At 42.3% G+C, this 143,647-nt stretch overlaps 3 protein-coding genes, 3 long non-coding RNA genes and 3 pseudogenes across 13 annotated transcripts; 6 read left to right on the plus strand and 3 right to left on the minus strand.

Moving 5' to 3' along the window:
• Positions 1-223: 223 nt before the first annotated feature.
• Positions 224-3,631, minus strand: LOC147333729 (uncharacterized). The gene is made up of 3 exons (XR_015125770.1): positions 2,064-3,631; positions 1,716-1,981; positions 224-356 (listed from the first exon to the last, which is right to left on the minus strand). It is a non-coding gene; the product is annotated as an uncharacterized LOC147333729 (long non-coding RNA).
• Positions 3,632-4,153: 522 nt separating this feature from the next.
• Positions 4,154-19,553, plus strand: LOC147333730 (butyrophilin-like protein 2; annotated as a pseudogene).
• A 172-nt stretch (positions 19,554-19,725) lies between these two features.
• Positions 19,726-20,965, plus strand: LOC147333731 (uncharacterized). The gene is made up of 2 exons (XR_015125789.1): positions 19,726-20,168; positions 20,506-20,965. It is a non-coding gene; the product is annotated as an uncharacterized LOC147333731 (long non-coding RNA).
• A 1,264-nt stretch (positions 20,966-22,229) lies between these two features.
• LOC147333732 (uncharacterized) lies at positions 22,230-24,663 on the plus strand. Its single transcript, XR_015125787.1, has 3 exons — positions 22,230-22,460; positions 23,934-24,044; positions 24,114-24,663. It is a non-coding gene; the product is annotated as an uncharacterized LOC147333732 (long non-coding RNA).
• Positions 24,664-26,736: 2,073 nt separating this feature from the next.
• On the plus strand, positions 26,737-64,800 carry LOC147333733 (butyrophilin-like protein 2). 5 transcript variants are annotated; one of them, XM_086268610.1, is made up of 12 exons: positions 34,754-35,022; positions 38,659-39,006; positions 39,467-39,790; positions 39,877-39,978; positions 40,766-41,098; positions 46,978-46,982; positions 59,088-59,415; positions 59,520-59,636; positions 59,922-60,245; positions 60,655-60,978; positions 63,344-63,670; positions 64,312-64,766. In XM_086268610.1, the coding sequence occupies exons 1-12, from the start codon at positions 34,989-34,991 to the stop codon at positions 64,764-64,766; spliced, it is 3,021 nt and encodes a 1,006-aa protein (XP_086124736.1). In that variant the 5' UTR covers positions 34,754-34,988. The 5 variants fall into 5 exon arrangements, with proteins under 5 accessions (XP_086124719.1, XP_086124736.1, XP_086124728.1 ...); XM_086268585.1 differs by lacking the exons at positions 34,754-35,022; positions 38,659-39,006; positions 39,467-39,790; ... (1 more) ...; positions 40,766-41,098; positions 46,978-46,982 and adding exons at positions 56,086-56,368; positions 58,315-58,662 and having other exon boundaries at positions 59,083-59,415; positions 64,312-64,635; positions 64,709-64,800; XM_086268579.1 differs by lacking the exons at positions 34,754-35,022; positions 38,659-39,006; positions 39,467-39,790; ... (1 more) ...; positions 40,766-41,098; positions 46,978-46,982 and adding exons at positions 56,086-56,368; positions 58,315-58,662 and having other exon boundaries at positions 59,083-59,415.
• Positions 64,801-67,051: 2,251 nt separating this feature from the next.
• On the plus strand, positions 67,052-95,089 carry LOC147333734 (uncharacterized). 3 transcript variants are annotated; one of them, XM_086268511.1, is made up of 13 exons: positions 67,052-67,217; positions 67,521-67,868; positions 68,649-68,981; positions 69,059-69,166; positions 69,303-69,623; positions 70,065-70,391; positions 70,719-71,042; positions 72,260-72,586; positions 72,833-73,153; positions 77,008-77,334; positions 93,255-93,572; positions 94,536-94,871; positions 94,998-95,089. In XM_086268511.1, exons 1-13 carry the CDS (start codon positions 67,181-67,183, stop codon positions 95,087-95,089), a joined length of 3,519 nt encoding a protein of 1,172 aa, XP_086124637.1. In that variant the 5' UTR covers positions 67,052-67,180. The 3 variants fall into 3 exon arrangements, with proteins under 3 accessions (XP_086124637.1, XP_086124621.1, XP_086124629.1); XM_086268495.1 differs by lacking the exons at positions 93,255-93,572; positions 94,536-94,871; positions 94,998-95,089 and adding an exon at positions 80,056-80,153; XM_086268503.1 differs by lacking the exons at positions 67,052-67,217; positions 67,521-67,868; positions 68,649-68,981; ... (5 more) ...; positions 72,833-73,153; positions 77,008-77,334 and adding exons at positions 84,244-84,429; positions 87,726-88,070; positions 88,266-88,364 and having other exon boundaries at positions 94,536-94,648; positions 94,694-94,871.
• Positions 95,090-101,820: 6,731 nt separating this feature from the next.
• Positions 101,821-141,764, plus strand: LOC147333735 (butyrophilin-like protein 2). 2 transcript variants are annotated; one of them, XM_086268775.1, is made up of 11 exons: positions 101,821-101,986; positions 103,051-103,401; positions 103,549-103,647; positions 106,421-106,747; positions 108,151-108,474; positions 110,201-110,533; positions 123,477-123,803; positions 129,424-129,750; positions 140,667-140,987; positions 141,273-141,596; positions 141,673-141,764. In XM_086268775.1, exons 1-11 carry the CDS (start codon positions 101,950-101,952, stop codon positions 141,762-141,764), a joined length of 2,862 nt encoding a protein of 953 aa, XP_086124901.1. In that variant the 5' UTR covers positions 101,821-101,949. The 2 variants fall into 2 exon arrangements, with proteins under 2 accessions (XP_086124901.1, XP_086124892.1); XM_086268766.1 differs by lacking the exons at positions 101,821-101,986; positions 103,051-103,401; positions 103,549-103,647; ... (1 more) ...; positions 108,151-108,474; positions 110,201-110,533 and adding exons at positions 114,285-114,741; positions 117,345-117,683; positions 117,857-117,955.
• On the minus strand, positions 126,377-127,489 carry LOC147333736 (uncharacterized; annotated as a pseudogene).
• Positions 134,963-136,039, minus strand: LOC147333737 (histone H1 pseudogene; annotated as a pseudogene).
• Positions 141,765-143,647: the final 1,883 nt, after the last annotated feature.

Raw genomic sequence — 143,647 nt, forward strand, 5'->3', positions numbered from 1 at the left:
ACCATCGATGAGTCGGAGTCCCCAGGAGAATCGGTGGGAGATGCCGTCGGAACTATCACCTGGATGCTGAAGCTCCTAGTACCCAGAAGAGCGATAATCCTTCGAGGCCAGCAGCAGGGAGTTGATGAGGCCAGCTCGCACTGGTGCCGATAACTGTCAGAGGAAGACATGAGTAAAGAGGAATCCAGCATCATCCATTCCTAAAAAGGACAGCGTGCTCTCTATGAGCTCGAGAGCGGTACCATCATCCAGCCCGAGAAAGAGAGGACTTTCTCGGCCCGCTCTGCGTCGGAGAGGAAATAACACCGCAGAAGCAGCGCCTTGAGAGTGGTGTATTTCCCTTGGATGGGGGGTTCCTGGAGGAGGGTCATCACACGGCAGGTGGACAGTGGATCCAGCGAGGTTAAATGAAGACAGAAAACATATAAATCACCTTGAGCGACTGTTGTTGTGATTTGGCGATAGATAAATTGAATTGAATTGAAAAACTAAACAGCAGTGGTGTTTGTAGTGTGACCAGGAGATATTTTATTTTGTATTCTTATAATCAGCTATCATTGATTAATCATTTACCATTGTTGAATCAGTTGACAGAATAATCTTTGAACCACATTTAGGTTACTTTGACTAGAGTATTAATCTACACAGATTGTCAGTACTTTAATCAGTCTATGGTTGTTCTGTACTATTCATGTTATTTGCTTAAAGCTGTTTCACAGTTCTGTAACCACTCAGAAGCCTGTGGGTCCTGTTGGACCCTGCCTTAGTTCTATGTTCAGTTCTGCACGTACACAGGCCTTTAAAGAACATGCATGCTCTTATATAACACATGCACGTTTACACACACACTTAGCAAGAATAGGAGGGTCGTCTGAGGACAGTTTTCTGATAGATATACTTTCACAAAAGGCACAAATGTAATACACACTTGTTTTTCTCTAAAAACTAGCAGTTGATGTCCATATTAGGTAAACTCTCTGAACAGGCCCAAACTGTTATCATTTCCAGTAATATCTAACTGTGAGGGCGTCTCAGGACATGGTCCTTGTTTGACACACACACTTACAATAGATATACACACCACACACACTGGTTTTCTCTGAGTGCTGGACTGAGTGGAAACATCTGGAGGCCATATAAGGGGAACTTTCTGAGTTCTGAGAACTGACTGATACTTATCATGTGACTTGACGTCATCATTGTAATAAAAACCTTGTGACGTGGTTGTTCGGGGGAGATCGGCTCTAAAAGGCTCGTGATGCTCATCTTCCCCATATGTACATATGTATAATAAAAATCACTATTCTGACATCTACTGAGACCATGCAGTCGTTTGTCTTCTCCTCAAAACTCGAATCGTGACAGTAGTGTTACTGAAGTTGGGCTAGCTGGTATGTGGTGGCTAGCTACACAGCTATGGTTAGCATAATATAAACACAGTGAAGCTGGAGGGTGAATGCTAACTCTTTTTTCCTCTAGATAAAAGCTAACGTGAGGGTTCCCAAAGGTCAGGGACAAATGTAATCACATGGCAGGATGCTGTGAACGGATCACACTTCAGTCAGGAGAACGACTGAGCTAATCCATCCACAATACGAGGTTAGTCATTAATATACTGCTGCATGAGCTGTAGTTAAATCGTAAGGGTTTAAAAACTGAGCTTTAAAATGAACAGTGGTAATAAAAACCGAGAGAGACCGACAGTGATCACTGACCTTTTGTAGGTGTCACGACGTACAAGGTGGACTCACGCACAGGACTCCGGGGATGATGTACACAAGAGAATTTATTACAGAACAATGTCCAATGAGTGTATATACACAGATACGGGGCAGTGCTATTTACAAGGGTGCGGGGCAGTGCTATGTACAAAAGGTGAGGGGGGCAGGGGTCCGGGGAAAATCCAGGGGAACACGCTCGTCTCTCTCCACACAATCCAGGCACGAATCCACTCGCACACCAGGAAAACAGTCCAGGGAATCTGTACACAAAGAGACGCTTGTTAAATGCTAAACACACACTGCATGGGAAAATACTTGCTGGGGCGCTTGACTTTCACTGACGCGATTCTCACAACGATCCAGCGAAGAACAGCCGTTGCTTCCCGTCTTAAATACCACACTGAGGAGGCACAGGTGTTTCTTCCTCCGAGGGCGTGGGCCAAGGGCGTGAACCCATAATGAGTTCAGCCCTGGCGAGAGAGAGGAGAAGAGAGAAAGAGGGGGAGACAGCTGATCAGCGACCAGCTGAACCCCCAGGCCGTGACAGTAGGAGCTTGTTTAGATTAAATAGAACAAGATCCAAAGCATTAAAACATGTTAAAAACACAACAGCCTTATTATAAAACTCAGAGTAGGTTGAACCCGGAAGCAGGATTCATCAGGTCATTGTTTAAAAATTGGTTATCCCACCTGCTGTGAATGTTTTAATGCAGTACAGTTGTTGTTATTATCATTATGTCACATCCTGTTTATGACAGTTAAAATAAATAACATTCATATAAGAAATAAAATTGTCTCATGTAAACTGTATGTGGTGTTAAATTGGCCTATACTACTGTGCTATAATGTTGGTCATATGGGTGGTACTTCAAGAGCCATATATTTTATGAGGTGGTACTCATTGTGAAAAGTTTGAGAAGCACTGGTCTATGTGAAACTTGATATCAGTAATAAACTAGGGTGCATCAGTCATTGATTAGTTTGACTGACTGCAAGGAAACGGACTAAGTTGAACTACTTCTAAATCGTACTGTAGTTACACTGATTTCAGATTTATATTCATGGTTTCATATTTACATGTTTCTTCTCAGTTTGTTTGTTTTTGGGCAAATTACATTTATTAAATGAACATGCTCAGAGTTGTGAAACTTCAGCTCCCACAATGCTTTGGAGGCTATCAAAAGAAAATGCATGCACGTCAACTATAAATACACACCATGAGGCGTTAGTAAGGTATCAGGGCGTAATGAACTCTTCATTTAATTATGGAACATTACTCCTGCATTAACACAAATCATCATGTAATTCATAAAAACCGATCTAAGTGGTTTCGTCGTCTTCTGAGTTAAGTCAGGCACTTATTGCTTACCTGTGTCTTACAAAGGAAACAAAGGACAGCTTGACCTGAAGACTCAAACACGTCTCAGTCATGTTCACAATAGGAGGAGGAAACACATTCAAAGTGATACAGAACATAACAAACATAATGAGATGAAAATAAAATCTGTTTGAGGTTTAAAGAATGATCAAATCTATAAATGACCAGAGTCTAGGTTGAGAAAAAAAAACTTCTTAACTGAAGTTACAGGCTGGACTCAAAAAACTTTGAGAAGGGAAAATCCACGGTCTGTATGTCCAACAATCTCAGCAGGTAAGTCAGGCTGAAACTGGCTCCTGGGAAGAAAAGAGGACAAAGAAGGCAAACGCAGAAACAGCAGACTGAACATACAGAGGTGAGTAACCACACTATAAACCACTGTAAGTCCTCTGTATTTAAAGGAGCCAGCTGTGTTCCAGCATGGTCCCTCCCCTGTGGTGTAAGGTGTGGTTAACACATGCGTAGGTTCTATACTGACACAGTGTTTTTATACGGTTGTCCACGCTTGTCCCTCCTTCCTCCGCCTCTCACTCTTACCCCACTCTTCTTACTTCTAACACTTTTCCTGTTATGTTCTTTTCCTCTTTTCACCACATCCAAACGGTCACGGTCTAACTTCCTGATGAGTCACTTAAACACTGATATTGAAAATCTAGAACAATTATTACAAAATTATTACTTATTTTTCTGTTTTAAAACTCTGATTCATTGTCAATATCGTATGATTTACTTTTAGCTCAATCAGAATGCATATATATTCTTTTTATGACTCTGTGTTCAGCACTGTTTTTTTTTTTTACTTTAATACATAAAAACTGAAAAAACAAACAAAGTTATGTCTTCAAAATATGACACATGACTCAAACAGCACCACACATCCGCGCTGCATGTTGTTTCTCCTCTGAGTTTAATTGTGAAAGTCATTTGCTATAAAAAATATTTTATTTTGAAGGATCAAAAGGAAATTATCAGGTTCTCTCTGTCTAACGTAAGAGGACCAAACCTATAGTACAGCAGCAGCTGCGTGTTGTTGTTATCAGGACTTTAACTGGTGATGAAGATGTTGCTGCCACTCCTGCTCCTCGTACTCGGCAAGAGCGCTCTTTGAATGCAAACACAACAACACAGCTGTTTGTGCTTTTAGACAACATAAAGTCTAACATGAATTTACTGAATGTAAACTGACTCTACTTGACTTTATTCCTTATAACCCCCTCTGGGACTTCATGCAGGGCGCTCACAGGGTTACAGCTGAGTTCATATCTGTTTAAGACGAACTATCTGTGTGTTCCAGACGTCTCTGTTTCTTACTGATAGAACCACAAACCTGCCAGAGTGTAGTGACGTTTGACAAGATTAACGACTATGGCAAAAAAAAAAAAGAAGAAAAACTTGTCCAATGATACAGATGAAAATTGGTTGTGTTGCCAGTTGTGTGTAACATTGTCAGTGGTGACACTTTTCTATGTTGTAATACTAAGATGTTTATTTACTAATAAACTGTTTTCTCTGTGTGTGACTGTTTCTGACTCATTTGATGTTGTTGCATGGTGAGGTTATGTGTTAAAAATTGATGGACTGCGGTGTCATTATTAGCGCTGTTGTCTCATAAAAAGAAGGTTTCTGGGCTCAGATCTGCTTGTATCTGTGTTCATTTTTCAACCAAATGTAGATATAAATAAGAGATGGTTTCCTCCTTTCACCTCAGTGTTGTTCAGACATCCATCAGTTTTCTTTAACATCTTTGATGTCCTTTCAGTGTTTGTTGGAGAGGAAGGATACATGTTTGAATGCTTTTCATAATTACATTACGTTACATACACTTTCTGAAACGACTTTGTATGAACCCAAGGAGAAAATCCACTGCAAATACATAAACATGTTTTTGTTGTGTGTGCTTGTGTCTCCTTCCAGTTTCCCAGCATGCCCTGGCTCCAGTGGTGGAGGTGTATGAGGGGGAAAAAATCTATCCTGTTGCCTTGCAAGTACTCAGGTATTATACCTGAGGAAAATCCCACAGTGCTGTGGACTCGCAATGATCTCAACCCCAAATCTGTCCACCTACGACGAGAGGAAACAGATGATCTGAAAGGGCAAAACCAGCGTTACAGAGGGCGCACATCAATGAGGCTTGATGCTCTGGACAGTTCAGACTTCAGCCTCACTCTGAGAAAACCCCAAATGACTGATAGTGGCAACTACACCTGCTTCATCAGAAATGAAAGACAGGAACTGAAACTGACAGACATACAGCTGCATGTCAAAGGTAAGAAACCCAACACCTGTGATTATGAAGGTCAGACGTCAAACTAAAGAGTAACAAAAGAGATCCTTCTAGTTCTGAAAGCTGATAAAATAGTAATAATGTTCTCTAGAAGCAACCACACTGGAAAAATAAAAACATGAACACCAAAGAAGAAGAAAATAGAATCTTATTGGTACAATTTTTGGTGTTTCTACTAAATCTGGATAACTTGATCCAGAAATTCTTACATGTGCAGGAAAACCAGCACCTGAAAGGCCTAATACAGACAGACAATAGCACAACATGACTGTTACTTAAGTGTGATTACTAACAGTAGTACTGTGAAGACCTGGCACAGTTTTGGCTCACAAGCTTTCCTGATAGTTTATCATGCAGAATAGAGATTTTAATGACTTTATTATTGATATCTATTTTAACTGACAGCAGAGTCAGAGGTCAGTAACACAGATGCTCAGATTTCAGATCAGGTCGATTCTATGATTAAAATCAGTGTGACTGAATCTGCTTCTTTAGTTACAGAAAATACTCTCAGCCCTTCCTTTTTGGACTCATAACTCAGACGCCCTCTACAGGAAAGGGCAGAGCAGGCTGTACCTGCTGCGGAGACTCAGGTCGTTTGGAGTGGAGGGCCCACTCCTGAAGACCTTCTATGACTCTGTTGTGGCTTCTGCTATCTTTTAGGGCGTGGTCTGCTGGGGCGGCAGCATCTCTACTGGGGACAGGAAGAGACTGAACAGGGTGATCCGAAGGGCCAGCTCTGTTCTAGGATGCCCTCTGGACCCAGTGGAGGTGGTGAGTGACAGGAGAACGGCGGCTAAGCTGTCATCCCTGTTTTACAACGTCTCCCACCCCATGCAGCAGACTGTGACAGCACTGAGCAGCTCCTTCAGTGGGAGACTGCGGCACCCACGGTGTGGGACGGAGAGATTTCGCAGGTCTTTCCTCCCCACTGCTGTCAGACTCCACAACAAAGACTTTAACTGAACAAACACACACATCCATACATATGCAATAACACTAAGTGCAATAATCCTTCTGTCATCGTTGTATTTTTACTCAGTTGTATATAGTATTTGTATTTGTATTCTATTTTTATCTTATTGTATATTTATTTTATTCTACTGTATATAGTATATTATTTTATTCTATTCTGTACAGCTGTGTACTGTATTTATTCTTATTGTATTCTAATTTTTGCCTCATAACTTTTGCACTGTCCACTCCTGCTGTGACAAAACAAATTTCCCACGTGTGGGACTAATAAAGGTTATCTTATCTTTATCTTATCTTTTCCCACATTTTGTTATGTAACAGCCTTATTCCAAAATGGATGGAATCAGTTTTTCACCTCCACTTCTACCTGCACAAAATCCCCATAATGAATACGGAAAAACATTTGCTTAAAATTTGTCCAGGTATATTTAAAAAAGCTAAAATTAACAGATGGACAGAAGTACTTACAGCCTTTTCTGGGACACTAAAAGTTGAGCTCAGTTGAATCTTGTTCCCTTTGAGAATATGTCAGATGTTTCTTGATTGGAGTCCACTTGTGATAGATTCAGTTGATTGGACATGATTTGGACAGGCACACACCTGTCTGTATAAGGTCCCATGGTGGACAGTACGTGTCAGAACACAAATCGAGCCTTGAAGTCCAAGGAATTGTCTGCAGACCTCTGAGACAGTATGTATTGAATCGAGTTTGCCAAAAAGCCCCTGAAGGACTCTCAGATCATGAGAAAGAAAATTCTCTGGTCTGATGAAACCACTATTAAACTCTTTGGCCTGAATGCCAAGTGTCGTGTCTGGAAAAAACAGGCACCACTGGTGGTGGCAGCATCATGCTGTGGGACATTTTACAGAGGAAGAACTAAAGGTTTTCCCGAATACACCAATGTGTAGAGACCTCCTTGATTACAACCTGCTCCAGCGTGCTCTGGACCTTAGACTGGGTGAAGGTTTATCTTCCAACAGGAAAATGAACATAGAGACAAGATAACAAAGGAGAGCTTTAGGACCACTTTGTGGTGTTTGTTCTTGAGTGGTCCAGTCAGAGCCCAGACAAGAACCCAATCAAACATCTCTGGAGAGATTAGACAATGCCTTTGCACTGACACTCCCCATCCAGCCTGATGGTGCTTGAGAGGGTCTGCAAAGAAGAATAAAGAAAATGCCTAAAAATAGCTGCCATACTGAGAAAGACTGAAGGCTGAAATTGCTGCCAAAGTTGCTTCAACAAAGCACTGAGCAAAGTTTGTGATTACATGTTATTCTCATTTTTTTTAATACATTTGCAATCATTTAAACAGTAGCCTGTCATTGTGAGGTATGTTCAATTAAATTTTATTTATACAGCGCCAAATCACAACAACAGTCGCCTCAAGGCGCTTTATATTGTAAGGTAGACCCTACAATAATACATGCAGAGAAAACCCAACAATCATATGACCCCCTATGAGCAAGCACTTTGGCGACAGTGGGAAGGAAAAACTCCCTTTTAACAGGAAGAAACCTCCGGCAGAACCAGGCTCAGGGAGGGGCGGGGCCATCTGCTGCGACCGGTTGGTGTGAGAGAAGGAAGACAGGATAAAGACATGCTGTGGAAGAGAGACAGAGGTTAATAACAAGTATGATTCAATGCAGAGAGGTCTGTTAACACATAAACCTCTCTGCATTAACACATAGTGAGTGAGGAAGGTGACCGGAAAGGAAAAACTCAGTGCATCATGGGAATCCCCTGGAATTGTGTGTGTAGAAATGTGAGGTGAAACTCAATCTAATCCATGTTGGAATAACAAAATGTGGAACAAATAAAGCACTGGGAATACTTTCCAGATGCAATTTTTATATTTTGGTTTACTGTCCTCTCAGACCAACAGGTTGAGGTGGAGGTCATTGAAGGGTCAGAGTCTGTCATCCTGCAATGCAACACAACACCTGACCTGCCTGAGGACACCACAGTGAAGTGGACGAGATTTGACCAAGAAATTATGATGGTCCACGAGTATTCAAATGGAAGTGACCACCTTAAGAACCAGGACGACCTTTACTGTGGTCGCACAAAGATGAACAAAGACCTGCTGAGAACTGGAGACCTCAGTCTGACCCTGGAATACCCCACAGAGAGAGACAGTGGAGGATACATCTGCACCATCTACAGGGACAAAGACATCCTGAGACACAAAGTAGTGCTGCAGGTCAAAGGTCAGTGTTGTAGATAAAAACCAGGATACAGTGCAGGACAGAGGTCAGAGTTCAAAGGTCATGTTGTTTTTGTAATTTTCCACAGAACAGTTTCCATCCTGGGCCACAGCTCTCCTGGTTCTCCTGGTTCTTCTTGTTATTTCTGGAGGTCTCATATATTATTTCCGGCACTATTTCATGTCAGGTGAGTGTCTCCTACTACACTACCCATAATGCCGATGGTCAGCAGGTGTCCTCTGGTGGCTCCTTGACTGTGGCTCACACAAACTTGTTCCAGAAGCTGAAAGAGTTGAGAGTTACAAACAGCTGATACAGAGAGCTGAAGAGAAACTTCCAGGTTTGTTCCAGAAATCAGAAAACCTCCTTCAGACTCAGTCATTGATCAGTGAAACAGCTCCACAACATGACTTTACTAAACAGTGTGTGTGCTTCACTGCATTGATCTGTGAACTCAGTTTTCTTTATATAGTGCAAATCATAACAACGGTCACCTCAAGGTTCAAGTCATAGATTCCACAATAATAAAAACCACAACACAAACATGAATCATGAATCTTATAAAATAACAGGTCATTATAAAAACAGCAATAACAAAATTCACACTGATCAAATGGAGCCATTCTCTCACTTCTTTAAAATGGACTTTAAACTTCTTCTGTAGATTTTTCCAGAGGCAACTTATTCAAAAGCTTTTTTCCCCCAATTCTGTTCTGACTCTAAAGACACACATATACACACAAATAAGAAAGAACAAACCCAAGCAGAGATTTATAGATAAAAATCAACCAATGAGAAAATCCTCAGATATACAGAGTTGGACATTTAGCAGCAGCATACAGAGAACAGTGATATACATGACTTCCACAGCCAGTAATAAAATATAAAACACAATAATGGAAAGTGTCCAACCTCTTTATTCAATCCAATAACTCTTTAACTATTGACCAGGTGCATTCATAGAAGCAGATCACTGTAATCCACTAAAGGTAAAAAGTTACAGAGATGAAGTGTTTACTCATTTGGAGAAGAAACAACATTTATGCCTCAAAGAAAACTTAGTATAAATTTCAGCTCAGCAGCCTTTCAGTGTGAGCTTTAAATGACAAATTATGATCTTGTCACGGTCTGCATCTGGGTCACTGACCCACGACCATGACAGATCTATAATGATACCTAGAAATTTATAAGATGTGACTATTTTTTATTTTTAATCCTTTAACTGGCTTTGTTCTTAGGAAGTGTCTTTGCCACTTGAACTTGAACTTATCTGAATTTAACGCCAACTTAATTTGAGTCAAATGGGACTGAACATCATCAAAGGCAGACTGCACAAACTCAAGTTTTTGCACTTCATCTGAATAAAAATGTAATGCAGCATTTTTATCTATGTACACAGAAGAGCAGTGGTCCTAATATGGAGCCCTGGGGAACTCCTTTGGACACACTGTGTTCTAGCTGACAAATAATTTGATAACCAACTCACAGCATTTACAGCTACACCAATATTCTTTAGTCTGTTTACTAAAATGGCAGGACAACTGTGTCAAAAGCCTCCGACAAACCAAGACAAAGAACAGCTCAGTATTTTTTTCAGTCCATTGCATTAATGATGTCGTTCACCACTTTAATAGCAGCAGTTATTGTGCTGTGTTGTTTACTGAATCCTGATGTTAGGAAATAATTAATTTTTCTTGGGGTTGTTCATTAATAAGCTTTTGTAAACTTAAACACAGTATTTAGATGTGTGCCTGTAGTTATTAACATCACCTCTTTTCATCAAAGAGAGAACATTGGTAGATTTCCATATTTCAGGGATCTCAGTGTTCAAAAGACTAAAACTAAAATTACAAGTTGGCGATTCTGTTATAAAATCTGCAGCCAGTTTAAGAAAATAAGGATCAGGTTGATTTGGTCCTGCAGATTCATTGGGATCATTGGGATCCAACATTCAACAGATTTAAGGTCCGGTGGACCTTAAATCTGTTGGAGTCAGAGGAGAAAAGCTGAAGGCCTGAAGCACAGACTGAGTTTGAGTTGTTACAGAGAGAGCCTCCTGTTTATTAAGCTGTTTGAAATCTGATGTAAAGATTCAAATAAAGACCCTGAAGAAACAAACTGTATAAAGCACTTAAAATATAAAATATTTCAGTAAAGTACGTCAGCCTTTTAAAACAAAATCTGGTATTTTGGTGGCTATATCCCCTTAATAAGATTTTATTATTTTCCAGAACTTTTTAGGATCATTAAGATGTTTAATGATTTTTCAAAGCTAAAGCTCTGATTTGGCCTTTTTTAATTTTAGAAGGTTTAATGATTTCTGCAGAACTCCAAGGACAAAACTAAGCATTCTGTAAATATTCCATGCCAGCTCTACATCAGTAATGAGGTGGATTCTGTTCCAGTTGTCGTCCCAGAAATCATAAAAGAAATTTTGCTCACAGAAATTCTTAAAATCTCTTAAAAACTATTTGAGGCTTTGATTTTGGGAGCTTCAATTGTCTGACTGCAGCGATCACACAGTGGTCACTGACCTCATTTGAAAAACACTAATATGTGTGTGTTAGTTCTAGTTATGTACAGGTCCTGGATCAATGTGATGAATTTAGAAGCAGTAAATTAGAGTTGATCCAGGCCTTTGTGTCTTTAAAACGTTCCTGTAAATGATATGACAGGTATTAATCATGAAAATCGAATGTGTATCATTTGGAGAGCAATCATACACATCTATGAATAATTTTTGTTTGTGAAGGAAACTCCTCATTTACATGAACAAACTGGAATCTATCAGATGTGATTCAAACCACTGCAGTGAATTTCCTTTATTAACTCTGGTGTGTTCTACTGTTTGCAGTAAAATGTTGTGGTCTACACTGAGGTCTAACAGGACAAGCACAGAAATAAGTCCTCTGTAACAGGTCATAAGGAGAACATTAGTAACCTTCACTACAGCTCATGTTGTGCTTTGTTGTCCTCTCAGTTTATAAGGTAGGGGTGAATTCAGAAGTGGAGTCTGTCCAGCTGATCTGCAAAGCCACGGTTTGTCTGCCTAAAGATGCTAAAGTGGAGTGGAAGGATGCAAACAACAGGAAGGTCCACATGTATGAGAACGGCTCTGACCAGCCTGAAGAACAGGACGATAAATACAAGAACCGAACAAAGATGAAGAGAAACTTACTGGAACCTGGAGACCTCAGTCTGACCCTGAAATACCCCACAGATGAAGACAACTCCACCTACACCTGCACCGTCTACAACAGGGAGGGAAACATGCTGATAGAGAAACAAGTGGAGCTAAAAGTCAGAGGTCAGTGCTGTAGATACAGGGCAAAGGTCAGAGGTCAGACTCATGATGCTGGTTCAGTCTCAGTGGCTCCATCCAATAATGTTACAGTGTTAGCATGTCTGATGTTTGTGGCTGTTTTGGTTTTTATTTGATTTCCAGCCAAATGTAAAAGCTTCAGCAGATGAACTGTAGGAGCAAAGTTCATGTGTGAGACTTCATCTGAAAGGTAACATCTTCTAGTTTCTGAACATGTGTTTGTTTAGCATGTGGCTAAAACACAGGCTAAGCTACGTCAGCTCAAATCTCAGTAACAACCTTCTTTGGTCCTCATCTATAATCAGTCATATCTGAGTCACAATAACTAGAAGATGATTTCTAGCAGAAGTGTGAACATCTCCACATCCTTTCTCCATGTTATCATCCAAAGCTGTGTGAAGTTTCAGAGCTCTGCAGCTAACAGAGACTTTCAGTTTGCTGCTCTCTTCCTCTGACAGCTCCATTCTTAGTTAGTTCTGTTTCACTTTATTCCACTTATTCAGTCTGATGTTCTCTGATCTGTTTCTCTTGTTTAGTGTCTTAAATGCTGCCAGTGCCTCTCTTTGCTGTAACCAACCTTTCTCTTTATTTCTGAGCTTTTTAAGGACTTTAACTGATGCATCAACCTTTGAAAATGGAAAGAAATCAGTCAGATTCATGGCTGCATCACAGTGTCACATGTAGTTCTCCACATCAGCTGGATTATATCTATAGCAGCAAACAGCAGCTGATGCACAAATCTTTGTCTGTGTGAATAAAGTTGGATCAGTTCAAACAGTTTGTTGCTCTGCTTGAAAGCAGCAGTTTTTCTAATGCACCACCTTCATGTTTCCTTCATATTTGAATCCCCCTGTAGATGCTGACAGGTAACCATGTCACACAGAGCTCAAGCCTTTGAATCCAGCTGTGACTGTTGATTTTCTATTGAATGGACTTTTTCAAATCCAGCTGTAGGCCTGTGTTTGTGAGCTCATTAACAGCTGTTTGTTTAGAGAGACGTGGTCCTCACAGGACAGCCACTACAAACATATGATTTTATAGAATATGATGCATTACTGCAGATTCAACACAATAGAAAGGATTTGAAATGAGCTCAGCCTTAAACATGTGCAGCAGTAATATTGATCCACAGACACTGATGGGAACATTTTTCTGCACAATAAGTACTTTGACTTTTCATACTTTATGTACAATTTGCCAGTACTGCAGTTTAGTGTGTAGTGAGGTGTTTTCATGGTGTTTTCTTGGTGCTTTTACTAAAGGAAGCTTCTATCAAATTCTTCCACATGTTGTCAAACTGAGCTGTGTGATGAAGTGAGTGTGACAGAAACACTCAGACTGTGTTTCTTACTTTGTTGTCCTCTCAGTCCCCCAGGTGGAGCTGGATTTAGGGGTGGAGTCCGTCCAGCTGCCCTTCAAAACTACACTTCACCTGCCTAAAGATGCTAAAGTGGAGTGGAAGGATAACAATGCAAAGGTCCACGTGTATGAGAACGGCTCTGACCAGCCTGAAGAACAGCACCAGGCTTACAGAGACCGAACGAAGATGAATGAAGACCTGCTGAAAACTGGAGACCTCAGTCTGACCCTGAAACACCCCACAGATGGAGACAACAGGACCTACACCTGCACCGTCTACAGCAGGGAGGGAAACATCCTGATGAAGAAACAAGTGGAGCTGAAAGTCAGAGGTCAGTGCTGTAGATACAGGGCAAAGGTCCTATAGCAGCAAACAGCAGCTGATGCACAAATCTTTGTCTGTGTTAATAAAGCTGGATCAGTTCAAATAGCTTGTTGCTCTGCACTTGAAAGCAGCAGTTTTGCTAATGCAGTGTAGTGTACTTCTCCCAGTGAAGCAGCAGCATTCAGCCTGTTAGAGTCAACACAAATGTCTCCATCCAAGCTCATGTTGTGCTTTGTTGTCCTCTCAGTCCCCCGGGTGGAGGTGGATTCAGGGGAGGAGTCTGTCCAGCTGCCCTTAAACACCACACTTCACCTGCCTGAAGATGCTAAAGTGGAGTGGATGGATAACATGCCTTCTTGACCAGCTGTGTGGTGTTCAGTGTCCAGGTGAGGTCCTCAGAGATGTAGACGCCCAGGTACCTAAAGCTGCTCACCCTCTCCACTCCAAGGCCCCGGATAAACAGTGGCTGGTGAGGCCTCCTCTTCTTCCTCATGCCCAATATCATCTCCTTTGTCTTGTCAGTGTTGAGTTTGAGGTTGTCGTCCTCACACCATGACACCAAAGTGACCACCTCTCTCCTATAAGCCACTTTGTCCCCTCCAGTGATGCGAACTTCAAAATAATGTTATCTTTGTTGGAGGTGACACAGTCGTGAGTGTACAGGGTGTAGAGGATGGGGCTGAGGACGCAACCTCCGAAGGCGGAGCTGTAATCATACCCTGATGTATGAGTCTGTGTTTTCTAGGTGGGTGAGTGAATAGTGAAGGGCAGCAGTGATGGTGTCTGATGTGGACCTATTGGGCCTGTAGGCATACTGCAGGAGCGTGTCTGTGATGTTGCTCTGGATGTAGGCCAGCACCACTCTCTCAAAGCACTTTGCAATGAGTGGAGTGAGTGCAACTGTTCTGTAGTTGTTCAGGCAGGTGGCTGGGCTTTTCTTGGGGAGAGGGATGATGGTTGTGACCTTAAACATGTGGGGACAGTGTTCTGGGAGAGGTTGAAGATGGAGGTAAGAACCTCAGCCAGCTCATTTGCAAATGCTTTAAGAACCCGTCCCACCATGTTGCCTGGTCCTGCTGCCTTTGAGGGTTGATCCTCCTCAGGGCTTTGTGCACCTGGTCTATTGAGACTGCTAGCAGGGGTGGGGGTTGGGTGGTCTGGAGGGTCTGGAGGATCTGGGATGTCTCAAAGCGGATGTAGAATGCATTGAGATCATCCAGCAGACTGCCTGCAGAGCTGATGGTGCTGGTGCTGGTGCTGGCCCTATACTCTGTGCTGCAGGCCTTGCCACATGCGCCTGCGGTCAGCAGAAGAATAGAAGCCATCCAGCTTCTCTCTGTATTGCCTCTGTTCCGCTGTGATGGCTTTCCTCAGTCCGGACTTTGCAGCTTTGTACAGCAGTTCTCCATGCTGGCTGCAGTTTGAAACACATCCCAGTCTGTTTGGACAAAGCAGTCCTGTAGGATGCTCTCAGTCTCTGGTGTCCAGAGTTTCACAGGTTTAGTGACAGGGTTCGATTGTTTCAGTTTTTGCCTGAAAGTCGGGTACTTGAACAGAGAGATGTGGTGCAGCCCTGAATGCTGTAGACAGGGTGTTCTTGTCACGGGAAGCAATGGCCACGTATTGGTGGTATTTTGGGAGTGCAGTCTGTAAGTTGCACTTATTAAAGTCCCCAGCAACAATAAAAACAGCATCTAAATGAGTAGTCTCTAATGCACTGATGATGTCATAGTTTGCCGAGCGCTGCTGTGGAGTCAGCTCACGGCAGGATGTAAACAATGGCCAGAAGCACAGCTGAGAACTCCCGCGGCAGATAGTAGGGGCAGCATTTCAGCATTAAAAACTCCATATCTGGCAAACAGTACTTGTGGATAGTCTGTACGTCTCCACACCATGATTTATTAATCAACGCACACACACACCTCCCCCAATACCCTTACCGGAGGCTGTAGGCTCCAAGGAGGCTCCTTGGTATATAGAATGGGTCTGCAGTTGAATGGTGCACACTTTGTCTTGAGCCAGGTCTCGGTGAAAATAAGAGCGCAGCATTCTCCAATTCCCCCGCCTCCCCCTCTTGCGTTGCTTATGTTGTCGTTTCCGAAGTGCTATCCTGAGGTCAGCTGAGTCACTAGGGCTCGGTGTTTAAGGGAGTGGTGGTGGCGGTGGCTGCCGCGGCGAACAATGACTTGAAGTTCCGGTGGAAGGGTGAAGTCCAGAGGATTGTATGTGTTACCGATGTCAAGTAGTGCCTGATGTTAATAGTGCACTGCACTTATCAAGTGCAAACAAAGCAAAAAGTAAACTGGGAACATTCAGCGTCTCAAAGATTGACCTGTTAGCACCTGCAGACATTGTTGAGCTGGCTCTGCTGATCTTGTCTTCATTTCTCCACTATTTGGAGAAGCTTCAGCAGGATCCACAGTCAGAGTCAAAGTGGAGTTCTAGCATGGACGTGACGCTTCAAGAAGCTTCAGACAGACAGTGTTCTCCAAAAGTTCTGCTCTAAAAGGAAACTTTGAGCTGGCTCTGTGCTTGTTGTAGTCAGAAGGATGGAGGCTGGATCTTTGATGAGTGCTTGCACACAGGCTGTCTTTAAGTATTCTGGGACACAGCCAGAGGACAGACGAGTGTTCATTATTGGAAGCAGCCGAGGGGCAGGGACATCCCAAACTTCACTCAGGAACTTTGGAGGAATCATATCTACACAGCTTGATGAGCGTTTCAGTTGTGCCACAGTCCTTCAAAGCTCCTCCATAGAGACTGGCACAAAAGAAGATCAGATATGGTGGCTGGGGTCGGGACATCAAGAAAAGAATCAGGAGCTGCTGTTTTGGATTTCCTCTCATTCATTTGATGCTTCAGAAAGTTTAGAAAGTGAAGACGTTCCTCACTCGATGCCGTAATCTGATGAAAACTTGCAGGATTTCAAAGACGCTCCACTGAGCTCCAAAGAGCTCTGGGCTGTGCTTATTAGAATGAATTAAAGGAGAGAAATAGCCGGCCCTCGCCTCCTTCACCTGTTCATTGAAAGCAGTCGTTCATGCTTTCATCTCTTGATGACGCAGCTGAAGATTCACCTTCTTCCGTCTCCTTTCTGCCCTCCGGCATTGTCTTTTCAGACTGTGAATGTCTTTGTGGATCCAGGGCAGCGAGCGAGCACCACGTTTAGTCCTGATCTTAAAGGTGCAGTTGAATCTAAAGTGGATGTACAAAGGAGGTTCAGATCATTCAGAGTGTTTGTGTGAGGGAGGAGGAACACCAGTGGTGGTAGAAACACTGATGAACATGTTTCTCCTGCTTCCTCATGAAAAGAGCGTCAGCGTACTGACACAGCTGCTTTTGCCTGATCACTTGGAAAAATGATCTCAAACAGAATCCATCAATGATCAGAGAGAAACACATCAGCTCAAAGCCTGGAGTTCATACTGAAGCCCACAGTTATATGTAGGCCAACAACACACTGTTTGAAACCAATGAATTTACTGTACTGAGGAACTCAAATGAGTCAGTAAGATCATCAACATGGATCTTAAAATCAGCAGCTCAGATCATGTGATCACACATAAGAACCATGGAGCAGGAAACATCTGAGAGTTCAGCTCCAACTCTGATGGAGTCTTAGGAGGGCGGAGATACCTGCACAGATAGGAGCTGTTTCACACTTTAACAAGCAGCACCTCCAAACTACACCCTTCATCCACCTTAATAGTGGAGCATTTGAAGCCAAAGCTCCACCCACCCAGCCACTTTCTCTGGGCTGACTGAAACAATCATATGTGGGGTCAGAGTTCACAGACTAGACAGTCCTCTCCAGGGTTCATCATGTTTCTGTTCAAAACATCAAATCAAGCTGATGGGAAGTTGTAGAATCCTTCAGAATAAAAGCCTGACTATTCAGAGCTCCAACATTAAGAAGAGCAAAGTGAACCAAGGTGGGTGGAGGCAGCAGAGAAACTGTAGGGTGGAGCTGAATGCTTCATCAATGGGATGATGCAGCAGATTTCCTCCACCTTGCACAAACTGTCCTGTTAGTTATTATGACTGGAACATCCAAAATGTCTCCAGAGGCTCCGAGTCCAGCTGAACATGTATTAGTGTTTAGAGTGGAACTGAGGTGATAGGGACTAGGACCTGGGGGACGTCAGTCAGTGACGGAGCGGTCAGCAGGTGTGGGCAGGTGTGGACAGGTACTTGATGGACTGTTTCCTGCTGGACTCCATATGATATGTTAGCAGAGAGGATCTGGCTCCTGATTGGCTGAAGTGGAGCCCATCTGCTGCAGAAAGATGCCTCCTGTCCCAGAAAACATTGAAGTTGTCTCTAAAGCCCAGGCTGTGGGAGTCACACACAGAGGAGAGCCAGGTGTGGAGGCCGAGCAGCCGCCCAAACGCCCCACGGCCACAGGTGGGAGTGGGGCCGCAGATACAAACTCTACGGTGGGCTTGTTTCACAGCCTCACAAAGACACACAAAGTCCAGTTTGAGGAAGTGGGAGCGCTGTTTGGAGTCCGGTTGGTGCCCATGTGGATAAGGATGGTGTCGGCCTCCGGACGGGATCATATTCTGCCAGGAAACTTGTCTAAAATGTCCCAGAGCGTCGGGCTGGGAAAAGACAGAGCGCACGCCTCCTTTATTGTGAAATTCCTCACCATGGTAACTGAACACATCAGCTGGTCTGCAGCAGGTTCAGAGTTTGAGGCTCAAAGTGTCCCATTTTCACTGATTGTTTCCCGACGACATGCTTCACGTGTGATATGGATCCTCTGCTGAAGGAATCTGCTGTCTATCCACAACCTGTTGATCCGTGTCTGACTAACAGCAGCGCAGGAAGCCCTGCAGTTACAGAGAAACTGTCTGAGTCGCATTGTTGCTGCAGTTTACCTGCAACTGCTGTGAAGAAAAAGTCTCACTGTGTTTGTGTTTGGTCCTAATCTGCTGCCTGTCTGTTTGACATGCTGGATTTCCAGCTGATAGATGACAGATTAGAAACTGATCAGTCTATTGATCACACAATATTCCATCAATAGAATTGATTGGACTTTGATTTGTGTAACAAAGTGATTTCCACGTCTCCTTCATGATGTGACAGTGTCAGAGCTGAATGCACTTGTAGAGTATCATGTTTTTATGGCTCACATTTAAAGTGTTGCAGCTCTAATGTACAGTTGTCATATTAGAAATAGAAGCAGCTCTGATTTTAGTGCTCAAAGAAATCTATGAAGTGATGAATTCACACATGAACAGTTTTCTGCAGCGTTCCTCTCGGCCTTATTTGCAGCTCCACTCTTGTTTTTGCTCTAATAATTATTTCTCTCCATGAGCTGTTTCTCTGCCTGAAGGAGGCGCCACTCCATCGCTTCATTTAGTGCAGAACAAGAGTCACATGATGCTGCTCTGAACACCAATCACACTTTGTACAGCTCATGTTGTGTTTGTTGTCCTCTCAGTGTGTCAGGTGGAGGTGGAGGAGGGGGCGGAGTCTGTCCAGCTGCCCTTCAAAACCACACAAAACCTTCCTGAAGATGCTGGAGTTGTGTGAATATGTAAAGAACCTGAATACAGGAAGGTCCACCTGTATGAGAACGGCTCTGACCAGCCTGAAGAACAGCACCAGGTTTACAGAGACCGAACGAAGATGAATGAAGACCTGCTGAAAACTGGAGACCTCAGTCTGACCCTGAAACAGCCCACAGAGAGAGACAGTGGGAGATATGAATGTGATGTGAGGAGGAACGGACGGATTAGATATAAAACTGTGCAGCTTAAAATCAAAGGTTTGTTTGTTTGTGTGTGTGTGTGTGTGTGTGTGTGTGTGTGTGTGTGTGTGTGTGTGTGTGTGTGTGTGTGTGTGTGCGTGTGTGTCTCTGACTGTCTTGTGTCTCCTCTGCAGGGAGAGTTCAGGTCCAGGATCAAACAGGGGACATCAGGAACAGAAGCAGCTCCATTGATCCGACTCCTCTGATGGCTGATCAATCAGTTTGATCTGTGTGTTCTTTGATTATTGATCAGTGATGTCAGAGTGGAGTCAGTGTGATGTTGTTGTTGTGTGTTTGAGACTTTTAGTGTCCATGAAGGTCTCTGCTGCCGTAGATCCTCTGAACTGTGACAGAGGTCTCACTCTGGAGGAAACTCTCAGCACTTTCCAGCAGCTCCTCCATCATGGAGGACGTTCCCTCACTGTAACAGGTGGAGGAGAGAGGAGAGGAAGCACAGGTGGATCCTCTGAGGAAGAGGAGCGTTCCTACAAACCACATGTTCACATGACCAGAGGACAAGCATGTGCAGAAACACATTAAAGTCAGCCTGTAAACTCATCAGGAAGATGTTTTCTGCTGTAAATGGAGCCGTGTTGTGTTTTTTTTAGAACAAAGGTGAGCACAGTAAGGATCAGATTTGAAAAATTATCACAGGACTGAGACGAACAAATGAGAACTGATTGTAGTTATTTTGGACTTCCTGGTGTCGACTCTGACTGAGGTGATGTTTCACAGAACCGAGTGGGCACTAACAGTTTCTGTGTCCTTGATGGAGCTTTCTCATCTTTTCAACATCTCTGCTGGACATAATCAGGAGTCTGTCGGCACATCCTCGCTGCAGGTGTGAAGAAGGAAACCTCACAGACAAAATGATGTAAATGTAAAAAAAGGTTTTGACAAAGCTTTAAAACCTATGTTTGCATTAAAAGTGGGAACTAGCACTAGATATGAGGCTGATTAAGCAGTTCCCGGATGCTGTTCAGTGCCCACCCTAAGGCCCATTTTTTTAGCTAAAGATTTAATTTGTTGCTTTTATAAAAAGCTATTCTTGATAATCCCGTATTGTATAACTAACCTGTTGTTACATCATGTGAGGCTGTGGTGTTGTCCTCTCCCTCTCCTCCTCCTTCTTTATTGCCCCACCCCTTGTTTCTCTCTGCCCCTGCCTTCTCCTTTAGGACACACCTGCTGCTCATTTGCCCTTGTTGACCACCAATTACCCTCAAAGGTGATATAAGCTGGAGGAGAGCAGTGTGAAGGTGGGAGAGGCTTCTGGTGGATTTCCTCTTTCTTGGTCAGTGTGTGAGTCTGGTCTAGGTGTGGAAAAGGCCTGCTGCATGTATGTGACCAGCCCCACCGTGCGTGGCTTGTTGTGAGTAGCTCAACTGGGCAGTGGTTTTGGTTAAGTGATGGCGGCCTCCATTATTTGGTTTGGCCAGCCTGGTTATTTCTAATAGCAGCGTTCCTGTCTTTTTCTGTTGAAGCCTTATAGTTGTTTTCTTTGTTGAAGTGGTCACCATCTCGTTGGGTTGACCTGCCTGATTTATCATTAAAGCAGCGTTGCTGTCTCTTTCTGTTGTTACTGTTTATATGATTATTGGATTAATTGATTATAATAAAGATTTATTTCGTGTTAAACACCTCTGCCTGGCATCCTTTTCATTTCAACCCGGATCCGACTGTTACTGTCCCCCACCCTCTTCGCCTAACTTTTATGTGGGGACGTAACACCTGTTGAATGGAATAAAGTCTGTTCCTTCAAATATAAGTTTCAAGTATTCCTTTACAACTCCAATCTGAGAAGTTTTTCCAGCTGTGTGTATGTTTGCATGCAATTACTGGCAGTCATTTTTAGAAACTCCCAGCATGCTGTCAGAGATTTATTATTGCACAGTGCCTGTTATATCCAGCCAGGGCTCATAGAAGATGTTTTAACCATCTGGAGATACTTGTAGACTTTTAATTCATTTGAAAGCCTGATTCTTAGCCTCGTCCACCCCAGCTGTAAAACTCAGAAACCAGTCTTACTTGTTCTCATCTATCGTCCACCTGGGCCTTACAGAGTTTCTGTCTGATTTCTCAGACTTTTTATCTGATTTAGTTCTGAGCTCAGATAAAATAATTATTGTGGGTGATTTTAACATCCATGTAGATGCTAAAAATGACAGCCTCAACATGGCATTTAATCTGTTATTAGACTCAATTGGTTTCTCTCAAAATGTAGAAGAACCCACCCACCACTTTAATCACACTCTAGATCTTGTTTTAACATATGGCATAGAAACTGAACATTTAACAGTGTTTCCTGAAAACCCTCTCCTGTCTGATCATTTCCTGATAACATTTACATTTACAATAATTGATTACACAGCGGTGGAGAGTAGACTTTATCACAGATGTCTTTATGAAACCGCTGTAACTAAGTTTAAGAATGTAATCCACCCACTGTTATCTTCAATGCCCTGTACCAACACAGAGCAGAGCAGCTATCTGAACGCTACCCCAACAGAGGTCAATTATCTTGTTAATAATTTTACCTCACTATGTATGACTCTGGATACTGTAGCTCCAGTGAAAATAAGACCTCAAATCAGAAGTACCGGACTCCGTGGTATAATTCTCAAACATGTAACCTAAAGCAGATTAAGCTGGAGAGGCAATGGCGTGTCACAAATTTAGAGGATCATCATTTTGTGATGACTGTGGCAGCAGTCGTGTGGTTTTATTGAAGAAGGACCCAAAGTCTGGCAAAAGCTGTGATTTGAGTGAGCTTTATTATGGGAGGTGAAAACAACAAAAGCGAGGGTGTCGAGTACAGAACTAAAACATAACCTAAACTGGGAAAACTAGAGAACAAACCTGAAACCATAATATCCCAGGACGAACATGGGATGGAGAATAGAGAAGGCAGAGACACACCGAGTTACACAGACAATGCGACAAGGAACATAGGCAGGCACACGCTATAAATACACATGAGATAACGAGGGAATGACACACCAGAGGGAAACAAAGCTGAACCTAATCAGGCAAGACAAGGAAGTAAAACAGAATACGCTAACATGAGACGGGACCTTCAAAGGAAAACAGGAAATTCACAAACACAAACTCAGGGACACGAAGAGAGCACAAGGTGAGGACACAGGAAACCAAAACCAGAATAAAGTAGGACATGAGATAATAATATTAAACACAAAACGCTGGGTCAAACGACCCAGGACCATGACACATTTAGCCTGGAGAAATAGTTTGTTGCTTTATAAGAAAGCCCTCCGCAAAGCCAGAACATCCTACTATTCGTCATTGATTGAAGAAAATAAGAACAATCCTAGATTTCTCTTCAGCACTGTAGCCAGGCTGACAAAAAGTCAGAGCTCGTTGGTGAGAAATCTCACAGATCTACAGCTACTTTTAGTACCATTGATATTTATTTAACTCTTTTTCTCCAATTGATCTTTCTGAGTTAACTTCAATAATTACTTCCTCCAAGCCATCAACGTGTCTTTTAGACCCCATTCCTACAAAACTGCTCAAAGAAGTCCTGCCATTAATTAATTCTTCGATCTTAAATATGATCAACCTATCTCTAATGATCGGCTATGTACCACAGGCCTTCAAGCTGGCTGTAGTTAAACCTTTACTCAAAAAGCATCTCTAGACCCAGCAGTCATAGCTAATTATAGGCCAATCTCCAACCTTCCTTTCATATCAAACATCCTTGAAAGAGTAGTTGTCAAACAGCTAACAGACCATCTGCAGAGGAATGACTTATTTGAAGAGTTTCACTCAGGTTTCAGAGCTCATCACAGCACAGAAACAGCCTGCTAGACCATAGTGCTGCATTTGATACTGTTGACCATAATATCCTATTAGAGTGATTAAAACATGCTGTAGGTATTACAGGTACTGCGCTGCAGTGGTCAATTATGGAGTTCCACAGGGTTCAGTGCTAGGACCAATTCTGTTTACATTATACATGCTTCCCTTAGGAAGCATCATTAGAAGACATAGCATACATTTTCACTGCTATGCAGATGACACCCAGCTCTATCTGTCCATGAAGCCAGATAACACACACCAATTAGTTAAACTGCAGGAATGTCTTAAAGACAAAAAGACCTGGATGGCCGCTAACTTTCTGCTTCTTAATTCAGATAAAACTGAGGTTATTGTACTCGGCCCTGAAAAGCTTAGAAATATGGTATCTAAGCAGATTCTTACTCTGGATGGCATTACCTTGGCCTCCGGTAACACTGTGAGGAACCTTGGAGTCATTTTTGACCAGGACATGTCCTTCAACGCACATATTAAACAAATACGTAAGACTGCGTTCTTCCATTAGCGCAACATCTCTAAAGTTAGAAATATCCTGACTCAGAGTGATGCTGAAAAACTAGTTCATGCATCTATTACTTCCAGGCTGGACGACTGTAATTCATTATTATCAGGAAGTCCTAAAAACTCCCTGAATAGAATAGAATAGAATAATCCTTTAATTGTCCCACAAGGGGAAATTTGGGTGTAACAGCAGCAAGAAAAACACATATACAAACAAACAGTACACAAGACACAGAACAGAAACATACGCAATTTTTTACATATTCAGACCAGCCTGAAGAAGAGGACCAGGTTTACAAAGACCAAACAGAGATGAAAGAAGACCCTCTGAAAACTGGAGAGACAGTGGGAGGAAGGGAAACTTCATCAGACAAAAATGGTAGGTTTGTTTATTTTTTGTTTATTGGCTTGTGCTGTTGTGTCTGACTGTCTTGTGTCTCCTCTGCAGGGAGAGTTCAGGTCCAGGATCAAACAGGGGACATCAGGAACAGAAGCAGCTCCATTGATCCGACTCCTCTGATGGCTGATCAATCAGTTTGATCTGTGTGTGATCAGTGCTGTGAGTCAAACAGCATGATCACAGGACCATAGTAATGCTTTTTGTTCTCATTTAATTTGCCTTTTTTTAAATAGTAAATTTGGTTTTAATGTAAAATATTATAATAATTATTGTTCTATGAGTTCAACCTCCGTCACTCTGACCTTTGAACTTTTTCTGCATTTTGTGGTTTGGCTGTTTCAGCGTTGTAACACAGAAACGCAGATTCTATTTTAAGTCCAGTTCCCTGTTGTTGGTGTTCAGATGTGGTGCAGCCCCCTCCACCTTTTATATGTTCAAGTGCATAGTGGGGAGGATGTCATAAGGCCTCGAGCCAATCGGATGGAAAACACAATATTTATGAGTGTTTTAAGTTGTAAATTGGATTCGACCTGAACATGACAGGAAGGTTACTCATCTTTCTTCTCTGGACTGTTGGACAGAGTCATGTGACCTGCACAGGGACTACACATGGAAATGAGCAGCAGAGCTCAAATCTGTCAGCTTTCCATCTGCTTTTTTAGATTGGTTATTATCTGTTAAGACACAAAATAAAAACAGCTGGCTGACCTTTAATCTGATCCTTGTTGTTCTTCTTCTGTGGTGTTTGTGATGGAGCAGCTGGTCCTGATGTGTTTGATGAAGCCAGGGTTCCTGCTGCTTCACCAAAGTTTCAGTTTTTTAACAATTTAACAACAGCTCAAAATACACAAGATTCAAAACTGGTGATGCAAAGAGCTGAATTTCTTTTTTTTTAACATATAAAATTTTAGAAAGTTGAATTTAAGCTTGCTTACTTAGAACGAAATAAACTGAAATAGTCCACAAATGAGTCTCTACTGTTTATGATAATTATATTTTAATGAGAGATACAGAACATCACATAAAACTATAAGTTGGTTTTTGTAATGGAAGATTTTATGTGTGTGTGTGTGTGTGTGTGTGTGTGTGTGTGTGTGTTATTGTCATTTAAAGTGTTTATGTGCTCAGTTGTGACACTGAACAGTCAACAACTAGCTGAACTTACTTTGACCTCGACATTTGAAGAAAACAACTGCTTTTCTGTACGTTATGAGTTTCTTAAAGTCATTTGAAACGGCGACATCTGTTTTGAACATGCTGGGGTGAAGACCGCAGAGCCTGAGAAGAGGAAGTAAGTAGCTGATGTTATGGGAGGATAAGTAGGTGCCGCCACGCCTCGAGAGCTCAGAGCTCGCATGAGTGTGTTGTCTGTTTCCTCTCCCATGCACATGGTCATATAGGTGTTTGTTACAGCTAACCGTGTCTGCAGACTTTGTTAATCTAAATTTCACCACAGTTTGTGTGTCAGTTCTTCTCAGAGAGTCTGCAGGACAGTTTGGTCTGGAAGCTCCTCCTGTGTCCTCGAGGATCAGAGTGTAAAATGAGAAGTTTTGTGCCAGTGAACAAACACCTGCTGAACTTTGATAAAAACCTGATAACGTTGCCCCTCTGAGATCTCCATCATCAGCAGGCAAACAGTGAGATCGGTTCTGAGCTGCTCTGTGAACACAGACCACACTTTGTGCTTTAGACTGTTTGAAACTCCAGCATTCAAACAGTGGCGGATCTCGAAAATGTTACATGCGAGGGCCAGAAGAGGGGGATCAGGTCTATGCAGGATGGCACATACCTCTTCACTGAAGTATGTGGAAACCCCCTATACACAAATGGAGTACATTTGTGCACAGTAACTGAAAACTCCTCAATATGAGAAGAAGGGAAAGCAACACCAGAAACAGCACACAGTAGACATAACTACCAAAATAAAATGTTACAACAGCAGAGAATACCTGACATGAAATTAGGGCGCACAGGAGGGCAGGAAAACCGGAAGCCCAGGGAATCAAAATGAAAGTAAAACTAAGAAACTCTGACAATAAAACTAAAACAGGAGATAAATCAAATACCAAACTTACAATGACACAAACTATGAACACTGTGCAAAAATACAGCAATCAAAGGCTTGTTTATTCACTTAATTAACCATTAAGTAAACCGTGTTCGGTATAACCTGCATGTATACCAACCAACTACATTTAATTTGACCAGATTATGATAAATGTAACATTTTACAGTGTACTTATGTAACAAAATACATGGAAAATTTCCCTGTAATTAATTTAGTTAAAGTCAGAATTTTAGGCATGACCTTTTTGGAGGTCCAAACTCAAACTATGAAATAACAGTGAGGACAGTTCATCATATTATTATATTAATAATTTTTCTTTTAGTTAATTATTTATTCATTTTTATTATTTTACACACACACACATCCATCATTTATACAGCTTCTAAACTTACTGTCAGTTTTGCAAAACTAAAACTGTAATTAGGTCAGGTTACATTAATATAAACCCACGTGGATCAACCACGTGTTCCTGAAAGCAGCTCGCTGTCTGCAGTCTCTGTGCGCCCTGCTGCTTCTCCTCACTTTCATGTTTGGAGTTCTGCAGAAGGATTTTATTTTGAAGGCTCTGACAGGAAGTTGTGAGGTGTCTCTGTGTAACTTCAGAGGAGGAAACTTTGTTCAGTGCGTCAGGGGTGCTGTGATCGAGCTGTGTGCGCCTGTTTCTCAGAGTTAACGGGACTTTCAGCGGAGAGGAAGATGCTGCTGTGGCTCGTGCTGCAGGTCCTCGGTAAGAAAGTACACACGCAGACTGACACACACACAGTGTGTAACACGAGCTGACTGCATTAGGCCCCTCTGTGTAGTTACTGTGGTCCCTACATGCGATATTCATGCGGGGCGGGTCTCACCGTGACAGCTGAGCTCATCATCCTGATATCTGCGCGTGTCTGTTTAAGAAGTGCGTCAGCGCTCGTGTGCGTGTGATTCACGGCAGGAATAAAAGTACTTTGTCTAAAAACTGAAAGCTTGTCTCACATTATTAAAAGCCCCGTTTACCATAGAAAGCACTTTAATGTGTCAAAAATGGTTTTTGTTCACAATAACGCCACGTGCACAATCATCTATGTTCAAGTTCACTGATTAATAAAGTTATAACAATCCTAAAACAACAAATAGACATTTTTCTTTTTTTTTAATTCAACACCAGATGGTTTTCTGTGTGTTTATGCATTTTTAATGCTTAGTCTCAGAATAACTTGTGTCCTGAATTGCCCCCTTATAGAAATCCCCCTGAACAGGTCGCCTCCCTGGTCCTCTGGTCACATGACTTACAGTAAAGTCCACAGTAGAGATGGTCTTTTTTGTTTTTCATACATTAGAATGTCTCACTGTGACTGTTACTGTACAAACTGATAGCTTTGTATGTTTGGTGTTCATTTCATGTCAGGAGATAGAACAAATGTGAAGACTAGGAAATATTAATGCATTATAATATTTTTATTACATTTAAGAAGTGTTATATATGCTGGTGGTACCAGGACAAACGTCAGTAAAGGTGTCCATGTAAAAGTGTGTTTAGATGTCGAGGTCAGGTGGTACGGCTGCAGAAGTGTCACTTCATGAAATCAGTATGTTCTTAAAAGCTTTAGCAATATTACGTTTCTCAAACTGTTTTTAACGGCTGTTATTATGGTTGTTATTTTTATTTCATGGGGTTGAAAAAACTGTCATGAAAAATGTTTCATCTGCTTAATGAGAACTTCCTTCTTTTCTAAGCCCGACACATGAAAACAAATCAAAATTGGTTTAGTACGCACGTATTCACAGTTGTGATGTCACCCCTGCTTGTTTATTAACACGTTCTTCGTTTGCAGATTACAGTCAGGGATTAAAAGCACTTCATTCGTAACAGAGACGAGTCTCAGAAAGTTTCACCTCCGTGTTTTTCAGACGTGCATCAAAGTTTTCTTTGATGTTTTTAAAGCATCCTTCGAGTTACTTTTTGTTGGATGGGAAGAATTCATGTTTGAGTACTTAGCAGAAAACGTGGCTTCTGAAACCACTTTTCCCACGATGTGAACCACTAGAAAAATCCACAGCATACAGGTGATTAGTGTTTTTTGTTGTGTGTGCTTGTGTCTCCTTCCAGTTTCCCAGCATGCCCTGGCTGTGGTGGTGGAGGTGTATGAGGGGGCAAAGTCTGTCCAGCTGACCTGTCAGTACGTAGGTCTTATACTTACAAACCCCACAGTGCTGTGGACTCGCAATGATCTCGACCCAAAATCTGTCCACGTGAGACGAGAGGAAACAAATGATGTAACAGGACAAAACCAGCGTTACAGCGGGCGCACATCAGTGAGGCCTGATGCTCTGGACACTTTAGACTTCAGCCTCACTCTGAGAAACCCTCAAATGACTGATAGTGGCAACTACACCTGCTCCATCAGAAATGAATGGGCAGAACTGAAACTGACCGACGTACATCTGCATGTCAAAGGTAAGAAACACAAACAAACAAAAAGAAAAATGTCAAACTAAGGTTGATAGAAAAGGAATTTCTTTTGTTGAAAACTGGAAAATGGCATTAACATTTTCCAGATGTAATCAGTCTGCAAACATCAAAATCTCACAGGTAGATTTTTTGGTGTTTCTACTAAATCTGGATGATTTGATTCAGAAGGTTTTACATCCTGTATACGCAAGAAAACCTGCAGCTCACAGGCCTAATAGAGATCGATGTACAACATGTAACAGAGGATGTCATTTTAAGAAGATAAACTTGACCTCTGGAACTATGAATGACAGGATGATAAAGTGCTGCCAGCTGTTCTTTATTCCAGAAGAATCCACTTCCAATCAAGTAGCTTTCATTTATTCATTTATTGAACAGGAAGCAGGGTTATGCATTCATAATGTGAGTGTGGAGGTAGTGTGGTAAGGGGGTGTTATACAAGTGCCAACATGAGAAATTAGTGACGCTCCCTTAATGGCCTCAAGCTGCCACTTGTGGCACGTCTGGAGGAAAGGCAGATCATTTTGAATGTTGTGGATCCAAAACTTGGCACCGCCTCCATCTATGATGGCCCAGGAGCTCCGTTTCTGGGTAGATGACCTGAACATACCAGCATCAGGCCGCCGCATCAACAACATGTTGGGAGGGATTGAATCAAAATTAGCTACATTTGAGGGGACATAAACATAACCAGGGGCTTGGAGTTAACGATGCCCTCTACTTTGCTAAGTATGGTCCTAAAGACTTCTTCAGTGACATGCTCCGAGATGGTGTAGAGCTGACTTGATGGAACAAATCTCCCGTTCCCACGAACCACCGTGTGGAGCGTATGGAGGGTTGAAATGGAGATGCTGGCTGGCCAACTGTTTTCAGAGCAGGGCCGAGATGCGATCCTTGACATGACGATGAACACCAGGTGCTGCCATCTGTACTGTGTATGTACCACATGTAGTGAAATGTATATAAAATTTGAATAGACACTGAGGAGTGGAGGCCTAGTGTAGGAGAGCTTTGGCTGGACCCTGCAGAATCCAAGTCGGTACAGTACAGCTGGTCCTCCTCATGGATCCAGATGTGCAGGCTCCACTGGAGTCAGGAAATGTGGGTAATCAGAGCCAATCAGCAACAGTGGTTGAGCTTGATGGAACAGCCCATATGACCAATCATGATCGTGTATGGTAAATGGCCTGCATTTGTATAGCACTTTAATTAGTCCCTAAGGACCCCAAAGCGCTTTACACTACATTCAGTCATCCACCCATTCACACACACATTCACACACTGGTGATGACAGCTACCTTGTAGCCACAGCTGCCCTGAGGCACTGACAGAGGCGAGGACACTGGCGCCACTGACCACCACCAGTAGGCAAACATGGGGTTAGTATCTTGCCCAACGGGGCAGCCTGGGTTCGAACCACTGACCTTCTGATTAGTGGCTGACCTGCTCTGCCACCTGAGCTACAGTGTATGTCTCTATCTTTATTTACACACATGTTCTGTTGCTTGTTAGTTGTTACCTAAAGGTAGCACTGTGAAGACTATTTGTATGGATTTTATAGTGTCCAGTTTAGTTACCATTTTAAACAAAAAGAGAGAGAATCATGATATTTATATATTATTAATATGTATTTTTACTGGTAGCAGAGATCAGAGCACATCAATTCTCTCTTTACCATGAGCATGGCTGCTGCTGCTTCTGATATTATGGTTCATTTTCCTCGTAGATCAGCAGGTGGAGGTGAAGGTGGAGGAAGGGTCAGACTCTGCCACCCTGCCCTGCAAAACAAAACCTGATCTGCCTGAAAAGGCCACAGTGGAGTGGACTCGCCCCGACCGAGAACTCACTATGGTCCATTTGTATGTAAACAGAAGTGACCATCCTAAAAATGTAGACAACCTTTACTGTGGCCGCGCAAAGATGAACAAAGACCTGCTGAGAACTGGAGACCTCAGTCTGACCCTGAAATACCCCACAGAGAGAGACAGTGGAGGATACATCTGCACCATCTACAGGGACAAAGACATCCTGAGACAGAAAGTAGTGCTGCAGGTCAAAGGTCAGAGATGTGGAAAAACATCAGGGGTCAGTGCAGGAGATTGAGGTTCAACAGTCATGTTGATATTGTTTCATGTTTCTCCACAGAACCATTTCCATCCTGGACCACAGCTCTCCTGGTTCTCCTGGGTCTTCTTCTAGTAGTTTCTGCGGGTCTTATATTTCAATTCCGTCATTATTTGGTGTCAGGTGAGTGTCTCCTCCTACACTACCCATAATGCCGATGGTTAGCAGACCTGAAGAGAAACTTCCAAGTTTTTTCCTGAAGTCAGAAAACCTCCTTCAGACTCCGTCATTGATCAGTGAACTCAATCAAAACCCTCTGTTCACTTGGAAAAATGATGGAGAAACAGTCTAACACTTGTGTCTCCATCATGCTCCAAAACGTTGTTGCTTTGACTCTCGTCTGTGGGTTTTTATCAAGATGAAGGAATCCAGAAGAAGTGTAATAATAACAATATTCAAGAACATCAGTGAGGTGCAGATTGTTTGCAATATTTGGTTAAAGGTGCCTTAGTGAGTTGCACTTCAATGAAAAGTACTCTTATGAATGGGGATTTAAATATTTACTCAACAAGACAAAGATGATGTTTTCTATAAGGAAAAGGTAGAAAATGAGGTCAGGCACAAGTTACAAGATCAAGTTAAATGTTATGCGATTAAACAATTCAAGTTTAGTATACATACGTCACAGTGCTGTTAGCTGCTCAGTGCGTAGAAAATATGAGACCGTTAATTGATTGATAATACTTTATTCATCCCGAGGGAAATCGGGTTAAGGCTGCCAGCCGTGCCAGCGCCATCTTGCCCTTCCGACCATACATACATTACACAAACATCACATGGGGAAGACAGGTCAGAGAGGTATAACAATGGAAAATGTACAACATGAGGAAAGACGAGGAGAAAAAATAACTCCCCCAGACTGAGCTTCAACTGGGAGATCAGGGGGGTGAGTGCAGGTCTGCGTGATGCGTATGTGTTCTGTGTTCAACCGAGAGAAAGTGTCCCTTCACTCGGTTAAGCTAAAGTCAACAATCTTCGATCAATGCGGGTGGCCTTGAATGAGGGGAAAGAGAGTCACAACAAAAAGTCTTATTATCTAAAGGAGAGTTTTGTTATTTCCGTCAGCTTTTGCCTTGAGCATCCAGCTGGTGCCAGGGGGGCCGCATGAGATGAAGATGGTAGTTGTTTTGATTAGGGCGAAAAAACTGCATCCAGTTTTACAGCTGGTGTAATGTCCGTCACTGGTCACCAGGTCTGAGTACTCACAACCCATCGTCTATCATGTCGGCCAGCCTTGTGAGATTTTGAACAGCTGTAGCCGCTTCTTGTTCTTCGATAAGCCAGGCCTGAGCCAGCTCCAATCAGCCAGAACTCTGTTACCATAGTTCTGAATTGGTAGACGTCGTTCAGTGTCCTCCATCAAGAGTGTCGCCAGACACACGACGCAACCGACCATCGAGTATCTGGCAGCAAACGTCTCCGCAGGACAATCGGGCTCTCTCAATTCCCGGAGAGTGTCAGTTTCGTTAAGGGACCAGTTGATCAAATCCATAATTCTTCTTTAGGTTTTTAGAGAACAAGTCTGGGAGACTCTCTTAGGGTTAGAGAATAATCGAGACTATACAATAGACATGAGAAGCCAAGCAGTTTTAAATTTCTCTCAGTGTCAGGATCTCTATCCTGTTCCTCCTGCTCAGATCTGCTTCCGTCCTTCAGTTTTCTCTACACCTCTGAATACCTGCTGCTGTTTATGTTTGCTGTTCTTTCAGTGATTCCGGTGAAGGTGGAGGTGGAGGAGGGGGCGGAGTCTGTCCAGCTGCCCTTCAAAACCACAAAATACCTGTCGGGGGAAATTCAAGTGATATGGGAACGTTATGAGCCGTTCCAGAAGGCTCACGTGTTTACAAACGGCCCAAACCAATATGAAGAACAGCACGAAGTTTATAAAGGCCGAACTGTGATGAACAAAGACCTGCTGGAAACTGGAGACCTCAGTCTGACCCTGAAACAGCCCACAGAGAGAGACAGTGGAGAGTACAAGTGTTTGGTCTGGAGGAAGGGAACCTTCATCAGAAAGAAAACCGTGAAGCTCAAAGTCAAAGGTTGGTTTGTCTGTTTGTTTGCTGGCTTGTGTGATTGTGTCTGACTGTCTTGTGTCTCCTCTGCAGGTCCAGGATCAAACAGGGGACATCAGGACCAGAAGCAGCTCCATTGATCCGACTCTGAGTTTTACCCTCACCACTCTGCCTTTTTGTTCATTTAGTGAGTTTTAATGTCACAGCGTGATAATACAGGAACACACGTTTCACTTTTAAGTCCAGTCACATCCTCACTCTGTCTCTGCTGTGTGCACAGTCCTTCACTGTGTGTGATCAGCTATTGTGTGACGTTCCATATTCCTCATCTGTTTCTCACCATCTTTACAGTCTGTGCTGTTTAACCTTTTTAAGCCATTTTTGGGCTTTTTCTAAACACTTTCAAATAAAGGTTTTACTTCACTTTATTTCACTTATCATTTGGTTTTCTTGTGTCTTTTGTATGCATTATGTTGCACACATAGATTAGTGTTACCTTTGTGTTTATTTTGGGGTTTTGTTTGTTGTCTTTTTAAGCTTTGTGTGTATTTGACTTTTGCAAATTAAAATGAAGAAAATATTTTGGTAATTGTTGCGATGCCAACAGAAGGTTGTTATTTTCACATTGTGATGGAAATGGAGAGCGGAACCAACTAAGTGGAACCAGTGGGCTGTGAGGTGTTGCACCTGGTGAAGGCGAGGGACCCGTGCTCTCCTCAGAGGAAGACAAATGAGAGGCCTGTGTGTTTGTTCCTCTGACAGCTTCAGCTGTTTTTCACCTGCTTGTCTTGAGGCAACTGTTATCATGATTTATAAATAAAACTGAGTTGAACTGTTTGGGTTCACAGTGCACTGAATGCATCATTTGCTACTGTGGTGCAACCAGTGCTGGGACCATGTGACCTGTCCAGAGTGTACAGCTGGAAATAAGCAGCTTAACTACAATCTGACTGGTTTCCATCACTATGTTTCGGATTCATTTACATTAACTCACACTGTCCCCGTTCAATAAAAACAACAGGCTAACCGTTAATCTGATCCAGTGTTGTTCTTCTTCTGTGGTGTTTGTGATGGAGCAGCTGCTCCTGATGTGTTTGATGAAATCAGGGTTTCCCACAGCTTCAGGAAGCTTACCCACTGTGCAAACTTGATATCATGAATTGAGCCTTTTATGAGCCATTTCTGGACGTCCAGTGTTGGGTCTTTTTTTCTGAACATTTACTGACTGTTACCTTCATGCACGGGCTGTTTATAGTCCACATGTGTGTTTAACCTCAAACGTAAACTCATTTTAGATCGTTTTCACACTCCGTCTATCAGCTCTGTAGGCCCATGTTTCCAGAGTGTGGAGGACATGTTTTCTGTCTGTTCTCAACTTTCTATGAGCCTCCAGTCATCCTCTGCGACAGAGGAGACAATTAAATGAAGTTAGTGGAAAATATTTTGTAACAGAAACATGTCCTCTGTAAAAATGTGTGCAGAGTGATCAGCGGACATCTCCAACATGGCACAAGTTCATTACCTTTTAAAAATTATTACAAACATTTTCTTAATACTTATAATACTTAATTCTTTAATCATTATTAATTTGTGTGTTTTTTTAACACATAAGAACTGCTGCAGGAGTGAAAGAGGAAAACTCAAAAAAACAAAGTCATGAGCTTGAAGAGTTGAATTTTATTTTTAAAGCTATAAAAACATTTTTCATAGGTTCAAAACTTATTGTCAGTTTTGCAGAACTTCAACATAGAGAGACTAAAACTGACGTCCTTCCTTTCAAACCTTCTTTTCAGCTTCAGGTTCCAGCAGAATATAAATCCACATGTTGCTAAAAGTTGTCAGTAGTCTGTGTGAGACATGCTGTAACGCAGGGGTGCCCAATCCCGGTCCTCGAGAGCTACCGTCCTGCAGCTTTTAGATGCATCCCTACTCCAACACAGCTGAATCAAATGGTTTGATCTCTTCAGCATGCCATCATGTTTGGCAAAGGCCTGATAACAAGCCATTCATTTGATTCAGGTGTGTGGGAACAAGGATGCATCTAAAAGCTGCAGGACGGTAGCTCTCGAGGACTGGGATTGGGCACCCCTGCTGTAACGCTTCTCCTCCGAGTTTAATGTTGAAAGTCCTTTTCTGTAAAGGATTTTATTTTGAAGGAACTCAGGAGGGTCTTCTTATCAGGAAACTTTTTGTCGTGCACCAATGCTTGCAGTGCAGCGAACACCACTGTGATTTCTAACTAAAGGTTTTTCCCAGAGAAGGAGATGCTGCTGCTGTTGTTCGTGCTGCTGGTACTCGGTGAGAGCGCTCTTTGAATGCACACACACACACGCACGGTTGTTTAAAATAATTTGAAGTGTGTAACATGTATAACTACTCACCTCAGTTACTTTACTCCTGCTGAAATCTGCAGGCTTCATGCTCATGATCCTGGTATCTGCTCATCTGTTTAAGAAATTTTCCTTTCCTGTCTCACTAATATTACCAGAATACTGCCTGTAGTGAAGTTTGGCCACATTAAAGGTTATAAAAGAAGCCTGGTGCCAGATCTATTGTAGATTCAGCTAAATAAATGGGAACAGTGTGCTTTTGCAGCAGGTCAGTTGTAACAAAGTGCTGTGTAGTCCCCACACTGGTTCATCCTGGTGCCTTTTTAAGCTTCACTGATTCACAGGTTTTTAAGATTCACTTAACAAACAACATTTAGTTTTTGTTTTATTTGTAACAGTTTGTTCCAAACGCACAAATGTGCTCTGGTCTTTTTAAATTGATGACTTTTGGCTGTGCAGTGTTCCAGGTGTGTCAAAGCACCAGATGTCTGATATGGAAGACCAAGAGATTCACACACATTGACATAAAGCTTTTTTGATTTGGTGTTTAATTGTACAATAAAATACAGATTAGTAAATACATGTTGGAATTAATTTTAAAATTTACTTTGGAGACTGACCTGGATTTTTTTCTAAGCTCCTGTTTGAACCATTAGCTCTGCTTTAGCATTACTAACAGGTGTGTGTGCTCGTTTAAAGGACTTTTCGCTCCAGCATTCACACTCAGTGCAACATTGAACCTCTTAAGCTAATGTGCTAAAACAGCTAATGCTAGCACCAGTGCATGTTTGTGTTACTCTAACCAATCAGAGAGCTCCTTTCATCACACTGCATGGCTGATTTGTTAACTGATTTCATAGTTATTTTCAAAAACATCTTTAAAAACTGAAAATTGAAAAAGTACTTTCAGGGCTCTAGAGTGCGACCAATTTGGTCGCAAATACGACCACATTTTTCAGTGGTGCGACTAAAAAATATTTGGTTGCATCTGTGCGACCAAATGTTCGGGTAGCAAAAAAAAAAAAAAAAATCTGCAACCTTCCCTGTGGTCAACAACAGACACACATTTTGCCCCTATCGTGGACTAAACCAATCAGAGATAGTCAGGGGCGGGACCTCTCTGATTGGCCGTGGTCCAGTTGAAAGTGCAGGTGGAAGTGGGAGGTGAGTAGCTTGAATAAAGCGATATCAATTCATTAAACCCTGAATCGACTTTTAAATATAACTTTGTTTTGCCAGAAACGCCAGATTCTCAGATTAAAGCTCACAAAACCATTTCAACAACAACCAAACAGCAGATGAGAGCAGGTACACGGACTCCACACAAAGACGTAAACACAGACCGACGCATCAGAATCAGCTTTGTCTTTCTCGGCTTTCTCACCCGACGGCCCGTAGACGGACACGCTGTCGGAGCTTAGCGATCCTGATGCGTCCGGTCAGCGCTGTGTTTACGTCTTTTTGCGCTGATTCTGAGCTGCAGGTTTTGTCTCTCCAACCAAAATCCACCGAGCCAGCAGCAAAAGAAGCAGCAAACTGCGCTTCACATTTGATCAATGTCATCATGAATTTTGCTGTTTTGCTTCCACGACTATTAAAATCACACTTCATGCACAGCTAGCTCTCTCTCTCTCTGTACTTCAAGAACAGTTTCCGTCTCCAATCTCTGTTTTCTGTATTATTCATTCGCTTATTACCCACCAGTCTACCGTTGTTTACAGCGCTGTCGGCTGCTGTCTTTTTCTTTTCTTTTTTTCACTTAAATGACCTCGGACAAGAAAGCCTATTTTTTCTGTTGTTCAATACTGAAGAAATTTAAACTTCATATGCAGAACATTGTAGAATATTTTTAAGGTTATCTGCTATAAAAAGCCAGACCAGGAAAATCTCCTTCATGTTTTTCTGTGTTTTATTCTCAGTTACTTTCACACAACGGCATCTGCTGTGATGTTCACAATTCTGATGAAGTCAGTACTGATAAATGATCAGAGTTATAATATTTCTGACTGTCTGAGGCTAAGTTGAATCAAATCGGGACTTTGAAAACCGGAATCGAATGGATTATAGAAATCAGTGATGATACCCAGCCCTATGAGCAGCCTAGGCAGGACAGACGTGGATGTAGCTGTAATAGGAAAAGAACTATTGCTCACTTTTCTGTTAAGTTAAGGCCTGATCCTTCTGAAATTCATAGCCAGTGCTCTGACACGGTGTCATCAATCTTTGAATGCTGAAAAAGCACAGTGTATCCAGAAAAACACATTAGATTATATCAATTATTATAAAATGTGTGTGCGCCTAACTTGAAGACATACACGCTCTCGCTCGCTCTCACACACACACACACACACACACACACACACACACACACCATGATAAGATTTAAGTGGATTTATGTAGCTGTGAATTTTTAGATGTTTATTTTCCAGATGTTGTACATTTGTTGTTCTTTCTCTTACCAATAGAGCAGTTGGCGATATGCTGTTCATTTCTATTTGTGCTCTAGTCATTTATTACATCTTCCTAAAGTCTCCTCCACCCATGTTTTCCTCCTGCCTGTCCTGCCTTAGACATCATCATACTGTACACCAGATACATTTTTAATAACTGAAACAACACAAATAGAAATTAAGAAACAAAAAGATAAAAGAAACACATGAACCAGAGGAGACGGAGCTGATCTTGGCAACAGAGCATTCGCATCATAATTCTGATGCTGCCTCAGAGGGCAGGATTTAAGGAGAGAAGAAAATTCACGAGTCGATGAGTTTACTGATGCACTGTAAGAACGTCCTGAGTTCACTGCAGCATCTGCCCTTTCTGTGTGGAGTTTGCATGTTCTCCTCGTGTATGAGTGGGTTCTCTCAGGATTTCCTCCCACAGTCCAAAGACATGCAGTCAGTGGGGTTGAGGTTAATCTGTGATTCTAATTTGCCCGTAGGTGTGAATAGTTGTCTGTCTCTGTGTCAGACTAATGGGTCTAATTTGCATAATTAGATATCCACTATCTGTGGCTATCCATTAGATAGCTTGAATTCATCTCGTGCAGTCTTTCAACAGTTCATGGGAAACCCAGACAGCAATTTTCTGTTATCTGAAACGTAGCTCCTGCAGTGCAGCTACACTTTCTACATACACCTGTGTATGTAGGTCAGGGGTCACTGAGCTTACCGAGCCAATAATTAGTTCTAAAGGTTTTAGAATCAATAAAATGACAACAGTGCCCAAATTTATGCACCCGCCTGATTTTGTTTAAACAATTATTGCACACTTTCTGTAAATCCAATAAACTTCATTTCACTTCTCAAATATCACTGTGTGTCTCCTATATGATATATTTAACTGACATTTTTTATTGGAACAACCAACGATTTATACAGGAAAATAATGACTATTAACAAGGTTGCCCAAACTTTTGCATCCCACTGTATGGAAAAGCTCTTTTTTAGAGCTTTATCATTTCACACATAAATGATATTAAACCTTTCCACACTTGCTCAGATGTAGGGAGAGAAAAGTCAGGGGGATTTCAGTCTCTTTCTATCCTCATTATATGGGCTAATTATAGTTAATTAGTGTTTCTGTTTTTTGTGTCTCCTTCCAGTTTCGCATCATGTCCTGGCTGTGATGGTGGAGGTGTATGAGGGGGCAAAGTCTGTCCTGCTGCCCTGTCAGTACACAGGTTTTGTAGTTGAGGACCCCACAATGATATGGACTCGCACTGATCTCAACCCCAAATCTGTCCATCTGAGACAAGAAGAAACTGATGATCTGAGCGGACAAAACCAGCGTTACAGCGGGCGCACGTCAATGAGGCCTGATGCTCTGGACACTGGAGACTTCAGCCTCACTCTGAGAAACCCCCGACTGACTGATAGTGGCGACTACACCTGCTCCATCCGCACTGAAAGGGAGGAACTGAAACTGACAGACGTACAGCTGCATGTCAAAGGTCAAAAACCCCAAAAACCTTTGTAATTACAAGTCAAACATGAGTACAGTGCTGACACAGGTCAGAGGTCACAGTAGAAGGTAGTAGAAAGGGTCTTTCTAGTAATCTAAACCTAAAAAATGGCAGAAACATTTTATAAACACAACCAGTCTGGAAACATCAAAACAAAACTGGGGAGACAAAGAGACCATGACTGAGGAAATCTGAGTTAAACTAGCATGAGCACACTGAGGACAGGACACAGAGACAAACTGGTCTGACTAAAAAAAGTCAGATGGACTAAAAGAATACAAAAGCCATATAAAATAGAATGTAAATATAATAGAAAACTCAAATATGAACATTTTATAATTGCAGCTCAAAGACTGGGTCAAAGACACAGGACCATCTCAAACACAGATGCTTTGATTATCATCAGTGTGACTGCTGCTGCTGATATTATGGTTTCTTGTTCTCTCAGACCAGCAGGTGGAGGTGAAGGTGGAGGAAGGCTCAGACTCCGTCATCCTGCCCTGCAACACAACACCTGACCTGCCTGAGGACACCACAGTGAAGTGGACTCACTCTGACCGAGAACTCATGATGGTCCACGGGTGTTCAAATGGAAGCGACCACCAGGACGACCTTTACTGTGGTCGCACAAAGATGAACGAAGACCTGCTGAGAACTGGAGACCTCAGTCTGACCCTGAAATACCCCACAGAGAGAGACAGTGGAGGATACATCTGCACCATCTACAGGGACAGAGACATCCTGAGACAGAAAGTAGTGCTGCAGGTCAAAGGTCAGAGATGTAGCTACAGGTCAGAGGTCAGTGCAGATTGAGTACAGCGTTCAGCAGTCATGTGATATTGTTTTGTTTGTCCACAGAACCGTTTCCATCCTGGGCCACAGTTCTCCTGGTTTTCCTGCTTCTTCTTGTAGTTGTTGCTGCGAGTCTTTTGTTTCATTTCCGTCATGCCTTGGTGTCAGGTGAGTCTCTCATACTACACTACCCATAATGCATATAGTTAGCAGGTGTCCTCTGGGGTTTCTTGACTTGTTCCGCTAATTTATTCATTAATATGTAAATATTTAATTTGGATATTAATGATCAAAGAACTGCCGTCACAGCCCATTGTTCATCTTACTGCTATCTTGCTCCGTACAGTTTTCTATTAATATTTCTGTACATTGTTACCTGCATATACAAACTTCAGTTGCTTATGTAGATAGGACCACTTTGTGTCTTCCTTTTATATTTTATATCCCCTTGCTATAAGAGTTGTGTAACACCCACATTTCTCATTCGTGGGATCATAGTTTTTTGTATTCTTTTCAAATTCCACCAGTAAGATTGGGGAGACCTTTTTCCATTACATTAGCCTGTCCCTGCTGGTGGTGTCATTCAAACAGAAAACAAGTCTTTGTTAGTCTGTAGATGTCGGAGGAGCTCCTCAGTGGGCAGTTCCTCTCAGAGAGTCTGCACGACAGTTTGGTCTGAAAGCTCCTCCTGTGTCCTCGAGGATCAGAGTGTAAAAGGAGAAGTGAACAAACACCTGCTGAACTTTGACCTCCAGGAGAAAACCTGATAACGTTCCCCCTGTGAGAACAGCGAGATCTGCTCTGAGCTGCTCCGTAAACACAAATCAGACTTTGTGCTTTAGACTCTTCGAACCTCCAGCATTCAGTGAAGCTACAGATGGATGATTCAAACAAGACATGGTATTTCTCTACACCTCTGAAAACCTGCTGCTGTCTGTGTTTGCTGTTCTTTCAGTGATTCCAGTGAAGGTGGAGGTGGAGGAGGGGGTGGAGTCTGTCCAGCTGCCCTTTAAAACAACAAAAAACCTGTCGGGGGAAATTCAAGTGATATGGGAACGCTACGAGCCGTTCCAGAAGGCTCACGTGTTTACAAACGGCCCAAACCAATTTGAAGAACAGCACGAGGTTTACAAAGACCGAACTGTGATGAACAAAGACCTGCTGGAAACTGGAGACCTCAGTCTGACCCTGAAACAGCCCACAGAGAGAGACAGTGGAGAGTACAAGTGTTTGGTGTGGAGGAAGGGAACCTTCATCAGAAAGAAAACTGTGCTGCTCAAAGTCAAAGGTTGGTTTGTCTGTTTGTTTGCTGGCTTGTGTGATTGTGTCTGACTGTCTTGTGTCTCCTCTGCAGGTCCAGGATCAAACAGGGGACATCAGGACCAGAAGCAGCTCCATTGATCCGACTCCTCTGACGGCTGATCAATCAGTGTTATGACTGCTGTCGTAATGTTGTCTCTCATATGCACCTGGAGACGGTGCCTGCAGATTGGCTAACTACATGGAGACAACATATTTACACAGCAGCATGTAGGGGTGGACTGCCTTTGTATTTGATCACTGTTTTCTCCTGTTTTTGTTAGTTTTGGAGGTACGCTGCTGTCATTTGGTTTAATTTCTTTGAGTATGTTGTTTGTATCATTGTCTCAGGGACCAAGCAGTAAAGCATAAAGGACACAGATGTTTAATTTAAAAAATTGGATTTTATTGACCCAAAAGTATAAAAAGATATTTAACAAAGCCAAAACTTAAACAGGCAGACCAGCAAAACAGGTCAACTCAATAGACTAAGCTCAAGGTAACAATTAACGAAACCTCAAGCAAACATAAGACAAACTGACCTCCTGAAATGACACACGGGGGAACGTTAATACTGGTTTAGCTATAACACATGACACACACAGAGGAAAACAAAATGGCTGCCATATAACCAACTAATACAAAACAATTAAACAAACTTGAAACACCCTCCAGGCAATGAGGCATGACGGTTGACAGTGGTACTTCAGCTCTCCCAGCCCTTTGCCAGACCGGAGAGGAACCAAACCCCAGGTGACTCACACACAGGAAGATGTATTAATATAAAACAGAACTTTGGCCTTGCAGTGTTCACATGTTGTGTGGAGGCGCGGAAGAAGGAACCCAAACGCAGGACTGGCAGGTAGGTGAGGTTTATTATAAGGAGTGGGTGAACGGACACTGACTGGCTGGACAACTGAATGGCGGACTGAACTGAGGGAACACACGGGAAGGACAACATCACATCAATGACACGACAGTGAACGAGTAGAAACAGAGGGCTTAAATACACAGACTGATGAGGATGATAATGAGTACACCGATCTCTCATTTGGTGCTGGGCTGCGAGAGTGAGACTCGGGTGTGAAATCTATGGTTTTCAGGGTTTTTATCGGTTTTCAGCGTTATTTTGTTATCGTTTTTTCGTTAACTCGGTTTTCCTGGGTCTTTTCACGTGTATTATGAATAAATCTTATTTTTTTTCGGTACCGGTACTGGTTTTATTTTGTTGTATTTATCCGCGACACCTTAAAGGCCGGTCTGTGAAAATATTGTCGGGCACAAACTGGTCCGTGGCGCAAAAACGGTTGGGGACCGCTGGTCTAGACGGGCCGTAACAATCAGTTTGATCTGTGTGATTGATCAATGATGTCAAACAGCATGATCACAGGTCGCCTTTTTTAACTTGTCAATTTGGTTTTGATCTAACATATTATAATAATTATTGTTCTATGAATTTAACCTCGGTCATAACAATTTAATCTGATCCAGTGTTGTTGTTCTGCTGTCGTGTTTGTAATGGAGCGGCTGCTCCTGACTACAGATGGATGATTCAAACAGGACATGACACACAGAGAAGAAGGAGTAGAAGAAGAAAGCTGAATGCCTGTAATGATGATCTGCATGGATCAGAGGAACAGTGAGAAAACTTGGAGGAACCTTTAAGGAACAATGTAAAGACAGAAAAACAGGAAACACACTGCTGAGCTTCAGATTCAGAGTCTGAAACAGCAACAACTATTTAGTGTGTAGTGTATATGTTGAGCTCTGAATGTGTGTAAGAGTCCAGCAGACAGTCTGAGTCTGTTTGGCTCTACTGAAGTCTGGATGCAGATCATGGAGGAATTTCTCACTTCAGGCTCTGATCCTGTTCTTACACACTGAGGTTTTGTCTCGTTTCCTTCATCCTGCTAAGCTGTTCGTGTTCAACACTACAGAGGGAACAAATCCACTCAGTGGTTTAGTTTGGTTGGAGGAAGCAGCTCATCTGAGGTCATTTGATCATCAGGTTGATTTGGATTCATTGAACATGACGGTATTGCTATTTGAAGTATGATCGTATTGATGGTCATAACACAGACAGCTGCTCTGACTTTCTAGATTTCTTTCTTTCTCTTTATGTACCCCCAAATTACAAAAACAGTCGTCTCAAGATGCTTTAAACTCTAAGCCTGTGTAGTGTCTCAGTCATCCAGGTCATGGTCGTCTAAGCAGTTTGGAAAAAAAGTGAACAAACATAGAGTATGCTGTGCAGAGCAGCGAGCAGTTCTCAGACCTACACTGGAGACACCAAGCAGCCACTTCATGCTCTCTCTCTCTAGTCCCTGTCAGGACTCTTGCTGCAGCATTTTGCATTAGCTGAAGGCTTTTCAGGGAGTTTTTAGGACTTCCTGATAATAATGAATTGCAGTCGTCCAGCCTGGAAGTAATAAACGCATGAACTAGTTTTTCAGCGTCACTCTGAGACAGGATATTTCTAACTTTAGAGATGTTGCACAAATGGAAGAACGCAGTCTTACATATTTGCAAGTGTTATCTGGCTTCATGGTTAAAGCTGGGTGTCATCTGCATAGCAGTGAACACCTGTTCAACCACTCACACTGTGATGTGCATGAAAATGAAGCTCCACAGGCTGTTGGACAATAAGCGTTATAGTTTCAGTTGGTCCAGTTTAATGTGCAGCCATCACCTGAGAAATAATCAGCAGCACTGAGAGCGCGCTCAGCAACAAAACCATCGACTGGAATCAAAACCTTTATTTCACTGCTCTGTGCTTTAAATCAGCAGGTTAATGATTTGCTGCAGCATTCGTTTTCACAATAGTGTTCTGTTAGGTATTTTAGTACCATGGTAGCATTTACTGGATATTGTTTTATAGTGACATTATGCAGGAAAACTCTGTCATTCAATAAGGCCCCTTTGTTTCAGTGTTTTTCTCTTTGACCCAAGAATTGATGTGTGAGAATCACAGGCTGGTACAAGGTTGAAATACCACAGAGATCACTCCCTCAGCTACATTAGTTTCTTAATCTTTTAGACGCCTGTTGAAGGCCAAATGGTTTGTTTCAGATTTCACTAATGTAAGAACTCTTCGTTTTGTGCCTTGAAAATATGTCGCTGAGATAATCACAATTGTAGCTGAACTGATACACTACACAAAGGATGCTTCTTCACCCAAGGGCAGGAAGACGCTGCCTTATCTTGGTCTGTACTGGTTTAAACTGATAATCTGCTGTCTCATGAATTTTACCCTCTATATAAACTGTTGTACTTGTGAATAAAGTTGAGTCACTTTGGGAAGACAATCTAAAGCAGTCTCTGTTTTCTTGTTCTCCCAAGCTGCTCCCGAGCTCGTACTAACACGCTGAATGGCATGCTTGAATATTACCTGAGAATATATTTGACTGTGTTACAGACTAAGGGACATTCTCTGCTGATAGACGTCCACGCCTCGAAGGAAGTCGATCCACGGATTAGGCCTTGGAAACCGTTTCCTTCATGTTCTTTTATAGATTCTTAATCCCTATATGATAATAAGTCTCTCGTAGGTGGAGCTCGTAGGGATCATTTTTTGTGGAGTCATGTGATCCATCAAACACCCCCTTTGATTGGTTACATGCTGCCAGCACCGCCTCTTTCATGTGAACGTATGAGCAAACTCTGGGTTAACTTAGTGAGTTGGTAACCAGCCTCATGTGACTGCTTATCCTGCTCGTCACACATGTTGGTTTGTACAACCTGACTGTAACAATGAAAGCAGTCTGTTCTTCACTGGGATTCCCTTTTGTCCAGTTTGGGTTTTGAGTCCATTTTGTTATTGTGTGACATTTAGAGGAGGACGGTAAACCTGTCCTGGTCGAGGAGGTGAGATTGCTGTTGTTCTCTGCAGTGGTCGCAGTGGTTTAAGCATTCAAACGACAAACTCTGTAACATGAGTTTACTAAATGAAGCCCCTCACTGTAGTTTACTTTATTTCTGTAAAGTCGTACTATGATCATCCTAAAAACTTGATTCTGTTCATCCGGATGTAGATCCAAGTGACAGACTCACCTCCGTCCCCTCAAACAGATCACTCAGTGATGGACGTGTTCGTACAGCAGCTACTTTCAGCTGCTCCCTCATCACAAGACGCTGTCACAGCACACAGCTCTGCATGTTTTACACCAAATGCAACACAAAGGCAATTATTGTCACCACTGAACATGTTAACCTCTACACTATGGAGCCATAAACCTCTGTTCTTACAGTATAGTATGCTTTCATTAGATGAAAGCACAAACTACCAATATGCTCATATCTGGTTTCTTCACTTGGTCCCGATGCTAATAAACATTATACAAGTCCTGAGGGGAGCATGAATATCTGACCCACAATCATCATAATCCATCCTGTAACAAACATGTCTGTGTCGGCTCACAGAACAGAAAACACAAAGCATCTTTGCTGTGTCGGCTTCTATTTAAAGAAACAGAAACAACAAAAACCTAAAACCAGCAGCAGCAGGGGAATTACACGTCTCCTGTATCATGAGCTGCACAGCCTTCGGATAAAAAATGTCTTGGAGAACGGCCATGGTAGGAGAGGGCTGGGACAGGACAACACTTTCATTTTACCAAGTTTCCCGCAGCCACAGGAACACCCCGCTTATAAAGAATAAATGTCAGATTTATTAAAGCTTCTTAAAATGTTGTTTAATGGTCTGAGAGCAAGAATAAACACAAACACAGGATTCAAGTGTAGGCTTGAAATACTACTTGGAATGGACGGTCTGAATATATATGAAAGCCTATATAGGAACAGATTTGTTGTGACACTGTTAAAGTCTAAAAATCTTTCTTACTGAAGCTCATCAGGGAAACACAAAGACTTCAGACCCTCCCACTGTCTGCACAGAGATCTGCCAGAGATAGTGGTGCTATTCCACAGAACTGAGTGGTCAGTAGGTGGTGAGTTCATACCTGCTGATCTCTAATCAGTAATATCCAGAACAAAGAGTGCTGAGGTCTGACCCAGTGAACTCTGGGTCACATTTGACTGAATGTTTAGAGATTTTCATTGTTTTTCAAAGGTCTCACAGAGGACACAGACTGGGCTGGTGTTTAATTTTCCTCAAAGCTGTTTTATTCATTTCTTTTCTTCCCTTGTGTTTCCTTACTTTGATTTACCAGAGAGGAGGATAAAGTTTGTAAGGGGGTAGAAGCTCGAGCAGCATTTATAATACAAAGACTGAAACATTTCACAAAGAGGTCAGAGTGACTTCAGAGTTATTTCTAAAGACGTCAGCAGATGCAGAGCTGTGTGTAGCTGGTCTGTGTCCAGAGGAATGTGTTTGTAATAACGAACAAACACGACTGCAAGTACTCAGCTTCATACTTTAGAAGGCCACAGTGATGTGGACTCTTCAGCTGATGCCAAATCTGTCCACGAGGAGGAGGAGATGATCTTAGAGGAGAAACACAGCGCTACGATGGTCACACATCACACAGATTCAGTCTCACTCTGAGAAAACCAACAGACTGACAGCAGCAACTACACCTGCTCCATCAGTGATGGGAGAGCAAAGACTGACAAGCGTTCATTTAGAGGTCAAAGGTCAGCAACAAACCCCAGCACCTGCTGTAGATACTGATGTCAGTACTGTAGGCAAAGGTCAGAGGTCAAACTGAAGGGAAGATTTCCTAAATAGACTCACCAGTAACATGTAGCTGAGAGCTAAACTCAGTGGAAACAGGATGTCTCTGCTTCAACAGCTGCAGTCTTTACTGCAGGTGGAGGGTTACACTCACAACATTTACACACTGTGCACAGTGGAGAACAGGTGGACGCACACAGACGTGCAGCAGAAAGAGTTTCATAGTTTTGTCACAGTGTGTGTTCCTGCTGGCAGACAGCTGTAAACAACAACATGAATTTGTCTGTGAGAGTCCAGTCTGGTCACAGGCTCGGCTTCAATGTGAGATTCTCTCCTTCCTCCTGCGTGATAAGAAGACTGTTTCATCTGGGAACGACCTCGGGCAGCACTGCTGCATTATCTTGTTTAGATGTTGGGAAGGCCTCCAAACATGATCCACCCACGAGGCCAAAGAGCACGAAGGGAAAGGAAATGTTTATCAAAGCAGAGAAACACAACACCATCCTGAGAGTGCAGCCATACTTCTCTCTGTGTGAGACACCTCCCGCTCAGCTGTTGCTTAGCAGCCGTGTTTACTCTGGCAAAGAAACCACAAACTGGGTTGTGAGCTGGACTCTGACAAACAGCAGCAGCATCGAGCAGCGTCACCATCAGGTTTCCATAATGCAGCAGAAGCACAACACCTAAAGTCTACCTGCAGGTGGTGCAGATTGTTTCTGTTGCGAGCATCCAGCTCAGCAGCAGCAGTGTTGAATAATGAGAAGGCAGCGTGGCAGCAGTGGTGTCTGCTGCTCCCCGTCTCCAGCAGGCAGCAGTGTGGCAGGATTTCAAACATGGTAACCTAATCAGATTTGGGGCTCTGCACCTTTAATCAGGCCTACATCGTGTTTACTCTGAGCCCACAGAGTCTCAGGGACTTCCTGTTGTAGCTGCAGCGTCTTCCTCTGATGTTGTGTAAAGTGCTGTTTGTGTGTGTGCACAGCAACAGAGAAGCTTTTGTAAAAAGTCATCTGTGAGCACCTGAGTGTGGTTTCATCTGTAGTTTGTCAGGCAGTGATAAGGCCTTCTTTCCCACTGTGACAGTTACACACGAGGAGCTGAGTTTGACACGTCAAACATGTCACAGTGTGCAGATGTTGTTGTGTTTAGAACAAACGTTCATGCCTGTGCCGCTGTGTCAAAGGCATCATCTCCTTCTATAGATATGTGAGGTAGAGTGTGTGTGTGTGTGTGTTTCCAGCTGGAAACATACATGTGTGGCTGATTAGAGCCACACACGTGAGTGTCAGGATCACTCTCTTCACTTTTAACCACTTCTAGGCTGAAAGTTATTGGGTAACATGTAAAAAGATGTGAAATGGTTTATTTCACAAGTGTGTGTACAGGGTGTGTGCGATCACGTGAGCTGGAAGTGTGGAAGTGTAACTTTAACCTCAAGCATCAGCTGAGTGAGAGCAGCTGTGCGTCTCTCCTGCACCTCCTCCTGCCCATCAGAAAACAGAATGCAGACATCTGTCTTCCTGTCCTTCAGCCAACTCTCCTCCTGCTTGTTTGGCGTCCTATACTATATGTGCTGAACTGTTTGTTTTATCTCTTTAAGGAAGGATGAAAGAAATAAAAAGAAACGGGGGGATCTCCAACTTTTTCTCATGATGGGTTAGCTGTGGAAATATCCAACAGTTACACACCAGTGGATGCTCAGAAAACAGCTGAGGGTTATTATCCACCAGCCTTCTTCTGGTAGCTGACCTGCTGCTAAAATCTTGAAAATCTCATTTGCACAAAATTGTCTGTCATTTATGATCCAATCAGCTTCAGTTTCTTCTGTGTCATGTGACATCATCGAACCTGGTAAATCTCAAAATCTGATGACAATAAATATACATGAAACTGATTCTGGGACAGTGGCGCGGCTGCCCCTCTGTTGGTCTTCCATGGTCTCTTGTGTTCTGGGGGCCTCTGGATGTCTGGAGTTTTGATCTCCTCCATACCTGCTTCGTGCCCTGGGGGACGGGGCTGTGGCCCCCCCACACCCTCTAGCAGATCATTACATGAAGGAACCTTTTAAAAAAACAAGCGCGTCCATGCTCACAGGTGTACACACGGGTGATCACACCCACAAACTACTACCTTTTTGGCTCCTACCTCAAAGCACACTGTGTTCTGTTGATCTTATGTGCTGCACAATAATGTTTAATATTTAGTATTTACTGTTATAGTCACATAGATCATTGTGATGTTGTTTATTCTATTACTCTTGTTCTCTTTGGCTTGTTTTCTTTTTTCTTTCTCAACAGGTGATCCAGGTGATCGATATATGCATTTTTTTTTCTGCCCATTCTGTTGGTTTTTGTTTTTTGCCCTTCTCCCCCGTCCCTCTTCTCAGATGTTTCTCTTTCCCTCTTTCTTTCTCTCCTTCTTTCTCCAGTCAAGTCTGTCCCGTATACAGCAAGTGAAAATAAAATAAACAATAAAAGGTGAATCAAATGGACCATTATGGCAAGGCTGGGATGGTCAATTTGGTAAAGTAAATCCGTTGGGCATCTTTCTTTGCCTTTAGACAATAATTCTGATGGCAAAAGAGCCAAACGGGACAGGCAAAAAAAAAAAAAAAATAAAAAAAAAGATTACAGTGCAAATAAAATAAAGTCAAATCTCAAAGTCAGAAAAACCTCTGCATAGAAAATAGATTATACCCAACTCTGCTGCACAACATGTCATTACGTCAGCTCGGAAGTCAACTACGGTCTGTTAGAAGAAAGAAAGTATAGTGAAAGAAAACAAACAAGTGAAAGGTAGCCGAATTAATTGCAGGCTTTGATGCATCCAACTTCACAGGACGTAATTAGGGAAAAGTTGTCTAAACACTTTTCTGTTCTCTTTGAACTACAGCACAGCGCAACTCTTTATACCACAGAAATAATGCAATGAATGTCTTTGAAAGTAAACTAAACAAACAGAGGAACCTTGATGGGATGAAACTAACTAAACTCATAAATGAAGGATGAAACTAATAAGAAACCAAAGGCAAACACAGAATATAGAGAAGATTCAAAACCGACATAAAATATTCTTAATGAAAACTGATGTAGATATATTTCCAATATTAAATATGGACAAACATCAGTGTTCTTTCACATCTATGTGGTGTTTGTGGTCGCCTCTACAAAGAATTGGCCTTCACAGATCAGTGGAGAACAACTTGGGGGCAGACGGGCTCCACCTCAACGCCTGGGGACGCCGTTTGCTGTCCGCCAATTTGGCATTTGGCGTACAGCACTCCCGCACATCGCCACTGTCTGCCACTGACTGATGTTCCCCTGGTCCCAGCTCCTATATTTGTTCCACTTTTAACAGTAATACACAAAACTCTGGACTAGGACCTTTCTCTCCCACAGTCAACACAATACCCGTCATAATCACAAACAGAGAGCAACAGAATTATCATAAATCCAGTAACTCCAAAAACATTAATAACCTCCGGCCTCTTCAAAAATATCAACATCCATTCAACTCTATTGTCAATAATCCACCAGTCTCAATCAGCATGGCACTTTTAAATGTCCGCTCTCTGTTGAACAAGTCTTTTATTATTAATGATTTAATTTTAGATAATAAACTTGACTGTTTATTTTTAACTGAAACATGGCTGGGCTCGGATGGACCAGTTGTTCTCATTGAGGCCTCCCCACCAAATTTTAATTTCTCTTTTTCTATTAGAAGTGGTGAGAGAGGTGGTGGGACTGCATCTTTGGCCAACAACACACTCACCTCCAAACAAATTTTATTTGATCATTTTACCACTTTTGAATTCCATGCTATTGTTTTTTGCAGCCCTCCAGTTTTATCTGTCACAATTTATAGACCACCTAAAGACAGCACTGCTTTTATCAAGGAATTCTCAGAAACTTTAACAAACATACATTCAAAATATAATCTGATAATTTTAACCGGTGATTTTAACCTGCACATAGATAATCCTTCTGACCCTGCAGCAAAAGAATTCTTAAACATTCTTCACTGTTTGGATTTTACCCAGCACGTCACGCAGCCGACTCACAACAGAGGACACACTCTGGATCTCGTCACCCATGGGCTGTCCACCAGCGTGTCCTCTGTTGTTGACTTGGCTGTCTCTGACCACTACTGTGTGTTTTTAACATCACCGGTTTTATTCAGCGGAAGACCTCAGTGCGAACTGTGAGGAGGCGCTATCTAACCTCTGAAGAGGCTGCAAATTTTACCAGGGTTTTAGTCAAATGCCCCCCTTTGATTCTACCTGCACCCTGCGATTTGATTTTTAGTTATTTTAACAGCAAACTGAAGAAAAGCCTTGACTCCGTTGCTCCACTCACCACCAAAAAGATTAACGTAAAACATGCATCACCCTGGAGAAACGAAGAAGTCAAAACACTCAAAAGAAATTGCAGGGCAGCAGAAAGGAGATGGAGGAAAAATAAAAATACTATCAACCATCAAATATTTTGCGAGCAACTTAAAATGTACAATAATACATTAAGGAAGTCAAGAAATTCATACTTCGCCAAAATAATCAGTATTAACAAAAACAATCCCAAGGTCCTCTTTTCCACCATAGATCATTTATTTAACCCTGATTTTAAAAGCTCCCAAAGAACCCCCACAGACTCGCTCTGTGAGCAGTTTGCAGACCACTTCAGGGGAAAGATCAGCGCCATCAGATCTGATATTTTATCTAATCGCGATATGATTGTAAACACATCTGAGGGCTCGATTGTACCTGAGGAGACACTGGACAGCTTTGTCCTGGTTAATGCTGAGAACTTTCAGAAAGTTTTCTCCACAGTGAGACCCACCACATGTCTTTTAGATCCAATCCCTTCTTCACTTTTTAAAACACTTTATGGATTCTTTGAGGCTGAGCTTTTATACATGATGAATTGCTCTCTTCAGTTGGATGTCTTCCCTGCTGCCTTTAAAACGGCGGTGGTGAGGCCCCTTCTGAAGAAGAGCAATTTGGATTGTAATGATTTTAATAACCACAGACCTGTATCCAACTCACCATTTTTAAGTAAACTTGTTTTTACTCAGATTACTGATTTTCTCAATGATAGACAGATCCTGCAGATATTCCAGTCTGGATTTAGGGTGAACCACAGCACAGAGACGGCTCTCCTAAAGGTTTTAAATGATCTTAGATGTAACTGGGACGCCCAAAAGCTCTCAGTCCTGGTGCTGCTGGATCTAAGCGCAGCCTTTGATACAGTAGACCACGCTGTTCTTTTAAACAGACTGAAACACATGGTGGGCCTCTCTGGTGCTGTACACAACTGGTTCACTTCCTATCTCTCTGACAGATCTTTTATGGTGAGTATGGATACATGCTCCTCTAAGATCCATGAAATGACATGTGGTGTGCCTCAAGGGTCGGTTCTAGGCCCTGTACTTTTTAATTTGTATATGCTCCCTCTCGGCAGTGTCATCAGGAGGCATGGAGTGAACTTCCACAGTTACGCTGATGACACGCAGCTGTACATCTCCATGTCTCCTGATGACACCAGACCAATGGATGCCCTTTTTAACTGTATTTTAGATATAAGATCTTGGATGGCAGAAAACTTTTTACAGCTTAACCAGGACAAAACTGAAGTTTTAATTGTCGGTCCTGAGGCTCAGAGAGAGAAACTCTTGTCTAAATTAGAGGCATTTTCACTATGTCCTTCGCTACAAGTGAAAAACCTGGGTGTTATTTTTGACTCTGAGCTTGGTTTTATCCCACATGTTAAACATGTAACTAAAATTGGATTTTATCATCTAAAAAATATAGCCAGAGTCCGCCCTATTCTCTCTCGGGCCAACACGGAGATGCTGATGCATGCTTTTATTACCAGTCGCATTGATTACTGTAATGCCCTGCTCTCTGGTCTTCCTAAGAAGAATATTTCAACTTTACAACTCTTGCAAAACTCAGCAGCTCGTGTGCTGACGAAGACCAGAGGGCGGGCCCACATTACACCGGTTTTAGAATCGCTGCACTGGCTCCCCGTGTGTTTCAGGATCGATTTTAAAGTTCTTTTATTGGTTTTTAAATGTCTTAATGGTCTTGTGCCTTCTTATCTCTCAGATCTGCTTTTACCATACGAACCCTCGCGGACCCTGAGGTCCTCTGGTACTGACCTTTTGATTGTCCCTAAAGTCAGGACACATACTCACGGAGAGGCAGCTTTTCAGTGGTATGGTCCTCGTCTGTGGAACAGCCTGCCGGAGGAGCTCAGGGCCGCAGAGAACGTACATGTTTTTAAGAACAGGCTCAAGACCCACCTTTTTAATTTAGCTTTTACTTAGCGTTTATTTATTTTTTATGCTTATTTATTCTATCCTATTATTCTATTATTAATTTAGGATTTACCTAATATTTCTTGATTTTATTCTTATTCATTTTTTAATCTTCTTACTCTATTTATATTTATATTTATATTGTATCCTGTTCTTATTTATTTTATCATTTTACCCTGTATATATCGTATTGCGTCATATCTCCAGTGTTTCCTCGGAGGGCGCTCTCTGCACCGGGGCTGTTATTGACCGTGGCTGCTGGTCTCTGGGGTCCTCTCAGCCTGGCTGGGGGGCTCCTTGGCCTCCCTCCTGCTGTGTGCCCAGCCTGGAGGCTGCGGTCTGTGACCGGCTCCCGGTGCAGACGGCTCTCTGTTATAATGTTTCCTCACTTGGCTCATGCGAGCCCAGCCCAATTTTTACTCTTTAAGTGTGCGCGTGTGTGTATGTGTGTGTGGGTGGGGGTGGGGGGATATATGTGTATTGAGAGTGTGGGGAGTGAGTTGGAGGGTGGGGTGGGCTGCTTTTAACTATGTAAAGCACTTTGTGCTACATTTTTTCTGTATGAAAAGTGCTTTATAAATAAAGATTGATTGATTGATTGATTGATTGATTGACTAGCCTTGACCCCATCGACCCCCCTTTGGCCGGCTTAACTGCCTGAGGTATCCCCGGGGCAAAAATGTCTTGCTGGTCCCATCAATTATACCTGTCAGTTTCATCAATTCCCCGCACGCCCAGAAAGTACATGATCTGAAACGATTAAGTCTATCAATAGGTCAGCTGATCGATAAAAAAAACTGTACAGGTACAAGCTTCTCAAATGGGATTATGACAGTTTCCCAGGTTTCAGTGACATCATCGGGATTCTGATTTACAGTTTCACTACTGTTAGAAAAGAAAAAGAGAAAAAAAAAAGAAGAAAAAAAATAAAAAAAGAAGAGGAAAGAAAAAGATAGAAAAGAAAAAAGAGAGAAAAAAGAAAAAAAAGAGAAGAAAAAAAAGAGAGAGAAAAAAAAAAAGAATTAGTGTGAAATATTTAGAAACTTTGTGACAGGACATGACAGGGAAACTATTTTACGCTGATTATTCTTGCAGAAGTTTCCTTCACTGAGTATCCAAGCAGTCACAATAAGTTGGATATGTGTTCATGTTCATGACCTCGCTTCGCGCCTCCGCACAGATAAAGACCTGATTCTAGTTTCCAGTCTGCTGGGCTCCAGGTGACATAGGCTTCATTAACAGAGTGCGAGAGAGGGTCTCTGCAGACACCCACAGGCTCAGCGTCACGACCACACTCGCCCATAATGCTGCTCACATGTGCAGAAGCTGTTTCTTTATCCTCCAGCTCCAAAGAGCTTTGCACAGAGCACCCGAAACCAGCAGCAGGAAGTTATTCAGTCTTATATTGAAATCATCACCTGGTGTTTCATTTTTCTCTGATTTCTTTTTTATTATTATGGTTAAATAATAAAATTCTTCTTTGATTATTACATTTGTACACATCTGTGGAAATGTCTCTGGACTCTCCTCAGCAGTAGATTTACAGCTTTAAACAGAGAAACGTTTATTTCCCCAGAGATTGTTAAAATAAAAATCCTTATTCTAAACATTAAGATTTAAGATCTATGGTTCCCATGGTAACAACCTTCACCTCTAAGGGTTGAATAAATGTCTTGGATTGCTCTCAGGATCTGATGAGCTTCAGTCTCCACCAAAAATCTACGGAGCAGAAACTACAAATAGAATTTATCTGATGTCAGTATCAGGATGAAACTGAGGCCAACCTGGAAATTCTTATTTTCATGTCTTTTCATTTAGTTGAACAATATACAGAATCATTTCTAATGATTTAAATGTTGAAATGAATGTAACAGAGAAATAAAGGGATGACTAATGAAAGTGTCCTGTGAACTGAAGCTGTGCTGACACACTGAGGACAGACAGGACTCTGCATGCTGCGTTTACTGTCTGCTCAGGAAAGCAGAGCACCGCTGCACACAGAAGGGTTACTGTCTGCTGTATTCATCACAAAACACTTATATCAAAATAATTTATTTCATTGAAATAAATTTGAGTTTATTTCAAATTTTTGTATATTATCATTTCACAATAACCATTTACTGGCTCTTAAAAATTAAGAAATATAGCTGCAGTTTGAAATGAGGTCATACTTATTTCATCAGACATTTGAATATATTTCTCATGTTTTAAATTATAAATAACACTTCTTTAAAAAGGTCCCAGTCAGCTTTCAGAGAGCTCACGCTGGGTCTGTGCAGCTGCACATGGCAGACTGCCACAGATCACCTCTGAGGAAAGAGGAGGTCGTTGAGCTTCCTCATAGTTTCACACCTGTTGATGAACTTTGTGTCGGCCAAAGTTCATCAACAGGTGTGAACCTATTAATTTCTGCTCTTCAATAGAGAAGAGATTTAAACTGTCACAAATTATGCCAGTTGCAAAGCACTGAGTAAAATGTTGGGACACACCTTCTCATTTAATGTTTTTCTAGGCTTTTTACCTCCTCTATGCTTCGTGGTGGGAACCATGCATGTAGAAACCATCTGTTCATATTCTCTGTGTCGCACAAAAACACCTGAGTTGATGTGAAGACTGAAGGTTTCTCCTGGTTGGGTTTGATTCTCATCCAGGTGTCTCTGGAACAGAAACCTGGGACCCTACAGAGTGCAATGATAGGTTACTACTACTTGGAGCATGCACACAAAATATAGTTAGGTACATACTGCATATGACTCCGTGGTTTCTTAAAGTTCCCGTAGCCATCAAGCTTTCAGTGTATTTCAGTCTCACATGTTGAACAGGTTTGAAAGGTTTTGCTCTTCAGTTTTTTTAATCTCGGTTTTGTTTTTACATTTCAGATTTAGTGTGTGGAGCCAAACCTCATGGCAGACTGACAAAGACAACACCTAAGAAAGGGGAGACTGTTGAGTTTCCTCATAGTTTCACACCTGTTGATCAACTTTCTGTCAATCTTCAAATCCCTGCAGCTGTGTCAGCTGATCATATCCTGTCCTGTGATTGGCTGAGCTTCAGGCCTTCTCTCAGTCAAACTGGAAACAGGGATTGAGACAGTGTGAGGGTTTCTGGAGTGCCACAGTGCTGTAATGAATACTGTAGTGGAAGAAGTTCTTTCACACTCTTCATCCTGCTTTATGTCCATGATCTGCATGGAAACACGTCTATGGAGAGGAAATCCAGCTGCTGAGGGTCACATCTGCATCATTGTGTGTGAGATCTTTGATCTGTGATCAAACATGAAGATGTTTGTGGTGTTTGTGATCCTCCTGCACGGTAAGTACACCTTCCTCTCTCTGCTCTCATCATCAGCTTTTCTTTCATCTCTCTCTCTTTAATGTGTTGAAGTGCAGCAGGAGGAGATTTCCATCAAACACTGGATTCTGATTCAGATCAAACTAACAATCCAAAGCAGCAACTTTCAAATCTCTGGATTCTTCTTGGTGGTTTCCAGATGAGCTCATGTTACAATCAGCTGCTGTGTGTGTTGTGCAGATCTCTCACCCTGCAGGCAGTCTTTGTCCTTTAAGCCTGGATCCTCTACCAGAGGCCTGGGAGCTTGAGGGTCCTGCGCAGTATCTTAGCTGTTCCTAGGACTGCGCTCTTCTGGACAGAGATCTCCGATGTTGTTCCTGGGATCTGCTGGAGCCACTCGCCTAGCTTGGGAGTCACCAGATCTACTCCTTCTATTACCACTGGGACCACTGTTACCTTCACCCTCCACATCTTCTCGAGCTCTTCTCTGAGCCCTTGGTACTTCTCAGGCTTTTCGTGTTCCTTCTTCCTGATGTTGCTGTCATTTGCTATCACTACATCGATCACTATGGCTGTTTTCTTCTGTTTGTCTACCACTACTATGTCTGGTTGGTTAGCCACCGCGATTTTGTCCGTCTGTACCTGGAAGTCCCAGAGGATCTTAGCTTGGTCATTCGCCACCACCCTTGGGGTGGTCTCCCATTTTGACCTCGGGATTTCCAGGCCGTACTCATCACAGATATTTCATCCGCTTGATGTCATCCATGTAAAGGAGGTGGCTGATGATTGCTCCACTCTGTAGTTGGTATCCACAGCCCGTCTTGTGTCTTGTCACTGATCTCACTGAGGGAGTTTTGGTCTTTGCAGAACACCAGTGGACAGAGCGTCTCCTTGGTAGATCCCACACTTGATGGTAACTTGTATTATTTCCTTGAAGTTGGCCTCTCGTGTTGTTTGCCACATTCCCACTGAATTCCTCATAGACTCTTAGGGTCCTGTTAATCTTGTGCAGTTGTAGACATTCCTGGATCAAAGTGTGGGGCACTGAGTCATAGGCTTTCTTGTAGTCAATCCAGGTTTTGCACAGGTTTGTCATTCTGGTGTTACAGTCTCGAATGACTGCTCTATCTTCCAGCTGCTGGTGTTTTAGTTTTCTTGCCAGTCCCTTTCTGTGGCCCGCTCATGTACTGAGCCATGTGCCTGTTCATCTTAGCCGCTATGATGCCTGACAGGAGCTTCCATGTAGTATGTAGTACTGAGGCAGGTTATTGGCTGGTAGTTGGATGGGACCAGTCCCTTCTGGTGATCCTTGGGGACTGTCTGGCCTTCAGTTAGCCAGCCACTCAGGGAGTGCAGCTTCTTTAGCAAGTCTGCATGAATCATGACAAGGCTTGATGCTGTCTGATTCTTCATGTTGGATAGCCTTTCCTGGTTGCCTGCCACAGTGATGGTTACTTGTCACAGGTATGGGCAGCTTGCTGTATTTCTAAGCCATCCCTTTTTTCATCATGCCCTTCTGCCGCTCAGATAGTTGGCTAACTAGTGTCTGATAAATATTCAAAATCAGTAGTTTATATATCAGCCCTTCTTCACAATTGGCAATACCATACATAGTCAGAGAATAGCATTAGGTTGCAATTGTGCATTAATTGATATTTGTATAATTAACTGCTTGCTCAGTAAAAAGTAAGTCATTAATTTTAAGAAGAGATTAATGTTTAGCTTAAAGGCAATGAAGTGAAGATGCTGCTGAGTTTACAGAATAATGTAGGCAGACCAGGAACCGAGACCTCTGCCATTTTCTGCAGATAACCCGCAGAAAATGGTTGGATGGATACCTGGTCATTTCTTTATGTTTAGGTTGTATTTGAGTGCAACACTTGTCTCTCTGGTGTCTGCAGTTGTGTGTTGGAGACCAGCTTTTGCATGCTGGGGCAAACTTTCTTTTTCCTTGTGTGTCCTTCCAGCTTTCCAGCATGTTTTTGCTGTGGTCGTGGAGGTGAATGAAGGTGCACTTTCTGTCTTGCTGCCTTGCCAGTACACAGGTGTCATGCCTGAGGACCCTATGTTGATGTGGACTCGCAATGATATTGATCCAAAATTTGTCCATGTGCAAGAAGAAGAAGGTCCAAATCTTGAAGAGCGAAACCAGCGTTACAGTGGACGTACATCAGTGAGGCCTGATGGTCTGGAAATGAAAGACTTCAGCCTCACTTTGACAAAACCCAAACTGACTGATAGTGGCAACTACACCTGCTCCATCAGTAATGGAAGGAATGAACGAAAACTGACAGACGTACAGCTGCATGTCAAAGGTCAGCAGTCCAGTCTAACATCTTAAATAATAAAGCTGAATTATTTCTTCAGAATCTGAGAAGTAGAAGCAGAAATATGCAAAAAACTAAGAAACCAGGAAGAGGGGGGGGGGGGGGGGGTGAGTGTTTGGAGATGCCTAACGGCTTTATACTTCATACTTTTTACACTTATGTTATTCTTTCCAGTTATTTTTTACGCCTCTTAAATGTTTGAGTATGTATAAAAATGACTTATTTATAAACGGTTAATGAAAATGTTGTTAAATTCCTGTAAAGGTTGTACACTGCAATTACTCCATCATACTTATTACAAAGATTTAAAATATGATTTTTGTCCAACAGATGATGGAACTCACTCAATGCTAACAGTATCACTGCTGCTGCTTCTCTAGTTTATATTGTTATCTACTGTCCTTTCAGACCAGCAGGTGGAGGTGAAGGTGGAGGAAAGGTCAGAGTCTGTTCTCCTGCCCTGCAAAACAAAACCTGACCTGCCTGAGAATGCAGCAGTGGAGTGGACTCGCTCTGACCGTGAACTCATGATGGTCCATGTGTATGTAAACAGAAGTGACCATCTTACAAAACAGGACAACCTTTACTGTGGTCGCACAAAGATGAATGAAGACCTGCTGAGAACTGGAGACCTCAGTCTGACCCTGGAATACCCCACAGAGAGAGACAGTGGAGGATACATCTGCACCATCTACAGGGACAAAGACATCCTGAGACAGAAAGTAGTGCTGCAGGTCAAAGGTCAGTGTTGTAGATAAACAACAGAGGTCTGTGGTAAAAATTATAATTCAAAAGTCATATCTTTCTTTTCTTTTTTTTCTTTACCTTTGTTTATTTCTCCACAGAACAATTTCCAGCTTGGGCAGCAGCTGTCGTGGTCCTCCTGGTTCTCCTTCTTCTCCTGATTCTTGTTGTTGTTTCTGGAGGTCTTTTATTTCATTTTCGGCACTATTTCATGCCAGGTGAGCTTCAGATGTTCAGGCACATGAGATCTTCATGGTTTCTGTGCTGATGTGTGTGAGACATGGCCGACTGTGGAGGCTCAGTCTGTCTGTTCTTCTTCATCCAACATGTCTGCAGCGCTTTACAGGACACTGCAGACACTACCAAAGAACAAGTCAGGAACACATCAGGAACAAACTGAGACACAATCTGACTGAGACTAGAAGAGAAGGAGGGACAGGGAGGTCATGTGACCATCACAGCTGCTGCTGATGTCATCATGTTGTGCTTTGTTGTCCTCTAAGGTTACAAGGTGGAGGTGGATTCAGGGGTGGAGTCTGTCCAGCTGCCCTGCAAAACCACAGTTCGCCTGACTGAAGATACCAAAGTTGAGTGGACAAATATTAGTGGGAAGGTCCACGTGTATGAGAACGGCTCTGACCGGCCTGAAGAACAGAACAGTTGTTATCGAGACCGCACGAAAATGAAGAAAAATCTGCTGAAAACTGGAGACCTCACTCTGACCCTGAAACACCCCACAGACAAAGACTCAAACAACTACACCTGCACCATCTACAGCAGGGAGGGAAGCATCCTGATGAGGAAACAAGTGGAGCTCCATGTCAGAGGTCAGCCTCATCACGATGATGGGTTCATTAGCAGTGAGGCAGCTATGTCAGTCCCCATAGATGGAGAGTAGTACTACTACTACTACTACTACTACTACTACTACTACTACTAGTAGTAGTAGTAGTAGTATTTAAAAGTAAAATAGGAAACAACCACCCTCTACTTTCAAGATTAGGCTTAAACCTTTCCTTTCTGATAACGCTGGATCAGGTGACCCTGAATCCCTCCTTCGTCCTGGTTTGTGGGGGATTTCATCTGATGTGCTTAGAACTTTTCCACTTGTTTCACTCCCACTGGAATCAGTCAAATATGTTTTCACCATAAGTATTTCACTTCATCTGATTAAAGACGATGTGCTCAGTGCTGCTGCTGTCTGTTCGGCTCATGCTGTGTTTGTTGTTCTCTCAGTCCTGCAGGTGGAGGTTGAATCAGGGGTGGAGTCTGTCCAGCTGCCCTGCAAATCTACAGCTCATCTGCCTGAAAATTGTAAAGTGGAGTGGATGGATGGTGATGAAGATGAGGTCCACGTGTATCAGAACGGCTCTGACCAGCCTGAAGAACAGGACCAGGTTTACAGAGACCGAACGAAGATAAATGAAGACCTGCTGAAAACTGGAGACCTCAGTCTGACCCTGAAACACCCCACAGATGATGACAGAGGCATCTACACCTGCACCGTCTACAGGGAGGGAAACATCCTGCTGAAGAAACAAGTGGAGCTGAAAGTCAGAGGTCAGTGCTGTAGATACAGTTAGCAAACTAGCTAACCCTCTGATGACAGGGAAGGAGGGTGGGTGACCTTTCTCTCCTGCCACTCATCCAGGGGTACACTGAAGTACTCCCAAGCAAGCTCTTCCCAATAGGACTCATGCACAATTCCTGACTTTGGCACTACCATCACAGCCAAATCAACAGCTTTGCTTTCACACTCAGCTCTCTCTTTGTCACAACTGCCTGATACAGTGTCCACATCACTCCAGACGTGGCACCAGTCAGTCTTTTCCTATTTCTCTCATGAACAGAACCCACAAATACAATTCATCCCTGACCCACAGTGGGTACTCCACCATTATCCAGGTGGGAATCGTCTCAGCTTGTACACAGTGTTAACAGAGCCCCACTGTGCCCTCTGGGGTCACCTAATGATTTGCATAATGAGTCCCACTGTGGTAAGGACCCGCCACTGGATTTCATGGACTATAGGTTATTTTTATTTTTCGTTTTCACAACTGTGGTTTAAAGTTCCAACACCAGTCACGTAGGAACAGCTGCTTGGAATGAGTTTCTGTATTTACCCGAGAAATCTGCCAACTTATCTAACTTTACCAAGCAGTAGTAGTGGAGAAGGGGGCATGCTGCAGCTCAGAATGATGCCCCCACACTGATGAGTCTATCCCAGTTACCATAGCCTGAAATGCAGGCTACACCCTCTAGATATCTTTAATAAATATATATTTTTTGTTTATGTAAACTTTTTGTGTGGACTCAGCACATTGTGCCAGTTCGTGACATGCCAGGGAATTGAAGGCTGTCAGCATCAGTCGAACAATGACAGCTCGGTGAATGGCTGGACAAGCCCCGTGGGTCAAGGCCTGAGCAGGTTAAGTGTTCTCAGAGGAGCAGTGGTGTGCCTCATTCAGTCCAGGTTTCTGGACTTCTGCTATCATCAATATGCATATAGTAGAGATCACGGAAATATTTTACTGCTACTATTCATAACCATCATCATTACCATTACATTAATTATCATTTCATCAAAGCATTTATTCAATAGATTACACATGTTCTTAGTTAAGATTATTACACCTATCACAGAGAGCTTCTGTCTGGTAAAAGGCCAGAAGCGTCAACGGGCGGGTTGAGGCCGAGTGCATTTTGAGGTCGAGACACACACACAAACAGTAGTTAGACTCATGATTAGGTAAGACTTCAAATAATAGTTGCAAAAGCTGGTGATTGCGAAATTGTGTCTGCCTAAGGGACAGTTTGTTCCAGGAGATAAACAGAGTTAGAAGATTACCGGGAAGCGCCTGGCCTGCAGACGGAGAAGATGTCCTTTTAAATGTGTCAAAAGTCGTCAACAGAATGTGTGTGTTTTTCAAACTCGTGTATGTATTGTATCTTCTTGACGCATGACGGGGGCATGACGGGGGCATCCTCGCAGTCATTGTTAGTTCAGTCTAGATCTCGATTGAAATCTAGAGGCGATCGATCGTTTGCTGTTGCTGCACCTGTGTTATGGAACAGCCTCCCGATTGGCATCCGGGAGTCTGATTCCATTTACTCCTTTAAAGCACGGCTTAAAACTTATCTTTTTAAACTTGCCTTCACTACTTGTTAAATGTTGACTTGTTAGCTGCGATTCATTGCATTTATTTTTATTATTTCTTTCTTTCTTGTTGTTCTCTATCATGGCGGCATAGAGTCTGTTTAACCTATGTGCTGCAGTCTATTCTATTAGTGGCTCTTATCTGTGAACATTGTCTGCTGTTCTTATTAATTTGATATTAATGCTCTTAACTGTATTATTTTATTTATTTATTTTTTTTTAAATTTTTTTCTTTTATGTAAAGCACTTTGGTATGCCTAGGCTTTTAATGTGCTCTATAAATAAAGGTTGTTGTTGTTGTTGTATTAAAATGCCCTGATGTTATAAAACAGTTTATTGTGCAGTTTTGAGGTGAGATTGATGCTGATGGTGCAGTGTTCATCTCCCCACGCGTGTGTTCATTAAAATCATTGTTTGACTGAAGCTCTTCTGGACCATTATTGTTTTTGTGCTCACCCTCAATATTTGAACCCGTTTTTAACAATAACTTATAAACTGCTCTTAGTCTGGCCCCTCACCCAGGACCAGTCTCTCTTAGTTTCCCTGAACCACCTTCCTTGGTTCAAGAAAACATTACATTACATTACATTTAACATTTCCTGCAATGGACACCTTGACTCCCCTTCAAAGAAAGCTTTGACTCTGACCAGTTGACTTTAAGAAGCAGCCAGATCTGCTCAGGATTAAACAAACAGAAAATGACAATTCTGTCTCCATCATCATCTGTTACTGTCTGTGCAGCTCATGTTGTGTTTATTGTCCTCTTAGTCTGTCAGGTGGAGGTGGAATCAGGGGTGGAGTCTGTCCAGTTACTTTGCAAAACCACAGGAAACCTCCCTGAAGATGCTAAGGCGGAGTGGATGGACAGTGATACCGATAAGGTCCACGTGTATGAGAACAGCTCTGACCAGCCTCACAAACAGCACCAGGTTTACAGAGGCCGAACGAAGATGAATGAAGACCTGCTGAAAACTGGAGACCTCAGTCTGACCCTGAAACACCCCACAGGCTGTGACACAAACACCTACACCTGCACCGTCTACAGCAGGGAGGGAAACATCCTGCTGAAGAAACAAGTGGAGCTGAAATTTAGAGGTCAGTGCTGTAGATACAGGTCAAAGGTCAGATGTTGTAATCTTCTTATCTGTTTCCTGTCAGTTAAATAGTTGTGATCAGTACTGATGAGAAGTTAAAGGTCACATGGTAAAAGGAAGTCCATCACAGACAGTGGGTAACATCTCTGTTATAGACAAAGAGTCATCAGTCATCATCCTGTCCGTACAGCTGACAACATGAAGCTGTTTGTAGAGCTCTCACACCAGTTAAAGAGCCAGTCCAGCTGTGACAGCCAGATGTTACTGCAGCAAAATACACATACATGAAAGGATCAGGTGCAAATATGTGGAGGGAAATTCACACTTTATCTCCACATGTTATCACAAGATTAGTTTAAAAAACATTTTTATAAAGAAGTGACCAAATTGAAAATGCAGCAGGAGAACTGAGACACTGTAACTGCTTCTCAAAACAAAGGACAAATAAATCTAATCAATGTTTCTTGATCTTAATGTGATGTTCTATGAAAAATGAAATAAGCAACAAGTCTTCTCAGTGATGACTCCTCAAAGATCTCCTGTTACCTTCTGATCAGATCTGCTTCTTTCCTTTAGCTTTCTCTACAACTGTGACACCTGCTGCTCTCTGTACAGCTCATGTTGTGTTTGTTGTCCTCTCAGTCTGTCAGGTGGAGGTGGAGGAGGGGGCGGAGTCTGTCCAGCTGCCCTTTAAAACCACACAAAACCTGCCTGAAGATGCTGAGGTGGAGTGGAAGAACGGGTTTTACAGGAAGGTCCACATATATCGGAACGGCTCTGACCAGCCTGAAGAACAGAACCAGGTTTACAGAGACCGAACGAAGATGAATGAAGACCTGCTGAAAACTGGAGACCTCAGTCTGACCCTGAAACAGCCCACAGAGAGAGACAGTGGGAGGTACAGCTGTGTGGTTAGAAGGAAGGGAAACATCCACAGAGGCAAAACTGTGCTGCTGAAAATCAAAGGTTTGTTGGTTTGTTTGTTTTTTGTTTATTTATTTGTTTGTCCCTGTCTGACTGTCTTGTGTCTCCTCTGCAGGGAGAGTTCAGGTCCAGGATCAAACAGGGGACATCAGGAACAGAAGCAGCTCCATTGATCCGACTCCTCTGATGGCTGATCAATCAGTTTGATCTGTGTGTTCTTTGATTATTGATCAGTGATGTCAGAGTGGAGTCAGTGTGATGTTGTTGTTGTGTGTTTGAGACTTTTAGTGTCCATGAAGGTCTCTGCTGCCGTAGATCCTCTGAACTGTGACAGAGGTCTCACTCTGGAGGAAACTCTCAGCACTTTCCAGCAGCTCCTCCATCATGGAGGACATTCCCTCACTGTAAAAGGTGGAGGAGAGAGGAGAGGAAGCACAGGTGGATCCTCTGAGGAAGAGGAGCGTCCTACAAACCACGTGATCACATGACCAGAGGACAAGCATGTGCAGAAACACATTAACGTCAGCCTGTAAACACCTTTGTGAATGCCACTGTAGATACCGGCACGGACTCATCTGTGGTGCAGCTGAAGACATTTGAGTCATGTTGTGTTTGCAGAACATGAACATATCAGGAAAGACTTCTTTGTCTCTGCTGCCTTGAGAAAACCTGGAGGAAACAGTTGGTTATCAACCGTCTCCGTTAAACTTCTTGTCCTGTTACTTTTTTCAGCTTTAAATCTTTGTGAAATCCACATACTGCAGTCAGAGATGTTATCAGATGATAATGATGGTCACACTCAGAGTTCAGAGTTTAATTTTTGTAACCTGTCCCATTAAAAATTATGATGCTCGAACGTTCGTCTTCTCTGGCTTCTAACTGGATTTCTGGAGGTTATTTTAAACATCATCAGTGATAACTGTTTCCTCCTGAACAGAGTTCATCCTGAACATAATCTGATCACACAGGAAGCAGAACTGAGCTTCTGTGTGAGGGACGTTTGCTCGGAGTCATCGTGGTGATTCGAGCTGCCACAGGAAGTGCAGCTCTGCAGTTTCCTTTAATGAGTGATTGTTGTGTCAGAGGTGAAACTGACACAGCTCAGGTGGCAGCCTCACTGTGACTGTTTAACACTGTGTTTAGTATTTGTGGTGAACATGTTTGTCCTTTTAGCTTTGGACTACATGTTTTTATGTGATGTGTCACTTTTTCGTTTCTGTGTTTGGTTACTGAAGGACGAGCCAGCAGCGGTGTGGCCTCCCTGCTGGTGGTTTCCTCCCTCCATGTTTCCTTTACTCCACATCACTCTGAAAGGTTTCCTTTACTGTGCAGCTCCGAGTGTGAAGCTGAAGTGTTTTGTGTTCCTGCTGAGTTACTGCTCCATCCAGCCTCTTTACTTTCTCTGATTTAATGCTGATTTGTGGCCAACATGGTGCTGCAGTCTTTTTGTGTGTTGTGTTTGTTTTATTGCACTGCATATCTTTTAGATAAAGTATTTATATTATTGAAACATCTCTTTTGTCTGTGTGGATTTTGCAAACTTGTGTAATTTATATTATTGAAATGTTAAATCTTTCCTTGGATGACATCTAAACACCCGTGACCCCTCTGACCACACCAGGGTCGCAGCTTTCACCTCTTCCTGTCTCTCTGCAGCTCTGTGTTCATGTTCGTGTTCTAATCAGTGATTATACCCAAAGCACTTTAAACAACTTCACTCATTAATCCAAGCACTTTTTCCTCACCCTCTAACATCCACACTGTGATGCATCACGGAGCAACTTGGAGTTAGTGTCTTGCTGAAAGATATTTGCCATGCACACTGCAGGGAGTGAACCACCAGCCTTCCGAATAGCAGAGGACCTGCTCCACCACCTGAGCTACACCCCAACAGTGAGTCACATTCAGTGTGAGCAGCCAAACATGATGGCAGACTGCCACAGATCACTGCTGAGGAAAGAGGAGGCGTTCAGCTTCCTCATAGTTTCACACCTGCATGAAGCAGCCTCACCCTGACAGCTTCAAATCACTGTCAGCTGATCACTTCCTGTCCTGTGATTGGCTGAGCTTCAGGCCTTCTCTCAGTCAAACTGGAAACAGGGATTGAGACAGTGTGAGGGTTTGTGGAGTGCCACAGTGCTGTAATGAATACTGTAGTGGAAGAAGTTCTTTCACACTCTTCATCCTGGAGCTGCTTTATGTCCATGATTTGCATGGAAACACATCTATGGAGAGGAAATCCAGCTGCTGAGGGTCACATCTGCATCATTGTAGCCACAGTGGATGTTTCATGGTCAGGACTGGAGGCGGAGCTTTGTGCGTGTCAGGGTGAGGCCACAGCAGCCGCCTCCAACCTGAGCGCTCGGGCGTGAAACTACGAGGAAAGCCGACGTCCTCCTCTTTCCTCAGAAGTGATCTGTGGCCGGCCGGACTTCATTCCTCAAATTAACAAAGTGTGAAGCTGAACTCTGAGCTGTGACAGTGAAGCAGTGTGAGAGTGTCAGTAGATGATCAGCAGAGGAAAGTGAAGCTGCTGTGAGCTGATGTCCTGAAGGGCTTTTAAAGAGTCTCTGAGTTTGACAGGAACATGAAGATGTTTGTGGTGTTTGTGATCCTCCTGCACAGTAAGTACACCTTCCTCTCTCTGCTCTCATCATCAGCTTTTCTTTCATCTCTCTCTCTTTAATTTGTTGAAGTGCAGCAGGAGAGATCGTGCAGGTTTGTGCTTCCCGTCCTCTTTGAACTGAGCAGAAATTTTCCCGTGAATGCATCACAACATTCATTAACATTTCCCTTATAACTATGAGCATGTGTAACTACACTAACAGCAGAATACATCTACATTAAACATGTTCAGATTAAGCTGTGATTTCTTGCTCTAATCCACAGGTCACAGATAATTTGTTTGTCTGTTTATATGTCCTCAGTTTCCCAGCATGCCCTGGCTGTGTTGGTGGAGGTGAATGAGGGGGAAAGATCTGTCCTGCTGCCCTGTCAGTACTCAGGTTTACCACCTGTGGACCCCACAGTAACATGGACTCGCAACGATCTCAATCCCCAATCTGTCCACGTGAGACAAGAAGAAACCGATGATCTCAGAGGACAAAACCAGCGTTACACCGGGCGCACATCGATGAGGCCTGATGCTCTGGACTCTGGAGACTTCAGCCTCACTCTGAAAAACCTCCAGCTGACTGACAGCGGAAAATACACCTGCACACTCAGCAATGAAAGAAATAAAGTTAGAGTGGGAGATGTACAGCTGCAGGTCAAAGGTCAGCAGTACCGTGAAACTCTGCCTGTAAGAAGCTGAAACAGCAGAAATCAAACAAATCAATGTTCATCCAAAGTGTCCTGATAGTCGTAACAGTCTAACAGTCACGGCCATGTCGAGTTAAAGCACTGTAACATGCTGGGGCATTAATGATATCTCTTTACTGTTGTGAATTATAATTTTTTACCTTTTCTGGACAAACGTTAGTTCTAAAGATTGGTCCATTTTGAGTTCAGATCATTGAGTTCAGAAAATGTGGTTTTCATTTGAGGCCCTGTTCACCAAAAAGAGAAGGAAACTCTCAGGAATATTGGATTCAAATTCCCATAAAAAGATGATTTGTATTTGTTTGTTCGTGTGCAGAGCCTGCACTGATGACGTTTTCAGTAGGAAAAAGTAAAGCAAAGGAACAGAATTGAAGTTTTATGGGTGGTCACATAAAATATAAATATTTAAGCTTTTTTCCTGTTAAAAGGAACTTTTCCTTCTCACTGTCACCAAGTGCTTGCTTAGATAGCATTGTTGCAGAGTGACCTCAGGTCAAGGTTGTTGTAATTTCAGGCTCTTTGACATCAGTGCTTCAAATCTTTACGTTCACTGAAAAAGAGCAATAAAGTAAATGTAGCTTTGAAACAGGAAGCAGTTATTATTTAACTTTTATTGTTGAAAAGTATGGTTCTTGTATACAATCACAATTGGCAAAACATACCCAGATTAGATCAGTGCTACGACTCCTATTGTCTGCTTCTGCAGCTGATGTTGTGGTTTATTGTCCTCACAGACCAGCAAGTGGTGGTTAAAGTGGAGGAAGGCTCAGACTCCGTCATCCTGCCCTGCAAAACAACACCTGACCTGCCTGAGGACACCACAGTGGAGTGGACTCGCTCTGACCGAGAACTCATGATGATCCATGTGTATCCAAACAGAAGTGACCACCTTAAGAACCAGGACGACCTTTACTGTGGTCGCACAAAGATGAACAAAGACCTGCTGAGAACTGGAGACCTCAGTCTGACCCTGAAATACCCCACAGAGAGAGACGGTGGAGGATACATCTGCACCATCTACAGGGACAAAGACATCCTGAGACAGAAAGTAGTGCTGAAGGTCAAAGGTCAGTGATGATGCCACAGGTCAAAGGTCAGAGATGTAGATACAGGTCAGAGGTCATATTTTTATGTTTCTGTACAGAACCATTTCCATCCTGGGCGAAAGCTGTTCTTGTGCTCCTGTTTCTCCTGGTTCTTCTTGTGGTTTCTGGAGGTCTCATATATTATTTCCGGCACTATTTCATGTCAGGTGAGTGTCTCCTACTACACTACCCATAATGCCGATGGTCAGCAGGTGTCCTCTGGTGGCTCCTTGACTGTGGCTCACACAAACTTGTTCACAGCTGCTGCTGACGTCATCATGTTGTCCTTTGTTGTCCTCAAAGGTTACAAGGTGGAGGTGGATTCAGAGGTGGAGTCTGTCCAGCTGCCCTGCAAAACCACAGTTTGCCTGTCTAAAGACGCTAAAGTGGAGTGGAAGGACATGAAAGACAGGAAGGTCCACGTGTATGAGAACGGCTCTGACCAGCCTGGAGAACAGCACCAGGTTTACAAAGACCGAACTGTGATGAACAAAGACCTGCTGAAAACTGGAGACCTCAGTCTGACCCTGAAACATCCCAAAGACAGTGACACCTACACCTGCACCGTCTACAGCCGGAGGCAAAAGATTCTGATGAAGAAGGAAGTGCTGCTCACTGTCAGAGGTCAGTTCTGTAGATACAGGTCAAAGGTCAGATTCATTGTAATAGTGTGCCAAGTATCAGTTGGCTCAAAGCTCCTCCGTTCCTTCAATACACAGACTTTTTCATGTCCCATCTATAGTCGGTCATTTCTGAGACTGGAACCAGTCAGAACAGATTTTACTAGAAATATTTTAACTTATCCAGTCAACAAAAATCATTTTAGTGCTCATGCTGTCCTCACTAAAGTTTGTTTAGAGACAACATAATTTTAGCTATTGTTCCCAGCACCTTATCGTCAAAGAAACAGGCTGCTTGTTGTGATTCAACGATGGAAATAAATTCTCTCTCTCTTTTTGTACAACTGTACAAAGAAAAGGAATACAAAATACATAATACAGGCATGTTCCATTACACTGGGAGAATAACATTGCTCTAGTAAAAGATACTTTGTTGTCATCTCAGGTGATAAGGTGGAGGTGGATTCAGGGGTGGAGTCTGTCCAGCTGATCTGCAAAACCACAGTTTTCCTGCCTAAAGACGCTAAAGTGGAGTGGAAGGACATGAAAAACAGGAAGGTCCACGTGTATGAGAATGGCTCTGACCAGCCTGAAGAACAGCACCAGGTTTACAGAGACCGAACGAAGATGAATGAAGACCTGCTGAAAACTGGAGACCTCAGTCTGACCCTGAAACAGCCCACAGAGAGCGACACAAACACCTACACTTGTACCCTCTACAATCAGCAGGGAAACATCCTGATGAAGAAGGAAGTGCTGCTCACTGTCAGAGGTCAGTTCTGTAGATATAGGTCAAAGGTCAGTGTTTATTTAAAATGATCTGATTAGTTAAATGTCAAAGAATCTAACAGATGTAACCAGTTTGAACAGGTGACTGTTGTCATTTTTATATTATTAGCTTTAACAGTGTAGTCCCATCCCATCAGGTGTCAATTACCCACAAATAAAAATAAGAGCGTTTTCTTCTCTCTGCCTGCTTCTGCTCATCGTCATCAAATGTGTCCAGTCAGAATGGATTTTACTGGAAAAGTTATCCAGTCAAATAAAACATTCTCAATGCTGCTGCTCATGTCATCGTGTTGTGCTTTGTTTCTCTCAGTTCACAAGGTGGAGGTGGATTCAGGCAGGGAGTCTGTCCAGCTGCCCTGCAAAACCTTAGTTCAAGTGTCTAAAGACATTAAGGTGGTGTGGAAGGACAAATATGGAAAGGTCCACGTGTATGAGAACGGCTCTGACCGGCCTGAAGAACAGGAACAGGATTACAGAGGCCGAACGAAGATGAAAAAAGACCTGCTGAAACCTGGAGACCTCAGTCTGACCCTGAAATACCCCACAGAGAGAGACAACTCCACCTACACCTGCACCGTCTACAGCAGGGAGGGAAACATCCTGATGAAGAAAGAAGTGGAGCTGAAAGTCAGAGGTCAGTGGTGTAGTTACAGGTCTGAGGTTTGAATTTTGCTTTCTAAGTAGTTGTGATGAGTAGAAATAAAAAGCTAACTGAAGGCAAAACTGGTTCCCAGTGAAGGAGCCAAAGTGAACTGACTGATTATGGAATTTTAAAGTGGCCCTAAATTAATATGAAGATAAGAAGATAACTCTTTATTGTCATTGCACAGTCGCACAACACAACACGATACGACACATCACAACGCAACACAACACAGTATAATAACTTAGTAATAAAAAAGAAGAATACATGTATTTGTATTGCACTGTATATGCTGTGTGGGAGGAAAATAAATGATTATTTAAAGAAGAGCAAAGTGACTTGAGCCCCCTTCACAGTTGCCTGCCAACCTTCACATTTGGCAAAAAGTTCTTCAGTGACAAGAGCCCTCAATTTCCTGTCCCCAACAGAGAACTTATCCCCACCCCAGATTACTCTGAAAATAAGGCTAAACAATTTTATTCTCTTTTGTACAGCATTTTATTTTATTTTATTCTATTCTACTGTTTTTCGTAATTTTTGCTGCCCTTAACTTTGTATTGTCCGCTTTGTGCCGTGACCATACTGGGACTGATAAAGGTTTATCTTATCTTATCTATGCAAATAGTGCTTGAAGTAAGAACTTAAACTCAGACAGACACTCACCTAACTTAACTGGGAAGTTGTATTTTCCAAGGTAACATTATTCTAGACACCTACAAGTGAAATATTCAAAAATGAAATATTGCCAATTCCAAGCTTCCATTTTCTGAGATCACAGAAAGGCCACACTTGTTTTGTTTCCCTAAAAGTGCCACTGCACACTCACACCAGCTACAAAACCAACAAGGATGCCTGGCACTAGAGCTTCTTCTTCTTCTTCTTCAGTTTAACGGCAGCTTGCATCCAAAACTGTTGCATTACTGCCACCTCCTGGCTGTTAATCGTCCGTCATTCCTGAATCCTCAGATCCTCTTTGGCACTAGAGCTCACCTTTCTTTAGTCTTAAGTAGCTCTAATTGCTGATTAAAGTCAGCTGAACAAAACAGGGTGGTATCAAAGGCAGGAGAGACCCACATGAGGCCAGTTTTATAGGAGCTCCTGCAATGACTGCAACATTTTTCTTTAGCTTTTTCTGCATCTGTTAAACTGTCGAAACTAAGCAGCACAAGGTCACAAGAGGTCATGCTGTATATTTCTCATCCCCTCAGACTGTCATGTAGATGTAGAGGAGGGGGTGGAGTCTGCAAAGCTGCCTTTCCAAACCACAGCTGAGCTTCCTGAAAAGGCCACAGTGAAGTGGGAACGATATAAACCAGAATACATGATGGTGCACATGTGTCAGAGTGGATCTGACCAGCCTCACAAACAGCACCAGGTTTACAGAGACCGAACAAGAGTGAATGAAGACCTGCTGAAAACTGGAGACCTCAGTCTGACCCTGAAACAGCCCACAGAGAGAGACAGTGGAGAATACAGCTGTGTGGTCATCAGTGGGGACATCTGGAGGAAGAAAACAGTGCTGCTCACAGTCACAGGTTTGTTTGTGTCTTTACTCTGATATGTAAGTTAATGCACCGTTAAATGGTTGTTACGAGTTCATCTGCAGATTAATTAAAGAAAGAAACAATAATTTAACATAACTAATAGTGCAATCAAGAGACTCGTTGTCTCCTTCATTCCCGCCAGCAGACAATAGCATTTTCCAAACATGAAACCTCTCCAAAACAGCTTAAACTGTTGTCATGTTTAAGTTATAAGTTTGTGCTTTTCTGTCTTCTCAGTCCAAAAACTGGAGGTGGATTCAGGGGTGGAGCCTGTCAAGCTGCCTTTTAAAACCACAGGAAACCTGCCTGAAGATGCTAAAGTGGAGTGGAAGGGTAAATACGGAAAGGTCCACGTGTATGAGAACGGCTCTGACCGGCCTGAAGAACAGGACCAGGCTTACAGAGGCCGAACGGAGATGAATGAAGACCTGCTGAAAACTGGAGACCTCAGTCTTACCCTGAAACACCCCACAGATGGAGACACACAAGTCTACACCTGCACCGTCTACAGGGAGGGAAACATCCTGCTGAAGAAGGAAGTGCAGCTGAAAGTCAGAGGTCAGTGCTGTAGATACAGGTCAGAGGTTTGCATCATCTAATTTTCTGCTTCCAGTCAGTAGTGTATTTTGTATTAGTATCCACCCGTTCATTCTCTTATCCTTGTCAGGGTTATGGGGGGTTGGAGACCATCCAGCTACCACAGAGCGGACAGGTCACCTAACACATAGAGACAGACAGACGTTCATTCGCACTCACACCTTTGAGCAGTTTAGAATGACCAATGATCTAACGGCACTAACTGCATGGAGGAACCCGGAGAGAACCCACGCGGACATGGGAGTGGAATCAAACTCAGGACCTTCTTACTGTGAGGCCTGCTGTTAAATGATTTCTACTATATTCATTTAAAGCTGCCTGAGGGTAAAAGCGGTTTCCCACTGAAATGTCTCTGATTGAGTTTGGGGCCAAAGGGAGCTGACTGATGGTAGCATTTTAAAATGCTACCTCAAAAATGTATGCTAAAAAATATCTTACAAAAAATCTTTAACACTTTTTTGTTGAGACAAACTCATGAAAGCAGAGACGTTAAAGTTTGGTTATTGTGCTGTGAAAAAACTCGTTTCTCTTCTTGATTATTTTTCCATATTGGACGTTCGCCCCACTCAGATAATCAGTTTATAATATTAGATAAGGATAAGTTGACTAAATACAAAACACAGTTTTTAAATGATGATTTCATTTATTTTGGGCAAAAGATGATCCAAACCCACCTGTATGAAAACACATGTTTGGAAAGCTGAGTTCACTTTCACTATCCACACTCAGGTGTGGCCACATTATTGCCAGAATCAAGAAATTCACTAAATAGAAATCATCTGAAAACAGACCTGAAAAGCAACACATCAGGTCACTATTTACCACAAACCACAGATATTATCTACAAAAGGAGAAACTGTGGAACATGGTGAACCTTCCTATGAGCCGGCCAAAGTGACCCCAAAAGCTCAACAGCTCATTAACTCCAAAGAACTGCAGGCCTCACTTCCCAAAGGTGAGGTCAGAGTTCATGACCCCACTATAAGAAAGAGATTGAGCAAAAATGGCCTGCATGGCAGCATTTCAAGATAAAAACCACTGCTGAGCAAAAAGAAAAAGGTTTGCATCACATTTTCTGTGAAACATCAAACTCGGTAGAGGAATACGCTGATGAGACCAAAGCTGGACGTTTTGTAAGGTTTGAGTCCTCTTACATCTGCATCAGTCTAACAGCGTTTAACTAAGAGAACTCAGCAGCAGTCAGACATCCAGAACACAGCAGGAAGTTCACCTCTGAACAACTCAGAAAGACCAAAATGGAGGTACTGGAGCGCCCTAGTTGACTCCAGTCTCAGAGAGTAGCGCGTTACTGTAATCCGATTACAGTACGCGTACAGTAATTCTGCAGGTAGTGAAGCAAAATTCCTCCGCTGTGCTTTAATGACTCATCAAAAGTTATGAAAAACACTTAATTATGTTTATTTTCATGTTAGTTAAGGCAAGTTTGGATATCTCGGGCTTCACTATCACATAATATCATAATACATTTTATTTTATTAAAGACCCTCAAGGTCACTTTACATTAGTACAAGAAAATCATAATGAAGGGTATGCAATTTTGAATACATGAGTTTTAAGATGCGATTTAAAAGTGGTATTAAGTATATCAAATATATTAACCCTCTCAGGCTCAAATTAAGTTTTTGTTGCTGATGCACAAAAGAATACCTGCAGTGGTACTTCTGAGTAAAACAACTCATAAAATATGCATGTGGGTAATCGGGGTGTGAGCCTTTACTTGTTGCAAATCTGCAACGCCGGCCTGGAGAGGGTTAAAATATGTTTGATGAAGTGAAACTTTTAAGTGTGAACACAGGGTGACAGTGGGACATCAGTAGGGGTCAAACAGTTTTTCACATCACTATAATTTCTATTAGCAGTGCTTCTCTCCTGTGGATTTTTTTCCTCTGATGTTCAGGTAAAGATTTGTGTTTGTTTGAGCGACAGGTGTAGCTGAGACAGAATGATCATAGATCAAATTTGAGCTTTCAGTTTTTTTCCTAAACTCCTTAAAAAGTGATTATAAATCAGCGTGTGATCATTTGTAGAAGGTGGCTTATTTTAAGAGTTTCAGTCTGTATTTAAAGTTCATCACAGCACCAAAGCAGCACTGGTGAAAGATAAAAATGATCTTATTATGGTTTCTGAAAGTGGAGTCATCTCTGTGCTGGTCCTTATCGTAGCAACTGATGCTGCCGACCACAGCATTAGATTACAGATGCTAGAATGCAACATTTGTATTAAAGGAAATTGTCACGCCGCGGGCTGTGCAGGGCGGATTGGACTCAAACAGATTAAACACCGACACCGGATGAACGTGGCAAGAATTTATTACAACAAGTGAAAAAAACGTGAATACACACTAATATGAAGTTTAGTGGCTATATACAGGTGGAGTGAAATAGTGACTGAGTGAAAACTGTGATTAAAAACACTTGGGCTGGGGGAATATATACAAAGGTTAGGGCAGATGCACACACTGTGAGCTGGGACTGCTATGACTGACACAAAATGGTTGGCAAAAGTGACCAGCAACCAGACTGTGTAAGCGGTGACAGTTTGCAGGCGTGGTCTGTGGATTTAGCTGAAGACAGAGCAAAAGATTAGCACAAATACTAACAATCGGCAACAGACATGAACGGATTAGCACTAATGGTGATTAGCAGACGTTCAGGCGACGAGTGGTTGTGAGCGCTGGTCTTAAATATTGCCGACATAATCAGCCTCAGGTGCAGCTCCCAGGTGGAATGAAGGTCTCCACCCAGAGGAGGAGCCCTAGAGCACAGCAAACAAGCATGCCACTCACCTGGACCATGACAGGATATAGTTTAAATTATAGACTTCTGACAGATTCCAATATGTCCATGTGTGTGAGCAGTCTTCTTCACACATTAAAGTGTGTGGTGGAATCAAGACTGTTTATGTCACGCATCCCACCCCTAAGAAATATTATAAAACACTGCATAAAGGTCATGAAGGCCTGGATGACCTCTTCCTGTTTACAAATTCAGAGAAACTGAAGTTATTACATTTGGACCTCACACTCTCAGAAACATGGTTTTGGATACAATAATTACTTTTGATAGCATTACCTGTTTCTGCGTGTAACCTTTCAGTCAGTGTTGGGAAATGGAGGCAGGTGTGTTCATGAATGATCAGGCTCCATTATATCTTCGAAACCTTACAGTATCGTATTACCACACTCAGGTTTATGGGGACCGGTCCGGGGTAGATGCAGACTAGTCAACAGTCCAGCGATGAGTAGCACAGAACCGCTCTCTTAAATAGAGCTCAGGATCCTGAAAATCAGTGATTGAGAACAGGTGTGTGGGCCAGAGGCGCGAGCCCCTGATGAGCACCGCCCAGGCAGAGGAGCGAGAGACAACACATAAAAACCCCCAAAACAAAACACATTGCCCAGTGCAGGGACCATACCAGCAGGCTAACATGTGATTCCCAGAGTTTCTAAAAGTGGAAGACAACGTTTAGTTGTAAATGAATATGAACTTCCACTGCCTGTCTGCTTCACTTTGTGGCCTCGTAAAGAACAACTAATATGTTCAACTAATCTGAACATATTAGTTGTAAAGTCTCTCTCCCATTAAATCGGCTGTCAGTTTGCATTCAGGACACAAGGGTGTTTTTTTTTTAAAGACTGGATTTGAACTGAATTAAAAAGATTTCTGCCTCTTTTATTTTTTATTCTGAGATCTGCTTCTGTTCTAAAGATTTCTCTACAACTGTGAAACTGTGAAAACCATCTGTTGCCTTCTATAGAGGTCATGTTGTGTGTGTTGTCTTTTTTGTCCACTCAGACTGTCATGTAGACGTAGAGGAGGGGGTGGAGTTTGCAAAGCTGCCTTTCCAAACAACAGCTGAGCTTCCTGAAAAGGCCACAGTGAAGTGGGAACGATATAAACCAGAATACATGATGGTGCACATGTGTCAGAGTGGATCTGACCAGCCTCACAAACAGCACCAGGTTTACAGAGACCGAACAAGAGTGAATGAAGACCTGCTGAAAACTGGAGACCTCAGTCTGACCCTGAAACAGCCCACAGAGAGAGACAGTGGAGAATACAGCTGTGTGGTCATCAGTGGGGACATCTGGAGGAAACAAACAGTGCTGCTCACAGTCACAGGTTTGTTTGTGTCTTTACTCTGATATGTAAGTTAATGCACCGTTAAATGGCTGTTACGATTTCAGAATAATTAAAGAAAGAAATGCAACCATAGAAAAATTAGCATTAACAGAGCAATAACGACAGATGTTCATGAGTCAGTATTTGAGTAGTGAGGGAGGGGCTTTAGTGCTGGTATTTTTCAGTATGATGATATGAGGTTAGAAGCTCCGGCTCGTTTTCTGTCTTGCCCATCAGAAGATGTTCTGTTTTTGGTGTGACTGGGCTTCCTATGAGGGCTCATGACTCTCGTTCACCACCATTTGGTGTAGAGCTCCTGTAGATGGGGTGGTTTTGTAATCCTTTCACCTGAGCTGACAAGCCTCAGCTGGTGCTGCTCGTTTTTTAGGCTATGGGTGCTAAACATTAGAGTTTAAGTGTACTCAGTTTAGGCAGAAGCCCAACAGAGAAAGGTAAACCACAGATAACCACAGTAAACATACTCAGTATGGGATTTTACGTTTCACTAAGGTCAATAAATCCTGACTGTGATGAACTTTGCTGATATTATATCTTCCTGGGTCCTGTACTACAAAGCAAGGTCAGCATCCAGTTCCATCAGTGTAATAGAGATTTAGCAACAGCTAAAAGAAATAAAAGCCTGTGTACAGTTTCAAAAACCTTAAATTAATAAACACATAGTTGTGACAAGGCGATGCACAGTTTGTGCTTCGCTCAGTGGTTTCAGTAAAGTATGGCTGAACCTGCACATATAGAACATATTCCGCCAGCACAGGATCTGTGATGCTTTTAAAACATGCTGGAAATAAAAGAATCACTGAAAACATGACGGTTCCAAGTGATTTTAAAACAAAACTCTGAAAATAACCAGCAGTTTGAGTTGTTGTTGTCTCAGCTGCAGACTCGCTGCTGTTCGAAGGTTTGAGAGATTTTGCTGTAAGGGTCTGTGTTGAACAGCAGAGCTGGAAAACATCCTCCAGCCTAACAGTCATAAACAGGATTGATGTCCACAACCAAGGCGTTTGACTTTATCCAGTCGAGCTTGAGAGAGATCATTCGGCTTCATTGAGCTGTACTGTGGTTTTGATAGAATCTTTTTTCCCCCCATAATATTTTCTTTGCCTGTTGCAAGCCATTATCACAGGGTAGCATGCAAAGTTCCCTTATACTATTAGTTAAAAACTGAAGTTCCTTTAAGTCCATACATTTTAAACGTCTCATGTAGACTGTCACAGTCCATTCCCTATCGGTTTGTTTGCAAAAGAAGAAGAAGAAGAAGAAGAAGAAGAAGAAGAAGAGTACTCGCAAGCTGGAATATTAAACAAATTATTAAACTGAAAATATCATTTTAGCTTGTTGTTATTTTCCTGCTTGTTTGTTATGTTTTTCAACAACAAAGATGGCATTAATCTGCTTCCCACTAGCATTCACATAAAATTGTAATGATGCTTATATTAATGGGGCTTTAAAAGCAATTTGACTGCATCCCAGTGTTTATTAAACCACTTTAGAATTTGTCTAGCGGTGTGAAGGGACATATTAGCATCAAACAATATTGGGCCATAATGAGGGAATACTGTTTGGACCATAGGATACATCTGGTCCTATAAAATGGTCTCATATTCTTTGGTAGCTACTCATAATGCACTGCAATCATGGGACCTATTGTCTCATGAGCTGGATGTCTATACTATTATAGGACCCCTGCCATCCTGTTAAACAGTCTGCAACAGTCATTGCATTTTGAATGCAGTCTTTTATTTTCTCCAGACTGAAGCTCATTTAGACTTAGAGAAATGACCAAAAGAAAATCATTTTACTGTCTTTCAGTTATTCAGAGGTTGTTTGTGTGTGTGTGTGTGTGTGTGTGTGTGTGTGTGTGTGTGTGTTTTAGTTCTGCTTGCTTTGTTAAAACATATTTAATATAACAGCATAGTAATTTTCAGTGCAGCACTTATTCTCCAAGCTGTTCTATGTCTATAAATATGTGAAACTGAATTTCAAAACAAATATATATTACTTATATATTTTATTTGCTTTTAATGTGTGTAAAATGTAACTCAGCTTTAATTTGTTATCGATGTAAGTCATGATTTTATTATCAAGTACAATATTTGTAGGCTTTTAAAATTAAAACCCAAACATTGAGTATTTAAAAAAATAAAAACATTACCTGCCTTTTTTTATGGCAAAATGACAAAAAAAAAAAAAGAAGGTTTGAGAGTAAAGAGGAAATATAAAACCTGAATTCAAACATCCGCTCAGTCTGTGTACAAACAGTAATGCAGTGTAGGTGTCCTGTTTTAGGATTTTACTTTAACGCCTACTGAATATTTTAATTGTTTCAGAAATCTAAGGTTCTACCTGTTATTAATACTCACCAGGGAAACACAAAGACATCATAACTCTATGAATCATGCATCAAAACTATGAACTATAACCAAACAAAGACTGTTGAATAAGGAGAATGACACAGTGATGAAGTAGATTAAGTGTGCATAGACCAGCAGGATGATGGTCAATAGTGCTTCTGTGCTCTGCTCCTCAGACTGTGGCTCAACCCAGCTCACTGTCATCTGGGCTTCCCCGAACTCTGGAGTTAGCACATCTCCTGTGTTATTGAAAACTCTCTGCAGGACCTCACTGGACCAGTTTTCACTGATTATGTCTGAGGAAGGAAGCGAGTTTTGTGTGTCTGACTGTCTTGTGTCTCCTCTGCAGGGAGAGTTCAGGTCCAGGATCAAACAGGGGACATCAGGAACAGAAGCAGCTCCATTGATCCGACTCCTCTGATGGCTGATCAATCAGTTTGATCTGTGTGTTCTTTGATTATTGATCAGTGATGTCAGAGTGGAGTCAGTGTGATGTTGTTGTGTGTTTGAGACTTTTAGTGTCCATGAAGGTCTCTGCTGCCGTAGATCCTCTGAACTGTGACAGAGGTCTCACTCTGGAGGAAACTCTCAGCACTTTCCAGCAGCTCCTCCATCATGGAGGACGTTCCCTCACTGTAACAGGTGGAGGAGAGAGGAGAGGAAGCACAGGTGGATCCTCTGAGGAAGAGGAGCGTCCTACAAACCACATGATCACATGACCAGAGGGGCGTGGCCTTCAGTGGTAGTAATAAAGGAACAGTCCACATGTTCCACTTTGAAGGCTCATCTCCAACAAAGCTGACCTGCGATCACTTTGACTCAGTATGATGGATTGTTTGGATTGTTTGTAAGGACGGGAACTGATGAGAATTTAGTGATTCAAATTCCTTATCGATTCTCATTGGCTCCACTTTGAGAGTCACCACCATGTCAAAGCAGCTTATCAAAGACATTACATTCATGCATATTAAATACATGCTGTGGGCCAAATGTTTGTGCATGTGGGAGGTGTTTCCCATCTTTGTTGTGATGAGTGTTTACTCAAAAAAAGTAAGTTAAAAACATTATTACACCTAATACACAGAAGACTTTTCTTGAAAGTAACACAGTACATTACTTAATTACTCTAAGGTAAAACAGCAACAGTTTGGGTTTTCCTCCTTTGACACAGAAACTAAAACTGAAATCAAAATTCAAATTCAAATGTTTTTTTTTTAAATTTGTCACATACACAGTCATACACAGTACGATATGTAGTGAAATGCTTGGACAACTGCTCGTGACCTAAAGAAAACAAAAAAGGAAAAGGCTATGAATAAGATAGGAAATAAATATGAAAAATTAAAAAGGGTAAATTTAACTAGGAAGGAATAAAATATAATAAATCAATAACTGATAAGGTCCAATTGGATTACTGGGACTCTCGATTCCCATCCCTAAGCATTTGTAGGGATGGAGTGGGGGAACTGTGTAGGCCCCACAGAGTGGTACTTTACCTTTAGTGTGCCATTAGACTGGACTTCTATAAGCTCTAACTGCTTGTTCACAGGTGCTTTTTCCATTTCTGTTACGGAGCAGTTCAAAACTAGCCATGAGAAGATCAACAGGATGATATGAAACAACAAGGCAAAGGAGAATTATTTGTCATGGTCCTGGGTCATTTAGACCCAGTGTTCCCTGATTTCTCGTGTTTCTTTATCATGTTGAGTTCATTTGTTATTCTAGGAGTTATTCTATGGTTCATAAGTTGTTCAGTTTAGTTTATTGCCTTTCCCCTCGTGTCTTTACGCCCTGTGTCTCCCTGTGTGTAGAGTTCTGGTTCCTGTTTACACTCCTTGTGCTTTATTCCATGTTTCCCCAGCCCATCATGTCTGTGCTCTCCCTGATGCTCCTCAGTGTTCTCTCTCCCCCTACAGTCTGCGTCTCTGTGTATTTCCTGTTTTACTTTGAAGGTCTGTGTCTTACCTCAGTGTATTCTGCTTTGCTTCCTTGTCTCGTTGTGCCCAATCAGTTCCAGCTGTGTTGGCACCTGTTGCACATTTCCTCATGTTCCTGTCTGTGTTTTTATAGTGTGTGTCATCTCGTGCTTGTTGCTGGTTCGTCTGTCACCACCTTATGAATAAAACTCACTTGTATCTCAGCTGTGCCTGCATCTTGGGTCCTAACTCTCAACCTCCATGACATTATTAGAAGAAAAGAATGGTAACAGCAGAGGCTGATCCCTATCAGTCCAATGAATGGTCACTTTATTTTCAGGACTTAGGGTTACCATTTACTCAAAGCATGTTTGTAGGGCGGTGCTCACATTCAGACGCTGTCAGACTCGGAGCCATGGCTCTGTGGTACATGCACACACCTCTGCCATTCAAAGATTCTTTGTATAGAGGTTATTTCATTCAACACTCAGCTGTAAATTTGGTCTTTTTCAATGTTGCATTCAGTTTATATTTTTACATCTCACAGCGCTGCATTCACACCTGTAAAGGGTAACAATGTAACAGATGTGTAACAGTGAGCTGTGCCGGAAACAGAAGTATAAAGCTCGTCTTTGATTCCAGCTGTGCTGCCGTGTAATTACAGCAGAGATGTCTGCGATATGTAATCTGTGTAAGGTAGCAGCAGCCCTACAACGTGGAACTACAACAGTTACATATGCTGGAATTATTACTTTCTGGTATGCAGTGCTGAGACCACACCATCATATTTTCTAATGTTGTTTTTCTTCCAGCTGCTACCAAAGCCATCAGCTCCTTGTTGCTGCTTTCAAGCTTTTAAAGCACAAAACTCCGAGTCCATCCAGTAAAATGCTTCCATTCACGTGCTTTCCATTCACCAGATCTGGTTGACATTCCTGTTGTCAGCATGCCAATTGCACGCTCCCTCATTGCTTGTGGCATCTGTGGCATTTTGCTGTGAGACAAAACTGCACATTCCAGGGTGGCCTTTTGTTGTGGGCAGTCTGAGGTACACCTGTGCACTACTCATGATGTCAGATCAGCATCCTGATGTGGCACACCTGTGAGGTGGGATGGATTATCTCAATATAGCAGATGTGCCCACTACCACACATTTGGACTGATTTGTGACCACTGTTTGGGAGGGATGGTTATATTGTGTATCTGGAATGAATTTTAGGTCTCTACGTCCATCCCATGGGGAATGGGAGCAGTAACAAAGGTGTTGCGTTTATATTTTTGTTGAGTGTATATATAAAACTTCACAGTTGTGTCACTTCCACTTTTGTGTTTTCCTTAATTTTGTTATTACTGTCCACTTACACAGTTTCTGTGATTGTGCTGTATTTAAATATACTTGATTTATTTCAAAATAGTCTGAGATCAGTTCGTAGTGTCTTCAAATGTCCACTAGATACCACTAATACTCAGTGAACATGGACCGCAAAGTCATATACAAAAGCTTCAATCACCCATCCGGATCATTGAATCAGGTCAGGTGTTCCATCACTTTCATGATCACAGGTGTGTAAAATATGCATGCAGACTGCCTCTACAAATGTTTGTGAAAGAATGGTGTGCTCTCAGGAACACCGTGAATGCCAGCGTGGTACTGTGACGGGTCATGAAACAGAAATTTTAAGCTAGAATGAGACAGTTGTGTGTTGGTACTGCCTCCTCAGTGTGCGTCTGGATCGTGTTTAGTTCTCGTCTTGTTTGGTTGGTGCTATTTAAGTTGTTTTCTTGTTTTACTTTAGTTTGATTTCTCTGACTGTCATAAAACCTTCATCTGTTTCTGATCTGAAGTCCAGAGTTCAGAGTTCAGAGTGTTTGATTTCATGTGTAGTTAATCATTTCTTCTTCCTGCTGGGATCCTTTGTCCTTTATTTCTTTGTCGTTCCTGATTGTAGAGCTGAGATAAACATAAAGCACCACTTCTGTTTCCTTCTTTCATTTGCAGAAGAATGTGTCTGCATGTGTTTCTGAGTAAAGTGTGCAGTGATACAAACAGCCTGGTTTACATGTGAACACTTTAATGACAGATTTAGAGCTCAGTGCATGAATCTGAAATAATAACACACATGTACATTTCAGCCTTTGTGCAAACGCACAGTTTCACTGAGTTTTGTTGGTCTTTGAAACAATAATGGTCTCTCAGATTAATCACATCCATATATATCAGGCGCTGTTTGTTTCTTAGTGCAGCTGTTTGTGTTGGTGGAGGTCAAAGGTGTGTTCAGTGTCTCCACAAAAACTCACAGGAGTCTGTGACGTGTCATAAAAAGGTTCTGGCTCAGGCTGAAATCAACACATTGCCACCACAAACTTCATGTTGGTGTGTGTGTGCAGTGTGTAGCATCCATGCTAACATAAACTCACTGAAGCACCAAAGCTTCATGTTTCCGTTTTATTGTGTTTGACTCATACAGTTGCTCCGAGCTGGTTGTAAATGATGGTCATGTGACAGGACTTTGAGCTTTCTGGGTGTCGCTGTGAACCTGGAGCAGTCACACTACGAGGAGGCTGAACGTCCTCCTCTTTCCTCAGAAGTGATCTGTGGCCGGTCGGACTTCATTCCACAGATGTGCTTTAACAAAGTGTGAAGCTGAACTCTGAGCTGTGACAGTGAAGCAGTGTGAGAGTGTCAGTAGATGATCAGCAGAGGAAAGTGAAGCTGCTGTGAGCTGATGTCCTGAAGGGCTTTTAAAGAGTCTCTGAGTTTGACAGGAACATGAAGATGTTTGTGGTGTTTGTGATCCTCCTGCACGGTAAGTACACCTTCCTCTCTCTGCTCTCATCATCAGCTTTTCTTTCATCTCTCTCTCTTTAATGTGTTGAAGTGCAGCAGGAGGAGATTTCCATCAAACAAATGTCAAATTTTACAAGAAGTGGAAATACCACATAAACTTATGAGTTAATATCTGAAGCTGTGAGTGTTATAGATGCTAGTATGACTGACATCTGTAACATTCATGATGAGATCAGAAAAATACATAGTCCTGATATTGAAATGCACAGAAGATGTGATGTGTGCATGGCTATCAGTGAAACTGCCAGAGCAAAGGCTCGGTGCCTTTTAGAAGAAGATGGTGATCCAAATAGTATACCCTGGCCTGATTCAGAGTCCGTGTTTGACCGTGTTCATCCAGCGCTTCTTCAAGGATCACATATACGTCAAGGTCTATCTCTGGGGTGTCAAAGCAATCATCTCTGGTCACATTACAACAAAGACAAGAAGCTGCAGCTGAAGTAGCAGCTACGGAAGAAGTCATTAAGATAATAAAAACAGCATCAGTGTGAGGACGAAATAAGAGATCTTGAAGTTGAAGATGCAAGGAAAAGAGCTCAATTTCTAACAGAGAGCACCTCAATAAAGACAAGGTTAGAAGAAAAGAGAAAGGAAGTGGAACTATTGAAAGAATTGCAAAAGCATAATGCAGCACAAGCAAGATTGAAGGTGTATGCTGAAAATGTGAAAAGTGAGAAAGAAGAAAAACCTTCTGTTCATTCCCAAGTAAGACAAGATAGTTCCTTCCTGCAACCAAGCTTTCCAAATGTGAACTTGAAACCATTCATCCCCGCTCAAGTTAGCGCTCTGTCCTGACAGGAGATGCTTGTTGAGCAATGTATTCTGGTACTTTGCAGAGCAATCAAAGACAACGGATCTGTCTGGCTTCTGAGGATGGTAGACGCCATGGTGAGGAATGTACCACGCTGGTTGATTATTTAGCTGAGCCTCTGGCACTTTCTCTGCATCACCTCTCTTTATGAGCTCTTGCACGTAATCCTTGTAGTAGCGATCGTCTTTTCTCAAGCGCCTTTCTAGAGATCAACATCGAAGATCCAAAACTCAAAGTCACAACAGTATTCGCAGCTAAGGCAAAAGAAGAAAAATCCATTTTGGAACGTCTGGAAAAATTCTCAGATTGGATGAGAATTGTGAAAGCAATAGCAAGATTAAGATGACGTGTAAAGTATGTAAAGAACCCAAAATTAATGTCCAATGAAAGTACTACATTGGAAGAAAGGAAAGAAGTGGTGGGAGGAAGACTTACAAAAGCATCAATCCATCCCAACATCAAACATCCAGCCATTCTGCCAAAGAAACATCATGTCTCGCACCTACTCATTAAACATTTTCATGAGAAGACGCATCAGCAAGGCCGAGGGATGACAGTAGATGAGCTAAGGTCCAATGGCATATGGGTAATTGGCTGCAGTACTGAAGTATCGTCATTTATATACAAATGTGTCAAATGTAGAAAGTACAGGAAAGGCAATCAAGAACAAAGGATGGTTGACCTGCTACCAGAAAGACTGGAAGCTACCCCTCCATTTACATACAGCGGTATGGACTGCTTCGGACCATTCTGTGTAAAAGAAGGGAGGAAAGACTTGAAGAGATATGGACTCTTGTTTACATGTATGTGCTTGAGAGCTATACATATAGAAGTCCTAGATGATCTCAGTACAGACTGTTTTCTCAATGCACTCCGTTGTTTCATAACAGTACGTGGCAATGTAGGTCAGCTGCATTGTGATCAATGCATCAATTTTATCAGTGCAAGAAACGAAAGCTTCTAACGCAAGCAACTCAAGAGAAGGTCAGAGAGCTGGGAATAACTTTCGTTTTCAACCCACCTGCTTCTAGCCACATGGGAGGAGTCTGGGAGAGGCAGATTCGGACAATAAGAAATATTCTGAAATCCATTCTTGACCAGTCAGCTTCAAGATTAGACACTTCATCATTGAGAACGTTCGTGTATGAAGCCATGGCAATAGTTAATAGTCAACCACTAACTGTAGAGTCTATCAACGACCCTGTAGAACGGGAGCCGTTGACACCCAACCATATTTTGATGATGAAATCAGCAGTGATCTCATCACCACCTGGAGAATTTGCTAAAGAAGATCTCTACCTCCAGAAAAGATGGAAACCAGTACAGTATTTGGCAAATGTATTTTGGACTAGGTGGAGAAAGGAATATCTGTTAAACCTGCAACACAGAAGCAAATGGAATAAAACCAGAAGAAATGCAAAAGTAAATGACATTGTGTTATTACAAGAAGACTGTCTTCCAAGAAACCAATGGAAACTCGCTAAAGTTGTGGAAGTTCAGGAACTCCAGGAGCTGACGGCAGAGTCAGAAAAGTTAAGCTTCTCATCACTGACTCTACTAGAGACAATAAGGGGAAGCACACAACTAAGACGATTTTAGAGAGACCCATACATAAGACTACACTTTTACTTGAAGCAGAGTAAAGACTAAACATTATGTTTATTGGTTAACCTTTTATAAATTTCATTGTTGGGTTAAATTCCTTTAGGAACACACATGCTGTTGCGATAGCGTGATGGTGGGAGTGTAACAGCTGTTGAAATGTTAGTATTTGACCACTAGGCAGAGCTCTTGTAATGATAATGTAATTAACGCATTTTATTTTGTATGTTTTATTTTTGTGTTGAGCATGTTAACATTTTCCTATTGCATACCGGATTGGTGTACTGTTAATTTGATACATGGAAAATAATCGGTTAATTTTGTAAGTTTAAGGTAAGGGCAGAGGTCACTTCCTGTTTTTAGAAAAAAGGCCAGAGAAGCTGCTCATGGTGACGGTCTAGCCGTGTGAATGTCAAAGAAGAAAAAACAAGTCCTAAGTTCCAAATACACCGGTTTGTCCACTTGCAGGCCAAAGTGGTATGTTTGTTTATATTTTGTGAATTTTATATCGCAATATGTTTTAATGCTGAAATACAATTTCCTTGTACATTTGTATTCACCAGTTCTACAGTGTACCTGTGTACGTTAAGAGAAGCACAGTAAACATCAGTACAGAAGAACTCTCGTGTTTCTCTTGTATGTGTACAAGCCGGCATAATGCAAATGTACTGTTTATAAGATTGGGAAACCTGCAGTCAGCTGAGACTGAAGAAGTAACTTGGATGAGTGACGAAAGGTTTCTCTCACTGAAAACGCTACGTCCAGATGAACAGAATCAACTTTTGAGGTCTAAACTTGATCTTTACCTCAAAGTCACACATGGAGTCTCTGTCTGTCCTCAGTTTCCCAGCATGCCTCAGCTGCTTTGGAGATGTATGAGGGGGACTCATTCCACCTGCCCTGTGAATTTGACACTTTCGACTTGAGTGACCCCACAGTGGTGTGGAGTCGCTCTGACGTCAGTCCTTCAACTGTCCACCAGCGTCAGCTTCAAGGAGACGAACTGAAAGATCAAAACCAGCGTTACAGCGGCCGAACATCCATGAAGACTGACGCTCTGGAAACTGGAGACCTCAGCTTGACCCTGACCAACTTCCAACTGTCTGACAGCGCCACCTACACCTGCTCCATCAGAGACCCTATATTTGGCTACGAGAGACTAGGAGATGTGCAGCTGCAGGTCAAAGGTCAACAACAAACACATGCTGTAGACAAATCTGACATCACTCAGATAAAACGTTATTACTTTAAAACTTTACTTTAATAAGAAATAACCATGTTACTCTAGGCTCTTTCACACAAGTATAGGCCTGTTCAGTAAATTCACTAATTACATTCCGTCAAAGGTCAAAAGTCTTACTTGTCTTTATGTTTCTACACAGAACGGTTTCCATCCTGGGCCAAAGCTCTCCTGGTTCTCCTGGTTCTTCTTGTGGTTTCTGGAGGTCTTTTATTTCATTTCCGGCACCATTTTAAGTCAGGTTAGTCTTTCCTACAACACCTACCCATAACCCTTTTGGCCAAACCAAAAGAGTGAGTGATCGGAGGCTGTGATCACCACACACTTATGGTCCCAGAAGTGCAATGAGTCCAAGGCTTAACTGAAAAAAATGGGCGCATCAAAGTGTTAGATGTTGTTTTATGCAATAGTCAATTAAAAGCTTGAGCTCTTGAACAAGTCTCCTGGAGAGGGGCTAAACTTTGTCTCAGTCTGGAGTTGCCCTTGGTGAGAGGTGGCAGGCTGAGGTGGGTAACTTAGCATTCCCTCAGTTTGCTGCCTGTATGTTGAAGTTTTTCCCAGTGGATGAGAGAGTTTTCTTTTTCTCTGCGCCTTTGGGTCAGGGATTGGGACCTGACTGTCGTCTGCACTTATGTGCCAAACGACAGATCAGAGTACCCGGCCTTCTTAGAGTCTTTAACTGTATGTAAATTATGTCAATTTGTTAATTTATTGTGTTATGTATGTTATTTCTTTCTTTCGCCTTTAAGTGACAAAAAAGGAGGTTAAGAAAATGTGCAAAGAAGCTAAGAGAAGCCGTAAGATAAATAAGTCATAAGGAAGATTAAATAAGTTGTTTCATAGTGAAAGGGAGCTGCAAAGAAGATAAAGAAGAAGTTGGGAATTGTTTTTCGTTAAGTTTTTGTTTCTAAAGCAGACTCCTCTCACAGTCATGTGCAGCCAGCATGGTACATTTAACTGTGTTCTGTTTATTGCACATTTGTTAACTTTATTTTAAATTTTTGTTTGTTGTATTTATGTTTGATCATTCTGCGCATTTATGTAATGACAGTTTGACGGTGGATTTTATAGTGAATTGATGGAGAAGTGTGACGGAAGAATAAATCCATCTGTAAACAAAGAACCGTGGTTTCATGTATTACCTGAGTCAGACTTGGTTCACCTAAACATATAGTGAATGTCCACAGGGAATGCCTGGCAGAGGCCGCAGTCAACAAGATCTTCAACTCTCACCTTCAAGAGCACTCCAAGGGAGACTGGGGACATTAAGTCCAAATGGTCTGGATGTTCAGCACCTGCATTGCTGAAGCTGTTGCACTGACCTGCAGCCACAAGGTAGCTGGTGGTGGTGGCAACCCCAAAACCAGATGGTGGACACCAGAAGTGAAGGGAACCATCAGGCTGAAGGAGTGCTATCAGGCTTGGTCAGCCTGTTGGACTGGGATCAGTCTATACAGTGGGGCAAAAAAGTATTTAGTCAGCCACCGATTGTGCAAGTTCCCCCACTTAAAATAATGACAGAGGTCAGTAATTTGCACCAGAGGTACACTTCAACTGTGAGAGACAGAATGTGAAAAAGAAATCCATGAATTCACATGGTAGGATTTGTAAAGAATTTATTCGTAAATTAGGGTGGAAAATAAGTATTTGGTCACCTTAAACATGGAAAATCTCTGGCTCTCACAGACCTGTAACGTCTTCTGTAAGACGCTTTTCTGTCCCCCACTCGTTACCTGTATGAATGGCACCTGTTTGAACTCATCATCTGTATAAAAGACACCTGTCCACAGCCTCAAACAGTCAGACTCCAAACTCCGCCATGGCCAAGACCAAAGAGCTTTCGAAGGACACCAGGAAAAGTATTGTAGACCTGCACCAGACTGGGAAGAGTGAATCTACAATAGGCAAGCAGCTTGGTGTGAAAAAATCAACTGTGGGAGCAATCATCAGAAAATGGAAGACATACAAGACCACTGATAATCTCCCACGATCTGGGGCTCCACGCAAGATCTCATCCCGTGGGGTCAAAATGATCTTGAGAACGGTGAGCAAAGATCCCAGAACCACACGGGGGGACCTGGTGAATGACCTGCAGAGAGCTGGGACCAAAGTAACAAAGGTCACCATCAGTAACACACTACAACGGCAGGGAATCAAATCCCGCAGTGCCAGACGTGTTCCGCTGCTGAAGCCAGTGCATGTCCAGGCCCGTCTGAAGTTTGCCAGAGAGCACATGGATGATACAGCAGAGGATTGGGAGAATGTCATGTGGTCAGATGAAACCAAAGTAGAACTTTTTGGTATAAACTCAATTCGTCGTGTTTGGAGGACGAAGAATACTGAGTTGCATCCCAAGAACACCATACCTACTGTGAAGCATGGGGGTGGAAACATCATGCTATGGGGCTGTTTTTCTGCCAAGGGGACAGGACGACTGATCTGTGTTAAGGACAGAATGAATGGGGCCATGTATCGTGAGATTTTGAGCCAAAACCTCCTTCCATCAGTGAGAACTTTGAAGATGAAACGAGGCTGGGTCTTCCAACATGACAATGATCCAAAACACACCGCCCGGGCAACAAAGGAGTGGCTCCGTAAGAAGCATTTGAAAGTCCTGGAGTGGCCTAGCCAGTCTCCAGACCTCAACCCCATAGAAAATCTGTGGCGGGAGTTGAAAGTCCGTGTTGCTCGGCGACAGCCCCAAAACATCACTGCTCTCGAGAAGATCTGCATGGAGGAATGGGCCAAAATACCAGCTACTGTGTGCAAACCTGGTAAAGACCTATAGTAAACGTTTGACCTCTGTTATTGCCAACAAAGGTTATGTTACAAAGTATTGAGTTGTATTTTTGTTATTGACCAAATACTTACCAAAAACAAATCCTACCATGTGAATTCATGGATTTTTTTTTCACATTCTGTCTCTCACAGTTGAAGTGTACCTCTGGTGCAAATTACTGACCTCTGTCATCATTTTAAGTGGGGGAACTTGCACAATCGGTGGCTGACTAAATACTTTTTTGCCCCACTGTAGGTATTGACAGGCCAAGCAGAACAGTGATCAGGCAGGGGCTGAAGCAAAAACTTGGGTTTGGGAAGAGTTCGGAGAGGCCATGGAAAAAGCCTGGAGGGTGTGGTCACACTCTTCAGCCTTCCTCGGAAAGTCTATGCCAGGGTGCTGAAAAGGAGAATCCGTCCATTAGTCCAACAAAACAATGGTTCTCAGCTGGAAAAGGGTGGAGTGCCCACGGCACTATTCAGAGAAAGTGGAGAAATTAGCTTTCTCTGAATGGTGGCTGGTCTCTACCTTAGAGAGAGGGTGAGGAGTAGAGCCACTACTACTCCACATAAAAATGGAGCCAGTTGAGTTCCTGGGGGAGACCCATGGCATGTCAGAGAAATTATATCTTTTGGCTGGGCAGTAATATTTAGTGACATCACTAAACATTAACTTAGGCTGTCTTAAAGAGACACCACACATTTGTTATTGTTACACTGAGGAGAGGGAGGCATAGGCTTCTCTGCTTTCCCTGCTGACACCACAACCTGGCCCTGAATAAGCAGAAGAAAATGGATGGATGGCACCAAACTACAACAACAGTAACCTCAAAGTGCTTTATATTGTAAGGCAAAGACCCTACAGTAATGCAGAGAAACCCCAACAATCAAACAACCCCTATGAATAATTACTTTAGCAGCAGTTTGATGCAAAAACTCCCTTGTAACCAGAAGTTACCTGCCAGTAGTTACAGTTCCTTTGGGGACAAAATGCCTGAATGTGGTCATCCACCTTTAATACATAAGTAGACTGGTGCATGAAGTTAAGCAAGGAATTCCTTCGTTGCAAGTTTATCTTGAATGTATTCACTCAAATAATGCAAACTAGGTCCCGCAAAGGGCCCTTTTATCCCAGCGAGTCTCCTCTGCCAGAATCCACAAACTCAACAGCGAAATCAGCCACACTACTCCTCCTCTGTCAGAGTGTCAGCAGTTTTGTGAGCAAGTCAGTGCTAGAGTATTTATCAAAAACCTGATTTAATTTTTCCAGAAAATCCAGAAAAGTTATATTCATGTTACCAGCCAACATCTCCTTGGCCACATGAGCGCCCTTCCTCTGATCAGGTTCACAAGGAAAAATAATTTAGGATTAATGAGTAAGCACTAGTTGACATTGAGTGTGTTAGGGTGCCTGAGTCGTTCAGTCAAGTTTTGTTTTTATAATATTTTAAGTCTTGTTTATTTATTTTTGTTTTCTCTGTGCTGTGCGACTTGTTCCTATGTAGTTATCTGTATTTCTAGTTTAGGTTGTCTGGTGTTTGATCCTGTTCATGCCTGGTCTCGTCTCTGTTTGTCTTGGTCCTGCATCTGTGTGTCCTGCCCTGTTAGGTCCGTCTTGTCTTTGTTTCCCCTCCCCCCAGTCACGTCTCTGTGTTGCTCCCTTGCCTTCTCTTCCCTTGTTCCCCAGTAGTGTCTCTGTCGCTCCTGCCTTTGCCTGTACATAGTCGGCCTGTGTCTCTGTGTGTTTTGCAGCTTTTAGAGACACTTGTTCTGTGTGTACTATGTTTAGCTGTGCTTCCCCTGTCTTGTCAGTTGCTTATGTTCAGCCGTCTTCCCCAGGCGTTTCCTCCCTGCCCTTAATCCCTCTCATATATTTAGAGTCTGCATCTCCCTCTGTCTGGCATTGCATTCTCCCTCATTCCTGGCTGTTCCTTGGCGCTCCGTGGCTGGAGAGAGCCCTCTTCACAGGATCCGTGGCTGCTGCATTCATTGCTGCATTGTTCTTTTCTGCCTTGAAATATTCTCCTGAGCTGGTCCAATATCTGCTTATCCAATATGCGGTTTAGGGCACTCGGAGATGTAAGTGGCTAAAGGAGTGGATGCACTAATGAAAAGTGCTAAAAAAAATTAAAAGAGCTTGTTTATCATTTAAATGTGAGCTTGTTCACCTCTGAAAGATGAAGCAGAACTGAAACACACATAGAGCAGGAAAGAGGGAATGGGAGACAGAGAGAAAGACACAAAAGCAAGTCAATCCAGAAAGGGAAGGGAAGCATGTGACAAGGAAGATGAGGTCATGTGACCATCACAGCTACAGCTGATTTTTTCATGTTGTGCTTTGTTGTCCTTTCAGTTTACAAGGTCGAGGTGGATTCAGGGGTGGAGTCTGTCCAGCTGCCCTGCAAGACCGCAGTTTGTCTGCCCAAAGACGCTAAAGTGGAGTGGACTGATGGTTACAGGAAAGTCCTCGTCTATGAGAATGGTTCTGACCAGCCTGAAGAACAGCATCCATTTTACAGAGACCTAATCAGAATGAAGAGAAACTTGCTGAAAATTGGAGACCTCAGTCTGACCCTGAAATACCCCACAGTCACAAACACCTACACCTGCACCATCTACAGCCGGGAGGGAAACATCCTGCTGAAGAAAGAAGTGCTGCTCAGTGTCAGAGGTCAGTGCTGTAGATACAGGTCAGCCCTGCGATCTGAGAGAGAGTATCCTGAGAGAAAAGGCTCAATGCAATAGCTATGTGTACAGAGGGTTTGAATATGTGACTTACTGAAATTTTGCTTGCTCAGACTGTTTGTGTTGTTTTTTTTTTTTTCTGTGTTTGTGTCAGGGGTGTATGTGCATTGTCTTATTTTTGTTTTAATGTCTAAAACTCAATAAAAAAGTGATTATTAAAAAAATCTGCACACCCTGCACAGATTAGGGCTGCAGTGATGGGGATGCTCTACCAGTCCATCATGATGAATCAGAATCAGAATCAGAATCAGAATGGGTTTATTGCCAGATGTTGAGGTTTACAACATTAGGAAATTGCTGCGGTGCTTCAGTGCAAACAATAAGAATTAAAGTGAAAACAAGACAAAAGTAACGCACTGAAGCACCAGGGCATCCATACACGGCGCCATCTTGGTAGGTAGAGAGAGCTGAGTATGAAAGGGAAGCTGTTGATTTACAGGTTACTCTACATACCTACCCTCACATTTGGTCACAAGCTCTGTGTTGTGACAGAAAGAATAACATTTCCACGTCTCCTTCATGATGTGACAGTGTCAGAGCTGAATGCACTTGTAGAGTATCATGTTTTTATGGCTCACATTTAAAGTGTTGCAGCTCTAATGTACAGCTGTCATATTAGAAATAGAAGCAGCTCTGATTTTAGTGCTCAAAGAAATCTATGAAGTGATGAATTCACACATGAACAGTTTTCTGCAGCGTTCCTCTCGGCCTTATTTGCAGCTCCACTCTTGTTTTTGCTCTAATAATTATTTCTCTCCATGAGCTGTTTCTCTGCCTGAAGGAGGCGCCACTCCATCGCTTCATTTAGTGCAGAACAAGAGTCACATGATGCTGCTCTGAACACCAATCACACTTTGTACAGCTCATGTTGTGTTTGTTGTCCTCTCAGTGTGTCAGGTGGAGGTGGAGGAGGGGGCGGAGTCTGTTCAGCTGCCCTTCAAAACCACACAAAACCTGCCTGAAGATGCTGAAGTGGAGTGGAAATACTATGAGTCTGGTGAAGTCTTTAGCAAAATCATTCATGTGTATGAGAACGGCTCTGACCAGCCTGAAGAACAGCACCAGGATTACAGAGACCGAACGAAGATGAATGAAGACCTGCTGAAAACTGGAGACCTCAGTCTGACCCTGAAACAGCCCACAGAGAGAGACAGTGGGAGATACAGGTGTAGAGTCTACAGTGAGAGGATCTCCAGATTCAAAACAGTGCTGCTCAAGGTCAAAGGTTTGTTTCTCTCTCTCTATCTCTCTCTCTGTGTGTGTGTGCGTGTGTGTGTGTGTGTGTGTGCGTGTGTGTGTGTGTGTGTGTGTGTGTGTGTCTGTCTCTGACTGTCTTGTGTCTCCTCTGCAGGCAGAGTTCAGGTCCAGGATCAAACAGGGGACATCAGGAACAGAAGCAGCTCCATTGATCCGACTCCTCTGATGGCTGATCAATCAGTTTGATCTGTGTGTTCTTTGATTATTGATCAGTGATGTCAGAGTGGAGTCAGTGTGATGTTGTTGTTGTGTGTTTGAGACTTTTAGTGTCCATGAAGGTCTCTGCTGCCGTAGATCCTCTGAACTGTGACAGAGGTCTCACTCTGGAGGAAACTCTCAGCACTTTCCAGCAGCTCCTCCATCATGGAGGACGTTCCCTCACTGTAACAGGTGGAGGAGAGAGGAGAGGAAGCACAGGTGGATCCTCTGAGGAAGAGGAGCGTTCCTGCAAACCACACGATCACATGACCAGAGGACAAGCATGTGCAGAAACACATTAAAGTCAGCCTGTAAACACGTTTGTGTAAATTCTAGCCGTGTGTTTCTGTCACATTCAAATAAAAGCAGAGAAAGCAGAACAAATGCTGAAGCTGTCTGTGTGAAATAAAGGAGTTACAGTACTTCCTTGCTGCACTGTGCTCTCCTCACACTCACACACACACACACAGTAGGGGTGGGTTTTAATAATCGATTTTTCAATTAAAATTGATTTTAACTGGAATAAACCGATATCAATTCATTAAATCTGGAAATCGGTGCTCACACAGACAAGTAAATTTTGCCACGTTTGAAACGTCAAAGCGGTTAACAGAAGGTAACCATCATGGCTACTTTTCTCTGTATCTATGAAGCGCCTTGAGGCGACTTTTGTTGTGATTTGGCGCTATATAAATAAAATTGAATTGAACTGAACAGGACATTTTGATATTTTGAGGGTCTTCCTAGTTCTGTTTTTGAGATACACCAATTTTTATACTGCATGAAAAATTTAAATAAATATTATAATGCAAATTTGCAAAAAAACCCAAAAAACAGCATGTGCATCAAAATACACTATTACAAGCAGTGCAATATGACTTCTGAGCATATATAGAAAACCTTAAAGGCAAACATGACTTTTAAAAACACCAGTATAGGCTTATAAGACCCCCCCCCCCAAAAAAAAACCCCCAAAAAAAAAACAACTACATTTTCCGTGAAAATGACGTCACTTCCATATTCGGGCATGTGATGGTGGACATGTGATAGTTCATGCTGATGGCTATTCCAACGTAGGAAGTGTTACAAACAACGACGACCGTGGCTCAGGGGGTTGGGAAACGCATCTGTAACCGGAAGGTCGCCGGTTCGATTCTCTCTGTCCTGGTCGTTGTGTCTTCGGGCAAGACACTTCACCTACTGGTGTTGGCCGATGGCGTGATATGACAGCCTCGCTTCTGTCAGTCTGCCCCAGGGCAGCTGTGGCTACAACTGTAGCTACCTCCACCAGTGTGTGAATGAATAGTGGCATTGTAAAGTGCTTTGGGTGCCTTGAAAAGCGCTATATAAATCCAATCCATTATTATTATTTCTGGAATATTATCATATTTTTCGGACCATAAGGTGCACTGGACTATAACGCGCACAGTCGATGAACGGGTCTGTTTTCCTACATAAGGTGCACCGGGTTTCTATGAGGAGCTCCTTAATGAAAGAAAACAGTCGGATAAGTCAAGCTTTACTCAACTCATTCCTCTTGCTTCCTCCACTTCTTTAACATTGATTCATTCATGTTGAATTCTCTTGCAGATGCTCTATTCCCATGTTGTTGTGGTATATGTTGCTCCGGCATTTTTCACATTTTTGCTATGTAACTTTGCATCTGTTTTCATGGATGCCTGGATGTTAAACTGAACTGTTACACCTGGTAAAGCAGCAACACTGATCATTTTATTGAAGATGAAAGAATTCAGACAGTTTTTAACTCTCAGTGTGCCGCAGTGTTCGTTTCACTTTGCGACCTGAAGCGGACGGAGTTTTGGACCCAGAATACTATGAGTCCACGAGGCTCCTGGCTACGGTAGCCATAATACTCCAACAATCCATCAAGCGGTGCGGCTTCGTAGCTTACGATAGTCGTACTAAAACATTTTTGACAGATTTTTGAGCTCCACGTAAAATCGGTTTGAGGCCAGTAAACAGTAAAATAAGGTGCACTGGTTCACAGATGCAAGATGGCGCCTGTGTTTGGCTGTGCCGCGGCCTCTGTCCATCTGTTTGTTTACTTTTCATGTTGTGCTAGTGTCTTTTCTACACTTTTGTCCAGCATCATCTCCCTCCGGATTTATGATTGCCATGCGTTATTGCGATAGCGTTAAATCTGCTAATGATAATTTTCAGAGTCAACGAAACACGGGTGTTTTCCCGGTTTACCTCCACTCTTGCTGTTCAGCTCTTTTTTGCTTCCCAGGCCTCATCGGAGGTAATGGGGGAAGAGAGCGGGCTTTTTTGGGCTACTTCGTCGGCTTAGCAGAGAACTGGATCTTCAGGGGCTTTACTCTTGGGCTGCTGCCAATAAGATACGCCTGAGACTTGTTGGAGCTGGATTATTCCCCACAACTCCCTGTGTTAACCACCCGGGCTGTCACCTGAAAGCATGGAAAGCCACAGCTCATCGCAGTAGGAACCCTGATTTACCGTGTGGCTCACCACATTGACATTGAGGAAGTTCAGGGTCTCTCCAAAGATCCTCAGGATTTTCTATACAGGCGCTGTGGAGAGCATCCTCACACAGAACATGACATCGTGGTTTGGGAACAGCTGTGTGAAGGACCAAAAAGCTCTCCAGAGAGTGATCCGTACAGCAGAACGCTGCTGCAGGATTGCTCTCCCCCCACTTCAGGACACCTACACCAGGAGATGCCGGACTAGAGCAGCGCAGATACTGAAGGACCCGTCCCATCCTGGCAACAAACTGTTCCAACTTCTGCAATCTGGTAGAAGGTTCCACATCATCCGGGCAAGGACAGAGAGACTCAAGAGGAGCTTCTATCCCCAAGCCATCCGGGCCCTAAACACACACACCCGCCCTCTCACATCATCTATAATTGACTGAGACAGGACTCTCTTCCAGACACTAAACCAAGGCACAATGTACATTTCAAACTCCTTTAACTTAAATATGTTTATATTGTCTATCCTGTAAAATAGTCAGATGTCTATTCATATTAATGTACAGAATTCACCTGCTTGCTGCTACTACTGCACATTCACCCAGTGGATATACTATATGTGTGTATATATATATATATATATATACACGTATATATATAATGTTCTTCCTCTACACCCCCCCCCCAATTTTTGCACATGTCGAGGAGCGTGTCAGGCTACATTTCACTGTGTGTTATACTTGTATAACTATGCATGTGACAAATAAAGAACCTTGAACCTTGAACATTGTGCTGACTCTGTTCCTGGGCGTTAAGGCGTCTGTTAAGGATCTCAAAACTGGATTATAGATGGCAGACAGTTGGCGTCGTAAACCACGCCTCTGTTCAAAGATGGTCGCTCACAGTGGACATAGATGCTTCTTTCACTCCTCTTTCAAACATCTGTCCTCTCTGTCCAAAATGTGAACATTGGCATCCTCGAAAGAGTGTCCTTTATCCTTAAGATGCAGATGGACTGCTGAGTCTTGTCCTGTGGAGGTGGCTCTTCTGTGTTGTGCCATGCGCTTGTGAAGTGGCTGTTTGGTCTCTCCAATGTAGAGGTCTGGGCATTCCTCGCTGCACTGTACAGCATACACCACATTGTTAAGTCTGTGTTTTGGCGTTTTGTCTTTTGGGTGAACCAGTTTCTGTCTGAGTGTGTTGCTGGGATGTCATGCTTGGAGAAAACTCTCCTGAGTTTTTCTGATACACCGGCTACATAGGGGATGACAATGTTGTTGCGTCTGTCCTTCTTATCCTCCCTCGCTGGTGTCTGATCTTCTTTTCTGTGCCTCTTTGCTGACTTTATGAACGCCCATTTAGGATAACCGCATGTTTTGAGTGCTTCCTTTACATGTGTGTGTTCGGAAGGGAAAAAGAAGGAACTCAAGACAGACGCAACAACATTGTCACCCCACTTTGCAGTTATTTATTTGTAAAAAATGTTTGGAATCATGAATGATTTTCATTCCACTTCTCACGTGTGCACCACTTTGTGTTGGTCTTTCATGTGGAATTCCAATAAAATTGATTCATGTTTGTGGCTTTAATGTGACAAAATGTGGGAAAGTTCAAGTTCAAGCCACTGTATATGCAGGGGCGGATCTAGAGAAATTTTCTCAGGGTGGCATGAGGGTGGTAAACAAATCAAATGAGGTGGCAAAATCAAAACCTGTTTTTCAAACACATATGCAGGTGGTTACATGTGGTTAAAATAATTCAAATGCAGTAAGTATACACGTTTTTCATATAAATATAGTTTATAACTTAATTATTGTCTGTAGCCCGCATAATTAAACACTTTAGTTACATAAAACATGTGAGTTTTGATCCTATGTACTGTATAGCCTTGTAAGGAAGAGGACTCCCTTACTGCATTTATTTATATTATATGTATAGCACTTTAGAGCACACCTTTCACTTTATTAAAAGCACCTTATCAAACACTTTATTTAGCATTGCACTTTAAGCATGGATTTGCACACAAGAAGTTTAAATATTTATTGACTATTTATTGGGAATTTTAAAATCAGTTGGTAGCCTTATTTCAGATCCTGCACAGCTGCTCCTCGTCAAGGAATGTGGTGGTTGTCTGTCAGGAGAGAAGAATGGTGATTGAGATTGTGATTAAGGTTTACCAATAAGGAAAACTAATGCAAATGTGTGTGTGAAATCTAGGAATAAAAGTGGTGCAAATAAGTGTTTGTAAGTTAATGATTACTCACCTTTCTTGCCTGTGTCCTCTTCAAGGTGTTTGGGCAAATGTTTCCCTGGGGGTCCAGACACCATTTAAAGGTTCCAGGAGAGACCATTGGTAAAGAGTGTGGTGAATCTTTTTGTGCTTGGGTTTCTGGGTTTTTATAATATTGGGTTTGGTGTAACATTAAAGTGTGAAATATTTATTAATATGTAAATGTGAAAATGTATTTATGTATTTATTTATTCTTATTGATATATTGTATACTGTGGTGGAAGGTTGGGATTTAAGAATTTACCTGAGAGTGGAATAATGGTTAAGTCTGTGACAGCTGAACATATTTAAGGCTGCCAGTTGTCATTAGAGCGTGGATTTTTTGTGCTGTGAAGAAGCTCGACAAGTTAATTGTTGTAAGGAGAGCCGTATAGAAAATAAGTACTTTGTTCCACTACACTTGCCTTGGTCTGTCTCACTGTGTTTCTAGCCGCTAAGGGCTGCCCTGTTACAAGCCTGTATAACAAATACATATGTAGCCCAATAAGTATAAAAACCCACAAATTATGTGTGCCAGGAAAAAACAATGTTGGTCCACCAAAAGAGAGGAGAGCAGCACAGGGACAAACCTGCAGGCCTGACAGCAGGAGGTTTATCACTCTGCTGGTTTTCTACTTAGTGACAGTGTTTACACTGCAAATATGCCTTTGTGACATTCATCAGTGCCCTCACTGACACACAAAACAAAACAACTACACAACAGAACAACTACACGAGACAACACACTAACTAACTACTCCACACCAAACGTCACAAATCTCCCACATCTAAAAACTCTCTCTCTCTCTCATCAACAACCAAATCCCACTTAATTAATTGGTTGACATGGTACATTTTTCCATTGGGCTTTTTTTTTCTATTATTGTACGATCTACTGTACAATATAAAGCACATTGAGGCGACTTCTGTTGTGATTTGGTGCTATATGAATAAAATTGAATTGGTCAAAAATGACTCCAAGGTTCCTCACAGTGTTACTGAAGGCCCAGGTAACGCCATCCAGAGAAAGAATGTGGTTAGATACCATATTTATAAGATGTTTAGGGACGAGAACAATAACCTCAGTTTTATTTGTACAAGATCACTTTGACATGCTGGTAGGAGGAGTCAGGAGATGACTTGCTCTCCCTGCTGAGCCACCCGAGGAACCTTCAGGGTGTAGTCATTCCTTTTAAACTGAACCTTTGTTCTGGTTGTTGTTTGACACACAAAGAGCACTGTTGGAATGTGCCACACACAGAGTGTGTGCTCACATTACGTGGCATATTTGTATTGTGTATTGAGCCATCGGCTCTGACGCACACAGTATAAACAGCACATATAAAGTCCACAGTGTGAACACCAAGCAGGGAGTGAACAGGCTCAGGCAGCAGCAGTGCTGATATATGCCTGGCCTCCATTCTTCTCATTAAAGCTGCTGAGCCTCCAAACAACAACATTCACACATGTGAGCCTCACAAATATCACCGACAACCAAAAGTCCCATTTTTATATTGATGTCAGCATTATTCCATCATGAAGCAACGATAGAAACACATCTTCATTTCATCTCTGTTGGAGCCTTTTGTTCAGTGAAAGGACAAAAAGCTGCCAGCAAATCAGATTCACTCTGCTGCACTGAAACACTGTGGACACAGTCTGGAGACACGCAGACTTTAAACTTTATTTGCATGATGTGAAAAGAAACCACATCATAAATGTGATCATGTGGGACTTTAGAAACAGGATCGCCGTGATCAGAGAACCCGGCCTCTTTAATAACCTGTACTGATCTTTTCACATCTGCATCATTGTAGCTACAGTGGATATTTCAGTGTCAGGACTGAAGGCGGAGCTTTGTGCGTGTCAGGGTGAGGCCGCAGCAGCCGCCTCCAACCGGAGCGCTCGGGCGTGAAACTACGAGGAAAGCCGACGTCCTCTTTTCTCAGAAGTGATCTGTGGCTGCTGGACTTCATTCCTCAAATTAACAAAGTGTGAAGCTGAACTCTGAGCTGTGACAGTGAAGCAGTGTGAGAGTGTCAGTAGATGATCAGCAGAGGAAAGTGAAGCTGCTGTGAGCTGATGTCCTGAAGGGCTTTTAAAGAGTCTCTGAGTTTGACAGGAACATGAAGATGTTTGTGGTGTTTGTGATCCTCCTGCACGGTAAGTACACCTTCCTCTCTCTGCTCTCATCATCAGCTTTTCTTTCATCTCTCTCTCTTTAATGTGTTGAAGTGCAGCAGGAGGAGATTTCCATCAAACACTGGATTCTGATTCAGATCAAACTAACAATCCAAAGCAGCAACTTTCAAATCTCTGGATTCTTCTTGGTGGTTTCCAGATGAGCTACATATTTAAGTAAAGTACAGATACCTTAAAACTGTACTTAAGTACTTACTGTCATGGTCCTGGGTCATTTTGACGCAGCCTTCTCTGCTTTCTTGTGTTTCTATATCATGTTGTTCTAGGAGTTATTCTATGAGTCCTAAGTTGTTCAGTGTAGTTTTTTGGATTTCCCCTCGTGTCTTTACCCCCAGTGTCTCCCTGTGTGTATTAGAGTTCTGCTGCCTTGTTTCCCCTCCTTATGTTTTATTCCATGTTTCCCAGCCTGTCTGTCTGAAACCTGCACAGACATGCTGGGACGGCATGTCTGTGCAATATTTGAATACTAGTGATTAAGGAACTGACCTCCCAGCCCATTGTTCCTTCAGTGGGCTGGTTTCAGTCATTATGCAAAGGTACTGTTTATAAGGTTGAAACCTGCAGTCAGCTGAGACTGAAGACGTCACTTGGATGAGTGATGAAACACTTCTCTCACAAAACGCTACGTCCAGATGAACAGAATCAACTTTTTGGGATAATCTGAAAATACTGTGTTATTTCCACTGTTGCGTGGATGATATACAGCTGTATGTTGCACTAATTGCAACAACACAAATGTATTCTGAATCTGTTGCTCTGATGTAAAACGCTTTGATCAGCTTAGTGATTTTAGATCTGGATTCCTCTCAGTCACTCCCAAATCTTTAATTTGTAAAAAGACTTGAAAATCTGTCCTCCGACATCAGGACTTCCACTCACAGTCTGTTTGTGCTGTTTGACCCTGACTTTTTTTTTTTTGGACTCACAGATCACATCAGTCACACATTCTCATGTGTGTCTCAATGTGTCTAAACTTGATCTTTACTTTAAAGTGACTCATGGAGTCTCTGTCTGTGTGTCCTCAGTTTCCCAGCATGCCTCAGCTGTGGAATCATATGAGGGGGCATCATTTGTAGTGCTGCCCTGTGAGTTTGACACTTTCAACCTAAGAAATGCCTCAATGGTGTGGAGTCGCTCCGACCTCAGTCCTCCCACCGTCCACCAGCGTCAGCTTCAAGGAGATGAACTGAAAGATCAAAACCAGCGTTACAGCGGCCGAACATCCATGAAGACTGATGCTCTGGATACTGGAGACCTCAGCCTGAACCTGACCAACCCCCAACTGTCTGACAGCGCCACCTACACCTGCTCCATCAGAGACTTTGGACGTGAACTCAGTTGGAGTGATGTACGGCTGCAGGTCAAAGGTGCTGCAGGTCAGCAACAAACACCTGCTGTAGACACATCATACATCATTCAGATAAAACTTATCAGAGAAATCATATTGGCTCTTTGATTGAAATGTAGGCCTATTAGGTCAGTCAGAGGTCAAAGGTCATGCTGTTCTTTTTGTTTCCCCACAGAACAGTTTCCATCCTGGGCCACAGCTCTCCTGGTTCTCCTGGTTCTTCTTGTGGTTTCTGGAGGTCTTTTATTTTATTTCCGGCACTATTTCATGTCAGGTGAGTGTCTCCTCCTACACTACCCATAATGCCGATGGTCAGCAGGTGTCCTCTGGTGGCTCCTTGACTGTGGCTCACACAAACTTGTTCCAGAAGCTAAAAGAGTTGAGAGTTACAAACAGCTGATACAGAGAGCTGAAGAGAAACTTCCAGGTTTGTTCCAGAAGTCAGAAAACCTCCTTCAGACTCAGTCATTGATCAGTGAAACAGCTCCACAACACGACTTTACTAAACAGTGTGTGTGCTTCACTGCATTGATCTGACACAGAGGCTGCATGTGGACAAGCTGTTCTTTCATTATCTGCAATTTAACCAGTTTTACTTTTTACCAAAAGTTTCACTGCGATTGGTCATGAGTTAACAGAGGTTACAAAAAAAAACAAACTAATACTCGAGAACACAGACATGTGAATAATATGTAATAACTTTACAATACAATCACGATCGTGGCTCACGAGGTTGCAGTTCATCTTGTAATCGGAAGGTTGCCGATTCAAGCCCCCGACAGTCTTAGCCATTGTGTCCTTGGGCAAGACACTTCACCTACTGGTGGTGGTCAGAGGGCCCAGTGGTGCCAGTGTCCGGCAGCCTCTGTCAGTGCGCCCCAGGGTGGCTGTGGCTACAATGTAGCTGCCATCACCAGTGTGTGAATGTGTGGATGATTGGTTGTGTAAAGCGCTTTGGGGTCCTTAGAGACTAGAAAAGCACTATACAAATACAGGCCATTTACCATTTACAATGCAATGTACACCAACTCACTGTAATCCAATAAAGGTTAAAAAAAAAACAATGTTAAAGAGACCTCCATGATAAGATTTTATTATACATTTATTTTATTATACTGTCATTAATATTTATTATTTTCACACAGTGGTCACTGACATCTAATATGTGTGTGTTGGTCATAGTTATATAAAGGTTCAGGATCAATGTGATGAATTTAGAAGCAGAAAAATAAAAAAAATAAAAATCAAATGCATAGCATATGCATGGTAATCAAATAAATGTATGAATAATTTTTGTGTGTGAAGAAAACTCCTCATTTACATGAACAAACTGGAATCTATCAGATGTGATTCAAACCACTGCAGTGAATTTCCTTTAATAACTCTGGTGTGTTCTAGTGTTTGTAGTAAAATGTTGTGGTCTACACTGAGGTCTAACAGGACAAGCACAGGAATAAGTCCTCTGTAAAGTAAAGTAAAGTAAAATAAAGTAAAGTAAAGTAAAGTAAAATTTTATTTATATAGAACCTTTCAAGATAAAATCACAAAGTGCTTTACAGAGGCAGAAAACAGACATTAAAATCTAAAACAAAACAAAATCAACCAAAAGCGAGTTTAAACAGATACGTTCTTAACTGCTTTTTAAAGGACATGACTGAGTCCACAGATCCCAAACTCAAAGAGAGCGAGTTCCAGAGTCTGGGAGCCACTGATACAAACGCTCTGTCACCTTTTGTTTTTAACCTTGTATGCGGGACAGCCAGCAACCCCTGGTCACAAGACCTCAGGGACCTGCTGGGGTGATAGGAAAGAAGAAGATCACTTAAGTAAGTTGGAGCTACACCGTGCAGGGCCCTATAAGTCATGATTATGATCTTAAATTGGACCCTGAACTTGACAGGGAGCCAATGCAGCTAAATCAGCAGGGGAGTGGCATGGGAGTGTTTGTGATGCTTTGTCAGAAGCCTGGCAGCAGCATTCTGAACACCCTGCAGTCGTTCCAGGGAGGCGTTACTTAAGCAAGTAAACAAGGAATTACAATAATCTAAGCGAGATGAAACAAAAGCATGAATAATCATTTCCAATTCGGAACGTGACACAATGGGACTCAGCTTAGCAATATTTCTTAAATGGTAAAAACAAGAGCCAACCAAAGATTTAACGTGTGTGTCCAGCGTCAGAGCTGGATCAAATGTAACACCAAGGTTCATAATGGATGATTTAATATAGGAAGCAAGAGGGCCTAGATTTTTAACCACGAGGGGAACAAATTTCTCAGGAGCAAAGACAATGACTTCCGTTTTATCAGCATTTAGTTGAAGGTAATTACCAGCCAGCCAATCTCTAACGGAGTCTAAGCAGGACTGCAAGATTTGGAGCTTAGAAACATCAGGTGGCCTAGAAGAGATATATAGCTGAATATCATCTGCATAACAATGATATGAAATATCAGAGAAAGAGCTAAGAAGTTGCAGAAGAGGGAGTAAATACAACAAAAACAATAATGGTCCCAAGACAGAGCCCTGAGGCACCCCATAGGCAAGAGAGAAAGATCGATTTGACAAATAGGATTTAACCCATTCCAATGCGGTACCCGATACACCCACCCAGTGGTTTAAGTAAAATCCGAACAGGCAAATGGTACATGGAGGGAGAGATTTTGCTCCTTACATTGCTAACCTTTTAAGGAAACAACAAACAACAAAGAAGGAAAGAAAATTATCACAGTCTTCATTCGAAGAAATAGCGACAGCAGCAGAAACCGGAGCAACAATATCCCTAATTGTGTCAAATAGAACCTTAGGGTTACCTCTGCTCCTAGAGACTAGGTTTGAAAAATAAGCAGCCCTTGCATCACGAACTGAAGCGTTAAAAGAAACTAAAAGGTCTTTTAAATAAAAGAGATGAACCTGTAAACGAGTCTTTCTCCACAAACGCTCAGCTTTACGTCAGACACGCTTTAAACAGCGAATGCTGTCGTAACAGGTCATAAGGAGACCATTAGTAACCTTTACTACAGCTCATGTTGTGCTTTGTTGTCCTCTCAGTCCGCTCGGTGGGGGTGGATTCAGGGGTGGAGTCTGTCCAGCTGATCTGCAAAACCACAGTTTGCCTGCCTAAAGATGCTAAAGTGGAGTGGAAGGATGCAAACAACAGGAAGGTCCACATGTATGAGAACGGCTCTGACCAGCCTGAAGAACAGGACGATAAATACAAGAACCGAACAAAGATGAAGAGAAACTTGCTGGAACCTGGAGACCTCAGTCTGACCCTGAAACAGCCCACAGATGGAGACAACTCCACCTACACCTGCACCGTCTACAGCAGGGAGGGAAACATGCTGATGGAGAAACAAGTGGAGCTGAAAGTCAGAGGTCAGTGCTGTAGATACAAGTCAAAGGTCAGAGGTCAGACTGATGATGGTGGTTCAGTCTCAGTGGGCTCCATCCAATAATGTCACAGTGTTAGCATGTCTGATGTTTGTGGCTGTTTTGGTTTTTATTTGATTTCCAGCCAAATGTAAAAGCTTCAGCAGATGAACTGTAGGAGCAAAGTTCATGTGTGAGACTTCATCTGAAAGGTAACATCTTCTAGTTTCTGAACATGTGTTTGTTTAGCATGTGGCTAAAACACAGGCTAAGCTAAGTCAGCTCAAATCTCAGTAAAAACCTTCTTTGGTCCTCATCTATAATCAGTCATATCTGAGTCACAATAACTAGAAGATGATTTCTAGCAGAAGTGTGAACATCTCCACATCCTTTCTCCATGTTATCATCCAAAGCTGTGTGAAGTTTCAGAGCTCTGCAGCTAACAGAGACTTTCAGTTTGCTGCTCTCTTCCTCTGACAGCTCCATTCTTAGGGAGCGTTAGTTCTGTTTCACTTTATTCCACTTATTCAGTCTGATGTTCTCTGATCTGTTTCTCTTGTTTAGTGTCTTAAAGGCTGCCAGTGCCTCTCTTTGCTGTAACCAACCTTTCTCTTTATTTCTGAGCTTTTAAGGACTTTACCTGATGCATCAACCTTTGAAAATGGAAAGAAATCAGTCAGATTCATGGCTGCATCACAGTGTCACATGTAGTTCTCCACATCAGCTGGTTTATATCTATAGCAGCAAACAGCAGCTGATGCACAAATCTTTGTCTGTGTTAATAAAGTTGGATCAGTTCAAACAGTTTGTTGCTCTGCACTTGAAAGCAGCTTGTACAGTTTCCTAACTAATACTGTAATTCTGTACATGAGATTTTATTGAGCCAATCAAGAACATTCAGACCAATCAGGTAACTGTGGGGGAGGGATGTGGAGTTGACCTTTTGGCATTTAACCACGAGCTGTAAACATGAATAAGGTTAGCAGAGAATAATGTCTGTTAGTGAGGTGGATGTAGAGTTTAGCAACGATAGAGTTGGGTGGTCCTCACAGGACAGCCACTACAAACATATGATTTTATAGAATATGATGCATTACTGCAGATTCAACACAATAGAAAGGATTTGAAATGAGCTCAGCCTTAAACATGTGCAGCAGTAATATTGATCCACAGACACTGATGGGAACATTTTTCTGCACAATAAGTACTTTGACTTTTCATACTTTATGTACAATTTGCCAGTACTGCAGTTTTGTGTGTAGTGAGGTGTTTTCATGGTGTTTTCTTGGTGCTTTTACTAAAGGAAGGCTTCTATCAAATTCTTCCAAATGTTGTCAAACTGAGCTGTGTGATGAAGTGAGTGTGACAGAAACACTCAGACTGTGTTTCTTACTTTGTTGTCCTCTCAGTGCCCCAGGTGGAGGTGGATTCAGGGGTGGAGTCTGTCCAGCTGCCCTTCAAAACCACACTTCACCTGCCTGAAGACGCTAAAGTGGAGTGGAAGGACAACAATGATAATAAGGTCCATGTGTTTGAGAACAGCTCTGACCAGCCTGAAAAACAGAGCGAGTTTTATAGAGACAAAACGAAGATGAATCAAAACCTGCTGAAAACTGGAGACCTCAGTCTGACCCTGAAACACCCCTCAGACTATGACAACAGGATGTACACCTGCACCGTCTACAGCAGGGAGGGAAACATCCTGCTGAAGAGAATGGTGCTGAAAGTCCGAGGTCAGTGCTGTAGATACAGGGCAAAATGTGGATTGAAGCTTTTTCTGTTTCTATTTTGATATTTGGTGGATTTTCATGTGCTTATTTAAACTGGACGAAACCAGCTGTGAGTCACTGCAGCAGCTCTGTGCCAACAACCAACCAACACCTGGGTGGAGTCCCAGCTGAAGCTGAGAGATACTCAGAGACAGAAGCAGCTGTATGGAAGCGTTCTACAGGACGGCTGACACAAAGCTGATGTTACTGATGTCTCCTAGATAGATCTCATGGACCAAAGGCTCTCTGTGTCATCTCGGCTCCAGCTGAACTAAACTGAGAGTGAATTTGGGCTTTCAGGGAGGGGTGAAAGCAGAGCGCTGTAAAGGAAAGGGCTGTGATTGGTTCAGAACACGTCAATGAGAAGAAAGGAAAGCTTCAGAGCAACATGAATGAAACAAAGTGTTTTGATGACGACTGAAAGCCAAAACTGTCCCTGAAATCAGAGTTCAGGGGCACAGCCAGAAGACAGAGAATCGTGGAAATAGTGGTCAGCAGGTACTTGATGGAGTGTTTCCTGCTTGCTGGACTCCATATCATATGTTAGCAGAGAGTGTCTGGCTCTTGATTGGTTGAAGTGGAGAACATCTGCTGCAGAAAGATGCCTCCTGGTCCATGGTGGACATAGATGTTTTCTTTCACCCCTTTCTCAAACCGACCGCCCTCTCTGTCCAGAATGTGAACCTTTGCATCCTCAAAAGTGTGATCTTTGTCCTTGAGATTCAGATGTACAGCTCAGTCTTGTCCTGTCGAGGTGGCTCTTTTATGTTTTCCAATTTAGACGTCTGAACATTTCTGGCTGTTAGCACGAATGCTCACAGCAAATCTGGGACTGTCCAACAATTGCTCTTAGAACTGTAGAAGCTTCTCGGATGAGAGGTGAAATGTCTTCAAGAAACTTAAAGAAGTCCAGAAGCTTTTCTTTCAAAGTTCCTTAGGCTTTTTGGAATATGCTTTGTGCCCACGTGGATAAGGATGGTGTCGGCCTCTGCACAGGATCGTATTCTGCCCAGAAACTTTTCTAAAATGTTGCAGAGTATGGGCAAAAACAGAGTGCATGTGTTCTGGAATAGCAGTGTTATGACTAGTTTCTTAGCAGTCAACAAGATGGTGTATTAGTCAGAATACAGGAAGGAGGACAAGAGGGTTCCACTATGCTTAACTGTTGAAGTCAGCTGTTTTTTTGTCACCTTAACTCATTCACTGCCAGCCATTTTCAAACGTATGCTTTCAATTGACGTCTATAGACGTCAATGGCAGTGAATGAGTTAATAGACAGTGTTGCAAATAAGCTGCCATTAGGGCAACTATATTACAGCAACAGTGGTTAAGCTAACATAAACTCAAAGGTGTCTTATAAAGAATATTTAAACATCCATCTTTGCATATACATATCAACAACATAATGAACAATAACTGATGTACTGCATTCATTGTCAATCACTTGAAAATGATCCCCAACATTTCTCGTGCTGTCTTCCTTGGGAGTTCGCCTTGTAATCGGAAGGTTTCCGGTTCGAGCCCCGGCTTGGACAGTCCCGGTCGTTGTGTCCTTGGGCAAGAGCTGTTTCTCTGCCTGAAGGAGGCGCCACTCCATCGCTTCATTTAGTGCAGAACAAGAGTCACATGATGCTGCTCTGAACACCAATCACACTTTGTACAGCTCATGTTGTGTTTGTTGTCCTCTCAGTGTGTCAGGTGGAGGTGGAGGAGGGGGCGGAGTCTGTCCAGCTGCCCTTCAGAACCACAAAAAACCTGCCTGAAGATGCTACAGTAGAGTGGGTACGCTATGACCCTGAACCAGTAATAGATGTCCACGTGTATAAGAACGGCTCTGACCAGCCTGAAGAACAGCACCAGGATTACAGAGACCGAACAAAGATGAATGAAGACCTGCTGAAAACTGGAGACCTCAGTCTGACCCTGAAACAGCCCACAGAGAGAGACAGTGGGAAATACATCTGTGGAGTTCAGAGCAAGAACATCTGGATAAGATTCAAAACAGTGCAGTTCAAAGTTAAAGGTTTGTGTGTGTGTGTGTGTGTGTGTGTGTGTGTGTGTGTGTGTGTGTGTCTCTCTCTCTCTCTGACTGTCTTGTGTCTCCTCTGCAGGGAGAGTTCAGGTCCAGGATCAAACAGGGGACATCAGGAACAGAAGCAGCTCCATTGATCCGACTCCTCTGATGGCTGATCAATCAGTTTGATCTGTGTGTTCTTTGATTATTGATCAGTGATGTCAGAGTGGAGTCAGTGTGATGTTGTTGTTGTGTGTTTGAGACTTTTAGTGTCCATGAAGGTCTCTGCTGCCGTAGATCCTCTGAACTGTGACAGAGGTTTCACTCTGGAAGAAACTCTCAGCACTTTCCAGCAGCTCCTCCATCATGGAGGACGTTCCCTCACTGTAACAGGTGGAGGAGAGAGGAGAGGAAGCACAGGTGGATCCTCTGAGGAAGAGGAGCGTCCTACAAACCACATGATCACATGACCAGAGGGGCGTGGCCTTCAGTGGTAGTAATAAAGGAACAGTGCACATATTCCACTTTGAAGGCTCATCTCCAACAAAGCAGACCTGTGATCACTTTGACTCAGGATGATGGATTGTTTGGATTTGTCTTTCTTTCTCTGGCTTTTCTTGTGTGTCTTTGTATGTTGGATAGAGTCATGTGACCTGCCCAGGGACGACACATGGAAATGAGCAGTTTAGCTCAAATCTGGCAGGTTTCCATCTTCTGTTTTTATCCTGATGTCCCTGAACATGAACACTGTCCCTGTCAAATACATCCAGATACAAAGATCAGATCTACTGAGCATCATCAGCGTGTCAGCTGCTAACTGCATTGTGTATTTTTATACTGATGTACATCTCCTACACTGAAGTACTCTGTTATAAACTTGGTGCTCAGTGACTGAATCTCATCATCATAAACTAAAATTCATATGAATCTCTGCTACACTTAATGCAACATAAATCTGACCATGAGGCCACAGACACTCTGCACCGCAGTTACACACTGCTCTGTACTGTGAATGCACCACATTAATTCAGACTTAACAGTTTATCCTGCACAAAAGTACCCAGTATTTTCATGCAACATTCAAACAACAAACACAAAACACACACAAAAAAAAAAAAAAAAACAAACAAAAAAAACAAAAACCACAAAGTAAGTATAACTCAGTTTGTTTTGCAGGACGTTACATTATATGAAAAATACATAATTTAACACAACACAGAGAGTCACCACCATCTCTAAGCAACTTATCAAAGACATTACATTCATGCACATTAAATACATGCTGTGGGTCAAATGTTTTTCCATGTTTGAGATGTTTCCATGTTTGTTGTGATTAGGGATGGGTATTGCTTAGGTTTTAAACGGTGCTCAAACCGGTGCTTAAAGAATGGAGAACACAAAATTGGTCCAAAAACCTCTCATGTTCAGCTGTTTTTTGTAAAAAGATAACAATGTTAGCCTTTTCTGCAGCTATGGGGCATATATGGTATCACTCTGGGCTGGAAGCAGTGATTAAACAATGGAAAAAACACAAACTTTTTCCTAAAACCTCTCATGTTCAGCTGTTTTCCTCTTTTTTTTTTTTGCCTTCTTGGCCAGGGTAAAGGGAGTATCTGCCATCAAACAAGAAGACAGCTGCATGTAGCTATGATGATGTTTGCTAGTTCACCTTACATGCATTAATGTAATAACGTGGTTAGCCTACTCAACGTAAATTACACATGAACAACATTAAGCTACTCATGCAGAGAAGAACAGCTGCTGCTGCATCATCATCCGTCATCATTTCTGCTACACTGGCAGGGCTAGGGGCCAGGACTCTCCTCTTCGAGTTTTTGGGGGATGTTGCTAACTCCAGGTCCGATAACAGGCACCACACCCGCAGTAGATGTGCTCTGTGTGAGGTCTCGCAGCAAGCTATCAAATACGGCGCATTTTTCGGCTTTTAAAAAAACGCTATGCGTCGCCAGGTGTTTCATCAGATTCGAGGAGTTACCTCCTTTGCACAGTATCAGCTTAAAGCAATTGTTGCTGCTGAGTTTGCATCTTTTGCTGTGAAGTACAGCCAGACTTTTGACCGCTTCGCCTTGGGCATTTTTAATCTGTAGCTCTGCTTTAAAAGAATGTACGTACCTGTAATGTGCGCTGCTTTTTGGTCTGGTTACTACCGTTTATGTCAGATACCGGTACCCATCCCTAGTTGTGATCAGTGTTTACTCAAAAAAGTAAAGTAAAAAAGTTATGACACATATTACACAGAAGACTTTTTTTTTAAAGTAATGCAGTACGTTACTTAAAAGGAGATTTTTGTGTCAAGGCTGAAATGGATCAGTGTCACACTGGAAAAACACCAGGCGAGGCTTTTCTGCAGCCAGGTGAGCCAGATGAACAGGTTAAGTAGATGTGTGGTGGGCGTGGCTTTTTTAAAAGGAAAAACTAAAATAAATATGTTTTCATTGGGGTTATTCCTTGTGACTAATACTAATTAGTATAATAAACGTATGTCTTTACTTTAGAAGTACAGATACTAGTGTTAAAAATACTCCAGTAAAAGTTGAAGTACTGATTCAACTTCTTTACTCGAGTAAAAGTAAAAAAGTAGAGGCTCTGAAATACTCAAAGAAAGAAAGTAAAAGTAGCTCTTTGGAGGACATTTGTGCAAAGCTAACCGAACCTTGTGCTTTATTAACATAATGATAAGACAAGTAGATGGAAATACAAAGATTTATTTCAGTCTAAAATTGAATTGTAACCAATCAGTTAAGCTTGAATCAGTTAAGTATGAGCATGAGCAGGAAAAGTAAGGAAAATAAAACAAAAAAAATAAATAAATTAAAAAAAAACATCTCTATTTCCTACATTGTAGAGGGTGACTTTGCCTCTAAACAATAAATGTGTGCCGTCAGGTAATGTGGAATCAACAGGTGGGGGAACCTAAAATTAGCTGTAATGTCTCAGTGGAAAAGAATTTAAACTCACAATAATTTCTATTGAGAGCTTCAGTAGATTTTCTTAGTGTTCATGAGTTGTTCTGTCCGTTTACTGGCTGTACACCGTTTATGCTGTTTGTTTTCTAGATGGTATAAAGTTGCTATGAAGGGCGAATTCAGTCAGGGAATCATCATCAGCTAACGTTCATATCAATCTCTGCTACATTTGATGTAAGCTAACTGTGACCATTAATTCATAGCCACTCTGCACTAGTCACACACTGTTTTTACTCTAAATCCTGTGATGGATTTACATCACAGTAAACACGAGTAAACTAACCTGTTTATCCTGCCCTAGCCTGCAGAGGATTTTACATGTAGTCTTTAAATAACCCAGTTAGCAGCAGGTTTCACAATGTGGAAAAACATGATGTCACATGTACAGATCCAATATTTGATTAGAGAACATGAGGACTTAGATGTAAGCTTTAAATAAGCATCCTTCCATTTAAATTTAAGCTCTCTTCTTCCTCTCCTGTCCTCTTTCATGTTCTTTTCACTCACTGATAGAACATTAAATACACTCATGAGTCACCTGATACACACCTGTGTTTGTGTAGTTTTGAGACTCTTCGCTTTGTCAGTTTTCCTCATAGTTTCACACCTGCACGAAGCAGCCTCACCCTGACAGCTCAACCTTCAAATCACTGTGTCAGCTGATCACTTCCTGTCCTGTGATTGGCTGAGCTTCAGGCCTTCTCTCAGTCAAACTTGAAACAGGGATTGAGACAGTGTGAGGGTTTGTGGAGTGCCACAGTGCTGTAATGAATACTGTAGTGGAAGAAGTTCTTTCACACTCTTCATCCTGGAGCTGCTTTATGTCCATGATCTGCATGGAAACACATCTATGGAGAGGAAATCCAGCTGCTGAGGGTCACATCTGCATCATTGTAGCTACAGTGGATGTTTCATGGTCAGGACTGGAGGCGGAGCTTTGTGCGTGTCAGGGTGAGGCCGCAGCAGCCGCCTCCAACCGGAGCGCTCGGGCGTGAAACTAGAAGAAAGGAAGTGATCTGTGGCCGGCCGGACTTCATTCCACAGATGTGCTTTAACAAAGTGTGAAGCTGAACTCTGAGCTGTGACAGTGAAGCAGTGTGAGAGTGTCAGTAGATGATCAGCAGAGGAAAGTGAAGCTGCTGTGAGCTGATGTCCTGAAGGGCTTTTAAAGAGTCTCTGAGTTTGACAGGAACATGAAGATGTTTGTGGTGTTTGTGATCCTCCTGCACGGTAAGTACACCTTCCTCTCTCTGCTCTCATCATCAGCTTTTCTTTCATCTCTCTCTCTTTAATGTGTTGAAGTGCATGGCAATGTAAAACAGGAAACACACGACACTGAACTAAACCTACAGTAAACACAAGGGCACTTTTGGTGGTACTGTGTATTATTTCACACAGTCTGGGGTTACTTCAATACAACAGAGATGATCTACTAACATCCAGACTGGCCAACAGCCTGTATCCACAGGCTGTGAGGCTCCTGAACTCTCTGCCCCCCTCTCACGGACAATAACCATATCCAACTTCTTAATAGCAATGAACTGGTCTGCATTGGTGCATCATATCTTTATTCTCTTCCCCCTCCTGCCCCCCCCCCCCCCCCCTCTTTCTTAAATAGATAACTATCATATCTGATATCATATCTCACAGTACAATAATATTGAATGGGTTGCATTGTTGTATTTTGTCATGTTTCTCAGGTCTTTGTCTGAATTTCTACGAACATTATTGCTAAGGATTGTCTTATTGCATTGGAGTCACACTGGGTTAAATATGTACACTTGGGTTTTAAGGGGTATTTATTATTTTCTTCTTTTTTTTGGGTTGTATGGAAGCCCCAAACGCAATTTCATTGTTCTTGACAATGACAATAAATAAATAAATACTAAATACTAAATACTAAAAGAACAAAACCTAAGAACTAAGTTACTACTGATAATCAGAATTAAGCTGAAACATTGAATAAAGATAATCCGAACAGCACAACTAGAAAAACTGAACATAAATCATGTAAAATAATACAAAACACAAGAAACTGAAAATCCTGGGAGCAGAACCAAAGCAGAAGACCGACCCGGGGTGGCAAGTCAGTGGCAATGACAGAGCAGATCAGGAGCCCCACCGCAGGTCAAGTGGCACTGGCCACATAGGTGAGAAGGCCATCCATGACAGCAAAGATCCTTAGCTAATGGCTGGAAAAGTGGCCGGCGATGGTGTGCCGTGTTTGGACGAGCAGGCCATGCTGGATGTGGATGTGGGCAAGCAGGCCGTGCTAGATTTGGACGAGACGGCGGTGTGAGAGCCGCGGGACCAGACGAGGCAGGAAAAGACGGTGGTGGACCAGGCAAGGCAGGACCAGACGAAGGTGGAGCAGCCTCGGGCAGCTGAAAGGCCGGGGACATGGCTGCTGCAGGTAGTGGAAGTGGTGGCGCTGATGGCGGCGCTGATGGCTGGACAGGCTCAGAGCCTCCAAAGGAGACAGGTGGCTGAAGCAACCCCTTGGGACCTCCAGTGGAGACAGAAGATCGTTAGACGGACCAGTTGGGCCCTGGTGTGTGTAGCAAAAAGTGCTGCAAAAGTTGGTGAAGCACACTCGGTAACCAGGAGAGACCAGAATCCAGGCATTGTAGCCATTTATCTACAGCTCACTAAAACTCCTTTTCAGAATGATCCAGCCACAGGTCAGATAACTTATTCACAGAGTAAATAATATCCTCCTGGAGCTCCTCAGACGGCAAGAGTGCTGCTGGGTCGCTTGTTTGGTTTGGTCGTTCTGTCATGACGTGCTGTGCGGCAGGGAGGATTAGACCCAAATGCAGGATCTCAAAAATGTGACTTAAACCCATAATGTAGCTTGTATTGTGGGAAAAACTCTTCATGAAAATAAAGACTTACTAAAACCAACCAAAACCTCACACTTGAAACTAGAAATTAAACATTAGCCAACTAACAGGAGCACGAAACAAACATACAGCATAGCGACAACATGACACGATCCAGGGAAAGGAAAACATGGGGATTAAATACACAGTGGAGTAATCAGGGAATTTGAGACAGGAGGAAAACACAAGTGGGAGAAATTAGACGTAACAAGACAAGAGTTATTTTCCACTTTAATGTCTGTCTCCACTGTTCAGCCACAGATCTATAATACATGGTCCAGATGTTAGGTGTGCTTTGACATCTGGACCACCAAACACCTGTCAGATCTGTAACTGAGTCATAAATGGGAAGATTAGGTTCCTGGGCTGTAATAGAAATCATTGTGTAGAGACTATTGTGGTGCTGTGGGCGGAGCCTGAATACTGTTAGCTGGTTTCAGTTGTGCATGTGTCAGAAAGATATTTTCTTTAAACAAACCTTGATCCGCGCCTGACACACTGTCATGGTTTTTGTTATTTATGGTTGTAATCCTGAGCTTTTGGAGACGAACAGTTACAGGATAGAGACAAAGTTTTTGTTTGCGGGTTTGACCCACCAGTTACCAACAAATGCTGAGAACATCTCGCCCTGTCTTTCCAAATAAGTCACCAAATACATAAGAACTACAACAAGCAACTATCACATGGTGTACACAGTAGTTAGGAACAGAACGTAGGAGGTAATGTTCTTTGTTGGGTTGTTGTTAGAACTTCTTACTGTTTCAGACTTTGGACTTAGTTTGACATTTTTATGTGATGGACTTCCTGCCTCTGATCTGCGCTGTGTTCTTTTTAATGAGTTGTTAAAATGTTGAATGTTTCTGTCGTTCTGTCTCCTGGTTTCTGTAAATGTGTCTAAACTTGATCTTCACCTTAAAGTGACTCATGGAGTCTCTTTCTGTGTGTCCTCAGTTTCCCAGCATGCCTCAGCTGTGGAGCTGCATGAGGGGGACACGTTCATCCTGCCCTGTCACGTCGACACTTTTAATCTGACTAAATCCACAGTGGTGTGGAGTCGCTCCGACCTCAGTCCTCCAACCGTCCACCAGCGTCAGCTTCAAGGAGACGAACTGAAAGATCAAAACCAGCGTTACAGCGGCCGAACATCCATGAAGGCTGACGCTCTGGAAACTGGAGACCTCAGCCTGAACCTAACCAACCTCCAACTGTCTGACAGCGCCACCTACACCTGCTCCGTCAGAGACTTTGGAGATGAGCTGAGTCGGAGTGATGTACAGCTGCAGGTCAAAGGTCAGCAACAAACATCTGCTGTAGATACATCTGACATCACTCAGATAAAACTTTACTATTTTATTGCTGCATAAATATGTTCACTCAAAAAATATTAGCTTGAGGTATGTTCAATAAAATATATCACCACATTCAGTCAGAGGTCAAAGGTCATGTTTTTCTGAACTTCACAGAACGGTTTCCATCCTGGGCCAAAGCTCTCCTGCTTCTGCTGATTTTTCTTTTGGTTTCTGGAAGTCTCATATGTTATTTCCGTCAATATTATAAATCAGGTGAGTGTCCCGTACTATACACAAGTAGAGCTCACACAAACTTGCTCCAGAAGCTGAAAGAGTTGAGAGTTACAAACAGCTGATACAGAGAGCTGAAGAGAAACTTCCAGGTTTGTTCCAGAAGTCAGAAAACCTCCTTCAGACTCAGTCACTGATCAGTGAAACAGCTCCACAACATGACTTTACTAAACAGTGTGTGTGCTTCACTGCATTGATCTGACACAGAGGCTGCATGTGGACAAGCTGTTCTTTCATTATTTGCAGTTAATCCAGACAAAAGACTCGTTTCTCATATTTCCAAGAGAGACCAGCAGGGGGCAGAAGATGTTACAACAAATACCACTAATAATATAACAAGTAAAGAACCAATATTCATTCAGAATGTTTAAATACTATATTCTGTACAGACCAGTGAACACAAATGTATGAGTTGTGTGCAATAACAGACCAAAACAAGAACACTGACCAAAAGAGCTGTTCTCTCGTTTCTGACAATTTTAGCTCAATTTATAGATTATTCCAGGAAACCTTATATCCTAAAGCCTTTTTTTTTACGGTGGCCCTGAGAGGTCAAACGGACTGCAACTTCAGAAAACACTTGCAAAAAGAAAAATGCTGCAAAAAGAAAAATGCTGCAAAAAGAAAAATGCTGCAAAAAGAAAAATGCTTGCAAAAAGAAAAATGCTGCAAAAAGAAAAATGCTGCAAAAAGAAAAACGCTGCAAAAAGAAAAACGCTGCAAAAAGAAAAATGCTGAAAAACGCTGCAAAAAGAAAAATGCTGCAAAAAGAAAAACACCTACAAAAAGAAAAACACCTACAAAAAGAAAAACACCTGCAAAAAGAAAAATGCTGCAAAAAGAAAAAATGCTGCAAAAAGAAAAATGCTGCGAAAAGAAAAATGCTGCGAAAAGAAAAACGCTGCAAAAAGAAAAATGCTGCAAAAAGAAAAATGCTGCGAAAAGAAAAACGCTGCAAAAAGAAAAACACCTGCAAAAAGAAAAATGCTGCAAAAAGAAAAACGCTGCAAAAAGAAAAACGCTGCGAAAAGAAAAACGCTACAAAAAGAAAAACGCTGCAAAAAGAAAAACACCTGCAAAAAGAAAAATGCTGCAAAAAGAAAAATGCTGCAAAAAGAAAAATGCTGCTAAAAGAAAAATGCTGCGAAAAGAAAAATGCTGCAAAAAGAAAAACGCTGCAAAAAGAAAAATGCTGCAAAAAGAAAAATGCTGCGAAAAGAAAAACGCTGCAAAAAGAAAAACGCTGCAAAAAGAAAAACACCTGCAAAAAGAAAAATGCTGCAAAAAGAAAAACGCTGCAAAAAGAAAAATGCTGCAAAAAGAAAAATGCTGCGAAAAGAAAAACGCTGCAAAAAGAAAAATGCTGCAAAAAGAAAAAATGCTGCAAAAAGAAAAACGCTGCAAAAAGAAAAACGCTGCAAAAAGAAAAACGCTGCAAAAAGAAAAATGCTGCAAAAAGAAAAACGCTGCAAAAAGAAAAATGCTGCAAAAAGAAAAACGCTGCAAAAAGAAAAATGCTGCGAAAAGAAAAACGCTGCAAAAAGAAAAACGCTGCAAAAAGAAAAACACCTGCAAAAAGAAAAATGCTGCAAAAAGAAAAACGCTGCAAAAAGAAAAATGCTGCAAAAAGAAAAATGCTGCGAAAAGAAAAACGCTGCAAAAAGAAAAATGCTGCAAAAAGAAAAAATGCTGCAAAAAGAAAAACGCTGCAAAAAGAAAAACGCTGCAAAAAGAAAAATGCTGCAAAAAGAAAAATGCTGCGAAAAGAAAAACGCTGCAAAAAGAAAAATGCTGCAAAAAGAAAAAATGCTGCAAAAAGAAAAACGCTGCAAAAAGAAAAACGCTGCAAAAAGAAAAATGCTGCAAAAAGAAAAACGCTGCAAAAAGAAAAATGCTGCAAAAAGAAAAACGCTGCAAAAAGAAAAACGCTGCAAAAGCACACACAACACAACGGAAATGTTTCTGGGGAGACAATAAGCGGACGGACCAGTTGCATGAACCAAAACATGCTAACAAGTGCACTGGGACTGGGAGACACTTCAAAGAAGTGGAAGCGGAGCAGCCAAAGAGTAAACTTTCAAAAGTAAGTACTGAATGTTATGTCACTTATTTATGTGCAAATGTTTAATAATGAGAAACATTAAAACATTACTGTTGGCCACATGCCGGCAAAGTTATGTGACATTAGCGATGTTTGAACTTTCAGCGTTTACTTTGTTTTAAAGCCTTTATACGCCGTTCGATAGTCGACCTTAATCTTACAGAGAATCTGATGATTTTATGGATAATTAAAGTCAGTCATATATCCACAAACACAACAAGCTGAAAGTCAGTGATGCTGCTCTGTTTGCAGTCCTGAATATCACGGCACAAGCAGGATTCACTGCACTGTTAATGTTAGCTATGTTATATTGCTGCCTCTGTTCGGTGGTGTCGAGCCAAACGGACTTTAACGTGTGTTTGAACGAGCTGACGGTTCACTCGTTAAGCTGAAAGAAAGATGCTTTAATCACAGCAGTCACACATGTGTCCACTGCACCATCTGGAACTCTTCTTGTTTAGCACTCGTAATAACACAAACACTAAATCCTCCTGTTTGTAGCAGTGTGTACACCTGAGACTGTCACCTGTCTGTCTGTCCTGCACTCTCTCTCTGTTTCTTTCTCTCTGATTGTGGAATAAAAGTATGAACATGTGTTTATAAGTTACACTTGTGTTTGAATCCTGCAGCTTATCACACATTTGATTTCCATGTGTGACGACTGCAAGTGTCCAGAGTGAGGACAGACTGAGGGACCCACTGCTGCACATCATCTGTGAGGCTTTGCACCCCTGATGATCCACCAGGACAAACTCAGCAGTGTGTGAGGAAGAGGAGGAGGAAGAGCCAGCAGCAGCTGACAGATGGAGAGAATAGACAGACTGTTCCCTGTTTGTGAAGGACTGCTAGGAAAGTTTAACATAACTAATTGTCTGTCCTGAATCAGTCTTATTAGGTAATGTTCAAATAATGTGATCATCCCAGTGTTTTCAGTGTGGGAGAAAGTACTCAGGGCCTTCAAGTTACACACTATGAAAGGCAGCAACAAGTTTAATGTTCAGAAACCTAAAGTATGTATCAGCAGCAGAATGGAGCTAAAAATAAATGTTTGTTTCAGTTCTATGAAGCTTTGAGGATTTTGGATCAGTAGCACTGCTGTGTGTGTTGCATCATATTGCTGTAATTGTTTATATGCTTTATATATTCTGAGGTAAGTTGATCTATAGTGTTACATCATATTCTATAAGGATGTTATGTGTTTGTAGACTTTCTGCCCAGTTTGACCCATTTAGCAGAAGTCAGCCTGTTTAAGGCTCTGATGTCTATTCTGTATGACTTAAAGCAGTTATGACATGGTCTGATTTTCTCACCCAATAAAGGAATATTTCATATATCAGTCGACTCTTCATTCTATCAGACACAGTTATCACAGCTTGTACATTTGCTTTTTATAAATATATGTAAGCAATGAGCCAAATTTAGTAATGGCAACATACTGAAGGAACAACATTTGTCTCTTATATATGATACACCTTTATATGCACTGTCAAAGATACTTGTCTTTGAGTGAAGATTTAAGGTGATAAGACATATAAATAACTGCAACTTGAATCTGTACTGAAGCTCAGTATTTGACACAGAGTTCATGTTCACTGCTGTAATAGCTAATAATGATTAATATAATAACTATAATATTGGCCATATTATATTTACATTACCAAAGTGATATGACTTTAGTCTCATGAACAACATCAGCTAATTGTTATTTACTAGCTAATCTTAAATGACTGTTCAGCACAGAAATCAAGCCCAAAAATCATGTTTTGCTGTCCTGTGGTCTCAGCCTCAGATACTTATCAAATCACACAAAGCTCTTGTAGAAACAAACAAATGAACAAAATATGTTCTCCTTCATTTCTGTCAAACCAAGTTGTATGACACGTTTCCAGCGGTTAGTATCATGGTTGCTAGGCAACCTGGGAAGCTCGCCAGAGACTAGACCGTCCCATACAGACAAACTTGCCGTTTATTTTGTAAATCGAGCTCAACACTGCCCCTAGCGTCCGGGAGCACTTCCGTTGTGTTTTGGAGTTTGCAAGTGTTTTGGAGTTTGTACATGAGTTGTCTCTAGGGGCCACCGTAGATAGGCCACGTGAAACCAGATTCGTGTTAAACAATATAGGGGGAGGAAAATGCACCATGTCAACAGGTATCAGGCTGTGATGTTCTCCTTTATAGTGGACAGAAATTATTATTTTTTGGAGTGGCACAGATAATTTGTGGCATCTTATTGAATGCAGAACAGCTGATTGTTCTGTAAATAGTTTGAAATGGTTATTTAAAAAAGGGGTAAAAGGTTAATGGCTGCAAATAACTGTTGTTTGCAAAATTTGTACATATGATTTTAAAACTGACAATTTATATTTGCATTTAAAGTTATGAAATAGGATTCATTAAACATGTTTGTGGTTGTTACAGTAAAAAATATAACTTTTTCTACTCTGATTTTAATTTTTTTTTTATTTTAGATCAACTGTGTTAATACAGTATATCTAAATGAAAACCTGACTGTAAATTCAGGCATGTGAGGTTGTGTTGAAAAGGATGATACCAAACAAGGCAAAGTAAATAGTTTTTAAGGGTGAAATGAAGAGGTCACATCAAAAGTAGTCAAAAATGGCCAATTATACCCTGGACCCAGAGGGTTAAACATTTTTTTAAAGTAACACAATAGTTACTTTTCAAGTAATTAATTACTTTTAGAATATTGTAACTCAGTTACTAACTCAGTTACTGTTTTTGAAGAGGTAACTAGTAACTATAATTAGTTACGTATTCAAAGTAGCTCGCCCAACACTGGTAGTTGGTAACATCTGAATTATCCATTCAGCAAAGGAAAATACACAGATTTCCATATTTCAGGGATTTCACTGTTTAAACGCTTACATTAAAAATACAGGTTAGTGGTTCTGCCAGATATCACACATTGGTCACTGATATTTGCAAAAATACCAATATGGACATGTTAGTGAAAAATAAATCAGTAGGGTTTAATTTCACATAAAGGTCAAGTATGTAAAGAATTTGGAAGAAGGAAATTAGATGTCCTCCAGGCCTTTATCTTCTTAAGACATGCCTGTAACTGATTGATTTGAATGATATCAGAAATAAAAATCAAATGCATAGCATATGCATGGTAATCAAATAAATGTATGAATAATTTTTGTGTGCAAAGAAAACTCCTCATTTACATAAACAAACTGGAATCTATCAGATGTGATTCAAATCACTGCAGTGAATTCCCTTTAATAACTCTGGTGTGTTCTAGTGTTTGCAGTAAAATGTTGTGGTCTACACTGAGGTCTAACAGGACAAGCACAGGAATAAGTCCACTATAACAGGTGATAAGGAGAACATTAGTAACTTCACTATAGCTCATGTTGTGCTTTGTTGTCCTCTCAGTTTATAAGGTGGGGGTGAATTCAGAGGTGGAGTCTGTCCAACTGATCTGCAAAACCACAGTTTGTCTGCCTAAAGATGCTAAAGTGGAGTGGAAGGATGCAAACAACAGGAAGGTCCACATGTATGAGAACGGCTCTGACCAGCCTGAAGAACAGGACGATAAATACAAGAACCGAACAAAGATGAAGAGAAACTTACTGGAACCTGGAGACCTCAGTCTGACCCTGAAACAGCCCACAGATGGAGACAACTCCACCTACACCTGCACTGCCTACAGCAGGGAGGGAAACATCCTGATGAAGAAACAAGTGAATCTCACTGTCAGAGGTCAGTGCTGTAGATACAGGTCAAAGGTCAGAGGTCAGACTCATGATGGTGGTTCAGTCTCAGTGGCTCCATCCAATAATGTCTCAGTGTTAGTATGTCTGATGTTTGTGGCTGTTTTGGTTTTTATTTGATTTCCAGCCAAATGTAAAAGCTTCAGCAGATGAACTGTAGGAGCAAAGTTCATGTGTGAGACTTCATCTGAAAGGTCACATCTTCTAGTTTCTGAACATGTGTTTGTTTAGCATGTGGCTAAAACACAGGCTAAGCTAATCTCAGTAAAAACCTTCATTGGTCCTCATCTATAATCAGTCATATCTCCACATCCTTTCTCCATGTTATCATCCAAAGCTGTGTGAAGTTTCAGAGCTCTGCAGCTAACAGAGTCTTTCAGTTTGCTGCTCTCTTCCTCTGACAGCTCCATTCTTAGGGAGCGTTAGTTCTCTGTTTCACTTTATTCCACTTATTCAGTCTGATGTTCTCTGATCTGTTTCTCTTGTTTAGTGTCTTAAAGGCTGCCAGTGCCTCTCTTTGCTTTAACCAACCTTTCTCTTTATTTCTAAGCTTTTTAAGGACTTTACCTGATGCATCAACCTTTGAAAATGGAAAGAAATCAGTCAGATTTATGGCTGCATCACAGTGTCACATGTAGTTCTCCACATCAGCTGGATTATATCTATAGCAGCAAACAGCAGCTGATCCACAAATCTTTGTCTGTGTTAATAAAGTTAGATCAGTTCAAATACAGTGGAACCCTGACTTACAAAATTAATTCGTTCCCGAGGGTCTTTTGTAAGTCGAAGCACCCATTACGCCTTTTGAGTGAACAATAGGCTATAGGCTAATTACTAACTGCAACAACAATACGTCATTCAAGTGGAACAGTGAAGCGCAAGTACAAAAGCTAAGGGGTTGTCACATGATTCAGAAGGCATTCTGGGCATTCTGGGCTCAGCCAATCAGAGCCAGCGGATTTCGTTACGCCGGCATTTTGCCGTAACGCAGGCAGAGATATTGCATTCAAGTGCCTTCGTAAGTTGAATTTTTCATTAAATGGGGTATTCGCAAGTCATGATTCCACTGTAGTTTGTTGCTCTGCACTTGAAAGCAGCATGTACAGTTCACGAGCGAACCGCACAGAGCTTCAGACTATCTAATGCTCTGTTCACTAAGGTTAGCAAGTTTAATGACAAGTAAAGGACATTTAAAGACTTCCGTGAGGGAAATACTTGTTTTTGATTAATCTGAAGTGTTTCGATAGGTCTCAGTGAGTTAAAAAGTAGGGTTAGCATGTAAGAACAAAAAATAACAAAAAATAATTTCCCCCAGGGATCAATAAAGTATTCTGATTCTGATTCTGATTCTGATTCTAAGCCTGCTAAAAGTGTTAGCACATGTTTCTATTATCAATACTGTATGAGATTTAATTTTGGTTGAGGCTTTTGTTGATATTTTGATTAATATTCTTGATTAATGATGATCAATATCCCTGATATAAGATAAGATAAGATAAGATAAGATAAGATAAGATAAGATAAGATAAGATAAGATAAGATAAGATGACCTTTATTAGTCCCACAGGTGGGAAATTTGTTTTGTTACAGCAAAAGTGCAAAGTTATGTAGCAGAAATTAGAAAACACTGGAATGCAATAAAATAAAATAAAATACTATATACCTTAGAATAAAATAGAATAGAATAAAATAATATATACAATAGAATAAAATAGAAATACAAATGCTATATACAACTGAGTAAGAAAATACAAAAGTACAACTTCGTCAGAAGAAGAATTGTACAAGAATTGCACATATAGCAGTCTTATTGCACGTGTGAGGGTTTGATCAGCTGCAAAAGTCTTTGTTGTGGAGTCTGACAGCAGTGGGGAGGAAAGACCTGCAAAATCTCTCTGTCCCACACCGTGGGTGCTGCAGCCACTGAATGAGCTGCTCAGTGCTGTCACAGTCTCCTGCATGGGGTGGGAGATGTTGTCCAACAGGGATGACAGCTTAGCCACCATTCTCCTGTCACTCACCACCTCCACTGGGTCCAGAGGGCATCCTAGAACAGAGCTGGCCCTTCTGATCAGCCTGTTCAGTCTCTTCCTGTCCCCGGCAGAGATGCTGCCGCCCCAGCAGACCACACCATAGAAGATGGCTGAAGCCACCACAGAGTCATAGAAGGAGTGGGCCCTCTACTCCAAACGACCTGAGTCTCCGCAGCAGGTCCAGCCTGCTCTGCCCTTTCCTGTAGAGGGCATCTGAATTATGAGTCCAGTTTGTTGTTCAGATGAACACCAAGGTACCTGTAGCTGTCCACAGCCTCAATGTCCGATACCTTGGATGTTCAGTGGTTGCAGTGGAGGATGCTTGTGCCTGCAGAAGTCTACCACCAGCTTCTTGGTTTTACTGGCGTTGATCTGGAGGTAGTTCAGCTGGCACCAGTCCACAAAGTCCTGAGTCAGTCAGCTGTACTCCTTGTCGTCCCCATCAGTGATGAGGCCGACTATTATGATATTTAACAAGGGGTAAATACTTGGTCTTTTATTCTATCATTTTAATAATTTTACACGCTGCTTAAAACAAAGTATAACATCCACCCACTCTGAATGGTATAACAAATTTAACAAAACCACCCAAAGCAATTAATAATAATCTTACCTTTACAATGACATCTGGAAGGTTGGCTGTCATTCTAGAGAGGTCAGGGCAAGCGTCTTTGACCTCAGGCTTGTGAGTGTTGGTAGTAAAGCCCCATAGGTGCACTCATCCTCTTGTAAGATGTCGAGAGCCACTGTCAGGGGCTTCATCACCGTACAGTACTCTTTCAAGAACTGGTACTCCCTTTCATTAAGTCACTTGATTCCCAGCTTTACACACAGGGGATTAAAATCATTCAAGGGAATTGTGATGATTCTAGAAATGGCCTCATACAGGGAATTCCACCTTGTGGATGTCGGTACCATTAGTTTCCTCTGGCTGACTTCCTCTACCTGTTCAGAGGCTAATGTTGATCGACTTGCTTTAGTCCAAAGAGCAGAACATTTTGCAATGCTACTCCTATATACAGCCTTGGTGTCTCCATAGGAATTTAGATGCTTGTCAACATCGCTTGTTAAAATCAAGTTAATTGTGTGCGATGCACATCTGTAGTGTGGAGGGAGGCCAAACTGTGCATCACCAGATGGGGTTGAAAGAGCTTCCTTGACATCAGTAAAGGTCAGTTCCTCGTCATTACCTTCTTCATTTTCAGATTCAGACTCCAAATGACAGGGCTGACATACTCTGAATGCTTTGGCAAAATTGGATGCATTATCCGTTACAGTGGCAATAACTTTGCCTTGTAGTCCATATGATGAATGGATTTCTTCAATCTCTGCTCCAATTACATCATAGGTATGGCTGCCTCTAATTCTGTTGTATGCTAGGGCGGCCTTGTTGCGTTGTAATGTGGAATTAATCCAGTGAACCCATAAAACGTTTATTATTTACTGTCCAGATGTCAGCAGTGGTGGAAACAAACTCTACCTCTTCGAGTGTAGCTTTCAAGTTAGAGTTCATTTTATCATATTCTCTCTCAAGGTATCTTACAAATGACTTTCTCTGGGGCAGCTTGACATCACTTTTAGTTGGTATTTTTTCTACGATGCATCGGAATGATTCAGAGTCTACAGTGGAAATTGGCAACATGTCCTCGACAATATAGGCAGCGATGAGCTTCTTCAGTTCAGCGACACTAAGTCCTGTCGCTCTTACGTCTAGTTTAACCTGTTTAGTAGGAGTGGGTTCATCTGAGGTTTGCCCAGTGGAAGTAGATGTGGTAGCCACAGCGGTCATGTCAGTGGGGGGATCCTGGGTTTTTTTTGTTAATTTAACATTCCTGTGGCAGTGTGCTAGGTGCTTGCTCAGGTTGGAAGTGGAATTTTTCGATGTAGAAAGAAGTTTTCTTCCGATGCAGAGTGTGCAATGAACGCTTATGTTTTTGTCACTCTTTAAAGAGTCAAATTGAAAGCAATGTCGGTATTTCCAAGTATTAAATGCTGCACGATTGAACTCTATCCCTCGCTCCATGTTTTCTATTGTTGATTTACAGACGTGCTACCACAGCCGTCGCACCCGCTTGCGTCATTGTCAGGAGACACTCTCACAAACAAAATCATAGTTTAGTAATGCAGTAACGCAGCGTGCTTACGGGAAAGTAAGTATAATCTAATTACTTTTTTACAATTGTAATCCCTTACTTTACTCATTACTTGGAAAAAAGTAATGTAAAGTTACAAAAAGTAAAGTTACAAGTAACGTGTTACTGCCCATCTCTGGTGATAGAAACACTCAGACTTTGTTTCTCTGCTTCATCAAGTCAAATCTGGCCCTCAGAGACTGAATAAAGTCCTGTCCCACTAACAGCAGCTCCAACAGTCTGTTCACTAGTGATGGGTACCGGTATCGCACCGGTTCTGACATAAATGGTAGTAACCAGACCGAAAAGCAGCGCACATTTCGGTGCTTTTTTTCCTGAGCTGTGATACACTTTAGATTCTAGCCAATCATTTTACGTTTCCGAGGATAGTAGGCGGGCCCAGGTACGTACATTCTTTTAGAGCAGAGCTACAGATTAAAATGCCCAAGGCAAAGCGGTCAAAAGTCTGGCTGTACTTCACAGCAAAATATGCAAACTCAGCAGCCTGCAACAAGTGCTTTAAGCTGATACTGTGATACTGTCAAAGGAGGTAACACCTCAAATCCGATGAAACACCTGGCGACGCATAGCGTTCTTTTTAAAAGCCGAGAAATGCGCCGTATTTGATAGCTTGTTGCGAGACCTCACACCGTGCACATCTACTGCGGGTGTGGTGCCTGTTATCGGACCTGGAGTTAGCAACATCCCCCAAAAACCCGAAGAGGAGAGTCCTGGCCCCTAGCCCTGCCAGTGTAGCAGAAATGATGATGGATGATGATGCAGCAGCAGCCGTTCTTCTCTGCGTGAGTAGCTTAATGTTGTTCGTGTGTAATTTACGTTGAGTAGGCTAACCACGTTATTACATTAATGCATGTAAGGTGAACTAGCAAACACCGTCGTAGTTACAGTACATGCGGCTGTCTTCTTGTTTGATGGCAGATACTCCCTTCTCCCTGGCCAAAAAGGCTAAAATGACCAAAGAAAAAGTGGAAAACAGTTAAACATGAGAGGTTTTTGGACAAAGTTTGTGTTTTTTGCATTGTTTAAGCACTGCTTCCAGCCAAGAGTGATGCCATATATGCCCCATAGCTGCAGAAAAGGCTAACATTGTTATCTTTTTACAAAAAAACAGCTGAACATGAGAGGTTTTTGGACCAATTTTGTGTTCTCCATTCTTTAAGCACCAGTTTGAGCACCGTTTAAGCACCGGTACCGTTTCAAAAGTACCGGTTTGGCACCGGTATCGGATAAAACCTAAACGATACCCATCCCTACTGTTCACTGCTTTCTTCCTGTCTGTCTTCCTCTTCCTGCTGCGTCTCCTCTTCGCACTGACCACTTTCTATCTAACAGTGAGCTCCCAGTGAAGCAGCAGCATTCAGCCTGTTAGAGTCAACACAAATGTCTCCATCCAAGCTCATGTTGTGCTTTGTTGTCCTCTCAGTCACCCGGGTAGTGGTGGATTCAGGGGTGGAATCTGTCCAGCTGCCCTTCAATACCACACTTCACCTGCCTGACGATGCTAAAGTGGAGTGGATGGACAGAGGCAGCAGGATGGTCTATGTTTATCATAACGGCTCTGACCAGCCTGAAGAACAGCACCAGGTTTACAGAGACCAAACGAAGATGAATGAAGACCTGCTGAAAACTGGAGACCTCAGTCTGACCCTGAAATATCCCACAGGCTGGAATACAGACAGCTACATCTGCACCGTCTACAGCAGGGAGGGAAATATCCTGCTGAAGAAACAAGTGGAGCTGAAAGTCAGAGGTCAGTGCTGTAGATACAGGTCAAAGGTCAGAGGTCATGCAAGAGTTTATTCTCTAAACATTTTAAGTTTGAATCTTTTTTCAGTTCATTCAAATAATATAAATTCTTTGATGCCGTTGTCTAAAAGCCAAAACTTTTAGGGGGAGCAACTGTACGTTTAATTGAACAGACCAAGACTAAGAGTCCCCACAGTGGGAGTCCATGATGGCTCAAAGTCTCTGATCCTAACTGTTCCTGAGCCTCTCCCCCTGCCTCCTCTTTGGATCTTCTCCTCCTCTGTAACATGAGGAAACATGCAGAAATGATTGAGTCAGCATGCTATTCATCACATGCTTTACCATATTTTTCTGTCTTCGGGTTGGAAGGAAGTTGGTTTGGAAACATATTCAGTGATGCTTCATCTCCTGCTTTGTATTAATGTTAGGTTTGTAGCATAAACCTATTCGCTGGAACGTTAAGACAATATAATTACACTGCTAAGCAAGACACAAATAGGCAAAGTTCTTCATGTTACTCGTGCACGGGAGAGAACCGGACAACCGCTTGACTCCAGTTGGTCTCGTCCGTCCTCCTGTAACACTGCCCTTTTATTGAGGTTACATGAATATGCATAGGTTCATTAACATACGACGTCTACATACAAACAAAGAGTACCTTGCCTGTGTGTGTGTGTGTGTGTGTGTGTGTGTGTGTGTGTGTTGCTGATCAAAGGGTTAAACATCCTTGGTCAGGAAGAGGGTGGCCTCCCCCTCACCCTAGATGGTTCATCCTAGATAACACGGTGAGGAAGTCCTGCAGTTCATCTAAACAAAGAGCACTTAGACTAGAACAGACGTAGCTACGTTAATCCTACCATAAAACAATAAGACACGGTATGACCTCTCATGCTCCCAAAGTGCTGTCTAATACACACAAAGTTTGCAGACTATCAAGGATCAAAACCTCTACCAATCTACAACTAATTACAAAACTCTAAGCATATATAAGTAAATATTTCTAAGCATAAATGACAATCAACAATACAAATCTAACATTTCCCCCCTTTTTGACCTTTATGCTTGAAAAGTTCCCAGGTATGAATACCTCATGTCTGACAGTTTCAATGCAAACCTTTTTATACTCAGCATATGTCAAATCACCCTAAATTACTGAAAGGTACACAGTTTAATAAATGTATTAGCAGTTACCCCATTCATTGAGCTCATCTTATGGCAAACTGCATCTTACGAGCAACCAAAGAAATTGTTAATTTAATAGTGAAACTAAAAAAGTAACATTTTCAAAAACATCTCAGCTTGGTGGTGCTTCCTCCGGGTGTGCACATCACATGTCTCTCTGCAGAGTGGTTTAAGCTCTGCAGGGCGTCATGAATGTCTCTTCCAGTTGTTTCCATCACTGTCCATAGGACCAGAGTCCAAATGTATGTAGAATAGACATTCAAACATACCAGTTGGTTTTGTTGTTCGTCAACATGGGTCTCAGCTATTTCCAAGCTGCAGACCTCTCAGCACTCTAGTTTTATGGCCTCTTACCAGCCCCCATCACCTGACTTCAGACCTTCGTCTTGTGAGGGGGATATTTATGACTCCTTAATTGTCCACGCTCTGCAGAGAAACACCTCTGTGGAAAGGGTGCAGGGTTCGGTTGTCTTACTGCTGTTATGATCCCAGCAGCCTTCAGAGTGTCATCGTATGCACAGTACAGTGGCACAGCGTTAGGTGATGTTCATAGGAAACTGCTGTCATCACCACCATAGCTTCTGGTTCCTGTGCTTTCATAGAATCATGATGTCATCCCCGAACTCCTTCTGCGCTGTCGATGGAGCTTGGCACGCTCCCCTCATCCCACGAGTTTTCATGTTCCAACGCTGCTGAAGGTTTAAGGCAGAGCACGTCGTACACCTTAGTTGTCTTCCTCAGCGTCAATATTGAATCTTTCATTTTATTTAAAATCTCCTGGAAGCTCAGTAGCACAGCTCTCTGTGTGATGTCTGCTGTGCTGAAGATGATCTCTGATCCTCCTGAAGCCTCTCTCCTGGCCTCAGCTCCCATCTTGTGGACGATCCTCTCCTCTATTTTGCAGGCAGTTTCATGGTCCTTGCTGTGGCTCCAAGGTCTGATCTCATGATGGGCCCCAACCAGCTTGACCTTTGACCTCAACCACTGCCTGGCTGTCAGCTATGCCTGGAATGGTTCACGCTTCTCACTGGGCCTCTGAAGATTTCTCAGGAGATTACTGCTGCACCTGTATTCCCTTGCTAAGAAGAAAAACTTCTATTTGGAGAGCATGTCAACAATCATCAAACCACATTCTTTAGTTCAGTGAACTTCACTTATAGGCCATCAAAGCCTCATCTGAACATGGATGCACCACTTGCATAGGTTTAATATTTGTAAATAAAACGGCTAATCACACAAATCACTGCAACAATAATAGTAAACATTGTTTAATGTTAATCCTTGCACTCCACCTCTTGACGCATGGACATTCCCATGCGTCAACTCACCAAACCTGGATCCCTGTCTTAAAGAAAAAGATTAGCTAGATCATGTCCCAGGCAACATCAGGGCATCTCCTCTGGAGTAGCTCCGTAACCCTGCAATAAAAGATGTTAGCGTGTGTTGCATATTAAGTTTGCTTAACACCTGGCTCTCCCAGGAGCCTGCATACACACCATCACGGCCTGGAAAGCAAAATCTGGAAGTGAAATCAAACTTCATACCTGTAAACAATTGTATCATAAGAGTAATAAGCATTCAACATCAGCAAGACAAGTGTCATGTGCAGGTTTTCTCAAATCAGTAACTACAACTATTACCCTAATTCACCTCAGACATGGATTATCCCATGTACTCTGTTAACATTAATGTAATCAGTGACTTCTCTTAAGCAAAGTCACTCCACTCATATATTATTATTATGGGTTCAAAAGTGGCCAGCAAATGAGCCCATAATAAACTATTCCATAAATACCGTAATCTCTTATTCGTTTTACTCATGTCACTTGTCCGCTTCAGCTGATTCTTCTAAATGCAGTCTCAGAAAAACAAACATTAGCAATACACATTGACCATCCTGGTGGGCAGGCGTCGGCCATCCACATTCCAGAGGTGCCATAAAACACCATAAAGTTAACACTCGCTGTGGAAAAAGTAACACTGGTCTCATCACAGTATGTCTCAAACTACATTAATTTCTCCATCAACATATGCCTGTAACTACAGTTTTCTTCACACATAAACCCAGAAATCTTGTAGTAGAGAAACATTAGCCAGTATTCCTATAAATCACATGATCAAACACATGAAGAACCGTAATGCTGTAAAAACGAAAATGCAAATGTTAGCGCTTGCGCAGGCGTATGCATACTTTGTCACAGATATCTCTGTGAGCACACAAGCTAGTGAATGACGCACACATAGTAAATTCACAGACACAGAAAATGGCATTTAAAATGTTAAATCATCACGCAACCTCGAGTGTTGCTGTCATCTTTCTGCTCCTGTAAAGGGAAGCACACACAGACTCATCTGCACCCCTGCCAGGCGGGGGTCAACTTCACACAGTCGTGTTACATCAGTAAAGTCTTGTCAGCTTTTGTCAGCTTTTACCAGTCAGTCAGTTTGTTTTCCTTTCACTCACTCATTCATGCATTCATTCTTTCTTTCTTTGCTGATAGTGGAACCTATCGTCGCATTTAGTTTCCACTCTCAGCAAAATGACGTCATTTCAAAAAGAAAAAGAAGAACTTTAGTTTGGATTACATCGCTGAATCCTTTTGGACTGGGACTGTCATTTAATAATTGTCCCAAATAAGTGGCTTTCTCCAGAGTCCATTTAAATGTGGAGAACTCACTTGGCACAATTTTCTCGACGACGTGTAGCGCTTTTAATTCCCGACGTGCAGATCTGCTTAAAGAACAGAGATTATCAAACAAAACTTTCAGTGCACTGTGAAAGTATCAAAATAAAAAGGCCTTGTTAAGTCATGACACAAGCTCCTCATCTCAGGAGGGTAAATCATACCATTAGCATGGTTTATCATACCATCATACTAATCGGCAGGCTCAACTTCACAACAAAAGAAAAATCATCAGCTAGATTCACTCCAAATCAACCATCAGCTGCACAACACACAACATAATCCTAATGTCTTATTAGCTATGAGTTTAATTACCAGGTCTGTGCTCTTCACTCATTTAGGCCACAGATCTATTTTATTCAGTTTTCCTTTTTCCCTTCATCATAAAACATGTGACATGCTGTCATGCACTTCACAAAACAGTCTGTTCTGACGTATTCAGAGTTGTGTATCTAAATACAGGATTCACTCGCACATCAAAGCAGGAAACTCAGTGTTTTAGAGTCTCCACTCAACACACAACAACTCCAACACATCTCATTCACTCATACTAGAATTCAGTCACCTTTCATTAATCTAAAACCAATCAACTAATTTGCATATCAGCTATTAACCCACTAAGTTGACAGGACGACAGAAAAGCATGTTCAAAATAGTATCACAAAAGACAATTTCCCTCATACAGTAAATTACATGTGCTGCCTCAATCAAGCAGGAAGCTTCTCCCACTTTACCATTTTAACAACTAAATTTATTGTCTGATCACTGGTTGGTCAAACCAGGATCTTTTTTCTCACAAAAGTTAAATTGTTGTCCTGCAACTTGGAGAGTCAATTTTTTTTCTTTAGGATAAATTCAGCATTTGATAACAAGTGTCTGCTAAATTGACACTATTGTAACACTGATGAAAGATAACAAGCTAATTTTCATTACATGTGTTTGTGTTATTAGGCAGGTCTAATGCATGTCTGTGGAACTGCATATCCAGCAGAGCATGTTCTTAAAGCTGCCTTTCCTACACACTTCTCTGCTATTATTTAATCATTTCTTAACTAATGTGCTATGAGTCTTCATGAGTCATTTTGTGTTTGGAATTGTTAGTAGGGTTAATGCATGTTCTGCTTGTGTGTGTGTGATTTTGTATATATTTCTATTTTCGCAATGTTTCAGATTCCGTCTCAATTTTCCAACTTAAGCAGTCAGTTTTCTTTTCCCCAGGTTTGCTAACCCAAATTTTGATTTCCCACATTAAATAATTCCTATGTGTTCTCACCTAGTCTTCTCACTCTGTTGTCCTCTCACTCTTCAACAGTCCAACAGCCGGCAGTTCTCCTTCAGCTTTGTCCTGTGTTCCACTGTCTCTTCTTGCCATTTTACTCCACAGGTGGCAAATGTCAAACTCCAACTGTTCAGTTCTCCTCAAACGTTTTCTTCACATGCACAGTGAAGTCACAGCCACTCTCACTATTGTCCTCTGATGCGGTTGACTTCGTGCTAGTGGCTGAAGTGCTGCTGCTGCTGCCTTCCTGGGCGACTTCTTAGCAGCTGCTGCCGGTTTCTTGGCTTTGGCCGCGGCGGGCGTCTTAGCTTTGGTCTCAGTAACCCTGTTCATCTTGAAGGATCCGGAGGCCCCGGTGCCCTTGGTCTGCACCAGAGTGCCCTTCGCCACCAGACTCTTGATGGCGGTCTTGACACGGGCCTTGTTCTTGTCCACATCGTAGCCTCCGGCAGCCAGAGCCTTCTTGAGGGCGGCCACGGACAGGCCGTTGCGCTCCTTGGAAGCGGCCACGGCTTTCACAATCAGCTCGCCCACGCTGAGGCTGACCTTCTTGGGCTTGGAAGTCATCGTCTTCTTCTTCTTGGCCTGAACCTCGGCGCAGGGCGTGTTTATGATGGAGCCTTTCCCACCACAGCGCTGGCACGTTGAACGCATCATGAAGGGTCCATTTCTTTCATGTCGCTAGCCGCATGTGGCTTGCCCGAGTCACTCAGTCCTTTTTGAGCATTTCAACATGCTGCCACCGCCATCTTGCTCGCCCCTCCGTGGAATTCATCCAATCAGACAGGGAGATGGGTTTGCTTTCTTCTGCTGCTGCTGTTTATCCACATTGCTGCTGCTTTGCTGGGACTTTTTGTGCTCAGGACTTGCTGCTGTCTCTTTATCATGGAGCTGCATTCCTTATCTTCAGGGAGGAGTGAGCTCGCTTGTGAGGTTGAGAAACACATGGCACTGTAAATAAGTCAGCCAGAAACTTGGCCTGCATGTTTCCAATGATGTTAAACTATAACTTTCTTCCGACCGCTGCATGTGGAAAATTGATTCAGGTCTGCTTTTCACCTGAAAGTGACAAACTAAGACATTTCATTATTATCATCACTGCTTAATCAACACACATCTCTCTCTCTCTCTGTGTTTATGTGAACAGTCTTTTCTTAAAAGCAGAAAATGAAATTGTAGATGTTTTTTTGGTTGATCAACACAAAACCTTTTTCCTATGATTTTTTTTTTTTTCTACAATATAAATTCTCCCTCTTATTCACTCTTTTTTTTTTTTTTTTATTTACAATAGCTGGTGACCTGCAAAATCACCGCTGTCACTCACAATCAAAGGCAATTACTCTTGCACAGTGCACAAAAACACTGTGATGTCAGACACATTCACACTCACTTTGTCATCTGCAAAAATAAATCACATGGCTGATGATATGTGCCATGGTGATCCGTAAATGTGATCACCAGTTTATTTAACTATTTTTCAACCCAACAAACAAATAATCAAAAACATGATGCTGATGTTATGAACACTCTACACACAAGTCAAGATGCAGGAAAACTGCTCATGGAAACGTTGCACACTCCAGTTATCACAGTTATCATAGCGCTGTTTCCCTCTCTTAGAGTAGTTCTCAGACAGCTCTCGATCTGATAATGTGTAGCCTGCTCATCAGCTCAGAAGAAAAAAAAAACTGCAACGCAACATCACACAGTAGTTGCTCTGCCCACAGCGGCAAAGTCTTACACTTTCATATTCAACTCAGCTTCTCCATCATGTACTTTTAGATGTTTCATACAGGGTTGAGCATATTAGTTGTTTTCACAGATGTGCTCTATATCTCAACAATGGCTCATAATAAGACGACAGTCTTCCACACAGGTCAAGTGCCTCTATGCACTTCATTAGTTTAAATATTTATCTATATCACTTCACCTCACATGTCATTGTACTGAATTTAAGCAACCACAAGCTTAATGTAGATTACTTTTAACAACTATCCACCTCAATTACGTCCATGGTCTGGCACACAGGCTGTTAACATTTTGTGTCAGGAAGGGGTGGGGGGAAAGCCACCCACCAGAGCACAGCTGCTGATGTGGCTGGCCTTTTCCACACACTCCTGGTTGCTTAGGAAACCCATGATAACAACAACAGTCGGTGTCACAGACCACATGTTCTGCTCCGCACACACTCACACAACAACAACAACGATGACAACAATGACAACGACAACAAAAACAACACAAAATAGGCCTATCGTCCAGCACAGTCTGGACCCCGCGGAACTTCTCAACGTCCCACAAAGCGGCGGAGAACTCACCTCTAGCCACACAAAGTAGCGAGGAACCTCTTGCTCCACAAAGTAGCAAGGAACCCGGGTATCGCTACACAAAGTAGCGAACTTCTCAACGCCTCACACAGTGGCGGAGACTGCACAACGACACGGTTATAGAGTCGGCCTCTTCTCAACGCCTCACACAGTGGCGGAGACTGCACAACGACACGGTTATAGAGTCGGCCTCTTCTCAACGCCTCACACAGTGGCGGAGACTGCACAACGACACGGTTATAGAGTCGGCCTCTTCTCAACGCCTCACACAGTGGCGGAGACTGCACAACGACACGGTTATAGAGTCGGCCTCTTTAAACTTACTTGGCGTTGCTTAGAGTGTAATATCAGCCCGAATCCCGCCGACCGTCATTCATCGAGGAGAAAAGACAGACCGCGAATCCACAGGAACTTCCTGGCTGACGTCAGACTTTCAGCGTGCCTCTCCTCCCCTCGGTGAATGCGATTCCAGGGCTCCGGCATCGAAGGACCAATTAATGTTAGGTTTGTAGCATAAACCTATTCGCTGGAACGTTAAGACAATATAATTACACTGCTAAGCAAGACACAAATAGGCAAAGTTCTTCATGTTACTCGTGCACGGGAGAGAACCGGACAACCGCTTGACTCCAGTTGGTCTCGTCCGTCCTCCTGTAACACTGCCCTTTTATTGAGGTTACATGAATATGCATAGGTTCATTAACATACGACGTCTACATACAAACAAAGAGTACCTTGCCTGTGTGTGTGTGTGTGTGTGTGTGTGTGTGTGTGTGTGTGTGTGTGTGTGTTGCTGATCAAAGGGTTAAACATCCTTGGTCAGGAAGAGGGTGGCCTCCCCCTCACCCTAGATGGTTCATCCTAGATAACACGGTGAGGAAGTCCTGCAGTTCATCTAAACAAAGAGCACTTAGACTAGAACAGACGTAGCTACGTTAATCCTACCATAAAACAATAAGACACGGTATGACCTCTCATGCTCCCAAAGTGCTGTCTAATACACACAAAGTTTGCAGACTATCAAGGATCAAAACCTCTACCAATCTACAACTAATTACAAAACTCTAAGCATATATAAGTAAATATTTCTAAGCATAAATGACAATCAACAATACAAATCTAACAGTTTGTGTGGGCGCCATCCTGATGACATCCAGTTTGTGCTCCACTGGGTGATGAGAGTCAAACCTTATACAATGAACCATATGTGGTGGTTTATGGTACATATCAACTTTTAAATGTCCCCCATTACTGATGGAAATCTCACAGTCTAAGAAGGCTAACCTGCTACTTTTCATATCCTCCCTGGTGAATTTGTGTAGGTCCACCAGGTTAATATAATCAGTGAATTGTGGTACATCCTCAGGTTTAGATTTTACCTAGATGTTATTCACGTACCTCAACTAATCACTTGGTGTTGTTCCAGGGCAGTATAATAAACCCCCCTTTTCCACTTTTTCCACAAGTTGGACACAATGGATGAAAATGAAGAACCCATGGTATACCCATGTTTCTGCCAGTAGTACTGACCCTTGTATGTGAAATAGGTGGAATTAAGACAGTTCCAAGAGCAAACACACTTGGTTAGTAATGAGAGTGATTCTGTTGATGGTATTGGGGTCATCCTGTAATCTTTTATGAACTACCTCCAACACTTCAGTAATTGGAACACAAGTGGAGAAAGATGTAACATCCCAATGGTACATCTTTCAATGCTGTGATTGCAGCCAATCCCCAAATCTCTGTGAATAGTGTGTGTGTGTGTTAGTCCCCATAGGGAAATAGTTCCTCTGCATTTAACCCATGGTCATTGATGAGTAGTCATTGATCAATGGTCGTAGATCAGTGGTCATGACAATTTGCATATTAATGGTCAAAAACTGACCCCCCCCCCCCAGCCTATTGTTCATTCAGTGGTGCTAGTTTCAGTCATTGTGCAAAGGTACTCTCGATGGGGAGAACTGCAGTCAGCTGAGAAGACACTTGGATGACTGACAAAACATTTCTCCCACTGAAAACCCTATGTCCAGATGAACACGACCAACTTTTTGTGATTTCCTCCTTTCGATGTGGAGGAGTAGCATCTCTACTCTGAGCACTCCAAATATCAACACTTCACCGAGTTCTTTTGATTCCTCAGAGGCATCCGATGGAAGGCAAAACACTGCTCAGTAGACCATTTAACACTTTATTTTTTTTTTAACATTACTTCTAGAAGGGAGATGCGTCCTGCATGACACGTTGCTGCAGATCTCAAAATGGTGACGCGCACCTGACAGTTTTATTCCCGGGCACCCCATTCTAGTCTAAACAACAGCATTTCAGTAACTATCGACTACAAGATGGTTCCCTCTTATCTACTGCTCTACAGGCAAATATGGGTGAGAGTCTATGACTGAAGGACACGTATTCTAATGCCTTTATTATTTAGGGTTGTGTCCACTCAACACTACTTCTATATGATCATATGGCAGTTTTGAATAATATGAGATTAATAAAAGGCACAGTAATAAAGCACTTCAGGTAAGATCATTCCAACATCTCCTCTTTTGGTCTCCCCCCATGGTAGACCAACACTACTGCAAGTCATCAAACATAATATCAGTGGATTGACCCTTCCTGGTTCTCAAAAGTGGCATCATGTGGTCTGCCCCGGCATCAGAACCTCCCACAGCCTGATTAATCACTCTTACCAATTACAGATACAAAGAAAAACCCAACAATCATATGACCCTCTACGAGCAAGCACTTTGGCGACAGTGGGAAGGAAAAACTCCCTTTTAACAAGAAGAAACCTCTGGCAGAACCAGGCTTAGGGTTGAGGGTGCTAACACCCTTACCTTCAATAAGCCCTCTATGGTCTCCGCCATACCCTCCTCTGCCTCAGGTCTGTGACGGTATTGCGGACGCCAAATCGGGACTTCCTTCTCCAACTCAGAAGTCACGTGGTTAAGCCGAGCAACCAGCCACCCTTGAGAGCAGGGGTCGCCAACTTCAGGCCTCGAGGGCCGGTGTCCTGCAGTTTTTAGATGTGTCCATGATCCAACACAGCTGATTCAAATGGCTAAATTACCTCCTCAACATGTCTTGCAGTTCGCCAGAGGCCTGGTAATGAACTAATCCTTTGATTCAGGTGTATAGACCCAGGGTGAAGGCAACAGCGTAGACATAGAGGACAGCTACAAGTACCTGGTGATCCCACAGGCACACCAACAGTGTGATTAATAAAGAAATGTTTGAACCGTGCTTTCTCAGTCTGCGCCTGAGTCCAAAGATTGTCCAAAGAATCCAAATTATCCTTGTATGTGTGACGTCTTCTCTCTTTGTTTCTAAATGAATGTTTTGGAGTGGTTCAGCAGTTTATTCCACATTTGTATTCAAGAAAGTGGATAACAGTGAAAAGCTTATCTGGTTATCACTTTTAATTTTGTGTTTGATGTCCTCTCAGTCCCCCAAGTGGAGGTGGAGGATGGGGTGGACTCTCTCCAGCTGCCCTTCAATACCACAGGTCTGCTTGAAGACGCTATAGTGGTCTGGAAGGACGGGAAATCCAGAATGGTCCACATGTATCAGAATGGCTCTGACCAGCTTAAAGAGCAGCACCAGGTTTACAGAGACCGAACGAAGATGAATGAAGACCTGTTGAAAACTGGAGACCTCAGTCTGACCCTGAAACATCCCACAGACTGTGACGGTGGAGCTTTCATCTGTGAAGTTTGGAGGAATGGAGACATTTTCAGAGCAAAACCACTGCTGCTTAAACCCAAAGGTTTGAACCATTGTTTACTTTTTTCCTTGTATGTCACTAAGAACAGACTGCCCTGACATCAATGCAAAAAAAATTTACTTTGATGCTCCATTTAATGCATGACTCTCTAACTGTTATTTATCACAATGGAAATTACAAAAGTTTCAACTACATTCAAGACTAAAAACAGATGTTACGTAAGGCCCAAAATGGCCTCCGTACAAGAAAGTAGTAGCTCTAATATTGACCAGTAACGAATCACAATCACACTTTGTACAGCTCATGTTGTGTTCGTTGTCCTCTCAGTCTGTCAGGTGGAGGTGGAGGAGGGGGCGGAGTCTGTCCAGCTGCCCTTCAAAACCACACAAAACCTGCCTGAAGATGCTACGGTGGTTTGGAAGGACCAAATCAATAACAAGGTCCACGTGTATGAGAACGGCTCTGACCAGCCTCACAAACAGCACCAGGTTTACAGAGACCGAACGAAGATGAATGAAGACCTGCTGAAAACTGGAGACCTCAGTCTGACCCTGAAACACCCCACAGAATGGGACAGTGGGAGATACGAGTGTGGTATCAACAGCAAGGACGTCTGGATCAGGGTGAAAACTTTGCTGCTGAAAGTCAGAGGTATCTGTCTGTCTCTCTCTCTCTTCATGTTCACGTCTGTATTTCCCTGTCTGACTGTGTTGTGTCTCCTCTGCAGGGAGAGTTCAGGTCCAGGATCAAACAGGGGACATCAGGAACAGAAGCAGCTCCATTGATCCGACTCCTCTGATGGCTGATCAATTAGTTTGATCTGTGTGTTCTTTGATTATTGATCAGTGATGTCAGAGTGGAGTCAGTGTGATGTTGTTGTTGTGTGTTTGAGACTTTTAGTGTCCATGAAGGTCTCTGCTGCCGTAGATCCTCTGAACTGTGACAGAGGTCTCACTCTGGAGGAAACTCTCAGCACTTTCCAGCAGCTCCTCCATCATGGAGGACGTTCCCTCACTGTAACAGGTGGAGGAGAGAGGAGAGGAAGCACAGGTGGATCCTCTGTGGTAATGGAAATGAGCAGTTTAGCTGAAATCTGGCAGGTTTCCATCTTCTGTTTTTATCCTGATGTCCATGAACATGAACACTGTCCCTGTCAAATAAATCCCGAAAAAAAAAAGATACAAAGATCAGATTTACTGAGCATCATCAGCGTGTCAGCAGCTAACTGCATCTTCAAATAAATAAATGTTTCTAATGAGTGGTGATAAGAGGAGATATGGTGAGCAAGTGACATGAAACTTTAAAAACTGACTTCCTTCACTTTTCCTTCCAGTGTTAAAAAACTTCCATGTAATGATTTGGTGGAAAAATGAGACATTTGACATTTGTTTGAATTTCAGACTTTTAACTGAGCGGCAATAAGTAAGCAAATAGAGCAAATTAATGCTGATGTTTATCAAATGTGAAGTGGAGTTTTCATCTTCTTTTGCTGCTGGTTCAGCAAATTTTGGTCAAAGAGTTACAAAACCTGCAGCATCAGAATCTGTGAGATGTCGGCTTTCAGCCCCGACGGCGTGTCCATGGCGTTAGGTTAGGTGACCAATACGCACTTTATGTTTACATGTGTGCAGAATCCAGTTACCTCCTTTCATTTGCTGTTTGTGGTGGTGGTGTGGAAATAATTTTGTGAGCTTTAAGGTGAGATTCTCAAGTTTCTGGCAAAAATTTCGTTTTCAAGATAAAATCGATTTCCGTCCATCCTCTTCAGGGTGACAGGGGGGCTGGAGCCTATCCCAGCTTTCTTAGGGGAAGAGGCAGAGTACACCCTGTACAGTTCCAGTCTGTCGCAGAGCTAACACATAGACAACCATTCACACCAGAGTTTCCAATTACCTAGTCCCACTAACTGAATGTCTTTCAACTGTTGGGAGGAAGCTGAAGTACCTGTAGAGACCCCAACTCCACACAGAAAGACCCTGACGGAGGAAATCAGGACATTCTTGCTGTGAGTGTGTGAGGCAACAGTGCTAACCACCGAACCACCTGAAAATTCATTTTTCAAAAACTCACCCCTATTTATTAGTTCTGGATAATCCAAAATATCTAGAACTAGTAACCATCTTTATTCCATGGGCTAAAATAAGAGCAAACATCTTTAGTCATCTTTAGTAGTCATCTTTGACATTTCTTAGGTTTAGGAATCAGGTTTACCCTTGATTTATGATGGTGGGTAGCTGTTAATTTTCTTAACCTTTTGTGAAGACTTAATTAAGAAAATGCGACAGCTCATTGGAGCCCCAAAGAGCCCGGGCGGTCATGCAATTTTTGAATTTTACCAACACGCCGCCCTGTTTCCCTTGCCTTCTGTGGCATTTCCTCCTGGAGAAAGGTGGATCACAGCAGAGGAACAATGGAAGTCATACACCAGAAGAGTAGAGACATTTTTGAAGAAATTACATGTAAACAAAGCTACCACAAACAAAACAGGTAACAGCTGACGGCAAGCCATCTTGACACACCAAATCATATAAAAGGAAACAAAAAACAAACAAACACTGGTAGCAGATGCAGCTTTTATTTTCTCTACTACTGGAGAAGGCCTCTGTCTGGAAGATCTTCTCTGTCCAGACACAACTTGAATTCTGTTGTGGCATCAACTTTTGTTTAAGGAAAATCTTACATCTTCCATGCTAAAAAAGAAA

Source organism: Aulonocara sp. 'chitande type north' Nkhata Bay, linkage group LG3 (genome assembly GCF_057382095.1).
Source record: "Aulonocara sp. 'chitande type north' Nkhata Bay isolate Kocher_YH1m ecotype deep benthic linkage group LG3, A_spYH_male_GT1.1, whole genome shotgun sequence".
Classification (NCBI taxonomy): domain Eukaryota; kingdom Metazoa; phylum Chordata; class Actinopteri; order Cichliformes; family Cichlidae; genus Aulonocara; species Aulonocara sp. 'chitande type north' Nkhata Bay.

Coding starts and splice junctions, on each gene's coding strand:
- LOC147333733 (XM_086268610.1), top strand. CDS start 34,989: ATGCTGCTGCTGTTGTTCGTGCTGCTGGTACTCG. Junction 39,791..39,876: donor AGTAGTGCTGCAGGTCAAAG/GTCAGAGATGTA, acceptor GTTTGTCCACAG/AACCGTTTCCATCCTGGGCC. Junction 59,637..59,921: donor TCGGCACTATTTCATGCCAG/GTGAGCTTCAGA, acceptor TTGTCCTCTAAG/GTTACAAGGTGGAGGTGGAT.
- LOC147333735 (XM_086268775.1), top strand. CDS start 101,950: ATGAAGATGTTTGTGGTGTTTGTGATCCTCCTGCACG. Junction 101,987..103,050: donor GTTTGTGATCCTCCTGCACG/GTAAGTACACCT, acceptor GTGTGTCCTCAG/TTTCCCAGCATGCCTCAGCT. Junction 129,751..140,666: donor AGTGGAGCTGAAAGTCAGAG/GTCAGTGCTGTA, acceptor ATGTCCTCTCAG/TCCCCCAAGTGGAGGTGGAG.
- LOC147333734 (XM_086268511.1), top strand. CDS start 67,181: ATGAAGATGTTTGTGGTGTTTGTGATCCTCCTGCACA. Junction 69,624..70,064: donor AGTGCTGCTCACTGTCAGAG/GTCAGTTCTGTA, acceptor TTGTCATCTCAG/GTGATAAGGTGGAGGTGGAT. Junction 93,573..94,535: donor AGTGCTGCTCAGTGTCAGAG/GTCAGTGCTGTA, acceptor TTGTCCTCTCAG/TGTGTCAGGTGGAGGTGGAG.